We start from the raw sequence: 144,179 nt of genomic DNA, 5'->3' as shown, positions 1-144,179 counted from the left end.
ACAAGATCAATAAAGGTTGGTAGTTATGGATATCCAAGATCATGGGATCATGGGGGCTGACCAGGGGCTGCTCTTAACCCACTAACATCATGGGGGATCATGGGGGGAAAACTTCCCACTATTTAGTAGATAATGGGGCCACTATTTTCATGGGTGAACATGGGTGAGATAGTGTCCCTCTACTTCCTTAAAAGTAGGAATGGGGGGTGTGCCTTGTAAATGCTTGTTTATAAATACTTGTTGTAGCTCTTGATTAAGGGGGCGACATATAGAGCCCTAGTTAGAGATAGCTTGGTGTAGCATGCAATCTTTGTACATAGCACACATATGAATTTGTGTATAGTTCCCTTTGTTTACGAGATCAATAAAGGTTGGGAAAGAGTTCCTATAAAGCTTGTTGTGCACTTTAATTATCTTATTCTACTTGTGTATTCTGCTTGCTTAGTTACTAGGCAAACACGAGTGGGATTGGTGAGGGAAGGCTGAGTCTAGTGAGGTACTAGGCTGCCGGATGGGTTTATTCACGTAGCGAAAAATTACCCCATGACAATTTGGTTATACTTATTTAAGTGAAAGTCATTTGAACTTGAAACTTCAATGTGTTCACGTTACCTTGTGCTATATTTTTATCAAATAAAATGAGATGGTAAAATTTAAATTCATTACTATTTGGTTAACAAAAATTTGATATCATGTTAAAGAAACAATTCAGGAAAATATTTGAGGTAATTACTTGAAATTTGCCACTTTTCAACGTGTTTGGCTAAACAGGGAACTGGTAGCTAGGTACGTGGAGTTTGTGGCCTGGTTGTAATAATTGTTAAGTAAACTTTTAATTTCTATCCACCCTGGCAAGTTGCACATTTTAATAAATCATCGATTTCCATGAATAAAAAAGACTCACATGTATAGAGTGTTGGGGATTCCGGCTCCCCATGCGCGAACCGGTGGTGTACTGATAGTTGCTCAGATAGGAGGGGAAGCACACTGTGACACAATATTTTACGTAGTTCGGCAAATCGCCTATATCCACGGGAGAGAGTCTATATTATTTAGGGATAGAGAAAGGATACAATAAATACATGGAGGAGGATCACTCAACTCCCAGCTCACACACTCTGCTGCATATGGCAGCAGCTCCTCTTTCTCTCTTCTTCTCTTCTCTTCACGTTCTCACACACTCTCACAATCTTGCTCTCACAAAATATGCCTCTTTTATAGGCATTTCATGGCAACCTTCTCCAGCACTTCTTCAACAAAGGTGGCTGCCAACTCCATCTCTTCTTCAACAATGGTGGCTGCCAACTCCATCTCTTCTTCAACAATGGTGACTGCCAATAGTCAATGGTTGGTGCTGTCCATTTGCTGCATATGCAATGGCAACAACCCAACATAGAGAATATGAGGACCGATTTATTGCACATGCCAACACCCATGCATTACCATTCATCATTCAACAATGTAATGAAATCGAATGACAATTTACCAAAAAATATAGGGAGAGGGAAATTCATGGTATCACTATTGAGAGTTTACTATTAATTACAATAATAAAACAATATTTTTGCTTATCATCAAATCAAATAAAAAGACTAAATTCAAGAATAAAATGATTTTTTTCATTGGGATTCATATGATATTCTCACTTTGAGAAAGGGTACAAAAGTATTTCCAACTTTTTTTAAATAGTGAAATACCTTCATTGACCTTAGATGAAAACAATAAGATACTTTGTTATCAATGGTTTTTTTCAAATTTTATATTGTTTTGCTTAATTAAATCATTAAATTACCTTTTATATCAGAATTAATTAAGATTTTGTGGCGCTTCAGTGGCGAATACGGCATCATACGACGGTCAAAAAATTACTTCCAACGTATTATTGGATTCCTCATGGCGTCATCTTCCATATAAGACAACACGTGTTCAGTGTTAATGGATCAATTGTCATCCGAGTTATTTTAATTTTTTTTCTCTCCTCCATTAAGATTCGCACTTGGCTTTTAAAATATCAAGGCAGTCCCCTTGGTTGAGTTTATTTGGGTATCAGTCCTCATTCTTTTAATTGTTTTACTTTTATCCTTAGTTTTTTTAAAAGTTTTTTATTCTTTTCAATTACAACCTTCAATCTAGATTTTTCATTTTTTGATTTTTCAAATTTGGTTCTAATTTTTTTTCTTTTTTCTCTTACCTCTTTAGTAAATTTTCAATTTCATCCTTTAATAAAAAATTTTAATTTTTAATTTTTTTAAGATTTGGTCCTTATTCTTTTGGTGGTTTTTTATTTTGATTATTTTATGAAATTGATTTTTTTTTATTTTTAATTTAGTCCTTCAATCCAAAATTATACACCCTATCTTCTTCTTCTTTTAAAAAATTGATCCTCATTCTTTTAATTGGTATTTTTTCATTATTTTTTGTGATTTTTTTTTCAATGTCATCCTTTGATATTTGATGTTTTAAAATTTGGGATGGTTTTTTGGGGTTTGGTGTTTCCAGTCAAATGGCTTGGGTCACAGGTTTTATAAGATAACACAAGTTCCCATCTTTTTTCTAGATTTATTTCTTTTTCGATCTCATTACTAGACGTTGTTTTTTTTTTAAAAAAAAAATAGGCTTCATAGTTTTCTTCATTTTCCTTTTTAGAGTATTATCCTGATCTCATGACCTGACTTGTGGTTTGGCTGGTTAACCCAGGTGGGTTTATGCCTTTTTTTGCCTTTCAATTATTTTTTTTTCTTTAGGATCATTTTTTGTTATTGATTTTTTTAATCTTATCTTTCAATATTTAATTTATTGAGAATTAACCTTCATAGTTTTTTCATATTTGATACTTCTAATAAAATGGCCTGGGGCACAAGTCTTATAAGCTAACAAGAGCTATCTCGGTTTCATGACTTAACTCGTGGGTTTGGCGGGTTGACCCGTGCGGGCTCAAGTCCTTTTTTGGCTTATACTTGCTATTTTTTTAATCCTTTTCATCTCATGATTCAACATTCAACAATTTTTCAAAACAAATTTGGGTTTCGTGATTTTCTTTGTTTTACTTTTTTATCAGGATATCTCGATCTCATAACTTGACTTATAAGTTTGGCTAGTTGGCTAGAGCAGGCTCAAGTATTTTATTTTTTTTTACTTATAATTACTACTTTTTTTTTATTCTTTTGTATGTTTGATATTTTTTTTTTAGTTAGTCTTTCAACATTTGATTGGTTGAAATTTAGGCTTCAAGGTCTTTCCAAATTTGTTACTTCTAGTCAAATAACTCAAGTTATTGGCTTAAAGGATTAACCCAGGTTGATTTCGTTTTTTATTTTACTTTTTTTTTATTTTTATAATTCGACATTGGATTTTCCTCTTCTTTCAAGAGCATTTACATAAACTAAACTCCATGTTTTTTCCTTAATTTTTTTAATCCGACCCGCAACAAAACACAAGTTACATGGCTAGTATTGCATCAAATAGAATAGTGGGCATATTTATAAGATTTGACATGGAGGTAAACTTGGCTCAATACTTGATTTACAAATTGGATGAATTAATTCGGGTCAGTATGAATGTTTTTTAAGAAAAAGAAAACTCTAAAACAATACTGTCTGAAGAAAAAAGATCAGATTTTTTTCAATAATTTTGCCTGGGTCAGGTCTAGAATATGCTAGTAAATGGATTGGTCAGGTCTAGTAAGTACCGAATCAACCAAATATTTGTGGTCATTTACGTTTAATTTGACAAACAATAATGTTTACGCAATTATTGATCATCTTGGAACGTAGAATTAGTGGTTACGTATGCAGATCGCAAAATGTAATTAAGGATGATTAGATGCTTTTGGACACATCAATGAACCTTTTCATGAGAATCATTGGCCATGAATGCCTCCCTCTCAAGATCAGTAACCACGGCAGAAGAAAGAAAGGCTTTTAAAAAGAAGATTACATGAAATTATTGAAGCTTAAAATCAAATGATTAAGAAGCCCGCACGTACAAACCAGGACGAAGAAACATGATAAAATTAATAACCATGCCCTCAAAATATATATATATATATATATATATATATATATATATATATATATATATCTCACGCCAATGCTTATAACTATATATGTAAACTAAGTGGTGGTCCAATAGTAAGAGATTGAAATCAAGAGGTTTACTTTTTCTGTGATTTCAAGTTCAAGTCCTGTGGTTGTTCATATCTGTGGTTATTCATATGATGGCCACTGGAAACTTACATGGTCGTTAACTTTAGGGCCCGTGGGATTAGTCGAGGTACGCACAAGCTGACCCGGACATCCACGTTAAACTAAAAAAAAATACGTGGTCAATCTTAAAAAAATTAAAATTTTAGTTTAGTTTAAAATTTTATTTTATTTATTTTACAGTCCCTGAGTTTAAAAAAAATACTTATAAAAAAACAATGACATTTTTTTATCAAAAATGTCGCTTTCTTGATATTTTTTTAAAAATTATTTCTTATGCATTAAATTATGAATTCATAATTAATATTTTACTTGCAAATAATATATATATATATATATATATATATATATATTCAAGAATGCACGTGTGTGAAATAGCTACTTTTGGTTAATCATAAATGGCTTGACAAGATCTTTTTTTTGTGTTTTTTTAATTTAGAAAATGGGGCTTGGTTGTGAAACTGAATTTGTCGGCAAGATGAATTTTCAACCTTCGATAAAAACTGGTACGAGACGGATTAGAATTCCAGCCGTGCATGTTTAAAATGATAGATCAACTATCAATATCATCTTGTACCAGAAAATCTTTTTTTTTATCATAAAGGTTTTTTATAGAAGATAATTACACTCATAACCTCTCAACCATCTTGACTTGACATTACAGTACTATTATGAAATCATTCGTATTTAAATTAATTATTGTTGTTGTTGTTGTTGTTATTAGTATTATTATATTATAATATTAAATAATATAATTTATTTTGATTTGATTTTTATAAAGTTATCATGATTTTATGATCTTGATCTTGGGTTTGATTGATTAATTCAAGTTAACTCGGATCATTTTTTTGTTTATTTTCTATAAGGTTATTTTAATCTCATAACTTAAATTACTATCACAAGTTTGGCAGGTTAACTCAGATCAAGTTTTTTTGTTATTTTTTAATTAGTTTTATTTCTTAATTCAATTATTCAACATTGGGTTAAATGAAAATTGAGCTTCATAATTAATTTTGATTTTTTTTATATAAGGGTTATCATGGTCTTATGATACGAGTCGTGGATTTGACAGGTTAACCCGGATTAGCTCGAATTGATCCAGTATATTGTTGTTTCAATATTATTTTTGAAAAAAAAATATTATCTTGGATTTTTGTGAGTCAAACTATATTTTTACCAGTTGTCAGTGTTGCTTTTGAACCTATTAAGTTGATCAAGTCAATTTCTATATAGATTAATTTTTTCCTATTAGAAAAATGTTAACAATGCTAAAAAAATTCATCTAAGTTGATCAAGTCAATTTCTACATAGACATTTTGAAAAACATTGATGAGGTTGGAAATTCAGTGCTATACTTAATTTATGTGAGATTTCGCATAATATATTGGATCGATCAAGTCAATTTCTACATAAAAAATGTTTTTTATGGAGTTATCATAGTCTTATGATCTTGATCGTGGGTTTGATCGATTAATCCAAGTTACTTCGGGTCATTTGTTTTGTTTATTTTCTATAAGATTATTTCAATCTCATGACCTAAATCACGAGTTTGATAGGTTAACTCAAGTTAATTTTTTTGTTATTTTTTTAATTAGTTTTTTTTAATTCAATATTGCATTGAATGAGAATTGAGCTTCATAATTAATTTTGATTTTTTTTATATAAGGTTATCATGGTCACATGATACGAGTAGTGGATTTGACAGGTTAATCCGGGTTAGCTCGAATTGATCTAATATGTTGTCATTTCAATATTATTTTTGAAAAAAAATCATCTTGAATTTTTATGAATCAAATTATATTTTTATTAGTTGATTGGGTTGCTTTTAAATCCATTAAGTCGATCAAGATGAATTTTTATATGGTTTAATTTTTTCCTACTAAAAAAATATTAGGAATACTAAATATTTATTTTATATGTTAAAAAAAATGATCCCACTCATGAGTGACAAGATATGTAGGTCAAGTATCTATTTCATATCTAAAATTGATGAGGTTGGAAATTCGGTGCTGTACTTAATTTATGTGAGATTTCGCACTCACTCGTGCATGGAACTCAAATTATTGCATCAACCAAACAATGATTATCAAATCGACTTGTTCTTTTCTTCAAGCCGACATTATTAATATAAAGTGTGACATTGCGAGTCTTTATTTGATTCAATTAGCGAAACCATTTGCCCTTTTCCTATTTCCGTTAATTTGCACGCATTGCCGATAGATATTGCAATATTGGCCATAGTTTTGAAACCGGGCCGGCCCGGTGGGTTGACCCGGGACCTGGCCGATCCAGGACTAGAACCAGGTCGGGTTTAAGAAAAAAAATTGAGGAAGTCAAAACCCGAGGTGACCCGGTAGATTGACCCGGCAATCCAGCAAGACTCGATTAAAAACTCGGTTGCAATCCGTTGACTTTTATTTTTTTACTAAAACAACGTCGTTTTGATTTTAAAAAAAAATCAGAATTGACCCAGACAACCCGGTCAAAACTCGAAACCTAGTTCTTGAGCCGGGTCTTCCACCGGGCTAGATTTTAAAACTATGATATTGGCAAATTACTCAGCAGCAATACAAATTCAAGGTGATAGTTATTGTGAGAATGAATAATGCTGGTGATACATAGACAAAAATTCAAAATGTCTTGTAGTATAATATAAACTAAGTGAGGTGGTGATTTTATCATTTACCATCTAATCACCACCTCATAGCACTATTTATTTATTTTAAAAAATATATATATATTTTTAATTTTATATTTTAACATTTAATTTATTAGAGATTAGATTTTATAAATTATTGTGGTTTGCTTTATACGTGGTTAGCTCGGTTTCATAACTCATGTCACAGGTTCAGGGAGTTAACTATGTTGACTTGTCATTGTTTTTGTCTTTTTTAATTGAAATTTTCTTTTCAATTTTATTTTTTAACATTGGATTAATTGAGAATTAGACTTCATGATTTATTTTGGTTTGCGTTCTATGAGGTTATCTTTGTCTCATGACTCGAGTTGCGAGTTTGGCAGGTTAACTTAGTGACTAGAGTTTTTTTTTATCTTTTTTTAATTGATATTTTTTTTAATTTTATCCTTCAACATTGGGTTGATTATGAATTGGGCTTTGTGATTTATTTTGGTTTGCTTTCTATGAGGTTATCATAATCTTATGACTCAGGCTATGTATTTTTAGGGTTAACCCGTATAGACTGAGGTTATTTTATTGTGTCATATTTCTATATTGATTTTTTTTCTCATTTTCAACATTCAACAATAAGTTTATTGAAAATTAGACTTCATAATTTGTTTTGATTTACTTTATATGTGGTTATCACAGTCTCATGACTTTAGTTTCGAGTTTAGTAGATTAATCTGGGTTGACTCAAGTTATTTTTTTGTTTACTTTCTATGAGGTTATATTAATCTTATGACCCGAGACACAAATATGGCAAGTTAACTCAAATCAAATTGTTTTTGTTATTTTTAAATTTATTTTTTAAAATTTTATCTTTCAATATTTGGTTGGTTTGGAATTAGGATTCATAATTTTTTTTCTTTCTATAAATTTTTTTCAATCTCATTACCCGGGTCACATGTTTAGCAAGTTAACCTAGGTTGACTCAGGTCACTTTTTATCTTTTTTAATTTCATCCTTCAACATTGGGATTGCTTATCCCAAATTTCGGGTTAACTCAAGTTTTTTTTTGTTCATTTCTTAGTTTAATTTTTTTTTTCTTAGTTACATCATTCAACATTTAGTTGATTTAGAATTAGACTTTTTTTCTCTTCTTTTTTTTGCTTTCTATGAGATTATCCTGGTCTCATTACATGGATCAGAGATTTGGTCGGTTAACTCAAGTTGACTCGAGTTGTTTTTATATTTTTTAATTGATTTTTTTAAAAAAATCATCCTTCAACATTGTGGCGACATTTGTTTACGCGGCTGCAACTGTGTTTTGTTTAAAACGCAGCTCTTGCATGTTTGGTTAAAAAAAAAACAGGGTTTACTGTTCATGGACCCCACCTGTTACTACATTCAAAACACAGGGTTTCACAAAGCAGATTCTCGCTATTTTTGTTTCAACGATAAACAATGGCGCGCCTAGAACCACTATTTTTGCGCACAGTGTAGCATACAATGTTCACAGTGTAGCAAGGCTACACTGTTCACAGTGTAGCAAGGCTACACTGTTCACATGAACAGTATATGCTACACTGTTCACATGAACAGTATATGCTACACTGTTCCGGTCGGACCGGTTTCAGTTCAAAGCTCAAAATGCATTGAACCAGGTCCGACCTAGTAAAATAAAAAATAAAATTTATTTTTTATTTTTTAATTATGTTTTATTCAAAAAACTAGTGTTTAATATTATTCAATGACACTATATAAATTAGACAGAGATTGCTTGATGACGTAACATTTTGCAGAATTTGATCGCAATCCCAATTTTGTTCCTGATTATATTTTATTGAGCTTAGTCCTTGTCAGATGTATTTTATACGTGATGGAATTGTAGATAATTTAATGGAACAATAAAAAATATTTTATATAAAGTATTATTTATTTTTATGATGTAATAACAATAGTAAATCTACAATATTTAAATTAAAAACCATCATTATTAATATATATTTTTTAAAATTATTTTATAACCTCAATTTCAAAAACATTATTAACCAAACACATTAAACTATTTTTGGTTCAACCTCAATTTCAACCACAGTTTTAACTAAACATACATAAATACCAAATCAACCTTAATCAAAAGTACTTTCTATAAAACAATTTTTTTCAAACCACAACCACAACAGCTACCACAATACCAAACACAGAAAATAATGTGTATTGGTTAGGAATTGAGCTTTAGGATTTGTTTTGATTTACTTTATATGGAGTTTATCTCTGTCACATGACCTGGGTTGCAAATTTGACATGTTAACCCGAGTTGACTCGAGTTGTTTTTTTTTCTCTTTTTTTTTAATTGAATTTTTTTCATATTCATTCTTCAACATTGGTTTAATTGAGAATTGAGTTTTATATGTGGTTTTAATTTGCTTTATATAAGGTTATCTTGATCTCATGATCCGGATCACGGATTTTGTAGATTAACCTGGGTTGATCCACTATGTTTTTGTCTCAATATTTTTTTTTAAAAAAAACATGTTTTCTTTGATTTGTTTTTAGTCAAACTAATTTTTAAATAGTTTTTCGGGTTGTCTTTAAAGTCATCAAGTTGATCCGCTCATATTAGGCCAACCCTTATACAATTTAAATTTATTTATACTAGAAAACATGTTAGTAACACCTATATATTTTTTTACATTAAGAAAAATAATTTGTCCGTAGCGTAGCACGGACAATGATCTAATTATACAAATACTCAAAGGAAATGATGATTTCCTGTAAAAATGGCATGATTGTAAATCTTGCCAAATTTGTTACTGTAGTGATACCGTAGCGGTGATAAAATTTTAATTTTTAGGTTTTTTAATTAAGAACACAAGTTTTTCTTATATTTTTTTTCTTTATACTTGATATTTTTATAATTTTACACTTGGCCAATTTATTATCATTTTTTTTTTCTTATTTTCATTTTTCTGTTATATTTTTTTAGTTTTTCCTTTTTTTGGAATTTTTTTTTTTACACTTTGAATATTTACCACTCTACACTTAGCCTTTTTATATTTTTTTTGTATGTATTTTTATTATTTTGTATGTATTTTTTTACACTTTTAGTGTTCTACTGTAACAATTGCAAAATTATTCTATTATTCTGCTACACTAATAATTAGCTTGAGATTTTACATGTTTTCATTAGCGCAAATCTTTAGTATATTTTATTATATGTAAGCATCGGTTTTTTAATTTATAGTAATATTGTTTTACTCAATGTAAAAAAAAATATTAATAATATCTATACATTAATTCTTTTGTGATAGAAAAAAAAAATATTTAACTTGCAACGGGACAAGTTAAATAGACGTATTAACATCTTTTTATTTATTTATTGATATATATAGTTCTTGATTTGTTTAATTAAATATATGCATAAAATTTTTTATTTATAATTATAATCTAAAAAAACACATTTAAAACTTGCATATTTATTTATTTTTTTTTTGCTAAAAAAATTATGGACCCGCAACGAATCATTAAAACTAGTCATACCGTGCTGCCTTTCCTGTAAGGCAATTTATTTTGAACTCTTGAAGTTGTTGGTGGGATTAAATATTATTGCCCCAAATAGTAAAAACTCATTTTGTAATGAATTTTTGTAAGCTGATTTGATGGGTTTTTTTTTTTTAAAAAAAAAAAAATTAGTTCAAAGAAATTAAAGTAATACTCAAAATTCATCAAACCGCGTGAAATATACTAACTGTATCTTTACGCAAGCAGTGGTCTAAATATGACGCAAACCGAAGCCAAAAGGAGGGCATGCAGAAGAGAGAAGACCATCGAAATGAAGCTTTAGCCAGTGGCTAAGCAGTTTATCCAACTCTGATTGGGAGGTCATGTCAATGGCACGTGTGTTTAGATGATCTTCTACGCTAGACTCTGCTGCTACTGCACTGTAATTAACAGTGGCCATTCCGACGATGGCATGTCCATAGCAGTAACAGAGAGACGACCAAACTTTTCTTGAGTGCGAGTAAAAATCTCCTTTCAGAATAAGAAATTCTCCATAGCCAACTTGATTCTTGAAGATTTCTCGATTAAACAATAATATTCACTAGAAAATTATGAGTTCCCAGTTTCAGTTTTTCTTCTGGGAAGTTATAATGGCTGCCCATCGCCCAGTTCCTCCACTGAAACGTATGGGCATTAATTTCAAGGCTTTGCGCAGGGTAAAAATAGAGGCCATTGACTAACTGAGAAAGACTCTCTCACCTTTTTTTCACTTCTTTCCCCGTTTCTTCAATGGCTGTGCGAGGGACAGTGCCGAGTGTGGGGGGCCTAGATATGCTTGGGACAGTGTCAACGCCACCTTCACTCCTAAGCACTGTCCCCCATTACTCTCTGCTTCGCTTTCTACTCTCTACTCTCCGGGCCATAAGTAGTGCTGCTTCTAAATCTTGTACAGCTAGTTTACCACTACATTTATACGTTATTTCTTTTCACGATTAAAAGAACAATACCAATATATATTTTTATTGTAAGGATATCAAAAAAATTTCAGAGTACAAAAGAAGAATAAGAATTAGTTCTAATAGGAAAAACAAAATTGAAGTACGATCATAAAAAAATAATTAAAAATAAACTCAAACAAAATAAATAGAAATTAAATCTGACAAATAAAAAAATTTAAAAAAGATGAAATTGAAAAAAAATCTCAATTGTATAAATTATTTGAAATTAAACAAATAGTGATAAAAAAAAATAAGAATTAAATCTGAAAGAATAATAAAATGAAGAGTTGTTTTAAAAAATTAGAGGGTTAGGCGTAGAAATCGAGATGGAAAGAGAAAAGAAAAAAAAATTATTGACATCAAATCAAAAGTCACTAAGCTATATGCATCGCCTAAGAAAAAAGGGTTCACTAAGATGATTATAAAAACATCAAACAACGATATTTTTTGCCATCGTAATCCATTGTACGTACTAATTGAATATGATGGAGTGGTGGATGTGCTAGCACATATGGTGCACGCGCTAGCTAGTTTTGATTTTTTAATTATATTTTATATTTATTAAAATATCAAATTCTCTTTTAACCAACTTGATTGTAACTAAAAAAAACTAGAACAAAAATACAAAAAAGCTCTTGGATGCCAATTAAACAAAAATATGTTTTTAATGGTAATTTAATCATTTCATTGTGCTTTTAAATTGGAAAAAGACTTCCTTGTCCTTGATCAATCTAATAATGACTAATGAACCTTATAAAAAGACTATCTTACCCCTAATAACCAATTCGTTAGTTTTTTTAGAAAGGGTAAAATGATCATTATATAGTTTCAATGAACAATAAATTCTCTCGCAAACAATGTTTTTCCCTAAAAGCCAGTTCATTACTTTTTTCATAAAGGGTAAAATGATCATTATATATTTGGTTGGTTTGGAATTAGGATTCATAATTTTTTTTTCTTTTTATAAAATTTTCCCGGTCTTGTTACTCGAGTCACGAGTTTGACGAATTAACTTAGGTTGACTTGGATCATTTTTTATCTTTTTTAATTTTATCTTTTAACATTAAAATTGTTTATTCCAAGTTGGAGATTCACTCAGTTTTTTTTTTCCATTTCTTAGTTTAATTTCCCTTCAACATTAGTTTTTATTTCATATATATATATATACACACCTCCATGTATCATGCCACATTACCATCCCTATAAATGCTACCAGCTCTACTAGTTCAGAAAACCAAGCAAAAGAACATGTATTCACATCCTCGGTTGAGATTATTGAGAGAAAACTAGAAACTTGAGTAAACGAATCTTCCAAAGCAACTTTGCGTGTTGCCAAATGCATGAAAATAAATTTACAAGAAAGGCCAAACACAGCCCATCCCTGTTCAAAGCATTACTAGATTAAGCAATGCTGTGGACATATTATGTGAGCATAAAATGCTAAATTTGATGGAAATGTATCGAAGATGAGAGAAGAAGATAAAAGATCGATGATGATCTGTTATCAGCAACAGCAGCGGCACTGCTGAGTAGAGCAAGGAATAAAATAGTGGAGGATGACATTGACACCCCTTTGAAGGGCAATACAAGTCCAAGGCAGCCATCATCACCATGCCCACACAGTATACTGTAAATGGAATTCAAAACACCCTTCTCGCGTGCACGTAAAGAGAGCCAGAGAATAAAGCTTTTTATTATACTTCCACCTAGCTCCTTGCTTACGCGAAGATTATTTAGGGTTTGCCTCTGAGTTTTAATTTGGAATTAAGTATATCATTATTTTTATGTGAATAAGATTATTATTAAGTTATGTGAGCACAAATTCAAAGGGTATGCACTCATAGCAAGCTGCATGTAAGGTTCGTGGCCTTGTGGCCCTTTTCCTGCTTGAAAGACTTTCTGTTTCCTGCAAATCTTTTTGCAAGGAGACGATGATTGCTAGCACAAGATCAGATGCCAACAAATTAGCCTCGCACTAAAGTAATACGCTCTGGACAACAACTACCGTATATGACAAACTAAGATTTTCTTTATGACATAGCGAAAACCACCCTTTTTGAAGCTCATCGGAGAGGAAATCATCATTACAAAACAGAGGGAGAGAGTGATGGTAATGGATGAAGCGACGAAGGCAATAAAGCAAGGTATCGGTCAAAGTTTGATACATGAATACAAGAGGAATTAATGGAGGATTAGAGGGGACTGTTTCATGTGCAAGCGTTAACCATGTGATCCCAGTTCCATTTGCCTGAGACAGAGAAATTAAGATAACCCTTTTCCAGAAAAATTAAAAAAAAAAATATTTATGATTTTTATAGAGACACCGCATTGACTCAATATTTATTATAAGAAAAAAGGTGGGGCTAGTATTGTCTTTTCAAGATTGGCCTCTGCTGTAGCAAATGTAATGGGTGCCCAAATGGCCAAATTCTTGTGCTGTTGGGTGATGATTGTCCATAGATCATGCCTTCCCTCCCCCTCTCTCCTATTTAATCCAAACTGAGTGACACTCTCCATACTCAGCTTCGCGCACACACTAGAAAGTGCAGGCCCATTTGTTTGCTTCACTTCTGCTTCTTCTTCCACCAACAAAAGGCCATGGTCATGGCTGAAAAACAGATCTTTGTTTTCATTGTCTTTGTTTTGCTCGTAGTTGTTTTCTCTAGTGCTAGTCATCACCACGCAGTGAATGAAGAAGAAGAAGCAGACAGGATATCTTCACTTCCTGGCCAGCCTAAGGTCTCTTTTCAACAATTCTCTGGCTATGTTACTGCAAACAAAGCTGTTGGTAGAGCTCTCTTTTACTGGCTCACCGAGGCTGTCCATGACCCCTTGTCTAAACCCTTGGTTGTTTGGCTCAATGGAGGTTAGACCCCCCCCCCCCCTCCCCTCTCCTCTCCTCTTTCTCTTTCTCCACAGGTCTCTTTGCATCACTAGTTTGATTTTCTGTCATTGTTATATATCGGTCATTAGGGATATTGCCTAGTCGTGTTCTCAAGAAAACATTAGTGGGATATACTTGTGTCAACATGCATTTTCTTGTATTTGGTACAAGAATTACTCCAGCCCTTGTTTCTCCTTCTATATCTAGAAATAGACATATATCAGAAACTTTCTTTGTTGCAGGCATGGAAACGAATGATGAAGATTTTTAGAGACTTCTTCTATATCTTTTGGAACTATGAGTTTCTATACACTGCACTATCAATTTTTAAACACCTCTTTTCTTTTCGTTGTTTTGTTTGGAACTTAAAACTCATCCAAAAAGAGGCATGGAAGTTTAACTCATTTAGTTCTCTCTGGTTAATCTGCGATGAGGTGCCTTTACTTTTTATGCAGCAGGCAGAAACTAGTGAGAAGAGTAGAAAAGAAGCGCAGTGGTCAGTGCCCACATGAATGGCCTACCAATGGCTAAAAATGATGACCCAACTACTAATAAATGATAGTAGAATGACTAGGCGCATTCCCACCCTTGTTAACTACCAATGAGGAAACAGAAGATTTTGACACCTTGAAAAGGCTAAAAAAATGCACACAAGACTCCAAAAGATACAGTAAATACGTATGCGTCTAGGTACATGTACAGGATGCCGATTTAACTTGAATTTAAATGAACTTTTCTGGATAATTATATAAAATTTCATTTTAGATTAATAATGGATATTTGAAACCATCAATCGATAGAATATCTAATAAAATATGTAATGGGTGAAATAGAAAGAGAGATAATTGCTCGAGAGCAACCAGGAAGAGGCCTCATTATTAGGTTACAGCAATTACGACTTCATTTAGTCATCTCTGTCAGCTTGTGCAGGTGCACCATCAATGCATTAACTAAACCAAGAAATTATAGCATAACCCAATCTGTCCTCTCTTGCTAAACCACACTCGTCAGCTCAAGTTTCAGTACCGACTTTGAAAATTAAGTCTCTACAATGCAATCCTTGGATCACTCTGTATATTGGGTTGAGTCTAAGAGAATCTTTGCATATTAAGGCAAATACATGATGTGGAGTCAGATTTGTTGGCACGATCTCTGACCATTTCTAACAAACCCGCATGATCTGGTATGTTTTTGAGACCCATCTCTTCTACGTCATGGTTTTAATCTCTTTTCCTTTTACTTGTAAATAAGCAGGTCCTGGTTGCTCTTCTGTGGCGTATGGTGCTTCTGAGGAGATAGGCCCATTTAGAATCAACAAGACTGCCTCCGGATTATACCTCAACAAGTTTTCATGGAACTCTGTGGCCAACCTCTTGTTCCTGGAAACTCCTGCTGGTGTTGGCTTCTCTTACAGCAACCGGTCTTCTGATGTGCTTGACACTGGCGATGTTCGCACTGGTAGAAGTCATTTTATGCCAGCGTTAGATAAGTTATTGCTATGTTTGCTTGTAAAAGAAGGTGTGCATATAGGTGATTTCTTAGGCCATGATTTGAAAAACTAGCCAGCTCCACTACAATATTAAAATGATGATGCCATAGGTCCTAGTGCTTATCATTGGTAGTAAAGTAATTTCTTTGATCAACTTAGATTTAGCAAGTTAATCACTGCTTTATGATTATGATTCGTAAAAGTAATACTTTAACATGATATGCCCATAATTACATGATTCGGTCAGCTCAACTCGGTGATCATCAATCCGTCCTGAACAGGGTTAGTGAAGATGTTGAAGGAAAAAAAAAAAACTTGGGATGATCCCAGTCAACCCATTCGACCCCTAACTGGGTCTTGGGATGGGTCGACCATGGGGTCGAGTCTTATTATTATTGATATGCCTCCATGTATATTGCATATTGTTAGATACACGGGCCTTGGTCCATGTTATCATTGCCGGCCAGGGGAAGCTTGTTATAGTATTTTAATCCTTGCAGGACTACTATAGTTTGTGTATTGTCTGTGATTGAAAATTTGAAATATGATGTAAGCCGCTCGACGTATTAGTGCACTTCATGAATATCTGAAATAGGAAATTTTACAAGCCATATGATGAGCATGCTTCGGTCTTTGCTGTTGTATTTATTGCGATTTCAATCTAATTTGTAATAATGATCAGCCACGGACTCACTGGAGTTCCTGCTTGGATGGATGAATCGCTTCCCGCGATACAAGCACCGGGAAGTGTACCTTACTGGCGAGAGTTATGCAGGACATTATGTTCCTCAGCTGGCTAGAGAAATTACAAAGTACAATAAAAGGTCCAAGCATCCAATAAATCTCAAAGGATTTATGGTAACTTTTTATCCCACTACTACCTATAAGATCCATTTGCATTGCTTTGTTTTCAGTTTTGTGTTATGCACAATCACAACCAGACGAAATCATGGGCTGAAGTTCCATTCCTAGAAAACGGTTTTCGTTGCTGATTAAGATCACAGCTTCCAGGTCGCATTCATCAGGCAATTAGAAATGCTGTGCCTGTGCCTGGTTTTGTAAAACGTCAAAGTGATGATTTCAGTTATATAATCTATAAATTGTATATTCATCAGACAATTACGTCCCCGTGTATTGCATTTATATAATCTATAAATTATTATGAAATGGATTCCAGGTTGGGAATGCAGTTACAGACAACTATTATGACAACCTTGGAACAGTGACATACTGGTGGAGCCATGCAATGATCTCTGATAAAACATATCAGCAGCTCGTCAACACTTGTGATTTTCGAAGGCAGAAGGAGTCAGACGAATGTGAATCATTGTATAGTTATGCCATGGATCAAGAATTTGGCAATATTGACCAGTACAACATTTATTCACCCCCTTGTAACAACTCTGATGGCAGCACCTCCACCCGTCACACTATTCGATTGCCTCACCATCCCCATAAGGTATATATATAAATCAAGCTTTAGCAATACTGAGAAGACTGGTATTTCTGGGTAGATTTTGTCAAAAAAAAAAAAAAAAACATATGCTATATGCTTAGGTACAAAATGATTGATATATCTCCTATTTTTTCTATAACTATCAGGTTTTCCGACAAATATCTGGCTATGATCCTTGTACTGAAAAATATGCTGAGATCTATTACAATAGGCCGGATGTGCAGAAAGAACTTCATGCCAATGTGACCAAGATTCCATACAAGTGGACTGCTTGCAGGTGAATTACCAGAGCTCTAGGCAACTGCACTGACAAAAAAAATCAAGAGAATCCATGCATTTACTCCAAGAACTAAACTGATGTTTTTGCTTATACAGTGAGGTCCTAAATCGCAACTGGAACGACTCGGATGTTTCAGTTCTCCCAATTTACAGAGAAATGCTTGCTAGTGGATTGAGGATTTGGGTATTCAGGTGAGATATTTGTCTTGGTTAATCTAACGACTCTACAGAATTGTTTTTCATATATAATTTTTAACAGTTAATCACTTTTTTTTTCTCCTATCGATCCACTGCAGTGGCGACGTCGACTCAGTGGTCCCAGTTACAGCTACTAGATACTCCCTTGCAAATCTTAAATTAGCAACAAAGATCCCATGGTATCCTTGGTATGTTAAGAAGCAGGTAAGGATTCTGTCCCATGTTCTTTGTTTATGTTATACTGGAATTGATAGAATGTTGTGATAATATGCTTATAATCCGACTAGGGAAACCTGCAAGAATTAGTCCTTGTTTAATATATTTCAACAGATTGATAGGATACAAAGTCAACGAGATCGAGGCTAACAAACTTTGTAATTTACCAGAATCTAACACCATTTGATGATTATTTTACTTTTTAAAATTTATTTTTAATATCAGCAAATCAATCTCGGATACGAATCTTCAAACTAACTAGATATGGAAATGAATCTGTATGTTAAGAAAGGGAAGGGTTTTTGAATTGTTGTGTTTGGATGTTTGTGAAGGTGGGAGGCTGGACAGAGGTATACGAAGGGCTGACATTTGCAACAGTGAGAGGGGCTGGCCATGAAGTGCCACTTTTCAAGCCCAGAGCAGCTCTTCAGCTATTCAAATCATTCTTGAAAGGGGATCCCCTTCCTAGGTCTTGAAATAAAACAAAAAAGGAAAGAAAAATCTCTCCAATTTAGTAAAACATAGTTTCTTTCGTGTTGTTATTGTTGCAATGTAGACAGAGATTTTATTTAACCATTGAGGAATTTCGGTAGGAAGAAAGAGTTTGACTGTGTAAAAGCAGGGAGAGGCAGATGGAATGGAGAGGGTTTTGCTCTGTGATTGTGCTTTAGTTCGAATCCAGTCCGTGCCTTTTCTTTAATGGATAAAAAAATTGTTTTATCTATTTTTAATTGATTTTTTTTTCTGCATAAACCCTAATCTAATCCCTACCCTTTTTAATAAAAATTATTTAGTATAAATAATTTGTTCTATGTGTTTTTTATTCTCAGTACTTATCTATATTTTTAAATTAGTTCTATATCACACAAATATGAACCCTAATCCCATTCCTATTTTTTTCTAAACAAAATTATTTTCTCGTACAGAATAAAAAGTTTGTTTTATTTACTATTTATTTTTAATATTTACCAATTTATTAAAACTTTTTATTTTTTTCAAAATCTTGGGTTATCAAAATAATTTATTTACAAAATTTATTTTATTCCCCCAATCAGTTGTTTTAATTGTAAAGCTTAACTATTATATGAAATCTTAAATTAAATTAAAAAATAAAAATAAAAATCAATATATCATGTTATTTCCAGCTTATTGAGTTGTGTTATGCTAGTTGTTTATTTGGGAGTATGATTATGATTGTGTTTTAAAGTGTTTTTTATGATGAAATATATCAAAATAATATTTTATTTATTCTTTAAAAATTATTTTAAGATCAGTACATCAAAATATAAAAAAAATAATTTTTAACAAAATCAAAATATACAAAAAAATTAATTTTTAATAAAAAAATTATTTTAAAAAAAATATAAGTTTACCCACACTTCCAAACAGTAACCCATTAACTTTGAATTTTTTTTTTAAAAGTTTGGTCATATTATTTTTTAAAATTTTTTTTTTTAGAATATGCTATTTAAAAACAAATTCAAACATTGACTGGTCAGCTTTTTCTTGATTGAATTGTTTTTGCCTTGATGTCTATCTACTTTTTGTATGGATGTCGTGGAAGAATTATTTATAATAACATCATTTTCCTGTACATGTCATCCACAGGTAAGATGTTTGGAAATATAATTATAGTTATTTTTTAAAGTATTTTTTATTTATAAATATATTAAAATAATATTTTTTTTATGTTTTAAAAGTTATTTTTGATATCAGCACATTAAAATATCTAAAAATATCAAAAAAATATTAATTTAAAATTAAAAAAATTAAAAAAAAATTATAAATATTTTTAAAACATAAAAACAAATAAATTTAAGTTGGCTCTTCATGGAAAAAAATAATTCAAGAAAAGATGCATAGATATCATAAGTATTGGTAATAATAAGAAACAGTCAACTCAATCTTAGCTCTTAGATTTGCATTTATTATTCAAATGATCACACATTTAATTTTTTTATCACTTAAGATTTATGTAATTATTAATATTAAAATTTATAGAATTTGTCAAGATATGCACAAGCTGACTCGAACATTCATGTTAATCACAAAAAAAAAAAACAGTCAACCTTGAAAGATATAACTCAACTAATTAGATTTTAAGTTTGCTTCTCAGAAATCATTAGTTCGAGTACTATAAATTTTAAGATCTCTAGATGCTTATATGATCGTTAATTTTAAGACCTCAAGGGATTAGTTGAGGTGCGCATAAACTAATCTGGACACCTATATTAACAAAAACTAATAATAATAATAAGAAACAGCCAAATCACTAAACTTTTTAATGAGGTTCAAAAAACATTTAAAAGTATATTTTAATTAAAATATATTAAAATAATATATATATATATGTGTATTAATTTTTTGATATTATTATATCAAAATTATATATAAAAAATATTTAAAAATGCATCAATTTAATACTTCATTAAAAATATATTTTAAAAAACATGTTCAAGAACGAAAACAAATAGCAAATCTAGTTTCATCGAATGAAAAGTGTTAGTCAAATTTCAACCTAAATGATTGGTTCCAAGCAACAGTCTTGCCGTCACTTTCGTCATAGTTTCTCCATCAATTACGAACTACTTTACCCACCGATTGAAATTAGATTTATTTTTAGATAATTTAAAACAACTCATTGAATATAATTTTAATGTTTGACCTTGTGAATTTTTTAAAAAATAAATCTAAATATTTTGATGATATTTATCCAGATACGGATGGTTTGAGATTGTCTTTGTTGAAGTACAATCCTAGTTGAAAATAAAAATAAATCTTTACAATCAAATCTTGATTGATCAAATTTATATTTACCAATAAGTATTTCATGGGTAAAAATTAATTATAAGTGTTGAAAAATAATTAAAGTAACTGTATTCATTGATACAAGTTAGACCTACTTCAACAAGTTGATTTAAGACTTAGATGATCGGAATATTGATCGGGTTTCAAATAAAAAAAACTCGGGTTTTTAATTGACCTTGTCAAACCCATATGATTTTCCAGGTCAATCTAAAACTCGGGTGAGATTCAATTTTTTTTATTTTTTAATAAATCTAAAAAATATACAATTAATTTATGAATACTTAATCTCACATATATTTTAATAGTTTATATATATATATATATATATATATATATATATAGCTTTCATTTAAATGAATTGTTTCTTAATTGTTTTTTTATGTAAAATAACTATATATAACTTACATATACAAAAATTATTTTTTATTTTTTTAAAATAAAATATTAAAATTTTAAATATTTTTTTAATTTTTCAGAATTGACTATCAATTTATATGCTACTTCACCGAGTTAAAGTGTGGTAATTTGTTTTTTAAATGTACATCCCTTTTAAAGCATCTATCACATCTTATATAAACAAAAAAAAACTGGTCAGGTTCTAGATTTGCTTTCTAAATGTCACCAGTTCGAGTCCCATAAATCTCAGGGCCACTAGAAACTTACATATCTTTAACTTCAGAGCCAATAAAAATAATTAAAATACACGTAAATTAATTCAAATACACACACTTATATACGAGTCCCACGGAAAAAAAACTACTCACACCTCAAGTCAAACAACCTTCTAATCTCATAATCAAATTTAATAACTATAGCTTTAAGTATCTCACCAATAAAAAAATGAATTAAATCATCCCAGCACAAAATCAGCTGAAGTAGGTATAGGTAGGTGCTTGACAAGATAGAAATATTAATCAATAAATGAGAAAAAAAAGAAGGGATCAGACCAATGAGTCTGACCAAATCTCCAGTCCACTATTGGCAAGATCAAAAGTTAATTTTTAATGTTAAGAAAAGACATGCAAGTGTTTTTCTAACATCATGGAAAGTTTTATTTGTTAACTGAAAAATTAATGATTGAGTTTAATAAAAAATAATTAAAAGTTATACGCCAATGTATATTATATTATATTATATTATGTCTCAGGGAATTATTTCAGTTTTTTATATTTTAATTATATAGCAATAAAATTATTTTTATAAGAAATATAATAATTGAAATTCCATTAAAACAAGATAATTTTCTAGTATATTGTTTTTTCTTATTAATATACTTTTTCATCAAAAAATATAGTTTTTTTAAGACGTGTTCTTTATTTATAAATAATGAAAGCAATTAGAATAAATATAAAAAATCTAATTGAATTATTTGAAATAGGATAAAAAAAATATCTCTTTATTTAAAACCTATTTATCTTATTAATTCACTTCCTTTATTTTGTCATTTTCTTACAAGAATTATAAAAGAAAACTTTACTAAAATAAATTATATTTTGATAATTTTGACATAAATATATTAAAAAATATAAGAATAATATACTATACACACATGTTGATGCACAAAAATCCTTGAAATCTATTTTATATTTAATTATATATTAATAAAATAGGCTTTTGCAAAACAAATAAAGAATAAATTAAAAAAAAAAGTAAATTAAAATAAAATGATGAAGGACTGTATAAAAATAAGCACTTGCTAATATTATAAAAAGAATGTTATAATCTTAGTTGAAAAAATTATTAAAATTGAATTTTAACAACAACAATAATAATAACAACAATATCAATAACAAAGAACTGTAAAATAAAAAAAAACTAGATGCTTGAGCCTAGGTGAGCCATCACACCTAGCCTCAAAAAAAAAATAAGATAGATAATACGTCGGTTTTATGCTAGAATTTCAGCCATTTAAGATGATTGAAAAGTCAAGATTTGATTTTATTGACATTAAAAATTTATTTTTAACCTTGTTTGCACCTAAAAACATAAAAAAATACTTTAAAAACTTCAATAAATCCATTTCTAACATCAAATCAGTCTTTAGTCAATAAAAAAATTCAAAAAATTAACTTGAATAAAAAAACTTGTTGAGGGCTTGATGTAATTTTTCTAGCCAGAAAAAAAATAAAAATCATTTTAATAACACTCATTTAGTCAACTAATCCTATCAACACACAGATTAAGTTTTCCACTCTCTATTTTTTTTTTCAACGACCTTTTATATCTCCTTTTCTCTTAAATTTAATTGTTGAAATATAAATTAAATTAAATTAAATTTTAGTCCAAAGCTTAAAACTAAAAAGACCAAAACAGCAAGTCAATTGATAATATGTGGACAAAGACGCACCTTATTTATTTATTTATTTGTGAAAAGCCTCTGTTTTTTTCAATTTAATCTTTTTTTTAATTGTGATTTTATTTTATGGTACAAATTTAAATTATAACTTAATAAATGGACCTTCATTCAAATTCTGAAGTGTGATAAAAAACCTTTGACCGTCAAGAATATGATGCAGAGAGAGAATAAACTATTAACCCATCAAACATCACAAACAACACATACACAGATAAAATTAATAAATAAATAAATTCAGTGACCAAAACAAAAACAAAAACTTGTTATTAAAACTAATAGTGATCTATGACGTCTGAACAATGAAATCTCTTGGAGAATCAATATCTTTTTAATTTAATCTAATCTAATCTAATGCCCTTTTAACCAATATAAAAGCCGATCTACACATAGTTTTGTAAAAAATTGAAGAATCAACAAAAACAAACCAATAAAATATGTAAAGTTTTAGTTTATGTGCTGCTTAAAACAAAGATATCATAATTTTTTTTATTAATCTTGGGTGTATGCATCATTGCGTGCATCTCAACTAATTTCATGGATCCTAAAACTAATAATTATATAAGTTTTTAGTAGTTCTGAGATTTATAAAATTTAAACTGATGACATAAAAAAATAAATCTAAATCCTAAACAGTTAAGCATATCTCTCAAGTTAAAGATAAAATAATTTACAACATATAATCCAGTCTCAATCGAACCAAATCTACAATGAAATTAGCAAATTAATTATCTTATAGAGTAAAAAGGAACCAAATCCAATCCCAATTCTAAAATAGCATTATCAGACTTAAAATAATATTTTAAAATAACCCACAGGAGGTAATGATTACTTTACTTCTCTGAAAAAAATAAGAAACACTACCATACACTTTATTTTTATATTGAGAAAAAGAAGTATGTGTATTTAATAGTGTCTAAGATTGTTTTTTAAAGTAATTTTTATTTAGAAATATATTAAAATAATATTTTTTTATTTTTTTAAAATTAGTTTTGATATTAATATATATCTAAAAATATCAAAAAAATTAATTTAAAACAAAAAAAATAAAAAATTTTTATTTAAAAAAAACACTTTTAAAATAAAAAATAAACATGAGCTTAAAATAAAAGTGAATAAAAAATAACTTTTATGATATTATCCATAAAATGAAGTCCAGAAATCTTTTATTATTTCTTAAAAATTTAATCTAGAACAGGTTAAATATATACTTATTAATTCATGAATTCTCTAACTCGTTTTTTACTTTTTATATATCATAGATTCCTTTGGTACTGTAGTTTTGAGTTTTTTTATTTTTAAATTATTTTGATATGTTGATTTTTAAAAAAAAATTTAAAAATTAAAAAAAAATTATTTTAATATATTTTTAAATAAAAAATATCTACTCTACTGTAATTTTAAATTTTCTCTAAAACTGAGGGAAATATAAATATCTGATATTTAAGACAAATAAAAAGAAAAAGTCCTTTATTTTTCCGCGTAAAACAGTTTGGTCAGATGCCACATAGAAATCCATAACGAAGGACTTGTATTCTTCTTCTCCTTAAAATAGGGAAGAGAGAGAGAGAGAGAGGCACTTTGGAGATTGCAGCCTGCAAGCAACTTGCAAAAGCAACCTGATAAGATATCTCCAAGGCGAAAACCCTTTACTTTAAAAGCTTCAAAAGAAGAAGGTCAGTCAGTTCTACTTTGATTTCTCGACTGGTTGATGTTTCTTTTTCTATCTGCCTTTTCTTTTATTATTACTATCCTTTTAGATCTTGCTGATCTTTTTCTGAGGAGTAAATCAAGTTTTGTTCTTTATATGTAGCTTGCTTTTGTCTATGACTATGCGAAATCTTTAGAACCTCATTTGTGTTATATGCATATTTTTCTATGTTACCCTCGTGTGCTTGAGATTCCGTCTCCTTTTTGGTCATTTTTTGTATGAATGATTGATATGTAGTGCTGAATGAACTGGGTTTTTATTGCCTTTCTTTGTTCTTGCTGTTTGTAGATTTGAAGTTACTTCTTTTATTTTTTTTTTGGAAGCAGTTAATGATCTTGCAGTCCTCTAACCGACAATGCGAAGTTTCACTTTTTAAGTTGTACTTGTTATCTCCTCTTAACATTTGGCATTGGATACGCAAGTATTTGGAATTTGGTTTTGGAAAACTAATGTGTGGTTTTCCAGGTAAGATCAGAGAGTAGCATGTATTGCTCAGCCTTTAGGGTAATGAAGTCTATAGCTCAGAGTTTGGAAGACAATTATTAAGAGGCGTGGTTGCAGGATTGGGGTTCAGTTCTGGTTGTTGATCAAACAAAGGGATTGGTTGGGAGTTTGTGATCGCTATTCTTTGTGAACTTTCTAGCTATGGGGGAGTATGACGCAGCGGTTCCTGAATTAGAAGGAGAAGAAAACTTAATTGCTGCTGCAAAACAGATTGTGAGGGCACTAGGGTCGAAAAGGAACCTCACAGATGATGCGAAGAGGATCTTGGCAGAGCTTGGCACCCAATTGACTACCATAACCACCATCAGTGAAAATGAGGTTGATGAAATAAGTGATGATGAAGGCAGGCTAAATGTTATTCAGGACAAGATTATGATCTGGGAGACAGATCAGTCTATGATCTGGGACTTGGGTCCCAATGAAGCTAATGAGTATATAAATTCTGCTGATGAAGTACGAAAATTGACAGAAAAGCTGGAGGCTATGTGTTTGAAAGATGATGGAGAAAAGGAGCTGCTAAGGAGGGCGCATGATGTTCTTCAAATCGCAATGGCAAGGCTTGAGGAAGAGTTTAAGCATATGCTCATTCAAAACAGGCAACCATTTGAGCCAGAGCATATGTCTTTTCGTTCAAGTGAAGAGGATGCTGGCTCAGTAGTTTCTCTTGGGGATGAATCATTTGAGGAATCTCAGCATAGAGATAGTGTTAGCAGAAATTCAGAGGAATATATTGTTGATTTAGTCAATCCTAACACGATTCCTGAGCTTAGATGCATTGCAAATTTGATGTTCATTTCTGGTTATGATCATGAATGTTCCCAGGCATATGTTAGTGTTCGACGGGATGCCTTGGATGAGTTTCTCCTTATTCTTGAAATCGAGAAACTGAGCATTGAAGATGTGCTGAGATTGGAGTGGGGCAGCTTAAATTCCAAGATCAGGAGATGGGTTCGGACTATGAAGATCTTTGTGCGGGTCTATCTTGCTAGTGAGAAATGCCTATCTGAACAGATTTTTTGGGATCTGGGAACAGTTAATTTGGTTTCTCTTGCTGAGGTTTCAAAGGCTTCAATGCTGCGGCTTTTAAATTTTGGTGAAGCTGTATCTATTGGTCCCCATAAACCAGAAAAGCTGTTTCCTATACTTGATATGTATGAGGTCCTAGCAGATCTTCTTCCAGACATAGATTCCTTATATGCAGATGAGGGTGGTGCTCGTGTTAGAATTGACTGTCGAGAAGTTCTAAGGAGATTGGGGGACTCTGTAAGGGCAGCATTTCTCGAATTTGAAAATGCTATTTCAACAAGCACCTCAACAAACCCTATTGCAGGAGGTGGAATTCATCCCCTCACCAAGTATGTTATGAATTACCTCAATGCTCTCACTGGCTACCGGGAAACTCTCAATTTTCTCCTCAAGGACCAAGATGGAGAGGATACCATGTCATTGTCCCCTGACATTAATCCATCTACAGAAGAAGAGAACGCTAGAGAAGGTGCATGTGATGGTTCACCACTGGCGCTCCACTTCCGATCAGTTGCTTCAATTCTAGAATGCAATCTTGATGACAAGGCCAAGCTATATAGAGATGCTTCTTTGCAGCACATATTCTTGATGAACAACATTCATTACATGGCTCAAAAAGTTATGAATTCGAATCTTCAGTCTATACTTGGAGATGGGTGGATTCGAAAGCACAACTGGAAATTCCAGCAGCATGAGATAAACTATGAAAGAAATACCTGGAGTTCTATCCTCGCTATACTGAAGGAAGAGGGGAATTCCAATCCTTCAAGAACTCTTCTCAAGGAAAGGTTTCGGAATTTTTATACCGCTTTTGAGGAGGTTTACAGGACGCAGACAGCGTGGTCAATCCCAAATGCTCATCTACGAGAAGATTTGCGAATCTCAACATCCCTCAAGGTGATCCAAGCTTACCGGACATTTGTCGGAAGACATACAAATCAAATTAGTGACAAGCACATCAAGTACAGTGCAGATGATTTACAGAATTACTTGTTGGATCTCTTTGAGGGGTCTCAAAGATCATTGCACAATCCCCACAGGAGATCATAGTCATTTCTTAAACCTGGGGTTTAGGCTTTTAGTTTTATACCTCCTCTGCTATTGTAATATTTTCTTTCTCCTCCGCTCTTCTAATTTGCACTTGATCGATAAAAGGCCAAGGTGGCCTGGCTCGTACCATCACTAGCCAAAATGTCTGGAAAATCTCGGTTCTACAATATGTAATGTATGAGTGGAATAAAAAAAAAAGGTTTATCCTGTATCATTGTCCTCTTTGGCTAGCTAACATAAACTGGTTAGATTGTGATTGCACAATCCCCACAGCAGTTTTAGTTGCATCTTTGTCCATTATATTACCCTCGAGGACAGGTTTTGTTTCCAATGTCACCTGCTCACTCTGTTCGATGAACAAACACCACGGTAAAATTTCTTAATGTTCTTAGAAATTTCGAAATAAAATTTCCCAGAAGACGACTCTGGAACTTTATTACCACAGCAAGGCTTCGATTGAATATTTGGATGCAACACGTAACTGATCCAATCAGGTACGATGGAGGTGCCCAGTTCATTAACTGGGCGGCCATCTGGCCCACGTTCCTTGCAAGTTGCTGCTGCAGTTGCCGGGTAACATCTGGGGAGTTGGAAGGAGTCACTACATGGAAGAACTGGGGCCATGAGGTTTACTGCAATCCCCGAGCTCTGAACCATACCAGCCACATGACCCTCAACACAGCAGACAGGCAAATTTGTGTCTTTGATATATCAAAATTGGCTGCTTAAAACTAGGACCGAGTCGAGAGGGAAAGTTGAGTGTCCTTGATAAATGGTTTTGTCTGCAAGCACATACGATGTCCTCCTCCTACACAGGGAAGGATGGCAGCAAGAAAACAAAGACGAGGTGGGGACATTTCCAATGATATACATGTTAGCCCATCACTGTCTGGATTCTGGAAAGATGATAACAGGGTAGAGCGCGTTATACTCTTATGAATTTTCCCAAGTGAAAGAGACTTGAACATGAGCAAATTGAACATCTGTACGCCCTCCCTGTTAAATGAAAGCAGTCTTTATGATGCAAGGTCATCTGATACATCTCAAGAACATGAACTTGGAGCTCTAAGTTTGCCACTCACATAGATCATGCGTTGGTCCCAGAATAACGTGTAATCAAGACATAGAAACATCAGTTTCTGATTTTATGCCTCTAACCCATCTTAGTTAGTCTTTGGAATTATAATAATGTTATTTAAAAAAAAATGTTTTTTTCTTGAAAAAATATAAAAATAATATCTTTTTATTTTAAAAAAATTTATTTTTAATGTTATCATATTAAAACAATTTAAAAATATATATAAAAAAGATAATAAATATAATATACTCGAGTCATTATTAATTGCCTTTCTTCATACTTTAAATTTATATTGTCAAGATTTTTTCCATAATATTAGTCATCATGTTTCTTTTTTCTTTTTATTTTTTTAAATATCAAGATTTATAACAATAAACTTGAACGTCCCATCTTCTAATCACGACTTAGACAAACTATTCTATTTCATTTTTTTTTATTTTTATTTTTATTATTATTTTAAAGTACATGGTCGAGCTGTACAGGTAATGTACGTGACCCGTTTCACAACAATGCCTGAGAAAGTCAACGACGAAGAATGGACTGGAAAACTGAGATGTCTCGTGAATAGTCAAACAGTGCACCTTTACATAATATTTGTATCACATGCTCGTTAGCGATCAACGGCATAGAAAGTTTCTCTTATTTTTTGCAACTTATAAAGACACAATAATCATAAATAATTAATTAATTTTTACATATAGATGGTTCAAAATATTCCTTATTATCAAATATAATAATAATAATAATAAATATTGTTAAATTCAATTAGTGTGACTACTTGAGTTAAAAACTTAATGAATTATGGTATGTTTGTTTTTATGGTATCACTGTATTTTTAAAAATTTATGTTAATAAAAAATTTAGTTTTTAAATTTGGCTGAAAACTAGATCCAATCTAAATTTACGGGTTACGAGGAGGAGGTCAATCCTTTCAATAACATCTAATAGATTAATTACCTTAATAAATAGTATTAAAACTAAATTAAATCAATTACACGTGAGTTTTAATGAGTTGGTAAAGATTTTTTTAGTTAACATAAGCCCGTCTAAGTTGTAAATACTACTCTAAGTAATTTGTTTTTTTTTTCCTGGCCAGAATAGATCTTGATGGAGTTTTTATCGAAACAACTGGATTTATTAAATCAATAGTTAATTTATGATTTATTTGGGATTTCATATCAACTGGCTTTATTAAATTAATAATTACTTTAAATTTTGTTTGGGATTGCGATTCAAATAAAAGTTGGTTAAAATTTAATTTTTTAAAAAATAATTATTTTTTTAATATTTTCATGTTGTTTTAATGTATTGATATTCTAAATAATTTTTTAAAAATAAAAAATATATTATTTTAATATATTTATAAGGAAAAAAAATTACTTTCAAACATCCTTTTAATAAAAAAAAACAATTTAAATCTTGTTTCATGTTAACTTGTTTTTAACATGGTAGAAAGTCCAAATGATCTCACATGGATGCATTTGGGTTTGGATTAAACTTGCGATTTTTTATTATTGGGCCTTCTATCTGTTCTTCGTAAGTATTTTGATGGATGTTCCTTGGCACCTGTAGTCCTTTGGGCCTTATTAATCCAAGAAACATTCCCTCCGAATGAAAGAGCAGAGAAATTCCCAAACAAGAGACCTCAATCAATCAAAGAAGTAAAAAAGATATATATTTGTTTGACTATTTGGGGGTTAAATGCATGTTAGAGTGCCACGCACGGCGAGGAAACTTCCTGTTTCCCTGTCGGAAAGAAATGTTGTAGTATCTGCGTAAGACCATTATGGCTGAACCCTGGAGTCAACACTTTTAACTGGTTAGAAAAAGAAGAGCAGAGAGAGACGGTGGCTCCAATGTCTTCTTGAGTTGATAAAAGAGCTACGAAAGAAAGGTCAGTTTTAGCTCTTAGTATTCTCAGGAAAATAAATCGGATGCTTGCTTGTTCATCTCTTGACTTCAAAATCTAAAATATGCGTTGTCCTTCCATTCCTTTCTTTGTTTGATTGTCTTCAGCTTGTCTTGGCCCTGTTCATTTCAGATATGTTTATGTTTATTATGCCATCATATGCCATGATCTTGAGACTGTGAGCATGTATCAATGATTCTTAAAGATTGAATAATGATCTTCTCAAGAAAATTAATAATAAATAAAACAAAATAATATGTCTATACATATAAAGAGATTTATTCTCTTTATATGGATTTTTTTTTTAATTTTGACATGTAGAATTTCTTAAAAGAGAAGATAATATATTTAATAATTTCTTTTTAATATATGTGATGATTAATAAAATTTAAAGATATTTTTCTCGAAATTTATGGAAATGCGCGCGCGCGCACACAAGTGAATTGGGTTTCAATGTTTTTTGATCACTGTTGAGCTGTCTACTGAGACGGTTGATCATAGTGATTCTTTCTAGTGTACTGAAAGTTCTCATTGTTCTGGTCTTAAGTTTATGCAATTATTTTCATTTTCTTTCCTGTAATCAGTTCTTGAATCGCGGTGCTTAATTGCAGCAAGCACTCAAGATTTCCTTCACTGGTTACTTGCTTGAGAACTCCAGCAAAAGAGTTTATATATCGGTTTGGAAAATTAATGTTCTAAATTTCCAGCCAACAGACTAGCATTTAGTGCTGTGATTTTTGGGAATCGAAGTCTATAGCTTAGAGTTTAGAGGCTACTTTAGCAACGTGAAAGGTAATCTTAGAGGTGTAGTTGAAATTCAGGATTTGTGGTTCAATATTCTGATTATTGACTATCGAGGTTGTGATTGTTGGTGATCTTCGATTTGTAATCTATGGGGGACCCTGACATGGTGATTCCAGAATTAGAAGGGGAAGGAAACCTTATTGCTGCGGCGAAGCAAACTATGTTGGCATTAAGATCGGCGAAAGATCTTACAGATGACGAGATGGAGATTTTGGGAGACCTTCATACCCAATTAACCACCACAATCACAATCGGCGAAAGAAAGGCTGATGAAAAAAACAAGATTGAAAAAAGGCTAAATTTTATTCAGGAGGAGATTATGAGTTGGGAAAGATATTGGCCTATGATCTGGGACTCGCATCTTGATCAAGCTACTGCGTATCTGAATGCTGCTGGTGAAGTCCGAGAGCTGAATGAAAGACTGGAGAGTTTGTGTCGGAATGATGACAGCAAAAAGAAGATGCTACAGAGGGCTCAAAAAGTTCTTCAACTGGCAATGAAAAGGCTTGAGGTGGTGTTCAAGCACATGCTAGTTGAAAACAGACAACCCTTTGAGCCAAACCATGCTTCTTTTTTCTCAAGTGCTGCCGATATAGTCTTTTTCTCAAGTCCTGGGGATTACTTGGTTGAGAACTCAGATGATAGATGTATTTTTAACAGAAATTCAGAGGAGTTCATCATTGATTTGGTTCAATATGATGCCATTTCTGAGCTCAGACGAATTGCAAATTTGATGTTCATTTCTGGCTATGGTGATGAATGTTCTCTGGCATTTATTAGCCTTCGAAGAGATGCCTGGAATGAGTATCTCTTCAATCTTGAAAAGGAGAAACCGAGAATTGAAGATGTGCTATTCTCGAAGTGGGAAAACTTCAAATCAGAGTTGGACAGCATAAAATCGAAGAACAAGAGATGGATTCAGAATATGAAGATCTTTGTACGTGTCTATCTTGCTAGTGAGAAATGGCTCTCTGGACAGATTTTTGGGGAACTCAGAACGGTTAATTTGGTTTCTTTGCCTGGGGATTTAATCTTGCTGCTATTGAAGTATTTTGGGAAAGACACGTCTATTCACCCCTTAAATCCAGAAAAACTGTTCCATAATCTTGACATATACGAGATCCTGGCTGGTCTTCATCCAAATATAGATTCTTTGTACTCTGACAAGGATATTTCTCGAGTTAGAGTTAACAGTGATGAGGTTCTAAGGGGATTGGCTGACTCTGTGAGGCGAACACTTCATGAATTTCAGAATTACATTGTTACATACATGACGAGAGATTCTTTTGCGAACATTCCATCTGAAGGAATTCACCCTCTCACCAAATATGTAATGAAGTACGTCAGTACTCTCGCTGACTACAGCGAGACCCTTAATTTTCTCCTCAAGGACTATGATGGGGAAGATCCCATGTTAGCATCCCCTTGCAAGAGTTCAGATGTGGAAGAAGAGAGTGGAGGCACATGCGACTTTTCCCCAATCGCTCACTCCTTTCGATCAAATGCCTCAATTCTAAAATGGCTTTACAGTGGCTCCCCGATGAGTTCAGCTATGCAAGAAGAGAGCATAAGTGGAGATACATCCAACTTTTCCCCAGTTTCTCTCCAACTGGGATCGGATGCTTCACTTCTAAAATGGCTATCCAATTGCTTCCTGCTAAGTTCGGCTAAAGAGGAAGAGAGCATAAATGGAGGCACATGCGACGTTTCCCCAGTGGCTCTCTACTTTCGAGTGGTTGCTTCCATTTTAGAATACGAGCTCTACAACAGGGCCAAGTCATTTAAAGATGCTTCTTTACAGCACATATTCTTGATGAACAACATACATTACGTGGCTGAAAAGGTGAAGAATTCAGAACTTCAGTTCATACTTGGAGAGGAATGGATACGAGAGCACACCAAGAAATTCCAACAGCTTGTGTTGAACTATGAGAGAATTACTTGGAACCCAATCCACAATATACTGAATGATGAGGGGTCCGATTCAAATTTTGTCTCGAAAGCTCTTCTCCGGGAAAGGTTGCGAAGCTTTTATCTTGCTTTTGAAGAGGTTTGCAGGACCCAAACAACATGTTCTATCCCTGATACTCAACTTCGAGAAGATTTACGCAATTCAGCTCCCCTCAAAGTGATCCATGCATATAAGAAATTTGTTGAACTACATGCCAATCACATAAGTAGTAAGCTCATAAGTAGTAAGCTCGTTAAGTACAGCAATTTACAAAATCGCTTATTGCATCTCTTTGAAGGCTCAAAATTAGGATAATTTGTTAACCCCCACAGGAGATGACAGAAAGAATGGAACTCTCTTGTCTATTATTTCCATGTTACCTTGTTCCTCCTTTTCTCCCTTCAAATTTGTATTTTGATATCCTAATTATAAAAACATAACAAGCTTGTATTTTGATTTATGAACAGGCTGGCTTTGCCACAGAACTACAACCAGCCAATTGCATCTCTGTTAGTTCCCAATATGTAATCGAAAAATCTCTTCGGCATTACTCATTGATAGTATGAACTATTCAGGGTAGGATTAATGAATCCATGTCAGTGGCTTGGGTTTGACTCTGTTAGCCATTATTTTCTCTAGAGGACAAGTTTTATTCATTTCTCTCTTAATAATTCTTAATTCCTCCCATTTCCACTCTCGGATCCCCATACCTATTACAACATCTCGTGAAGAAAACTCAATAACTCTATTATAATAACTCACTACAACATTATCCAGTGTTACCGACGGACTCATTCCGTCGGTGACAGCAATGAAATCCGTCGGTGAAAATAATACCGACGGACTCACCGACAGAACACGTCCGTCGGTAAAACAGTCGTCGGTAAATCCCATTTCCGTCGCTAATTCTGTCGCAAATAAAAAAAACCATCCACCGACGGAAACGCCGACGGTTTACAGACGGATACGCGCGCGCCCAAAAAAAAGTTTCCCGCGGGAACATTACCAACGGAGTCAATCCGTCGGTAATTTCAAGGGTAATTACCGACGGCATTACCGACGGACAATCCGTCGGTAAATATGGCGTGGCTGGAAATTTTTGTGCAAGTAATACCGATGGATATTATCCGTCGGAATATCCGTCGGTAATACCGTCGGAATTTAATCACCGACGGATTTAATCCCGTCGGTGATGCCGTCGGTAATGATGGCATGGATGGTAATTGTTCGCCAACTCTCTGTTAAATACCGACGGATACTATCCGTCGGTAGGTATTTAAAATATATATAAAAAATTTATTAATTGTAAAAAACCTTAATAAACAAATAGAAATGCATTAAACATTAATAATGTAAAAGTAATGTTAAATAATATTCATTACAAATTTAATGTGTTTAAAAAGCAAAATTAAACTAGAATAGCGGCGGAGCTGGAGGAGGAGGTGGAGGAGGAGGAGGAGGCTGGTTGTTCCCTGGACCATACGGCCAAAAAGAAGCTGCACAAGTATCGTCACCCATCTTTGATCTCATCTCCATGACTATTTGACGGAGCTCATCATAATTCGTCGAGAGTTGTTGATATTGTTGTTTCAACGCAATGAACTCCTCAGACTGGGTGTTCGATACTGATGGAGAGCTTCCAACAGTTGAGACACTACGAGTCGAACACAAGTTGTCAGCCGTAGTGTTCGAGAGCCCGTAGACCCGATTTTTATCGGGTCCACCAGACGATCCCGCCTCCATCCACAAATCTGGATCGAAATCTGGATGGGTCGACGGATTGTCCCCATATCTCTCCCTCAACCGGCTATTATAGGTCTCCTGAAAATTCCATCGGTAAAAAAATCATCAAATGCAATTCAAGATGCAATTCAAGAAAATAATAATTTACAAAATAAAATGAATGAACGAACATACCACGAAGTGCTGAGCACGGTTGTCCACGAACTGCTGCACCCCCTTTTGGCGGTCTTGACTCCGCACATGCGTCTCTAGAAACAGCTCCATTGGACTCGGTTCAGGTCCAAGAGACGCAACCTGTAAGGAAAAAATAGGTTAAAAGTTAAATATATTATAAGGAACGACAAATTAATTAACGATATATTTCATTAAAATTAATCTTACCATCCGCTTTGCATGTGCGCTGAATGGGACAGATCCGCCAGTGTGCGTGGTCACCGAACCATAAATTTGCCGGTTCCGGTTGTCGATGCCAGACTGTGAGCGCCGTGAGAACCGCTCTAAGGTCACGTGCTCAATATATGCCGTCCATATTTCCCCCGAGATGAACGGCGGTCTGAATTCCTGCCAAACCGCCACCTCATTCCATCCTTCAAGGCCGTTATCCCTCGCATGTCTTTTTGATTTTTTTTGGGTGTCATACCAAAAATCACGCAACCTACTTCCATAGTAACAAATTAGAATTTAAAACATAAACTTATAAAACAAAAATAAATATTATTTTCGATGTTACCTAGTTGCCGCGTGATTCTCCCATACCCTCCTCACAACATTGTTGTCCGCCCTATTCCACTCAAATTTGTTCTGTGTATATAAATAATTCATATAAAATAAAAATAGTACAAGATATAAAATTATAAAAATCATTTATTAAAAATAAGCTGGAAATTAAAAATTTACACCGACCTGAAATCGCTTAAACCATGCATCGATATTAGGTTTCCACTCAGGATGTCTGGAAACCTGGCTCCATTGAAACAATGGAATCTCCATCGACGATTTAAACGCTAATGTTATAGTCCTTGCAGCCTCAATGTTTGTGAACCTGGAATTAAATAAAAGTAGTAATTAATATTAATTAGTTGTTCATAAATTATGTTATAAGTATATAAAAAAAAAACTAAAACCTAAACAAACTTACATTGAGAGGTCATCCTTCCATTGTGCCTGGTACTTACGGGTGAATTGACCCCGCTGTGAAGGCACACCGCTTCTGCGCTGTGAAACCGCGCTAGAAGAGGCAGCATCACAAGTTGGCGTAGATTCCTCGCCGTGATCAGCACCTAAGAATACGTCCTCCTCGCTGCTAGAAGAACTAGCTGCAACCGTCTTCTGACGACGTGCTGTAGATTTCATTCTACGCATCTACACAAATGTACACGAATAATTACATAATTAACTTCGATTATTTAAAAAAAAATTCGACAGAGTCTCCCCTGTACTGGGGGGTCCCAAGTTGTCGACAAAATTATATTACACTTCCAATTTTATTTCACATCCCGATTCAATCATCCTGGATCTCAACCCAACTTATCATCATCAACACAACATTTTATTCAATAACATCATATAGAATTACAACTATGAACATTCATTGTTAAATTGATATTTAGAGTTACAAACATTAGATTTAAGTCATACATTCAAATTTACGGATTAATATTACATTTTTAACATAAATTCAACAATAACAAGTATAGCAATAGAAACAATAATATCCTAAATTAAGATAAACTAATTAAATGCAATTCTATATATATAAATTAACATTTTTAAAATAAATCAACAATAACAATTATATTTATAAATTAACATTTTTAACATAAATTCAACAATAACAATTATAGCAATAGAAACAATAATATCCTAAATTAAGATAAACTAATTAAATGCAATTCTATATATATATAAATTACCATTTTTAAAATAAATCAACAATAACAATTATATTTATAAATTAACATGTTTAACATAAATTCAACAATAACAATTATAGCAATACAAACAATAATATCAAAACTAAAAAACTAAAATTAATAAATAAAATTAAAAAACTAAAAAATGCTTACCTTAATAATGTGTTGAATTTAAGATTTTATCTACAAACAATATACAAAACAAAGAACACCAAAAAAATTAATCATAATTAAAATAAAAAAAATACAAAGATAAAGAAAAAAAATACATACCTTTTAAAACTACCACCAAAACAAAAAAAATCCTTCTAAAAGCTAAATATAAATGAGAGAAGAGAAAGGGAGAAGAGGAGAAGAGGAGCAGAGAAAGGGAGGAGCAGAGAAAGGGAGGAGAGGAGAAGAGGAGAAAACGAACAAAGTGATGGGGGATGGGCGGTATATAAAGCAATATTTCCGATGGAAATTAATTGTTGTCGGTGCAATTAATTTCCGTCGGCAATTCCGTCGGAAATTAATTGAAATTCACACCAAAAAAGTTTGGAAATCCCGCCAAACTTTTCTATCCGTCGAAATTTCCGTCGGTACTGGTTCAGATGGACACGTGTCAGACATGCGTTCTCCGTCGGTAATTTCGTCGGTATGTGACGTCGGACATTCCGTCGGTAATAGTGACACGGACACATGTCAGACATGCGTGCGACAAACCGTCGGTGATTCCGTCGGTATTGGACATCGGAACGGCTGTCGGAAATCCGTCGGTATATCCGTCGGTGAATGTGGCAAAATCCCGTAATTTTTTTGCAACTCTCTGTGAAATACCGACGGTTTATATTCCGTCGGTATATCCGTCGGTGAATGTGGCAAAATCCCGTAATTTTTTTGCAACTCTCTGTGAAATACCGACGGTTTATATTCCGTCGGTATATCCTTCGGTAAAAAGGTAAATTTTTCTTATTTTTTTAATGTAACCCTCTCAAAAAATCTTGAATTGTAATCTTACAACACACACAACACAATAACAAAGGCTGACCCTTAAAGAAGAATAAATATTTCATGTTTCAAATTATTACATTATAAAAATAAGGCTTTATAACATGTTTAGTTAGTCGGAATTTTCATCTTCGTCCTCTATCGAATTGTTATCATCAGCTTCATCGCACTCTTCAATTTCGTTATCATCTTCTTCAACAACATTCTTTTTTCCACTAGTAGAGCTCAGAACAACATTCAACTCCTCTGCGTCAACATCAACAAGACTATCGTTGAAAACACGAAAATTCAAATTTTCTTCTAAGTCAATCGACGGAGCAACTCGGTATGGTTCAACCAACTCACTAGCTTGAAAGACTTCATCTATCACACTTGTGTCTTCGTTCTCATCCTGAACAACCTCGACACGACCCTTGGGTTTTGTTTTTAAAACGGATAACCAATCAACTCTTGATCGGTCCTTTCTAAAGGAAGGGGTGTATGTGTAATAAACTTGTTGGCATTGCTTTGCGAAAACAAAGACGTCGTTTACTTTGCGGTGTCTAGCTTTTGAATTGATTTCAACGAGACCATAGTGAGGATCTACTCTGATTTCTCTGTCAGTTGTGTCATACCAATAGCATTTGAATAAAAACACTCTATTTTGCTCGCTATGATATTGCAGTTCGATGACCTCTTCCAATCTACCGTAGTAGTCAACTTCAAACTCACTAGAAGTCAATCCCTTAATACAAACATCACTGTTGTATGTTTTTCTTCCATGCTCGTATTCGTCAGTATGAAAGACATATCCATTGACAAAATATCCATTATAGCACTTGACTTTTCTTTCAGGGCCCAGACATAGTAAAGACAGTGAAACAGCAGCACTACCTCCCATTTGATAAACCTAGCTTGTAAATTAAATACAACAATAATCAATAAACGGATATTATGTAACATTGACTACAATTAATTACATTGCAAGAGATAATGAGTTTGTGATAGGACTTACATGTGTTCTAAACCATGTGGCAAATTGTTCATCTTGTAATTTAAAGATCTGAGATTCGGTCAGCTGTGAGTTATTGGACAGTAAGTATCGTCGATGTTGCCTGCAAGGTTGTTCCAAAGTATATGAGTGTATGGTATCACAAAACATAAATAGTACACTCTTGACAAAGTTTAAGTCGAACATCCACTTACTTAATAAAAGGTCTAAGCTCATCACAGTTAAATAGGACATAATTGTGTGCTTGTCTGAACTCTATTTCAGACAAATATCTTCCCCTCACAGCATTTTTAGGTGTGGGTCATCCAGGATTGGAGAATATTGACAAGTTCCCACTTGAATGCACTTCACCACCATCATCATGCCGTGGAACACGGTTTATCCTCGTTCTCAAATGAGGTTCGAAATAGTATGAGATAAATGTTGAGATCTCCTCAACAATATACGCCTCACATATTGACGCCTCAACATGCGCCTTGTTCTTAACCTTTTTTTTTTTAAGATTGAACAAGTACCTGTATATATATATATTAATAAAAAATTATCAATTAAAAACATTAAAATAAAAATAAAAACATTTAATTATAAATGTCATAGCAACTGTAATATCTAACCTCTCGAATGGATACATCCATCTGTACTGGACCGGTCCTCCAACTTTTACCTCAAACGGTAAATGTACGGGTAGATGCTCCATTGAGTCAAAAAATGGAGAAAATATCATCTCAAGTTTGCATATTGTCTCGACGATATTCTTTTCAAGCCTTTTAATGTGATCAACATTCAACTTGCTGGAGCATATGTCTCTGAAGAAATGACTAATCTCCGTTAGTGCATCCCATATCCCCTTTGGCAACAAATCACAAAAAGCTAATGGGATGAGTGTTTGCATAAACACATGGCAATCATGACTCTTCATTCCATATAATCTGCATTCCTCCGTATTAACCAGCCTTGATATGTTCGAGGCATGTCCATCGGGGAAACGCAGACTCTTAAGCCATTTGTAGACTAGTAGTTGTGCGTTTTTCTCTAGCACGAAGCTTGCTCTTGGTTTTGCGACCCGTGACCCATCACAAACCAACTCCATATTTTTACGGTTACAGAATAGCGCTACATCCAATCTAGCCTTGATGTTGTCCTTTGTCTTCCCCTTCACATCCATGACGGCGTTGAAAATATTCTCAAACACGTTCTTTTCAATGTGCATGACGTCAAGGTTATGGCGGAGAAGATTGGTCTTCCAATAAGAAAGCTCCTAAAATATACTTCGCTTCACCCAATTATGGGTCAAACCAAAACCAGGAAACTTCTGCTTACTTGATTGGAGACCAAACACAATTTCACCGTACTCTGACACAACATCAAACAATTCTTCACCGGAAAGACGCGGGGGTGCAACATCATTTTCAACTCTGCCAACAAAGAAATCCTTTCTGTTCTTTCTGTACCTGTGGTTATGTGGCAAGAAACGACGGTGACAGTCAAAAAAAGAAGCTTTACCCCCGTTTGTTAGCGTGAATGCCTTGTTGTTCTCCATACAATATGGACATGCTAGCTTTCCATGCGTGCTCCAACCAGAAACCATTCCATAAGCTGGGAAATCATTGATAGTCCACATCAAAGCCGCTCTCATAACAAAATTTTGTTTCCTCGAGATGTCATAAGTCAAAGCTCCAAAGGACCACAACTGCGTCAACTCATCAATCAACGGACGAAGACAAACATCTATATTCCTCCCCGGACTACTCGGACCTGGTATGACCATAGATAAAAACATGAACTCCGGCCTTATACATATCCCCGGTGGCAAGTTATAAACCGTCAGTATGACCGTCCAACAAGAATAAGGAGCAGCAAATGACCCGAATGGGTTGAATCCGTCTGTACACAACCCAAAACGCACGTTCCTTGATTCAGCTGAAAAGTGAGGATGTATACTGTTAAAGTGTTTCCAGGCTTCACCGTCAGAAGGATGAACCATCACTCCATCAACCGCGTGATGTGATTGGTGCCATGTCATGTGCTCAACAGTCCTTGGTGACATGAATAACCTCTACAGTCTAGGTGTGATTGGGAAGTATCTAAGTTTTTTATATGCCACGAGAGTCTTCCCTCTACCAGTTCTGGGTTTGTAACGGGAATGCCCGCATGTCATGCACTCGGTCATCTCAGCATTTTCAAGGTAGTATAACATGCAGAAGTTAGGGCATATATCAATTTTCTGGTATCCTAAACCGAGGGGTTTCATCATGGACTTGGCAGCATAGAAGTTCTCTTTCAGCCTGTTCCCTTCAGGTAAAATGCTTTTCGCCCATTCAATAATCTTGTCATAACCGGCCTCACTCAACCCGTGATCTGACTTGATGGTGAACACCTGTGCTACGGCTGATAATTTACTGTGGTTCGTGCAGCCATCCCATAATGGTTCGTCAGAATCTCTCAACAGATCAAAAAACCTTGTTGCATCTGCATTAGGTTCTTCTTCTACGGTTGGACATTCCCTGACATTACCTTCACTCATTCTCATTACATCCATAACCATATTCCTGTAAGGATTACTGTTCTCATTTCCAACTTCATGCATGTTGCTAGCACTAGAAGTTGACCCAACCACCTGTTCTTCCATGCTCTCATCAGGAACAAATAGTTCTCCGTGAGCATACCAACATAGGTAATCTTCCATGAACCCTTTGGTTAGAAAATGCATCGTTACAACATCTTGATGCAGAAACTTTAAATTTTTACACTTCCTGCATGGACACCTAATACCACCATCAGTAAAATTCCTCGGAATAGATGTTGCGAAATTAATAAAACTCTGGACACCGTTACAATAATCCATCCTCCGCAATCCTTGAGGTGAGTCCCGATACATCCATGAATGATCATCCATGACTTCTATTGAACCTCTATAAAACATAACAAAAATATTGGTTTTCCCCGACATTATCCAACAAACTAAAACAACACTTATGTTAAATATTCATTATCAATTATCAATGTTCATACATACAAATTTATACATATATAAATTTACAAAAATCACAACTTCAAAATATAATTGATAACAATTAAACAAGACACTTAAACAAGCTATTAATTATTTATTTCATCACAACGACACATTTAATTCGGTGTAATTCAAACAAAATTTCAACAATTTACAAACAAATATAATTTGACAAAATCTAAAACAAACTATAACAACTACAAAATTATACATTCATACTACAAGTTTCTTTGACAAATAACAATTAAACAAGTACAAATGTTAACAAAATACATATACTAAAACAATAAAATTCACAATTAAATATTAAAACTAAAAAGGATAGATTTACTTACAAAAAAATGATAAAATCTACAAGAAACGGATATTGTGACCACGTACAAGATATAAGAAACTTGAGTGCTCGTGTTGAGAATAGTGGAGAGTTTGGGATGGGTGTTTGGCTGCAGTTTGGGAGGGGAGCTGCAGTTTGGGAGGGGAGAGGTGGGATGGGAAAGAAGGAGAAGGAGAAACAGAGGAAGAGAGTGTCGGCAGATGGGTGCATATAATGGTTTTTTCCGACGGAATCACCAACGGAAGAATTCCGTCGGTGATGCCGTCGGTGACAGCGCCACGTCACTGTACGACTATCTCAGTTTGAATCCCTCGGTAATTTCCGTCGGTAAAATCTCCTGACGTCACCACGCCGTTGCATATTTCCAGACGAACTGTATACCCCGTCGGCGAAACCGTCGGTATATACCGACGGAATATTTCCGTCGGTATATACCGACAGATTTGGAGACGGAATTATTTCCGTCGGTATAAATTACCAACGGAAAAAGTCCTTCGGTAATTCCGTTGCTTTTCTCCGGTTTTCTGGTAGTGACTATTATAAAGAGTTATTATTATTATTATTCACGTGATGTGTTTAGATTAGTTTGTGCGCACCTCGATTAATCTCCACGGTTTCTGAATTTAACAACCACGTAAACTTCCAGTGACCATCAATATTAGCAACCATAAGACTTGAACCTGAGACTATAAAAGAAACAAATCTCTTGGTTCTAAGTTTGTATCACTAACCTTCTATTGCAAAGAGTTTAATACGAGATGTTGTGTAATATAATGTAGTTTTTAGAAAAATCATGTAGATAAAAACATTATATGCGCTTATATTTTATGCGTGTGTGAGTTACAAAATCTCAAGGCAAAAAGGAGTATCCCTCCGAATACAGAAGGGTTAAAAGGCCAAGACAAATGGACACCAAAATAGATGGGTTTGTGGGGATAGAGATTTTTTGTGGGAGTCCAAACCATTTCATAATTCATACGTAACATTACATTTCATATTAAATTATCCTATAAGGATGTAGATGGGCTTGAATTACACGTGATTTTGTGTTGTTATGCCCTTTTCCTGTCCTTTCTTAGTGTTCGGATGGATAGGATCTCTGGCCTTGGTGCCCTGTCGTTAATGTCAAAACTTCCCTGCAATTCAAAAGAAACGGGAAAAAAAAAACAAAGAAAAATCACTGGAATATTCTTAAGATTTTGTTTTTAAGTATTTTTTAAATAAATTAAATTTATTTTTTTTAATTTAAATTAATATTTTTTAATATTTTTAAATCATTTTATATGTTAATATATATATATATATATATATATATATATATATATATATATATATATATATATATATATATATATATAAAAGATGAACACTCGTGTTTCCATGTAAAGAGTGCCACGTTGTTTGTGGAAATTTCCTTCTTCCTTCCAATAAATTTTTGTCTCTTCGTTGACCGGCAAAAAAGACGAACACTCGTGTTTTCTCCACTTGATAATTCCAAGGCTTGTATAGTTATACTAATTTAGATGTTCACTCTTAGGCTTGATGAAGAAAAAATCTGAAATCCTCCCTCTTCTTGATGTTATCCAGCCGGCCATAGGAGGGAGAAGGAATGAGGTATTTATAGTCCCATTTCTTCTTAATTTCATTTTAGCCCTATCTTTCTCTCTTTTTCTTAATTAAGCCATTTTATTTCCAAAATTATAAATTCTATCATCATCATCATTATTTTTTGAGTTACATTATTATTTATTATAACAAAATTTAAATAATTATAAACCCCCCTCTTTTTTTGTATAATTTGTTCTAGGGTTTCACACATAGGTGCTGCAACCCTTACTAGCAAAATTTCACGAAATCATATTGTCAGAATTACCAGATGGGCTACCCCTTATGTGCGATATTCAACACCAGATTGATTTAATTCCAGGAGCTAGTTTGCCGAATCGGCCACACTATCGGATGAGTCCGAAAGAGAGTCAGATCCTACAAGAACAAGTGGAAGAATTGATAAAAAAAGGTGGTTTAGGAGAGTATGAGCCCTTGTGCGGTGTCGACCTTGTTAGTACCAAAGAAAGATGGCAGTTGGCGTACGTGCATAGACAATCGGGCTATTAACAAGATCACAGTTAAGTATTGATTTCCTATTCCTCACCTGGAGGATATGCTAGACATGTTGTCAGGGTCCAAAATATTTTTGAAAATTGATTTAAGGAGTAGATACCATCATATTCAAATCAAACCCAGAGATGAATGGAAAATGAATGGAAAACTGCTTTCAAAACAAAGAAGGGTTTATACGAATGGTTGGTAATGCCATTTGTACTAACCAACGCCCTGAGTACCTTCATGCGACTAATGAAATTTGGACTAACCAATGCCCCAAGTACCTTCCTTCATGTGACTAATGAATTAGATACATAAACCTTTCATTAGCAACTTTGTTGCAGTGTACTTTGATGATATATTGATTTATAGCCAAAGTGAGTTTGAGCACTTTAAGCACTTGAGGAAAGGACTGACGGTGTTACAACATAATAAGTTGTAATTAATGAAATGCAAATTCATGACCATTAGTTTATTATTTTTGGGGTTTGTTGTGAGTACTAATGGAATTAAGGTCGATAAAGAAAAAATCTGAGCCATCTGGGAATGACTTACCCCAAAGAATGTCGGCGAGGTGTGTAGTTTCCATGGCCTCACACCATTCTACTAGTGGTTTGTCAGAAATTTTAGCTAAATCGTCGCACCAATCACTAAATGCATGAAAAAGGGGAAATTCCATTAGGGAGCTGAAGCAGAGCAAAGCTCTGCACTGATTAAAGAAAAATTATCTTCTGCCCTAGTTTTAGCACTGCCAGATTTTGACAAATTATTTCAAGTGGAGTGTTATGTGTCTATTATATGCATTGGCGTTGTCCTATCTCAAAAAGGCAGACCCATTGCATTTTATAGCGAGAACCTTAGTGATGCTCGCCAGAAATGGTCCACCTATAAGCTTGAACTATATGTTGTGTTTCGAGCTTTAAAGGTTTGGGAGCACTACTTAGTGTAGAGGGAGTTCATCCTTTTTAACAATCATCACGCACTGCAATTCATTAATAGCTAGAGTAGTGTGAACCTGATGCATGCACGTTGGGTGTCCTTCATACAACGATTCACTTTCACTCTGAAACATAAGGCAAGTTAGCTAAATAAGGTAGTTGATGCTCTAAGCCGAAGGGTATTACTACTTGTCACAATGCGTGCTGAAGTTATAGGTTTTGACTGTCTTAAGGAATTATATGCTGATGATGAGGATTTTAGCCATGTCTGGGTAAAATGTTAGCAGGGACTCTCTCATGAAGGAATGCATATTCAAGAGAGGTATTTATTTTGAGGCAATCAGTTGTGTATTTCCTGGAGCTCATTACGGGAGTAGATGATCCATTAACTACATGTTGGTGGCTTGGGTGGGCACCTAGGTTATGGTAAAATAATAGCCCTTGCAGAAAAGAGGTATTATTGGCCCCTGCTGAAATGAGATATCGATAGCCATATCAAACGCTACCTACGTGCCAAGCAACCAAAGGACAAACTCATAATACGGGTCTATACATGCCCTTACCCATTCCAGCTGCTTCTTAGAAGGATCTTTTTATGGACTTCTTTCTGGGACTTCCACAAACTAAGCATGGATTTGATTCTATCTTTGCGATGGTGGACAGATGCTCTAAAATGGCTCACTTTATCACATGCAAAAAGACTTCTGATATCGTGCATGTCGCTAACTTGTTCTTCAAAGAAGTTGTTCATTTACACGGGGTCCCTAAGTCTATCACTTCAGATTGGGACACCAAATTTTTAAGTCACTTTTAAAAGACTTTATGGCAGCGGTTTGACATATCCTTGAACTTCAGCAGCACCAATCACCCTCAAACCGATGGCCAAACAGAAGTGGTAAACCGAACTCTTGGAAATTTAATCCATTACCTATCTGGGGAGAAACCTAAACGATGGGATCTTACTTTGGCCCAAGTTGAATTTGTTTATAAGATGCTAAATAGGTCCACTAGGAAGACTCCATTCCAAATTGTGTACTGCCAACCCCTAAGTCATGCCTTAGACTTGGTGCCTCTGCCTAAACTTCCTGGTATGAGTATTGTAGCAATTCAGGAAGAAGTACGGAAGAATCTGAAGGAATCTAATGCCAGGTACAAGGCAGTAGTAGACTGCAAACGGCGAGCTAAAGCTTTTTAGGTAGGAGATCTTGTGATGGTGTATCTACGTAAAGGGCGAATGCTAATAGGAACATATACCAAGTTAAGCGACAAGAAGCATGGTCCTTTCTAGATTCTGCGGAAGATTAATGATAATGCATATGTAGTGGACCTCCCTACAGATATTGCCATATCTCCCACCTTTAATGTTGCTGACCTATTCGAATATCATCCTCCACATGAATGTTCTTCTCACCTGACTAACTCGAGGGTGCATTCTTTTTAAGTAGGGGAGGCTGATGTAGGATAGCTTGATGAAGGAATCCTAGACCGACTGGAATAATAGTTTTACAAGGAAGAAAACACTGGGAGCCAAGCAGTGTATTCTGCCTACAACCACTCTTTTCCTTATTTAACATAGACTCCTATATTGGGGTCCTTAATTTGCTAATATTGTTACTTAAGTTTAGGACTTCGATTTACATCTCTAGTAGGAATTTTCCTATTTTCTCTTATTTTGTTATTTATTTTCGTAAGTGATTCTCTTATTAGAATTAGGGTTGGCAGCTTATAAATACAAGCAGCCCTCCCTCATTATAGTCATGCTTGATTTTGAATAAGAATTTATTTCAGAAACGTTACTTTGTTATTCATAGATTCAGGTATTGTATTCTTTCTCGTGGATTCGAGCAAATAAAAAAAAGGGACGGTAACCATTTTTCATTGTTAGTTTTCCGCTATGTGAAGTCTTATACCCCCTCTGCTATTGTAATGTTTTCTTTCTCCTCTGCTCTTTTAATTTGCACTTGATCGATAAACAAGTGGCTTGACTTGTATCATCACTAGCCAAAATGTCTGAAAAATCTCGGTTCTATAATATGTAGGCTATGTTTGTTTCTCGGAATTCACTTTCTGGGAAACCACTTTCCAAACTTTTCTGTATTTGTTTGACATTAGAAAAGTTGGTCAACAGAAAACACTTTCCAGTCAAAGGAAAATTTGGCTTGGTTTCCAAGAAAGTGTTTTCCTGGAAAATTTGGGCGGAAAACACTTTCTGGAAGATGTGAAAAATTTAGAAATGTCATATTATTTACTAATTATATCAAATTTGGTCCTCAAACTTTCGATTGCTATATATATTTCGTTTTGAATATTTATTTTTCAATTTCATCAGAAAAGTGTTTTCCAACTATTGAAAACATCAGCCAAAGAGGACAATGGTCCAAATATTGAAAAGTGTTTTCCAACTTATTTTCCATTACACTACCAAACATCAGAAAATAATTCACTTTCCAAAAGAAAACTACTTTCCAGCAAACAAACAACATCGTAATATATGAGTGGAATAAAAAAAAAGTTTATTCTGGATCATTGTCCTCTTTGGCTAACATAAATTGGTTAGATTGTGATTGCACAATCCCCACCGCAATTTTCGTTGCATCTTTGTCCATTATATTACCCTCGAGGACAGCTTTTGCTTCCAATGTCGCTTGCTCTCTCTGTTCGATGAATAAACACCCCCGTAAAATTTCTTAATGTTCTTAGAAATATCAAAATAAAATTTTTCAGAAGACAACTCTGGAACTATATTACCACAACAAGGCTTTGATTGAGTGTTTGGATGTAACACATAACTTATCCAATCAGGCACTGGCAGAGCCACGTAGGGTAATGAGGGGGCAATTGCCCCCTTAATCTTTTTGTTTTTCTTCAATTCATTTTATATTAATATTAATAATATCTAGCAGATTTATTTTTATTTTTTTGTTGGTTATCAATTAATTCAAATTAGCAATTGTTAACTTTAGAGTTGAGAAAAAAACCGAAAAACTAATTAAATCAAGAAAATAAAAAAATAACTGAAAAAACCAAACAGTGAAAAAAATAAATTAACCCAAGTTAGTTTTTTCATTTTGAAAGTATTCTTATATTAATTTAATTTGATAGCATTTAGTACATATATTTCAAATTAATTTCTCTATATAATAAATATCTACATAATACATAATATATATAATATCAAGTAAATTTAATAATTTACCTTTTCTTTAACTGGGCGGCCATCTGGCCCACGTTCCTTGCAAGTTGCTGCTGCAGTTGCCGGGTAACATCTGGGGAGTTGGAAGGAGTCACTACATGGAAGAACTGGGGCCATGAGGTTTACTGCAATCCCCGAGCTCTGAACCATACCAGCCACATGACCCTCAACACAGCAGACAGGCAAATTTGTGTCTTTGATATATCAAAATCGGCTGCTTAAAACTAGGACCGAGTCGAGAGGGAAAGTTGAGTGTCCTTGATAAATGGTTTTGTCTGCAAGCACATACGATGTCCTCCTCCTACACAGGGAAGGATGGCAGCAAGAAAACAAAGACGAGGTGGGGACATTTCCAATGATATACATGTTAGCCCATCACTGTCTGGATTCTGGAAAGATGATAACAGGGTAGAGCGCGTTATACTCTTATGAATTTTCCCAAGTGAAAGAGACTTGAACATGAGCAAATTGAACATCTGTACGCCCTCCCTGTTAAATGAAAGCAGTCTTTATGATGCAAGGTCATCTGATACATCTCAAGAACATGAACTTGGAGCTCTAAGTTTGCCACTCACATAGATCATGCGTTGGTCCCAGAATAACGTGTAATCAAGACATAGAAACATCAGTTTCTGATTTTATGCCTCTAACCCATCTTAGTTAGTCTTTGGAATTATAATAATGTTATTTAAAAAAAAATGTTTTTTTCTTGAAAAAATATAAAAATAATATCTTTTTATTTTTTAAAAATTTATTTTTAATGTTATCATATTAAAACAATTTAAAAATATATATAAAAAAGATAATAAATATAATATACTCGAGTCATTATTAATTGCCTTTCTTCATACTTTAAATTTATATTGTCAAGATTTTTTCCATAATATTAGTCATCATGTTTCTTTTTTCTTTTTATTTTTTTAAATATCAAGATTTATAACAATAAACTTGAACGTCCCATCTTCTAATCACGACTTAGACAAACTATTCTATTTCACTTTTTTTTTAATTATTATTATTATTTTAAAGTACATGGTTGAGCTGTACAGGTAATGTACGTGACCCGTTTCACAACAATGCCTGAGAAAGTCAACGACGAAGAATGGACTGGAAAACTGAGATGTCTCGTGAATAGTCAAACAGTGCACCTTTACATAATATTTGTATCACATGCTCGTTAGCGATCAACGGCATAGAAAGTTTCTCTTATTTTTTGCAACTTATAAAGACACAATAATCATAAATAATTAATTAATTTTTACATATAGATGGTTCAGAATATTCCTTATTATCAAATATATAATAATAATAATAATAATAAATATTGTTAAATTCAATTAGTGTGACTACTTGAGTTAAAAACTCGATGAATTATAGTATGTTTGTGTTTGTGGTATCACTGTATTTTTAAAAATTTATGTTAATAAAAAATTTAGTTTTTAAATTTGGCTGAAAACTAGATCCAATTTAGATTTACGGGTTACGAGGAGGAAGTCAATCCTTTCAATAACATCTAATAGATTAATTACCTTAATAAATAGCATTAAAACTAAATTAAATCAATTACACGTGAGTTTTAATGAGTTGGTAAAGATTTTTTTAGTTAACATAAGCCCGTCTAAGTTGTAAATACTACTCTAAGTAATTTGTTTTCTTTTTTTACCTGACCAGAATAGATCTTGATGGAGTTTTTATCAAAACAACTGGATTTATTAAATCAATAGTTAATTTAGGATTTATTTGAGATTTCATATCAACTGGCTTTATTAAATTAATAGTTAATTTAGATTTTGTTTGGGATTGTGATTCAAATAAAAGTTGGTTAAAATTTAATTTTTAAAAAAATAATTATTTTTTTATATTTTTATGTCGTTTTAATGTATTAATATTCTAAATAATTTTTTAAAAATAAAAAATATATTGTTTTAATATGTTTACAAGGAAAAAAATTACTTTCAAACACCCTTTTAATAAAAAAAAACAATTTAAATCATGTTTCATGTTAACTTGTTTTTAGATTTGACCAACATGGTAGAAAGTCCAAATGATCTCACATGGATGCATTTGGGTTTGGATTAAACTTGCGATTTTTTTTATTATTGGGCCTTCTATCTGTTCTCGTAAGTATTTTGATGGATGTTCCTTCGCACCTGTAGTCCTTTGAGCCTTATTAATCCAAGAAACTTTCCCTCCGAATCAAAGAGCAGAGAAATTCCCAAACAAGAGACCTCAATCAATCAAAGAAGTAAAAAAGAAATATATTTGTTTGACTTTTTTGGGGGTTAAATGCATGGAAGAGTTCCACGCACTGCGAGGAAACTTCCTGTTTCCCTGTCGGAAAGAAATGTCGTAGTATCTGCGTAAGACCATTATAGCTGAACTCCGGTGTCAACACTTTTTACTGGATAGAAAAAGAAGAGCCGAGAGAGACGGTGGCTCCAATGTCTGCTTAAGTTGATAAAAAGCTACGAAAGAAGGTCAGTTTTAGCTCTTAGTATTCTCAGGAAAATAAATCGGATGCTTGCTTGTTCATCTCTTAACTGCAAAATCTAAAATATGCGTTGTCCTTCCATTCCTTTCTTTGTTTGATTGTCTTTAGCTTGTCTTGGCCCTGTTCATTTCAGATATGTTTATGTTTATTATGCCATCATATGCCATGATCTTGAGACTGTGAGCATGTATCAATGATTCTTAAAGATTGAATAATGATCTTCTCAAGAAAATTAATAATAAGTAAAACAAAATAATATGTCTATACATATAAAGATATAAATATTCTCTTTATATGGATTTTTTTTTTAATTTTGACATGTAGAATTTCTTAAAAGAGAAGATAATATATTTAATAATTTCTTTTTAATATATGTGATGATTAATAAAATTTAAAGATATTTTTGTCGAAATTTATGGAAATGCGCGCGCGCGCGCGCAAGTGAATTGGGTTTCAATGTTTTTTTTATCACTGTTGAGCTGTCTACTGATACGGTTGATCATAGTGATTCTTTCTAGTGTACTGAAAGTTCTCATTGTTCTGGTCTTAAGCTTATGCAATTATTTTCATTTTCTTTCCTGTAATCAGTTCTTGAATCGCGGTGCTTAATTGCAGCAAGCACTCAAGATTTCCTTCACTGGTTACTTGCTTGAGAACTCCAGCAAAAGAGTTTATATTTCGGTTTGGAAAATTGATGTTCTAAATTTCCAGCCAACAGACTAGCATTTAGTGCTGTGATTTTTGGGAATCGAAGTCTATAGCTTAGAGTTTAGAGGCTACTTTAGCAACGTGAAAGGTAATCTTAGAGGTGTAGTTGAAATTCAGGATTTGTGGTTCAATATTCTGATTATTGACTATCGAGGTTGTGATTGTTGGTGATCTTCGATTTGTAATCTATGGGGGACCCTGACATGGTGATTCCAGAATTAGAAGGGGAAGGAAACCTTCTTGCTGCGGTGAAGCGAACTATGATGGCATTAAGATCAAGAAAGAATCTTACAGATGACGAGATGGAGATTTTGGGCGACCTTCATACCCAATTAACTACCACAATCACAATCGGCGAAAGAAAGGCTGATGAAAATAACAAGATTGAAAAAAGGCTAAATGTTATTCAGGAGAAGATTATGAGTTGGGATAGACATTGGCCTATGATCTGGGACTCGCATCTTGATCAAGCTACTGCGTATCTAAATGCTGCTGGTGAAGTCCGAGAGCTGAATGAAAGACTGGAGACTTTGTTGTGTCGGAATGATGACAGCAAAAAGAAGATGCTACAGAGGGCTCAAAAAGTTCTTCAACTGGCAATGAAAAGGCTTGAGGAGGTGTTCAAGCACACGCTTGTTGAAAACAGACAACCCTTTGAGCCAAACCATGCTTCTGTTTTCTTAAGTGCTGCCAATAGAGTCTCAAAAATCTCTCCTGGGGATTACTTGGTTGAGAACTCAGATGATAGATGTATTTTTAACAGAAATTCAGAGGAGTTCATCATTGATTTGGTTCAATATGATGTCATTTCTGAGCTCAGACGAATTGCAAATTTGATGTTCATTTCTGGCTATGGTGATGAATGTTCTCTGGCATATATTAACCTTCGAAGAGATGCCTGGAATGAGTGTCTTTTCAATCTTGAAAAGGAGAAACCGAGAATTGAAGATGTGCTATGCTCGAAGAGGGACAACTTCGAATCAGAGTTGGACAGCATAAAATCGAAGAACAAGAGATGGATTCAGAATATGAAGATCTTTGTACGTGTCTATCTTGCTAGTGAGAAATGGCTCTCGGGACAGATTTTTGGGGAACTCAGTACGGTTAATTTGGTTTCTTTGTCTGGGGATTTAATCTTGCTGCTATTGAAGTATTTTGGGAAAGACATATCTATTTATCCCCTAAATCCAGAAAAGCTGTTCCATAATCTTGACATATACGAGGTCCTGGCTGGTCTTCATCCAAATGTAGATTCTTTGTACTCCGACAAGGATTTTTCTCGAGTTAGAGTTTACAGCGATGAGGTTCTAAGGGGATTGGCTGACTCTGTGAGGCGAACACTTCATGAATTTCCGAATTACATTGTTACATACATTACGAGAGATTCTTTTGCGAACATTCCATCTGAAGGAATTCACCCTCTCACCAAATATGTAATGAAGTACATCAGTACTCTCGCTGACTACAGCGAGACCCTTAATTTTCTCCTCAGGGACTATGATGGGGAAGATCCCATGTTAGCATCCCCTTGCAAGAGTTCAGATGTGGAAGAAGAGAACATAAGTGGAGGCACATGCGACTTTTCCCCGATTGCTCACTCCTTTCGATCAAATGCCTCAATTCTAAAATGGCTTTACAGTGGCTCCCCGATGAGTTCAGCTATGCAAGAAGAGCGCATAAGTAGAGATACATCCAACTTTTCCCCAATTTCTCTCCAACTGGGATTGGATGCTTCACTTCTAAAATGGCCATCCAATTGCTTCCTGCTAAGTACGGCTACAGAGGAAGAGAGCATAAATGGAGGCACATGCGACATTTCCCCAGTGGCTCTCTACTTTCGATTGGTTGCTTCCATTTTAGAATACGAGCTCTTCAACAGGGCCAAGTCATTTAAAGATGCTTCTTTACAGCACGTATTCTTGATGAACAACATGCATTACATGGCACAAGAAGTTGTGAATTCGAATCTTCAGTCTGTACTCGGAGATGGGTGGATTCGACGGGATGCCTTAGATGAGTTTCTCCTTATTCTTGAAATGGAGAAACTGAGCATTGAAGATGTGCAGAGATTGGGGTGGGACAGAATAAATTCCAAGATCAGGAGATGGGTTCGGACTATGAAGATCTTTGTGCGGATCTATCTTGCTAGTGAGAAATGTCTATCTGAACAGATTTTTGGGGATCTGGGAACAGTTGATTTGGTTTCTTTTGCTGAGGCTCCAAAGGCTTCAGTGCTGCGGCTTTTAAATTTTGGTGAAGCTGTATCTAATGGTCCCCATAAACCAGAAAAGCTGTTTCCTATACTTGATATGTATGAGGTCCTAGCAGATCTTCTTCCAGACATAGATTCCTTATTTGCAGATGAGGCTGGTGGTCGTGTTAGAATTTACTGTCGAGAAGTTCTAAGGAGATTGGGGGACTCTGTAAGGGCAGCATTTCTCGAATTTGAAAATGCTATTTCAACGAGCACCTCAACTGACCCTATTGCAGGAGGTGGAGTTCATCCCCTCACCAAGTATGTTATGAGTTACCTCAATGCTCTCACTGGTTACCGGGAAACTCTCAATTTTCTCCTCAAGGACCAAGATGGAGAGGATACCATGTCATTGTCCCCTGACATTAATCCATCTACAGAAGAAGAGAACGCTAGAGAAGGTGCATGCGATGGTTCACCACTGGCCCTCCACTTCCGATCAGTTGCTTCAATTCTAGAATGCAATCTTGATGACAAGGCCAAGCTATATAGAGATGCTTCTTTGCAGCACATATTCTTGATGAACAACATTCATTATATGGCTCAAAAAGTTATGAATTCGAATCTTCAGTCTATACTTGGAGATGGGTGGATTCGAAAGCACAACTGGAAATTCCAGCAGCATGAGATAAACTATGAAAGAAATACCTGGAGTTCTATCCTCGCTACACTAGAGGAAGAGGGGAATTCCAATTCTTCAAGAACTCTTCTCAAGGAAAGGTTTCGGAATTTTTATACCGCTTTTGAGGAGGTTTACAGGACGCAGACAGCGTGGTCAATCCCAAATGCTCATCTACGAGAAGATTTGCGAATCTCAACATCCCTCAAGGTGATCCCAGCTTACCGGACATTTGTCGGAAGACATACAAATCAAATTAGTGACAAGCATATCAAGTACAGTGCAGATGATTTACAGAATTACTTGTTGGATCTCTTTGAGGGGTCTCAAAGATCATTGCACAATCCCCACAGGAGATCATAGAGTAATCGATACATTGTAATTTCTTAAACCTGGGGTTTAGGCTTTTAGTTTTGATGTAGGATAGCGTGACGAAGGAATCCTAGACCGACTGGAATAATAGTTCTGCAGGGAAGAAAACACCGGGAGCCGAGCAGTGTATTTTGCCTACAACTACTCTTTTCCTTATTTAACATAGACTCCTATATTGGAGTCCTTATTTTGCTAATATTATTGCTTTAAGTTTAGGACTTTGATTTACGTCTCTAGTAGGAATTTTCTTATTTTCCTATTTGTTTCCATAAGTGATTTTCTTATTAGAATTAGGGTTTACAGCTTATAAATACAAGCAACCCAATACAAGCAACCCCCCTCATTGTAGTCACGTTTGTTTTTGAATAAGAATTTCTTTCATAAACATTACTTTGTTACTTATGGATTCGGGTATAGTATTCTCGCTCGTGGATTCGAGCAAATCAGAGAAAAGGGATGGTGACCTTTTTTCGTTGTTAGTTTTTCACTACGTCAGTTGGTATCAAAGCAGGATTAACTTGTTTAGATGGCGAACACATAGAATGAACACGAAGTCCTTGATGGCGAAAATCATGAAGAAGGCATGATTACACAAGCTGAATTTAGAATTTTCCAACGTGAGACCCAGCAAGCGTTGCAAACAAGTCAAACGACTCTTGCTAGGCTGACGATAGGAAATAACCAGCGACGTGAAGGTGAGGTGGTTCGCAAGAATTACAGAGAAAGAATTGACCCTGTTCGTGAACGCCATCTGATTCCTCGTAGGCAGCTAGCCTACGAGGAAGAACTTAGTGATGATGAGGAATATGTTGAACACATGTTTCAGCATAATCGACAGAGGCAACACAATATAGGAGAGCGAGAACCTCAAACTTTCCGTATGAAAATGGATTTGCCCAGTTTTAATGGTCAGCTTCAAATTGAGGGGTTTTTCGATTGGTTGGCAGTAGTGGAGAGGTTTTTCGATTACATTGAAATCCCTGAGGATAAAAAGATGAAGTTAGTTGTTTATAGATTAATGGGAGGAGCCTCTACTTGGTGGGAATAACTGCAACTCACATGGATACGACAGAGAAAAGGGATGGTACAAACATGGTCAAAGATGAGACGACTTCTACAATCCAGGTATTTACCACCAGATTATGAGTAGATATTGTTTCAACAATACCAGGATTGTAGACAAGGAAACAAAACAATGCAAGTATATGTTGAGGAATTCCACATGCTATCTCACGTAATAACCTGTCGGAAACGGATGTGCAGCAAGTGACTAGGTTTGTTGGGGTACTGCGTTTGACTATACAAGATCGAGTTTCAATGCAAACCATCTATTCTTTAACTTAAGCCATTAACCTAGCTACAAAGGCAGACGGTCAAATGCGATAGTTGTGACAGGAAACTCTTTTGATCTTACTCGTGCTGCAGTGGACAAAGGGAAGTTCCCAATAATAGTGAGACGCCAGTAAAGACTGCAGGGGTCGTGCCACCAGAAGCACCTAGGAATCCATGTGCTTGACTTCAGATAAATGCTACAGATGCGAGTGACCATGGCATCAGTCCAATCAGTATCCAAGGCATGGTACAGTAAACCTGATTGGACCAGGGGAGGTAACAGACTCGGCAATAGAAAGGGTAAAGGATGAAACAACGTACACCTATGAAGAGGATGAAATTACAGGGGAAGATGATGGAGAGTTACTGTCATGTGCCCTTATAGTTCGAAGACTTCTACTAGCGCCAAAACAAATGGAACAGTCATAACAACACAACATATTCCGAACCAGGTGTACTGTGAACATTAAGGTATGTGATGTTATTATTGATAGCAGCAGTAGTGAGAACATAGTGTCAATAAACATGGTGACGAAGCTAGGCTTAAAAACTAAGAAACATCCATCACCATATAAAATTGGCTGGATCAAGTAGCGTGTAGAAGCAAAGGATACTGAAATTTGATGCATTCAATTCTCCATTGGGAAAAATTACCTAAACGAGGTTACTTGTGATGTTGTCGAAATGGATGCCTGCCATATGATTCTAGATAGACCGTGGTAGTTTGATGTGGATGTTATATATAAGGGGCGTGATAATGTGGATGTTATATATAAGGGGCGTGATAATGTGTATATCTTCATGAAGGGAGGGCAGAAGGTCGTTTTAGGTCCCATAAAAGAGGAATTCTCTGCAGTAGAACCGGAGACTAAAGGGAAGCTAATGTTTTTGGTTGATGGGTGAAGATTTATGGAGGAGACCAAAGAGTCAAGTGAGATTTTTGCAGTAGTAGTTGGAGGAGGAATTGGAATCGAACCTCCCAACATCCCATAGTGTAACAGCCTCAAAGGTTAAATCAATTTATTCATTTAACTTCCACATAAAGGGTAAATAGAGCATAAATTTTTCTTTTTATTGAGTTCACTGAAATTTCTAATAAAATTTCGGTAGTCTCCCCTATATCGGGAGGTCCCAAGTTATCGACAATTTACCCTGCACACATTTATAATCACATCCCACCCATAATCACATCCATAATTGGTACAAATCAACCATTTAATTCATTCGAGAATATACTTAGGAGAAATCTTCATCCTCAATCTCCATCTCATATCGCATGCATAAGTTAGTAATTAAGAGAACCATCCAAGCACTGAAATTTCATACATAAGCACAACACAGTTTAGCATTCTGAACATAAGCATAGATTGATACATTTAATATTCTAAAAATAAAATAATACAAGGAGTATACTGTTCTATTCAGGTTACATGTTTATTGCATAACAAAATTACATGAATAATCCTGAAGTTCCTAACTTATACAAAAAGGGATCAAGGAACTTAAATTCTACTCCTAACGTGAATGGGAAGGACCTGCAAAATATAAATTTTCCATATAATTAAAAATAACTAAAATACAAACAATTCACGGAAGAAATATTATACAACACATCTACCTACTTAAGTCATATGCAATTCAATACACCACCACCAACCCCTTTTAAGGATTATCAAATTTGCTTCCTTTAATTACTTCTCCCCACATTGGGAAGACTACTGCCGACACTAATGACCTCCATAAGTGTCTTTAGTTACTCATCCTGGGGTCAACTAATCAAATTCATGAAAATGCTGACACTAACGCGATCGTTGGTGTCATTAACTATTTTTGGACCGAAATAGTTAATCAACGTTCTATGTTACCTTGGGAGGTCCTCGGATATGCTGATATCAAGGATTCTTGACATCATTAGATTTCACATCGGAAAGCTAATTAAGTCTATAAATTTTATCGATATCGACGGCACCCGCCGATATCATTAACTATTCTAAACTCGAATAGTTAATCAAGTTTTATATTTCTCCTCCCACATACCGGTAATGCCGATGTTAACCAACTTGGCTAACATCATTAGCCTCCCGTATCTAGGATAAGCTAATCAAATTCGAGGAACTGTCATTCCTAAAATTCATTGTTATTGTTCATTTCCTCCAAAAGAACCCATAAATTAAATCCAACTCTTCTTTTCCATTTTCCTGTCATTTAACCTTTACTTTTCCCTTTTTCTTTTCTTCATCAATAAGCACTAAATTTATATAGTTCAATAGTTAGGTAAAATAGTTATTAACTAGAGGAGATATAGGTATCGAGTACCTACCTGCTATGGATGTTCAACTTGCGTTCCCCTGTTGTTGTTGCACTCCTCTGGCGGTTTCTCCTGAAACCACAAATACTCATCATTATTCCATGTTAATCCACATATCACAACATAACAGCAGAAATGGTGATAATATTCATTTCTCTTGATCATTATTCTTTCTCACTTAAATCCCCCATTATTATCCTTTAAAATTTCAGCTCATTAGTAATCCTAATGAACATCATGAATTTAATTTCAATCATGTTTTATTCTTTTCTGAAGATCATGACACAATGTTACACGCTTTACAAAGGGCGAGAAAATGAATTCCACCCTTAATATGGTTAAATCTCGTTGTTTTGTCGACTTGATCGAATCTGCTTGCAGGGGTGACAACTTGACCTCCCCTCAGATTTTTATTTGTATATGGAGTTCTGGAACTCCAAATTAGGTGGGGTCAAACTTGTTGGAAAGCTAACACTCCCGGCTACAACTTCTATGAAGGTACCCTTCCTGGATTCTATCACCTTCATTTCCAAATTCCCTCAGGAACCTGGGCGACGAACCTATCATGTTTCGTCAATGGACAAGGTATCTCCAATTTATCTCCAATCCCTACTTCCTCATCAGATACAGCCATGTCTTCCCTTTATTCATGGTAACCCAGCTCATTTATGACCTTCCAAGGTCATTTGTACCAAGTTAATTAATTAAGCAATCATAAGTTATCCTCCCCTCTTTTCTTCCCCTCTAGTGGTTGGTCACCCTGCATCAGTTCTCTCTCTATTTTTTTTTTAATTCCTCGCATCCCTTCACATTCAAGATCATTTCTATCACTAAATTATGCATCAAGAATCACTTAATCCACCAAAATTTCTCTTCCCTCCCTGGTTTGGCTCTTGGTCAAAACATACCTAACGGAATCAAGGGTTCCCTTCCTCTCTTTTATGTACTCATTTCATCTTTTAAGGCACTTAGACTATTCTAGTCTACTTAATTTCAATCATTTCTGCATTTTCCCAAAATTTTATGTTTTAAAACCCTAATTTTCAATTCAAGAAAATTATGAAACTTCTAATCAAATTGAAGTTAATTTTATAGAAATTGAAATGAAAACTCCTTATTTGGATGAAATCTAAACTTCACAACCTTTAAAAAAATCTTAGCCTTTTTCTCCTTGTATATAGCCGGCCACTTTTCCCCCTCTTTTCTTCACCAATTCTTTACTTTTCTTTTTGGTAATTCTCCACCCAAATGTGTTTTCTCTGCTTGATAATTCCAAGGCTTGTATAGGTATACTAATTTAGATGTTCACTCTTAGGTTTGATGAAGAAAAAATCTAAAATCCCCCCTCTTCTTGATGTTATCCAGCCGACCATAGGAGAGAGAAGGAATGAGGTATTTATAGTCCCATTTCTTTTTAATTCCATTTTAGCCCCATCTTTCTCCCTTTTTCTTAATTAAGCCATTTTTTTTCCAAAATTAATAAATTCTATCATCATCATCATTATTTTTTGAGTTACATTATTTTTTTATTATAACAAAATTTAAATTATTATAAACCCCCTTCTTTTTTTGTATAATTTGTTCTGGGGTTTCACACATAGGTGCTGCAACCCTTACTAGCAAAATTTCACGAAATCATATTGTCAGAATTACCAGATGGGCTACCCCTCATACGCGATATTCATCACCAGATTGATTTAATTCCAGGAGCTAGTTTGCCAAATCGGCCACACTATCGGATGAGTCCGAAAGAGAGTCAGATCCTACAAGAACAAGTGGAAGAATTGATATAAAAAAAAGGTGGTTTAGGAGAGTATGAGCCCTTGTGCGGTGTCAACCTTGTTAGTACCAAAGAAAGATGGCAGTTGGCGCACATGCATAGACAGTCGGGCTATTAACAAGATCACAGTTAAGTATTGATTTCCTATTCCTCACCTGGAGGATATGCTAGACATGCTGTCAGGGTCTAAAATATTTTTAAAAATTGATTTAAGGAGTGGGTACCATTAGATTCGAATCAAACCCAGAGATGAATGGAAAATGAATGGAAAATTGCTTTCAAAACAAAGAAGGGTTTATACGAATGGTTGGTAATGCCATTTGTACTAACCAACGCCCCGAGTACCTTCATGCGACTAATGAAATTTGGACTAACCAATGCCCCAAGTACCTTCCTTCATGTGACTAATGAATTAGGTACATAAACCCTTCATTAGCAACTTTGTTGTAGTGTACTTTGATGATATATTGATTTATAGCCAAAGTGAGTCTGAGCACTTTAAGCACTTGAGGAAAGGACTGACGGTGTTACAACAGAATAAGTTGTAATTAATGAAGTGCAAATTCATGACCATCAGTTTATTATTTTTGGGGTTTATTGTGAGTACTAATGGAATTAAGGTCGACGAAGAAAAATCTGATCCATCTGGGAATGACTTACCTGAAAGAATGTCGGCGAGGTGTGTAGCTTCCATGGCCTCACACCATTCTACTAGTGGTTTGTCAGAAATTTTAGCTGAATCATCGCACCAATCACTAAATGCATGAAAAAGGGGAAATTCCATTGGGGAGCTGAAGCAGAGCAAAGCTCTGCGCTGATTAAAGAAAAATTATCTTCTGCTCTAGTTTTAGCACTGCCAGATTTTGACAAAATATTTCAAGTGGAGTGTGATGCGTCTATTATATGCATTGGTGTTGTCCTATCTCAAAAAGGCAGACCTATTACATTTTATAGCGAGAACCTCAGTGATGCTCGCCAGAAATGGTCCACCTATAAGCTTGAACTATATGTTGTGTTTCGAGCTTTAAAGGTTTGGGAGCACTACTTAGTGTAGAGGGAGTTCATCCTTTTTAACGATCATCACGCACTGCAATTCATTAATAGCCAGAGTAGTGTGAACCTGATGCATGCACGTTGGGTGTCCTTCATACAACGATTCACTTTCACTCTGAAACAAAAGGCAAGTTAGCTAAATAAGGTAGTTGATGCTCTAAGCGAAAGGGTATTACTACTTGTCACAATGCGTGCTGAAGTTATATGCTGATGATGAGGATTTTAGCCATGTCTGGGTAAAATGTTAGCAGGGACTCTCTCATGAAGGAATGCATATTCAAGAGAGGTATTCATTTTGAGGCAATCAGTTATGTATTTCCTGGAGCTCATTACGGGAGTAGATGATCCATGAACTACACAACGGTGGCTTGGGTGGGCACTTGGGTTATGGTAAAATAGTAGCCCTTGCAGAAAAGAGGTATTATTAGCCCCAGCTGAAATGAGATATCGATAGCCATGTCAAACACTGCCTACGTGCCAAGCAACCAAAGGACAAACTCATAATATAGGTATATACATGCCCTTACCCATTCCAGCTGCTTCTTAGAAAAATCTTTTTATAGACTTCTTTCTGGGACTTCCACAAACTAAGCATGGATTTGATTCTGTCTTTGCGATGATGGACAGATGCTCTAAAATGGCTGACTTTATAACATGCAAAAAGACTTTTAATATCGTGCATGTCGCTAACTTGTTCTTCAAAGAAGTTGTTCATTTACACGGGGTCCCTAAGTCTATCACTTGAGATTGGGACACCAAATTTTTAAGTCACTTTTGAAAGACTTTATGACAACGGTTTGACATATCCTTGAACTTCAGCAGCACCAATCACCCTCAAATCGATGACCAAACAGAAGTGGTAAACCAAACTCTTGGAAATTTAATCCACTTCCTATCTGGGGAGAAACCTAAACGATGGGATCTTACTTTGGCCCAAGTTGAATTTTCTTATAACAACATGCTAAATAGGTCCACTAGGAAGACTCCATTCCAAATTGTGTACTGCCAACCCCTAAGTCATGCCTTAGACTTGGTGCCTCTACCTAAACTTCCTGGTATTAGTATTGTAGCAATTCAGGAAGAAGTGCGGAAGAATCTGAAGGAATCTAATGCCAGGTACAAGGCAGCAGTAGACTGCAACGACGAGCTAAAGCTTTTTAGGTAGGAGATCTTGTGATGGTGTATCTATGTAAAGGGCGAATGCTAATAGGAACATATACCAAGTTAAGCGACAAGAAGCATGGTCCTTTCTAGATTCTACGGAAGATTAATGATAATGCATATGCAGTGGACCTCCCTACAGATATGGCCATATCTCCCACCTTTAATGTTACTGACCTATTCGAATATCATCCTCCAGATGAATGTTCTTCTCACCTGACTAACTCGAGGGCGCGTTCTTTTTAAGCAGGGGAGGCTAATATAGGACAGCTTGATGAAGGAATCCTAGACCAATTGGAATAATAGTTTTGCAAGGAAGAAAACACTGGGAGCCAAGCAGTGTATTCTGCCTACAACCACTCTTTTCCTTATTTAACATAGACTCCTATATTGGGGTCCTTAATTTGCTCATATTGTTACTTAAGTTTAGGACTTCGATTTACATCTCTAGTAGGAATTTTCCTATTTTCTCTTATTTTGTTATTTATTTTCGTAAGTGATTCTCTTATTAGAGTTAGGGTTGGCAGCTTATAAATACAAGCAGCCCTCCCTCATTATAGTCATGCTTGATTTTGAATAAGAATTTCTTTCAGAAACGTTACTTTGTTATTCATAAAAACAGGTATTATATTCTTTCTCGTGGATTCGAGCAAATAAAAAAAAGGGACGATAACCATTTTTCATTGTTAGTTTTCCGCTATGTGAAGTTTTATACCCCCTCTGCTATTGTAATGTTTTCTTTCTCCTTTGCTTTTTTAATTTGCACTTGATCGATGAACAGGTGGTCTGACTTGTACCATCACTAGCCAAAATGTCTGAAAAATCTCGGTTCTACAATATGTAGGCTATGTTTGTTTCTCATAATTCACTTTCTGGGAAACCACTTTCCAAACTTTCATGTGTTTGTTTGGCATTAGAAAAGTTGGTCAACAGAAAACACTTTCCAGTCAAAGAAAAATTTAGTTTGGTTTCCAAGAAAGTGTTTTCCTGGAAAATTTAGGCGGAAAACACTTTCTGAAAGTTGTGAAAAATTTAGAAATATCATATTATTTGCTAATTATATCAAATTTGATCCTCAAACTTTTGATTGCTATATATATTTTGTTTTGAATATTTATTTTTCAATTTCATCTCTTAAAATTTAATTTTTATATTAATTTTGATCCTCATTTTTATAATTGTTATTTGCTTTTCCCTTATCATTTTTTATTGAAAATTTTTATCTATCAAATTTGGTCCTCATTCTTTTGATTGTTACTTATTTTTTAAAAAATAATTTATGAAATGTTAATTATTATTATTTTAATTTCTTCATCTTTCATTTTTTTTATTTTTTAGATTTGATCTCTATTATTTTGATTATTATTTATTTTATTTGAGATAATTTATGAAATTTTTTTTTTCAATTTCATTCTTATTCAATTTTTTAATTTGTAAGATTTGTTTCTCATTATTTTAATAAACTTGAGAAAAATAAAACATTAATAAGTTATTTTCCAGCTCATTTTTCATGACATAACCAAACATTGGAAAGTGTTTTCCAACTTATTTTCCATTACACTACCAAACATCAGAAAATAATTCACTTTAAAAAAAAAATTACTTCCCAGCAAACAAACAGCGTCGTAATATATGAGTGGAATATAAAAAAAAGTTTATTATGGATCATTGTCCTCTTTGGCTAACATAAACTGGTTAGATTGTGATTGCACAATCCCCACAGCAGTTTTCGTTGCGTCTTTGTCCATTATATTACCCTCAAGGACAGCTTTTGCTTCCAATGTCGCCTGCTCTCTCTGTTCGATGAATAAACACCCACGTAAAATTTCTTAATGTTCTTAGAAATATTGAAATAAAATTTTCTAGAAGACAACTCTGAACTATATTACGATAGCAAGGCTTTGATTGAGTGTTTGGATGTAACACATAACTTATCCAATCAGGCAGTGGCGGAGCCACGTAGGGTAATGAGGGGGCAATTGCCCCCTTAATCTTTTTGTTTTTCTTCAATTCATTTTATATTAATATTAATAATATCTAGCAGATTTATTTATTTATTTTTGTTGGTTATCAATTAATTCAAATTAGCTATTGTTAATTTTAGAGTTGAGAAAAAAACCGAAGAACTAATTAAATATTTCTAAAAAAATAAAAAAAATAACCGAAAAAACCAAACTGTGAAAAAAAAATTTAACCCAAGTTAGTTTTTTCATTTTGAAAGTATTCTTATATTAATTTAATTTGATAGGATTTAGTACATATATTTCAAATTAATTTCTCTATATAATGAATATCTACATAATACATAATATATAATATCAAGTATTTATTAATAATTTATCTTTTTATTTAAAAATTTTAGCTTTGACACTGCAAGATGGAGGTGCCCAGTTCATTAACTGGGCGGCCATCTGGCCCACGTTCCTTGCAAGTTGCTGCTGCAGTTGCCGGGTAACATCTGGGGAGTTGGAAGGAGTCACTACATGGAAGAACTGGGGCCATGAGGTTTACTGCAATCCCCGAGCTCTGAACCATACCAGCCACATGACCCTCAACACAGCAGACAGGCAAATTTGTGTCTTTGATATATCAAAATTGGCTGCTTAAAACTAGGACCGAGTCGAGAGGGAAAGTTGAGTGTCCTTGATAAATGGTTTTGTCTGCAAGCACATACGATGTCCTCCTCCTACACAGGGAAGGATGGCAGCAAGAAAACAAAGACGAGGTGGGGACATTTCCAATGATATACATGTTAGCCCATCACTGTCTGGATTCTGGAAAGATGATAACAGGGTAGAGCGCGTTATACTCTTATGAATTTTCCCAAGTGAAAGAGACTTGAACATGAGCAAATTGAACATCTGTACGCCCTCCCTGTTAAATGAAACCAGTCTTTATGATGCAACGTCATCTGATACATCTCAAGAACATGAACTTGGAGCTCCAAGTTTGCCACTCACATAGATCATGTGCTGGTCCCAGAATAACGTGTAATCAAGACATAGAAACATCAGTTTCTGATATTTATGCCTTTTACCAACCTGTTACTTCACTTACTTGTAGGTGCTTGATATTATGGTAAATATTTTAAAAAAATATTTTTTTTATTTAAAAAGATATGAAAATAATATTTATTTTTATTTTTAAAAAATTTATTTTTAACATTAGCATATCAAAACCATTCAAAAATATAAAAAATAATTAATTTAAAATAAAATTTTTTTTAAAAAATAGAAAACACCTTAGGCTGCACAAACAAATAGTAACTTAATTTACCACATTCCATTTTTGGATGGTAAGTATGCTAGCTTTTTTTTTTCATATGCTAGATTTATTTTTTCAAGTTTTCTGATAATATTAATGATGTCATTTAAATTTTAATTTTTTACATCAAGATTCTAAATAATAATAAACTTGAATGTGTATAAACTATTCTATTTCATTAATTTTTTTAAAACTATGTAATTTCATTAATATTTAAAAAAAATATATCATATCCAATTAAGTATTCCGGACTTGACGAGTTAACATGATTTGACGGTTTAACCCAGTTAACCCGTCAATTTTTTTTTATTTAGTTATCATATTTTCATGACATGAATCTCAGGTTTGACGGATTAACCCAGTTAATTCAGATTTTTTTCTTTTTTTTCATTAGTTTTTTTTCTTCTTGTTGGTTTTTTTTCTTTGTTTTTTTCTTTTTCATTAATCTATTTAATTATCACACTTTTATGACACGACCTTGCAACCAAACTCACATCCAAGGCTATTGGATCTAGTGTTGCAGTCAAACTCACTTAAACTTAAGTCATGCAAGTTTAATGTTATTATTAATATTATAAATATTATTTTTAGGTCAGGCGTTATAGTCAAATTCAAGAATTTTAGATATAATTTTACTGAAAAACTAAATATTTTTATATCTTAATTTTTTTATTTTATTTATATAAAAAAATTAATTTATAATATCACGCGGTTCACGTAACAAATATAATAAACGAATATAATACTAGAACGCCTTAAGATAGTCAACCGAGGAAAAATGGACCAGAAAATCGAGATGGCTCGTGCACTTTACCGAATATTTGTACGATAGTGATTGTGTTCTTTTGGAACATATCAACAAACGTAGAAAGTTTCTCTTATTAGTGCTTGACTTACAAACTTTATAAATTCATGTGTATTTGTGTTTCGGGGTGATATCATATTTAAAAAAAAATTAAAATAATTTTTTATATTTTTAAATTGTTTTGGTATTAAAAATATTTTTAAAAAAATTAACATTTTAATATATATTTTAAAATAAAACTCTGAAAAATAATCACCATGAAAAAATCTCTTCGGCATTACTCACAGATAGTATGAACTATTTAGGGGAGGATTAATGAATCCATGTAGTGGCTTGGGTTTGACTCTGTTAGCCATTATTTTCTTCAGGGGATAAGTTTTATTTATATTTGTCGAACATGTTTGGGAAGGTGGTGCAAATCATGTTTTTAAAAAATTTAAATTTTGTTTGGTTAAAATTTAATATGTACGATTTGGATCGTTTTGATGTGCTGATATTAAAAATAATTTTTTAAAAATAAAAAAACATCACTGGCATGTATTTCGACACAAAAAGTTATTTGAAAAGCAACCACTACCACACTGCCAAGCACCCTCATAATTCTTAATTCCTCTAATTTCCACTCTTGGATCCCATGACTATTATAATATCTCATATAAAAATTTAAATTGTATGAAGAAAAGTCAATAACTCTATTATAATAACTATTACAAAGACTTTAATATGACATGTTGTGTAATATAATGTAGTTTTTAGAAAAATCATGTAGATAAAAACATCACATGCGTTTATGTTTATATGTTATGTGTGCGTGAGAGAGAGAGAGAGTTTATTATTATTAATAAAATAAATTATAAAATCTTAAGATAAAAAGGAGTGTCCATCCGAATATAGAAAGGTTAAAAGGCTAAGACAAATGGACATCATAGTATAAACAAGTAATATTTTATGTTTTTGAAAAAAATTGAAATTTTTTTATTTTAAATTATTTTTTATATTTTTAGATTATTTTAATGTGCTAATATTAAAAATAATTTTTTAAAAAATAAAAAATATTTTAAAAAAATAATTACTATTATACTTTCAAACACATATAAAAATAAATGAATTTATTGGGTTAGAGATTTCAGTCCAAACCATTTCATAATTCATACGTAACATCCATTTCATATTAAATTATCCTATAAGGATGTAGATGGGCTTGAATTACTCTTGTGATTTTGTGTTGTTATGCTCTTTTCCTGTACTTTTTTAGGGAGTGTTTGGAGTAGAGGTAGTTTGTATTGTTTTTTAATAAAAAACATATTTTTATAGCTTTTGAAGATGTGATTTGTACTTAAATATATTATACCTTTAAAAAAAAGTTATCACACCTCCAAACCAAACACTATCTTAATCTTCCGATCCAAACCAAACACTATCTTAATCTTCCGATCCATAAAATCTCTCACCTTGGGCCTTGTCGTTAATGTCAGAACTTCCCTGCAATTCAAAAGAAACGAGGAAAAAAAAACAAAGAAAAATCAACTCTAATATACTTTAGATTTTGTTTTTAAGTATTTTTTAAAAAAATTAAATTTATCTTTTTATTTTAAATTAATATTTTGAGATATTTTTGATATACCATGTTAAAAATAATTTAAAAAAATATTTTAATAAATTTTTAAATAAAAATTATTTTAAAAAATAACCATATATGATTCGTTAAAAAGAAGAGATCTCAGTCATTCAATTAAAAAATAAAAGAAAAAGATAAAAAGAAAAGACGGAACACTTGTGTTTCCATGTAAAGACTAAAGAGTGCCACGTTGTTTGTGGAAATTTCCTTCTTCCTTCCACTAAATTTTTGTCTCTTCGTAGACCAATATGGCCAGAGTCAACAAGAGCAGGAGAGACATGGTAGCTCTAAAATCTGCATAGCTTGAGAAGACTAATTGCAGCAAAGGCCTTAAAAGAACCGAAACAAAGGTCAGTTTATGTTTGATCTTTGTATCTTATGATACTACTCGGATATATATATATATATATATATATATATATATATGTTTGTTTGTTAATTTCTTGGCCTGCAAAATCTAAAATCTGTTCACTATTTATTCTGGGCCTTCCATTTTTCTGCTTAATTTGACTGTCTGTAGCTTGTTTTAAACTTTGTTCTTACAAAATCTTTGGAACCCCATTTTTTATATGCTACACATGTTTATCGAGCTACTAGTATTTATGAACTTGTTCTTTCGTGTTTAATGGCTGCTAATTAAAGACTGGATATATAGAATCCTCTCAGAAAGAGTAAAAAATGAAGAAGATATATATGTATATACAAGTGAACTGGCTTTTAATGTTGTCTGATGAATTTGGAGCTGGTTGATATTACTATTAATTGTAGTGATTCTAACTAGTATATTGGAAGTTTAAGCTTATAATACAGTCACATTGGTTTTCTTTCCTTCAATCAGTTCTCGACTCGCCGGCCTTTTTCGAATGCATTCCTTCATCGTGTATTTTCATGATATCTCAAGCAAAGCATTTATATTTTGGTTTGGATTATTAGTGTTCTCAGTTTTCGGAATGAAAGTCTGTGAGTCTGAGTTTAGAAGCTAATTCAGCTGGGCGGGAAGGTGTTCTCAGTGGTGTAATTGAAGCTTCTGGGTCCAGTATTCTTATTATTGAACATTGAGATAGTGATTGCTGGTGATCTTGAAGTTCCAGTATACGAGAGGCAGTGACATGGTGATCATTGATGCGGCGAAACAGATTATGATGGCATTAAGGTCAAGAAAGAATCTTACAGATGATGAGAAGGAGATTCTGGGAGACCTTCATATCCAATTAACCACTGCAATAGCAATCAGCGAAAAAGAGGTTGATGAAATAAACAAGATTGAAGAAAGGCTAAATGTTATTCAGGGGAAGGTTATGTGTTGGGAAAGATACTGGCCTATGATCTGGGACTCGGGTCTTGATGAAGCTACTGAGTACCTAAATGCCGCTGACGAAGCCCGGCAGGTGACTGAAAAACTGGAAATCTTGTGTATGACTGAAGATAGAAAAAAAGAGATGCTTCAGAGGGCTCGAAATCTTCTTCAAATCTCAATGGGAAGGCTTCAGGAGGAGTTCAAGCACATGCTTACTAAAAATAGACAACCCTTTGAGCCAAAACATGTGCCTGTTGTTTCAATTGCCGTCAATGCAGTCTCAAAAATCTCTCTTGACAATAAACTGGTTAGGGATTCGAAGCTAAGAAAAATCATTAACAGAAATTCAAAGGAATTCACCATTAATTTGGTTCAATACGATGTTATCCCTGAGCTCAGACGTATTGCGAATGTGATGTCCATTTCTGGTTATGCTAATGAATGTTCTCTGGCATATATTAGCATTCAAAGGAGCGCTTTGGATGAATGTCTCCGCATTCTTGAAAGGGAGAAACTGAGAACTGAAGATGTGCTGAAACTGGATCAGGTAAGCTTAAAATCGAAGATCAAGAGAAGGATCCAGACTATGAAGATGTTTATGCGTGTCTATCTTGCTAGTGATAAACGGCTCTCTGAACAGATTTTCGGGGAACTTGGAACTGTTAATTTGGTTTCATTTACTGAGCCTTTAGTGCTTCAGCTATTGACCTATTTTGGCGAAGCCATATCTACTGGTCCCGGAAATCCAGGAAAGTTGTTCCATTTACTTGACATGTATGAGGTCCTGGCAGGTCTTCTCCCATATTTAGATTCTTTGTACTCTGACAAAGCTATTTCTCAAGTAATAGTGGACGGTGATATTGTTCTAAGGGGATTGGCTGATTCTGTAAGGAAATCACTTGATGAGTTTGAGGATTCCATTATGACATACACAATGAGAGAGCCTTTTGCAGCTGAAGGAATTCACCCACTCACAAAAAATGTCATGAATTACATCAGTGCTCTCACGGGCTACCACGAGACACTTGATTTTCTCCTCAATGATCATTGTGGAGAACATCCCATGCCAGCACCCTCTTGCATGAGTTCAGGTGTGGAAGAAGAGAACATAAGTGGAGGCACATGCGATTTTTCCCCAATTGCTCAGCACTTTTTGTCGAATGATTCAATTCTAAAATGGCTCAGCAATGGCTCCTCGATGAGTCCATCTACTAAAGGAGATAGCATAAGTGGAGGTACATGCAAGCTATCCCCACTGGCTCTCCACTTTCGAGCATTATCTTGTATTCTAGAATACAAGCTCTACAACAAGGCCAAGTTATTTAAAGATGCTTCTTTGAAGCACATATTCTTGATGAACAATATACATTACATGGCTCAAAAGATTAAGTATTCAGAACTTCAGTTTATACTAGGAGCACAGTGGATTCAAGAGCACGACTGGGAATTCCAACAGCATGTGAGGAACTATATGACAGTTACTTGGAGTCCAGTCCTCTCTTTATTGAAGGATGAGGGGAGTACCAATTCGTATGCTGTCTCGAAAGTCCATGTGGAGGAAAAGCTTCGGAGCTTTTATCTTGCTTTTGAAGAGGTCTGTGGGGCTCAGACAGCATGTTTTATCCCTGATGACCAGCTTCGTGAAGATTTACGAAATTCGACTTCCCTCAAAGTGATCCGTGCATATCAGAAATTTGTTGAACGACATACTGATCATGTAAGCGACAAGCACATTAAGTACAGTGCTGATTATTTACAGAATCGCTTGTTGCAACTCTTCGAGGGATCTCAACTTGAGATCATGGCATAACCCCCACAGGAGATGATATTGTTAAAAATTGCTTCAGTACTGCTATAGGTCGTCTTTTTATTATATTAGTTTCAGATATCTGTTTCAGCAAATAAATTTGCTAGTCTTTAGGAGTTGTTAGTATGTTAACAACATATTGCAGATCATAGCGTGAATTTCATCTATTAATTTGCATTTAAGTTTGTTTTTTCAGGTATTTAATTCTAAAGATGTTAATCAAATAAAGAGAATCAATTTTCCCTTGTCTGCTGCATTTTTGTATTCTCTCTTCTCTGCAGTTTTAATTTCTTCCGTCTCTTCTTCTTTAAACCTTCATATGGTATCGAAGTTATCTTCTTATGGGATCCATGAAATGAAAGTTGAAGCCAGTTTTTCTCAAATTGCTCTTCCTGTCTTCAATGTAGAAAACTACCGGCTTTGGATAGTGAAAATGGAGACATACCAGGAAGCTATAGATCTATGGAAAGCTATGGAAGAGGATTATGAAGTTCCTTCCCTGCCAATCAATCCAACCATGGCTCAGAGCAGAAGTCACAAGGAAACAAAAAAACAGGAAGTCAAAGGCGATAGCAAGTCTGTTTGATGTCGTTATGTTTCACGAGAATCATGTCTCTCTAAACAACAAAAGAAGTTTGGATTATTTGAAGGAAGAATCTGCAGAAGATGAAATGATAGGAGACTTGTCCATGAAAAATATGGCAATTGTTTTTATATGTATATCACAAAGGCAGCCTTAGTCTCACCATTTCTTGATTTCATAACCACAATTGGTGAAAATGAAGATGAAGCAATCAGGGAGATTGAAGGATGGATAAATGTTATTCAGGAGAAGGTTATGAGTTGGGAGGCAGATCAGTCTATGATCCAGGACTCGCGTCTTGATGAAGCTAAATGCTGCTGATGAAGCCTGAAAGTTGACTGAAAGGCTGGAGAATTTGTGCTTGAATATAGGCGGTGGAGAAGAAGCTGTTAAGGAGAGCTCACAATGCTCTTCAAATGGTAATGGGAAGGCTTGAGGAATTGTTCAAGCGCATGTTAGTTGAGAATAGGCAATGCTTTGACCCGGAACATATGCTTGTTTCTTCAATTGCCATCAATGCAGGCTCATAAGTCCCTCTCGGCGATGAGTCATTCGAGGATTCACTGTGTAGATATGGCGTTGCCAGAAATTCAAGAGGAATTCATCATTGATTTGGTTCAACCATTTACAGTTTCTCAGCTCAAACAGATTGCAAATATGATATTCATTTCTGGTTATGGTTCTGAATGTTCGCGGACATATATTAGCGTTCGAAGGGATGCCTTGGATGAGTGTCTGTCTATTCTTGAAATGGAGAAACTGAGCATTGAAGATGTGCTGAAATCGGAATTCCAGAGCTCAAAATCCAAGGTCAAGAGATGGATTCAGACACAGAAAACATTTGTTCGTGTGTCTTGCTAGTGAGAAAAGGCTCACAGAACAAATTTCTAGGGAGCTTGGAACAGTTAGTTTTGTCTGTTTTGCTGAGGCATCAATGTTGCAGCTATTGAATTTTGGCAAAGCCGAATCTGTTGGTCTCCATGAACCAGAAAAGTTGTCCCCTATTCTTGACATGTACATGGCCCTAGTAGATCTTCTTCCAGATATAGATTCTTTATACTCAACTGAGGATAGTTCTTGAACTAGAATGGACCGCCGTGAGTTTCTCGGGATGTTGGCTGACTCTGCAAGGGCAATAACATTTCTTGCATTTGTGAATGCCATCATCCCGAGAAACTGGAATTTTTCCTAATGTTGCGTTGGCGCTCAATTTGCAAAAATTAGTTTTGGTTTTTTTGTTTAACAAATGATTGGAAATAGGGGAGCTGAAATTGGGCTTGAAAAAAAAATATAACATTCTTTGTAACAAAGAGGAAACCAGGCAAAGAAATCGAGAAAGCAGAGAGGAAGAAGAGAGGCAAAGAAGGAAAAGAAAAATTGTTTGGCGTAGACACCTCCATCTACATGCACTGCCTCCCATTCCTCAGCAATTCTGACGGCATGAAAAAAAGTAGCCTTTTGAGGTCAGAGAGAGCTGCACACACATCTCACCTCCTAAATGCGGCGGTGCGCACACCTCCTAAGTGCGGCGGCTCCTCTGTTGTGGGTACATATCGATGAATTTAATTATCGTGGACGAGTACAAATAAGAATAGGCAATTGAGATTTGGCATAATAGGCCAAAAAAGTAGAAGCATTCTTCTTGCTTTCTTTTTTCATTCTTTTTTGTTCTTAATCTTTTTTGTTAAATTTTGGCAGTCCGATGAATTCCAAACTTACCCATGCTTTTGTAGGGCACTGCTAATTTCCACCTTCTGTTTCAGCAAGGGATGAGCCGACCTGAAATAACAATATAGACTGCAAACAAGAAGCTATTACTGTACATCTACACCGAAAATATGACGACGTAAATCCCTCCTTGCCCTAAAACACCAGCCGCAAAGAAACAAGCCAAAGAGATTCAGAACTTCCCAATACTGTGCCAAAAATCAATTCCCGCACCCCAAAACATTTTATATCCCTACCGTTACTTATGTTAACTAACTAAATCAATACAACGTTTTGAGCTTCAGAATCTCCAAACACATAGTTGGCACATGTTGGAAATGATCACTGCTCATTGGCAATAATCCACAGCACAAGTACTGGTCATAAAGCCCAAAATGGTTTTCGAACTGCCGCGATACTGGACTTCCCATTTGGGGATTCTTCACTGGTATCCTCAGGATCGTCATCTTCTTCGCCATATTCCATCAGTTTGACTAAAGTATCTGAAACAACTAAACAGGTTAAGATAAAGAAGTGAGTAGATCTGTGAATGAAACCAGGTAAGAAATTATCTGAACTCCAAAGTGGGCAACATACAGTTCAACTCTCTAGTTTTTTCCCACTAATGTTTTGATGCAGGTTGATGAAGAAAGCATGAATGGTTATTTATAGGCTGGATCTAAAGTTAGTTTTTGTTCCTTCATCGGGTAGCATTGCACATGCTGGCTGAAAAAAAAAAACAGGTGACAAATACTAAACATACCAGGAACAGCATCAGACATGGTTTTATTCCAAAAATTGCTCTTGTCTTGCAGTCTTGCAGCTGGAGTTGATGAAGTGAACTTTGGTGGAGGTGGGGGTGGAGGCATGGCTCGTGGAGGAGGGGGTGGCATTCCATTGGATGATGGGTGGACCAACTTTTTTGGAGCTGGCATAGTTGAGATATTTCTAATACCCAAATCTGCCTGCAGCGATTTACCAGACTTGGACAATTCTGATCCCTGTAATGAGTTAGAAAAGAAATAAGCAAGCCAAATTTCTCAATATCAATTACATAGAGATAAAACATGTAGAATCTCAAAACACAATTATATACAATGCAAACGTCAACCTTATGCACCATAAAGGTAAGTGTAGAATGAGATTGGGGCAAATATCTAAAGGTACGGTGTTACATAGGCTATGATTTCCTATTGCATTGAACACACATTTGGGTGTTCAGTGAGGCTGATAAAACTTGTTTAAGTAATTCCAGCCAACACCAAAGCCAATGTTTCTCCTGGTAAAGAAATTTGACACCTGGTCAATTTTGAGAATGACAACAGAATATGGCATTGGCTGCAATTTTCCCCTACTTTCTCATTTTTTTACTTATTCATTTCTGCATTTAATGCAATTTCTATTTGATGATAAGGCAAGCCTTAGAACTTAAATTAGTAAATTATCTTCGAAAGAACAGTTTTCTGCCACCACAGAATCCTGGTGACAGTTTTATAAAGCTGGATTTCAGAATGTCTTCTCCAAGAAAAATCAGCAGACATGCATGAGGCACATCCTGTGAAGATACCAGGCATCAGATATAACAAGTGTTCTAAAAGAGACATACTATAGAGGACTAAGTATAGCATGTAACCAATCACAAAATTTATCAGTCTGATAATGGCTCTGAATTGGTCCATTTCTGAGTGCCTCCAAAACTGGAAACCCCTGTGAAACATACAAACCAATGGCCCTAACAGAGAGGTCTGGTATCAGCCTGTTAGCTTCTTAGAAGGTCAGAGAAAATACCTGGAATATCAAGCAGTAAAGTCAGCTTAAAATACAAAAATATTGTACAAAATTGAAACATAAAAAAAAATTAAAAACAATAAAGTGTTAAGCCATACTGAAGTTCATGCTTTATTAGAAAAAAAAAGTTACCCGACAAGGACACATACATCAGTCCACTGACAACCAATCAATCATCAATTGTTTCATGCTTTACATTAAATAATGATAATGATAAAAAAAAATTCATCAGATTGCAAACCAAGAAAACTGAGCATTGATTATGAACATAATAACTCAAACAACACCCAAACAAATAACCCCCGCGATAGAGGGAATTCTTTAAACTTGCCCCAACATCCAGCAAGCCAAACTTAGTAACAAATGAGGGGCTGCTCAGTTACGACAGAACCAAGCAACCACAAATGTTAAAAAGTCCAACATTTTGGACTGACTTGGCAGCATGTGCACATGAAACTAGAAACTGCAACTTCCTATTTCTATCTACACAAGCAAAATTGTACTTAGCTTTATGAAACAGACAGTATCTTATCAGCACTAAAATTACAAATTCTAATTTTTCTCCATGTTAATTTAATTCTTGCTGCTTCGAGGCAAGGGCACTTCAATGGTACAATGAGCAGTGCAAGTTCTCACAAATAAGGATTATCCAGCAAATTACGCTTTCTAATAAAGCAATATAGAAAACATGAAACTGGCAAACAAAAAGTTGATACATTTTCACATTCAGGTTTCAAAATACTAAATCAATAAAAACAGAGAAATTCTACCGTCTTCGAAGTTTCTGACCTCATATAAGGACAATCTGCTCTACCATGTGACCACTGACTGGCCAGTAAAAATAAGATATGCAGATATGACAATTCATGAATTTAAATTAACCATGAAGTCCACTGAACTCCAGCCAAAAGATTTTCCTCTTACATGATCATAAAGAACTACCATCCAACACTCCAGAATAAAAAAATTAATGATACTCTTATAGTCAAGATACCAAGAACCTGTTGGGCTAAGATTAATAAATTATAAACTATTTTTTGAAACAATCGAATATTCAAATCTTGTTACCAAATTGCCACTTGTTTTCTACGAGACAAAATGCTTAAAGACTTTCCAAAAATAAAACCCCTAGCACCATGCAATACAACTGACACCAGAATTGGCAGGCAGCAATTCCCCCCTGCTGCCTCCTTAAGGGAATAATAACTATTTCAGCTTAAATTTTCAAAGAAAGTACATGGTAATCCCACTCTAAAGGATTTTAACACCAGGAAGACATAAGACAAATAGTGCAGGTAAACTCCCTTCACTATCATATGCTCACACAAAAGCTTATATAACACAGAGCAAACAATATTCGTTCCAAGATTTAATTCCAAAGCAGTCGTCTAAAAAGCTCAGCCATATTCCAGAAAAAAACTTATAATTACCTTCTGGCATATTATGATCCTTTTTAAATTTATTACATTATTAATATATATTATTATTATTAAGACAAGCATGATTAAAGAAAAAAGTGCACAGATACCTGATGAAGTTTTGCAGGACCCTTCGAACCAACTGGTACTTCCTGAAACTTCCGCTTCTGTGTAGGTCGTTTCTCCTTTTCAGCAATAGAGTTCATTCCTGAATTTGGTGCTGCATTTGCTATAGACGTTGTAGGAGAAACTGTGGAAGGGATGGGGGAAGGTGGCTGCCTAAGGACTTGGGCAACTTGTTGCAAAGGTGTGGCTTGAGGATATATACCACCATATCCACTATAGCTCGTTCCTCCCATTACAAAAGGCTGGGAATAACCAGCCACACTTGGCTGGGGTTGCCCACAGCTCAACATTGCCCCACACTGTGATACAGTCCCTTGGGAACAGACAGTAGCAACCCCGGAAACTGAAACCAAAGAAGCAGGAATAGGTGGAGTAGAGCTCATTGTTGGTAGCATCAATCCAGTGACTGCACTTGTATTTAGTTTGTGCTCAATCCCAGCAGCATGAGCTCCAGTTAATGTCTGCGGTGGTGGGACAGCATTATAAACTTTACATGACGAAGCCCTGCAACAGTTGGAAAGATGAAAAAGTTAGCCCTCACATGAAATAAGAAGACCGGGATAAAAGGTCGACTGAAGAATTTATGAGCACATTTGTTAATAAAAACTGAATATCATTACAAGAGCAAAGACTGATGAGATCTATGGCAGAAAATGAATAAAATACATAGAGGTGAGAGACGGCAATTTTTCATTCTACAATCTACAGACTACATGTAATTCCAATCCAATGAAAGCTAAACAAATTTTGCTAAACAGAGCAACGTATCAAAAACAATAACAAAGCCTTAATCCCAAACTAGTTGAAGAGTATAACTTTACAAAACAGAACAGTGTATAATTCTTCCAAAATGAAGCAGCAGAATTAAATTTCACACATCTCCTTTTGAAGAAGCAGAATACATAGAAGCCCATGGGATGCAGTGTAGACACTCAATAGATATACAAGCTTGATTACCTGGAAGCACCACACTCTAAACTGATTGTATCCAGAAGGTTTTCAGATAAACGTTTTGCATCTTCAAGACCTTTTGGATTACTAGCAGACAAAAATAAATGAAGTGGTTGCTGCGATTCTGTAACAAAATGAAAGAGAAGGCCACAACATGCAAATTAATAATACAATTACTTGCACAAAGGTTATATTACATCATACTTGCACTTAAAAAGTACCTCCAGTACTTTGGCTTTCACAGTTTCCAGAACCACGCCCTCTTAGTACGACTGTAACCCCTGTTTCATTCATAATATGACTTATGTACTGGTCCTGCATGTACAAAACCAAAACAACACCAACACAAAACAAGCTCTCCCAATGGTATGGAGATGTGAGAGAAGCTTCAAACATTAGAATCCCTCATGTTCATTTTTTACAATAAAAATGAAAATAATGAGTTAAACAATAAGGCATAGCTTAAACCAGAAGAGAGAAAGGCAAGACAGATTTTAGTACCATGTATACCCAGTTTACCTTGATTTATTACTAAACTATAATCTAGATGAAATATGTACAAAGAATTAACCCATAAAATGATACAATGCAGTTGATACTACAGACATCCAAGTCTGAATATGAAAAGAGCATACAAGTAACCCTGCAAAATCCAAGTCATCATATGACAAGGCATGCAAATAATAGAAAAACTCACATTTGGTCCGCGAATTCGAGCAGCAATATTCAATTTTGGGTCTGTGTCAAAGCCCAAAAACACACACGTACTTAGCGCCTGATCAGACAACTTATTTGGTTAAGACATTTCTATGCCATGACAATTATGTGAAGCTCATAGCTTAATAAACTAGCAGTACTAGTAATCTATACCTTTACTCCATTAACTGCAGGCATTTGTATAATGGAAGAAGCAGGCTGTGAGCTCTGGCCCTGTTTCAGCATTTCATCAACCATGGCTGCTGCCCGATCAACTGCCAAAATCCGTTCTGCAGTATCTTTTAACTGCACAGATAATCCATTTTTTATTCCATGAAATCAAAATCCAGTTTAAGTAATATTTTCATAGACTAAGAAATTATATATTATGGGAATTGTGATACAAAGAGCATTCAAAGGTGTCCTGTCCTTCAGAGATCCTAATACAATCATTTCAAAACTTTAACCTATAAAATTTAAGTTATCCAGTTGCCACAGGGTAAGATATGTAAAACCAGCCTTGGATTTCTGAAAATAAATAGTGATCCACTTTTACATTCATCTTATAAAGAAAAATATAGTCAGAACCATTAAATGTTTAAGCTCATAGGACTAGCAGAAGAGGAGGTCAAGTATAAAACTGAACCAGAATAGTTGCAACGTATATTCCATAAACATGATGAAATCTAATCTCAATTGTTATCTGTAGTAAATTTGGCACGGACCTATATGACAATTCATGAAGTCTAGGGTCAAGAAAAAAGTATCCACCCGGCATAACTAAAGCTCCAGCTGATGACTAACAAATTACTGACTGTGTATGCCTATGAATACTATATTATACTTACATGAGCAGCCGCGGATATGTGAAGATATAATGGCTTTTCACCATCTGGCGGTGCATTTGGTGGACGATACTTGCCCCTATAAAGGAAGTTAAGCATGCTCATAAAATAGACAGAAAGAAAGGCCTTATACAAATCCCTCATACAGCTTCAAGGACCTACTAACCTAGTTATCACCACAGCACCAGTGAATTTCTGAATCTGAAAGGTAAGGGAAAACTCTTATCAATTCTTGATGGCACAGAGAACTTACGTTCTTGACCATTAATGAAAAAAAAATCAACATCTTTCACCCAGGCAAACCAATTTTGAAAGACTTACTTCTTCCTGTGTCTGCCGCTTTGTAAGCTTGTAGCGAACAGAGGACTCTGCATCATTTATAACAATCTCCCGTGCTATTATTAACTCATCCTGAACCTTAGGCTGAACACAAGAAAAATATTTTAACACACACACAAGCACATACATAAATTGAGAATGTGTGACCATATACTTAAACAAAAAGAAGCACAACAAAATTAATTTAAATTTTTAATGAGATAATATAAAAATGTTAACTAAACAACATTTACTAACAAATTCAATAACGGCATTACTTATTGGTTATAAACCTCATAAACAGTGTCGTAAGCAAGATAACAATAAAGTATCTCACTTGATTTAGTTTTGGGACCACGGCAGCAGTATTTTGTGGCATCGAAGGCACCAGAAACATAGGCGGAACAATAGCAATTTGTGGATTTGTTAAAAGCGCACCAGAAACTGAAGCAGCCCCTGGTAACGAGATCCCAACAAGAGACCCCACATTGCCTAATTGTACAGTATCAGATACTGGAACTCCAGCTGAAACCAGTGACTCCGCAGGCTGATCCCACTTTCTCTTTCTCCTGCAACATATGCTACAAGATGAGTTCATCACAGCCACCAACCATGAGTTTTTTCATATATCAATAAACAAAAATCAGCGTCATCTTATCAACTAAGGAAATAACAGTCACAATAACAGCTTTCTCAACACAACTTTCTAAAGACCCCATTAATGGCTCTGTTAAGTGAATACTTGTAAATCCAAACAACTTCACCACGATCTAATCTACAATACTCCATCATTTCCCTACATTCCTATAAAGAGAGAACGAAAAGGAAAAGAGCTTTCTTTTTTCAACCATAATGCAGCTTATTCTTTTTCTTCAATTAACCCCATTTGGTTTTTTTCCCAAAAAAATCATAACTGGAACAGCCCCTAAAAATCCATAAATTTTCCAATCTTGACTCCAATTGCAACCCAGCAGATATATATAAACACTAAACAGAACAAAAAAAAGAAAAAAACACCCTTTAGAGCAACTATGATAATGAAATAAACCCTAAACACATCATAATCAATAACCAAGCAAAAACAATTGTTGAGAATTTAGGTTTTTTCTGTTAATTACTTTTTTTAAAATTTAAGGTTTTTGAAGCAACAGTTATGGGTTACCTTTGCCTGGATTGTGATGATGAGGTATCCGAGTTTGCCGTCGAATCATCTGTAGGAATCCTACTACTGCTTTCCTCTACCATTGTTTTCTAAGATTAAAAATTCGTTTCTCTTTCGTTTCTATATTTCAATAATTTGACAGTGGTGTTGGTGGCGATGGTGATTGGGAGACTAAGGGAGGAGGACGTAAGGAAAACCAATTGATATGTGCCACGTCAAGTAAAAGGCACGTGAGGATTCTTTTGGGGACATCGACAAATCTATATTATCCTCTTTACGGAGTGAGCCGTTAATGTTTGCAGAATATTTTTTTTAAATGATTTTTTTATTTTAAATTATATTAAAATAATTTTTTAAAATCTTTTATATTGTATATCAAAATTTTAAAAATATTAAAAATATATAAATTTAATATTTTTTAATTCAAAAATATTTTTAAAAACACTTAAAATAGAAACAAAAATTGTGTAAAATACCCCTAGAACTACATTTTTAAGTGGGAGTAATAATAAGATAAGAGTTTGTTTATTTTTATGTTTTAAAATATTTTTGAAAAAATTAATTTTTTTATTTTTTATTTTAAATTATGTTTTTTATATCTTTAAATTGTTTTGATTTGTTAATATTAAAAATAAAATTAAAAAAAAATATTAACGAACTCAAAGACATGCTTGAATAAAAATAAGAAAGTGTTTTTATATATAAGAAAATTACTATAAACATTAAATAATTTGAGTGAGCAACACTTTACATATTAATTTTTCAGAGATTATATTTTATAGGAAAAATTACAATCAGATCGTTTTTCAAATTATATATTTGAAAGGAAAAAAAAAACTTATGCCTCCAGTAAATGGCATCCATTTACTAATAGCGCATGCAATGAAATCAAACTTTCATGAAATATAATAGAACAATAATCATGGTAATAATTATTTATGATTTCTCAAAATCAAGCCCATTTTTAAAAAAATTATATACCATACATACACATAATAAAAAGTCTCGGGATGTTTATTTTTGTATTTTAAAAAATATTTAAAAAAAATTTAAAATTTTTTATTTTTTTATTTACTTTAAATTAATATATTTTTTATTTTTTCATATCATTTTAATATGTTGATGTCAAAAATAATTTTTATAAAATAAAAAATTTATTATTTTAATATATTTCCAAATAAAAAATACTTTGAAAAATAACAATTTTATTATTTAAATAATTTTACATTAAAAAAACAACAAAAGAACAACCATTACAAATTTGGAAGATCATTAAAGAAATTGACCACACTCAATAGGTAAAGAATGAGGTCGCAACTCTTATGCATGTTTGGGATTGTGGTAGCAATTGCAATTGAAAGTGTTTTTTACTTAAAAATATATTAAAATGATATTTTTTTATTTTTTAAAAATTAATTTTGAAATCTGCATATTAAAATGATCTGAAAATATAAAAATTAAAAAAAACAATTAAAATTAAAAAAAAACACGTTTCCAAATGGTTTCGTAGAAGAGAAAAGCGTCGCCTCTATCTAGAACAAGGTAGTCGATAACTGTGAGTGTCTTTACATCTCGCCCTAGAGACAATCTATCTAGCAAAAGTATGATGAAAATTATGCAGCCTCTTCAATTTGGGGGATTTAGGGCTTCTCTATAAGCTTTAATTGAATTAATTGAATTCATTTAGAGTTGATATAAATAAATAAAATATATAGAGGAAGAAAAGGAAAGAGACAACTCATGACTCTGAAGAGAGTGTGCTATGTGTTATTTGTGAGTTTTGTCACACCTGGACATCGCGGCGATCAATTAAAAATCTTTAAAATCTTTGAAAAGAACGGATTTCTGGCATCCTGTTCTTTGATGGGGAATGATCTTGTTTAAGGAGTCGCCACCTAGTATTATGGTCACTAGGAACCCTAACTGGTCAACAGAGATTCTATGGTTCGGGACTGATTACGTAAAAGGAAAGATATGATCACCCCTTAAACGTCCTGTCTGAGGCAGGCTGCATTGCTAGTTTCGTCTTAAATTGCTAAATGTTTATTAGTTTATGATATGATAATTTGCCTATAATATTCCCGACTCTGGTGCTAGTGAATATTAAACTACGGATACTTCCAACTCTGGCGTTGGTACATATCACGTAGCTATAAAATAAATTAGATTAATATTTTTTTATTCCCGACTCTAGTGCTAGTGAATACATAAATAAAAATAAATTTATTTTTTACGCATGCACATATATTTTTTTATTTTTCTAGCTAAATAAAATAAAATACAACGAATAAAAATAATATAAATTTAAACCGATATTTTTATTCCTGACTCTGGCGTCAGTGAATAAACCAATAAATTTACATTATTTTTATTCATCTAAATAAAATAAAATACAACGAATAAAACTAATATAAATTTAAACCGATATTTTATTCCTGACTCTGGCGTCAGTGAATAAACCAATAAATTTACATTATTTTTATCCATACATACATATTTTTTATTTTTTATTTTTCTGCTTTTTATTTTTTTTGAACTGGGCTGGGCCCGGCCCTGCCCAGCATAATTTTTTTGGGGCTGGGCCCCGCGTAGCCCACATGGGCTGGGCTAGGCCCAGCCAGCCCGGCCAGGTCACTGGCCCAAGCCAGTGACCGGCTGGGCAAAGACAGATGAAGCACGTGTGGAGTGGCTCCCCGCGCGCTTCATGCACAGTGCGAAGGTAATTAATTTACCTTCACAGTGCAACGATACAATCAAATTGAATGTACAAAAAAACGAAAGAAAAATGACTTACCTGTTCTCTGGAGACGGTGTGGATGGTGGCAGCGCGGTGGCCCTCCTCCGCTTATAGCTTTCACTCCTGCTTTCCTTTGCTTCTATGCCCACTGTCCTCTCTTTTTTCTTTGTTTTTCCCTGCTTTCTCAGTCCTTGTGATGATGAACTGAGGACGGTGCTGGCTTCTCCTTCCAATTCGGGATCTGGGTTTTGTGTTGGGTTTTTTTATGCAGGGACGTCTGCAGAGATGAAGGCAATAGCGGGAACAATTCTCTGTGTATACTGGATTCCTTTCCTCTCCTTCTCTCTGTGTATTATTTCTTTGCTCCGGGGTTTTTGCTTTTGTTTTGACTCCAGTTTTCCGTTCTTGACTCTGTATTTGTTTTGGGTTGTGTTTTGTGTGCTCTGTTTTTCTGGGTTGATTGCTCTGTTTTTCTGGGTTTCTCCTCCAAAATCCTCCTCTTTTTCAGGCCTTTCTTTGGCTTTTAAAAAGCCAGAGAAGGTCTGGTGTCCCTGCCTCCACAAATGGCGGGCATCGTGGAGGCGAGAGATCATGACCACATCGTGGGTATAGTGGCCATGATCTGCTGGATTTTCCCCTGTTGAACCGGTCTTTGGCAAACAGATGATGAACAGTAGGATCCAAAACGACGTCGTTAGGCATGGAAAATGACAAATTGTAGTTTGGTCTCTGATGTTTTGAAATGTATCAATTGGGTCCCTTAATCAATAAATTTAATTTTGTCCCTTGGATTAATTTCAATTAAATTCCTGAATTTATTTAATTAATTAAATCAAAATTTAATTAAGTTCGCAAACTTATTAATTCTCCTGATTTTAGTAATTAAACTAATCTAAATTTTTAATTAAAGTTTCCAACTTATTAATTCTTCAATTATTGATCAATTGACTCTCAAATTTAATAATTCCATCATCAAACTTCAAATTTTGTGTTGTCTGAACCCCATTGTCAACTATATTCAATTTTTATTATTTGTTCAAAAATTGGGTTATGACAGTTGCCCTCTCTTTATAATGTTTACGATACAAAGTCATTGGAAAATTTTATTTTCCTTTGGCTTTGGGTAGTAAATTTATAAAGAAAAAAGTAGACACAAAAGAACTTCTGCTTTTCTGATAGTCCTGAAAACTTCGAAAACAGTAGATTGACAAACGACCTTAGAATGAGAGCTTGAAGATGCACTTGCAAGGTGGTGAGCGCTCAAAAGCGCACTCAAATGGAAGTAGGGTTAGGAAACACACTACCTTTAACGGTCGAGGGCTCGAAGGCGCACTCGAAAAGAAATGAGGTGAGGGCTCGAAGGCGCACTCGAAAAGAAATGAGGTGAGGGCTCGAAGGCGCACTCGAAAAGGAGGTAGGATAGAAGATGCACTACCTTTGATGGTCGAGGGCTCGAAGGCGCACTCGAAAAGAAATGAGGCGAGGGCTCGAAAGCGCACTCAAAAGGAGGTAGGATAGAAGATGCACTACCTTTGATGGTCGAGGGCTCGAAGGCGCACTCGAAAAGAAATGAGGCGAGGGCTCGAAGGCGCACTCAAAAGGAGGTAGGATAGAAGATGCACTACCTTTGATGGTCGAGGGCTCGAAGGCGCACTCGAAAAGAAATGAGGCGAGGGCTCGAAGGCGCACTCAAAAGGAGGTAGGATAGAAGATGCACTACCTTTGATGGTCGAGGGCTCGAAGGCGCACTCGAAAAGAAATGAGGCGAGGGCTCAAAGGCGCACTCAAAAGGAGGTAGGATAGAAGATACACTACCTTTGATGGTCGAGTGCTCGAAGACGCACTCGAAAAGGAGGTAGGATAGAAGATGCACTACCTTTGATGGTCGAGGGCTCGAAGGCGCACTCGAAAAGAAATGAGGTGAGGGCTCGAAGGCGCACTCACAAGGAGGTAGGATAGAAGATGCACTACCTTTGATGGTCGAGGGCTCAAAGGCGCACTCAAAAGGAGGTAGGATAGAAGATGCACTACCTTTGATGGTCGAGGGCTCGAAGGCGCACTCAAAAAGAAATAAGGCGAGGGCTCGAAGGTGCACTCAAAAGAAGGTAGGATAGAAGATGCACTACCTTTGATGGTCGAGGGCTCAAAGGCGTACTCAAAAGGAGGTAGGATAGAAGATGCACTACCTTTGATGGTCGAGGGCTCGAAGGCGCACTCGAAAAGAAATGAGGCGAGGGCTCGAAGGCGCACTCAAAAGGAGGTAGGATAAAAGATGCACTACCTTTGATGGTCGAGGGCTCGAAGGCGCACTCGAAAAGAAATAAGGCGAGGGCTCAAAGGCGCACTCAAAAGGAGGTAGGATAGAAGATGCACTACCTTTGATGGTCGAGGGCTCGAAGGCGCACTCGAAAAGAAATGAGGTGAGGGCTCGAAGGCGCACTCAAAAGGAGGTAGGATAGAAAATGCACTACCTTTGATGGTCGAGGGCTTGAAGGCGCACCCGAAAGGAGGTAGGATAGAAGATGCACTACCTATGATGGTCGAGGGCTCGAAGGCGCACTCCAAAGGAGGTAGGATAGAAGATGCACTACCTTTGATGGTCGAGGGCTCGAAGGCGCACTCAAAAGGAGGTTTTCAATTCTTGGCATAGTGTTCAATGTTTCAGAATTATATAATATGCATGCATCTTTACCTGATTATAGTCCCCCATTTCTTCTTAATCTTCTCGTTGCTTGGTTGGTGAGATCTTGCTTATCTGATTTGAGTCATCTTTGTTGTTTAACTTTCTAGCCCACTCGAGTTAGCCCATATAAGTCTTTTTCCATATCTGTTTGCACAACTCAACCTTTGTGGTGCCCTTCATGACCCACTTACTTGCTAAAGATTTTTTGACTCGTCAAATAATTTAAGAGGATCATTTATTACCCCTCGTCTCACTGCTAAAAACATTCGGTGTCACTTGCTGAAAGGATCAAGCTGTCTTCTGTAAACTAAAATGTCCCCTTGTCTTGTTGAAGGAAATTAACATCTCATTTTCTAGAATGTTTCCTTCTAAACACAATGTTGCCCCCTTGTATTGGTCATTGCCCCTAAGTGTGCTCTGTCAACGACTTAGACAAATAATGGTTTTAAGAGGGCATTCTCTCATTTCTCTCCTTTTCAGTTTGGTGAAGGAATATGGGTCTAGAATGAATCTTGAAATCTTGATCTTGCATTTTGAAAACAAAAATTATTTCGATGCGAGTCTAAAACAATTTGCTTTTGAAATCTTGCAACTCCTTGGTTATTTTCTTTCTTGAAAAAAGAGATTATTTGCTCTTGTGTTTGGCAATGAGGTCTTCGGTGAAAATATGTCAAAAGATGACCTTTTGTTTCGAAGTGAAGGGCTCGAGAAAAAGCTCGAGGTTTTGTATGAGAAAAACTTCTCTTTTTTTGAACATTTATTTTTATCAGCATGAATAATAATGAGTAGTTTATTCTTGATATCATGAATCTTATGAAAAAATATTCTTTGCATTTTGAGAGCATTGTTTATTGTTCTAGATTGCTTGCTTGCTTGATTAGAAAGGACTTCTACAGGCACGTAACATAGGCTGTGGTTTTTGGCTATGAAAGAAAAGGATTCATAAGGCTCAAAGAGTGTTTCAGGGTTTCAAAGACTGAAGATCACTATCAACAGTTTGACTCTTGACGTCATTCATATTTTCTTTTGCCGCTCTTCTTTGATTTGCCCTTTTTTTCTTTTTTCTTTTTCATTGCTTTGCTAGAGCATACTCATTTTATCATGGTTATCACTTTTTCTTGTGATTTGGGCATGCCCCCTAGCATTTGAGTTTTTTAGGCTCTTTTGCCTTTTGGCTTTCTCACGGCTTTATTATCTTTTTTAATCATTGAAATTTTATTGCCCCCAGTGTGGGGTGTGATCCTAGTCGGGATTTTTTTATGAAAGAAAAATTATTCAGGCTTAAAGAGGGATCGCAAGGGATGTACTTATTTCAGAATGTGAAAGGACTAACAAAGATGGCCTTTCCTCATTTCAAGCGCAAGCAGTTAAGATCAATAAACTTTGACCTCATCTAGTATGATGGTTTAGTCTTTGCAAAGATGCATTTCATGAGTTATGAGCAACAAGTTCACTACATACTATTATTCATACATTTAAAAACACATGATTCAAGAATCATGGGGTAAGGGTATTTATTCATTTCTTTTTTCTTTTTTTTTTAGAGTTTGGTCACCTCTATGAAGGAGTTGCTTGATTCACTTATCATTCTACAAGTAGAATGTCAAAAATATTGTTTTTGAATAAACATCAAATTATTTTTGAAATCAAAATGCCAGATCAATTTTTCAAAACTCCAATAGGGAAGCTAATTTTGGAAAAAGTAATGAATTGAATCTATGAGATCATGCAAGGCTTCAAGGGTGTATGTGAGTCTTTATAAGAAAACTCTCTTAGAAAAATGAATAATGCCTGGTCGTAAACACGATTGAATGATAAACTCATTATTTTCATTGAAACTTTGGAAAAGAAGTTCAACAACAAAGAACTTATGACAACATCGTAGGCTATGAATACTAGCATGATAGCATATAAAGGGGCTAAACATTTAACAATCATTTATTGGAATTTCTGGAATCATTTATTCTCCTTGACAAGGGTATCTCTTCAACAGTCAATAATATCACCATAGCTTTATCTTCAAGATTAGTTGATTTCTAGGACTTGGTGTGAAGCAATTAGCAATAGGAACGATAAGTGTCTTGGCAACCACCTTCAGTGAAACCATTCTTCTCAGTCAGGTTAGCAATCTTTCCTAACCCAATGGCTTGTTCAATTCTCTCAGCTATAACAACCAGGTCAGTGAAATGTTGTGCAGAGCTTCTAACCAAGTATTCAAAGTACGGAGCTTTAAAGCTGTTGGAAAATAAACCGATCATCTCTTTTTCCAACATAGAAGGGTTAACTTGTGCAGCTACCTCCCTCCATCTTCGGTCGTATTCCCTTATGGTCTCCTTGTTGTCCTTCTCCATAGCTTGCAAGTTTAACCGATCAGGGCCCATATCTATATTGAACTTATATTGCCTCATGAAGGCATCAACTAAATCCTTCCATTTTTTAACCTTGGTATTGTCCAACCGCATATACCAAGTGAGGGAAACATCACTCAAGCTGTCTTGAAAGAAATGAATTAGCAGTTTCTCATCATCAACCACCTCAGCCATTTTGTTGCAGTATGCTTTGAGATGAGTTATAGGGCATTGAGTTCCCGTATATTTAACAAATTCTAGCACTCTAAATTTTTTTGGGAATGACAACGTTGGGCACCAAACACATCTCAACGGCCTTTATAGGATTATATAGGTGAATTCCCTCAAGTGCCCTCATCCTTTGCTCTAGGGCAATGAATTTGTTCAGATCATCTTCTTTTACCATCTTACCTTTTTTAGATTCCTTCTCGTTTTCCCCCAGATTCTGTGGAGTGAAGGGATTTACGAGCATAGGTTCAGGATGAGCTATATGTGTTGCTTTTCCGGATTCGTCTCTCAAGACCTGCTCGAGTAGACTAGTAAGCCTTGTGACTTCTTCCTTAAGATTGTCCACCTCTTTTTGATGTTGGGCTTCCAATTGGGTTCTTTCTTCGTTTTCCATTTGTCTTTTTCCGAACGAGTGTTATAAATGGGTTTTAATGAGAAACCTATATTTCAACCTGTAAATGTAAATCATGCAATTTATGCAAAAATGTTGATTCAATTAAAAATGCGTATGAAATGCGGGCACGCCCTTCACGAGATGACAACCTAATAAGAAGATCCTAATTGTTGAGTGCATCAAGGGGTTGGTCATTATCTAGTTTCAAATGGGTCTCTCGCATGCTCAGTGATCGTCCTTGAAAAGGTTGATATGAGGCTTACAAGTAGTGTGAAGATAGAGGCCCTGAGTAATATCAGTTTGGCATATCAACCACTTCCAAGTAAACAATCAAGCGAGAGTTGGATGGTTTCACGAGTCTTACCCAGGCTAAAGCCATTGGGGTACCGTTACTCCCCCACTTATCCTAGGTTGTAAGGTGTGTGCTTTTAACGTGATGCATGACAATATAAACATGGATGCATGCTAAAACAGTAAATTCAAGAAAAATAAACACAACATAACAAACATTATAGCAATTGATAAACAAAAAGCAAAGCTTAGTCCATTAGTCCCCAGTGGAGTCGTCATTCTGTCACACCCGGACATCGCGGCGACCAATTAAAAATCTTTAAAATCTTTGAAAAGAACGGATTTCTGGCATCCTGTTCTTTGATGGGGAATGATCTTGTTTAAGGAGTCGCCACCTAGTATTATGGTCACTAGGAACCCTAACTGGTCAACAGAGATTCTATGGTTCAGGACTGATTACGTAAAAGGAAAGATATGATCACCCCTTAAACGTCCTATCTGAGGCAGGCTGCATTGCTAGTTTCGTCTTAAATTGCTAAATGTTTATTAGTTTACGATATGATAATTTGCCTATAATATTCCCGACTCTGGCGCTAGTGAATATTAAACTACGGATACTTCCAACTCTGGCGTTGGTACATATCACGTAGCTATAAAATAAATTAGATTAATATTTTTTATTCCCGACTCTAGTGCCAGTGAATAAATAAATAAAAATAAATTTATTTTTTACGCATGCACATATATTTTTTTATTTTTTCTAGCTAAATAAAATAAAATACAACGAATATAAATAATATAAATTTAAACCGATATTTTTATTCCTGACTCTGGCGTCAGTGAATAAACCAATAAATTTACATTATTTTTATTCATCTAAATAAAATAAAATACAACGAATAAAACTAATATAAATTTAAACCGATATTTTATTCCTGACTCTGGCGTCAGTGAATAAACCAATAAATTTACATTATTTTTATCCATACATACATATTTTTTATTTTTTATTTTTCTGCTTTTTATTTTTTTTGAACTGGGCTGGGCCCGGCCCTGCCCAGCATAATTTTTTTGGGGCTGGGCTAGGCCCAGCCAGCCCGACCAGGTCACTGGCCCAAGCTAGTGACCGGCTGGGCAAAGACAGATGAAGCACGCGTGGAGTGGCTCCCCGCGCGCTTCATGCACAGTGCGAAGGTAATTAATTTACCTTCGCAGTGCAACGATACAATCAAATTGAATGTACAAAAAAACGAAAGAAAAATGACTTACCTGTTCTCTGGAGACGGTGTGGATGGTGGCAGCGCGGTGGCCCTCCTCCGCTTATAGCTTTCACTCCTGCTTTCCTTTGCTTCTATGCCCACTGTCCTCTCTTTTTTCTTTGTTTTTCCCTGCTTTCTCAGTCCTTGTGATGATGAACTGAGGACGGTGCTGGCTTCTCCTTCCAATTCGGGATCTGGGTTTTGTGTTGGGTTTTTTTATGCAGGGACGTCTGCAGAGATGAAGGCAATAGCGGGAACAATTCTCTGTGTATACTGGATTCCTTTCCTCTCCTTCTCTCTGTGTATTATTTCTTTGCTCCGGGGTTTTTGCTTTTGTTTTGACTCCAGTTTTCCGTTCTTGACTCTGTATTTGTTTTGGGTTGTGTTTTGTGTGCTCTGTTTTTCTGGGTTGATTGCTCTGTTTTTCTGGGTTTCTCCTCCAAAATCCTCCTCTTTTCCAGGCTTTTCTTTGGCTTTTAAAAAGCCAGAGAAGGTCTGGTGTCCCTGCCTCCACAAATGGCGGGCATCGTGGAGGCGAGAGATCATGACCACATCGTGGGTATAGTGGCCATGATCTGCTGGATTTTCCCCTGTTGAACCGGTCTTTGGCAAACAGATGATGAACAGTAGGATCCAAAACGACGTCGTTAGGCATGGAAAATGACAAATTGTAGTTTGGTCTCTGATGTTTTGAAATGTATCAATTGGGTCCCTTAATCAATAAATTTAATTTTGTCCCTTGGATTAATTTCATTTAAATTCCTGAATTTATTTAATTAATTAAATCAAAATTTAATTAAGTTCGCAAACTTATTAATTCTCCTGATTTTATTAATTAAACTAATCTAAATTTTTAATTAAAGTTTCCAACTTATTAATTCTTCAATTATTGATCAATTGACTCTTAAATTTAATAATTCCATCATCAAACTTCAAATTTTGTGTTGTCTGAACCCCATTGTCAACTATATTCAATTTTTATTATTTATTCAAAAATTGGGTTATGACAAGTTTTTTTATATATTACAAAGGAGGATAATTTATTCATTTCATTAAATTTAAAAATATTTATTGAATAAGAATGTAAAGTGTAATTTTCTAAGAATGAAGACAAAAAAAAAACAATCATACAAACAGGAGGTTACATATAATTTTTCATATTTTATATCTTGATGTAATTTATATTCTATATTTCAATTTCATTTACTAGCATTAATTCACATAAAAAAAAACTATTAAGATATTATAGGTTTGCCTTTTAAAACATATCACAACTTTTTCTTATCAATTTGCCCTTATAGTTAGAAGGGAGAATTACTAAAAATTATATAGTGTGTTATTTAGTTCTATCTTTATATCTTATTTTTTTTAAGTTCATTTTTGTGTTCTCGTCTCTTAGATAGTACGTTTTCTAACCCTATCTTTATACCTTATCTCTTCTTAAACGTGTCTTTGTGCCATCATCTCTTAAATAGTACGTTTTCTAACCTTATTTTGTTTTTTTTTAGTGTGCCTTCAAGTCCTCTTTCAAACCTAATCTTTTTTTTCTTTGAGCACGCTTTTAATCCCTTACTTCAAATATTTTTAAAATGATTAATCATTTCTTGATCTGGTGAATCTGTTATCTCATTCCTTTTTATTATTTTTTACAAAGCTTATTGTCTAAAGTCTCACGAAAATTGTCATAGCTTTTTTTAGGTTATTTCCTAAATTTTTTTTTATTTTTAAAATAAAAATAAATAATAACAACAAAAAAACTGGTATTTTGGCAAAAATAGGCTGGAGATAATTTTAAATATACAAAAAAATAAAGCTGAAATTTTTTGATAAATTAGGAGCCTAATCTCACCCCTTTTGTACTAAAACTAGAGAAACAATATAGATTCCAAATAAAATTAAATAATTTTTGGATGAATTAACTAAAAATTAAGCCTATAAAAAAAGATATTATAGGTTTGCATCATTCTCTCCAAATCAAATCCACCACCGCAACCATAGTCTAAACTACCATCAAATACTAAAATAATAATATGAAAAAACATACTCATTTGTTATCGTTCTAGACATTATTATTATTATCATAAAAAAAAGAAGAACAAGGACAACCATTTTAGCAACAAGTATTGTTAAAATAATTTTAAGCAAATCAAGACAATAAAATGAATAAATTTTGGCCACCATATTGCAAAGGATAAATGATGATGGTTGAGGGTACAGGTTGAATGTCAGTAGATATGTCTAATGGCTGGTAATTCATAAGTAGTAGATAGGTAAAGGAGTCTGAATTTAGGACTACGCATACTTCTTTTTTTTTTTTATTCACACGTTTAAAATAAATCTTTTAAAAAACAATATCTAAGTACTATGCATACTTTTTTTTATATATTCACACATTTAAAATAAATACTTTAAAAAACAAAATATCATAATATTAAGTTATTAACTATAACTAAAATTCATCAGTATTTCACTGTAGCACGGAATATTATTTACTGTAAGTAAATTCACTGTGGATTGCACTGTTCTGCATTGTAGCGCAGATACTATAAAGTATGAGTGTTTTTACTGTGGATTGCACTGTTGGTGGGGGCATGTGGGGAGGCTGCAGTCTGCAAGATCCAAATGCCAGGCTAGAGGCACACCTAGGGGGTTGCGGACACCTAGGTGCGGGGCAGGCCACACCCGCTAGCCGCACCTCGAGCTGTAGCCACCTACCACTCGATCTACCTACCCTTGGGTGCTTAGGCTATCTGCCTATGTGTTGGGCAGAACAAGCATACACATGCCGCTTAGGCTCCTGTCTTAGTGCTGAGCACACCCTTGAGCACGCATAACGCTTGGGCTATGTTGGGTGTGACCTAGACCATCGCCCCACTTGAGGACACCTGGCACTTGAGTCATGCCGCTAGACTCAAGGCAAATGGATTTGGTGTCAGGACCTAATTATTATTGGGTCCTCCATAATAACCCAAGGTTCCTGAATTTTAGGATTCTAAATATTATTATTTGTTTTAAAAATATTATTGTTGTTGTTGTTATTATTATTAAATTTCAAAGAAAATATTAGTATTAATATTGAAAATATATTATTATTTATATTATAAATTTTTATGGTATTTTTTTAAAAAAAGTGAGCCCCAACGTAGTATTATTAAAAATATTCAACAATTTGAGGTATTAATATAAAAAATATTATAATTTGCATTGTAAATATTATTATTTTTCTTATAATACAAAGTATTCATATAAAACATATTATTATTTTTCTTATTATTCAAAGTATTTATATCAAAATATTATTATTTTTCTTAGAATTCAACATATTCATATGAAAAATATTATTATTTCTATTATAATATTATTATTTTTATAAGAATTCAAATTTTTAATAGAAAGAAATATTATTATTTATGTTCTAAATATTCTTGGAATTAAAAATAGTATTAGCTGTGTTATGAATATCATTGTTTTTACTATAATCAAAAGTATTAATATTAAAAATATTATCTTTTGTTTTATAAATATTACTATTTTTATAATAATTAATATTGTTAATAAAATAATTACTAAGTTAGAAAAAAATTATTCTTAATATTGAAAAACACCTATAGATTTGGTTTGAAAGGTAAAACTAAAAATTACTATTACTATTATTATCATCATCATTAATAAATTTTAAAAAACTGTTATTACTATCAAAGAAAAATCACGTGGGGACACGTGGTATTTGGGTTGTTGCCTAGGGCTCGGCTCCTGCCTAAAGCACACACGTGGTTGTTGCCTCTATGCTGGGCACACCCCCGCGCACACATGATACTTGGGCATGCCAAGACCCAATTATCCTAGAGCCCCACATTCTGCAAAACTCAAAATAACCTTGAGTCATTGGTTATGCAGGGTCCAAAATAGACTTAGCCTTGGATCATGTTAGCATGAGGACTCAACTTTTTAAGAAAATAAAAGGTGAGCCCACGACATAGCGCGGATCACCTAACTAGTTAAACATCATATCGATACTAACAAGCTAATACGTATATTCGAACAATACAAGGCCTATTGTTTTTGGAAAACTACAGATCAGTCCTTTCATTTTCATTTATTTTCAACTTTTCTTTGATTTAAAAATCTCATCACAGTTAGATTTCGTCATCATAAGATAACAAAAACCGCTTCGGAATATTGGGATTAATATAAATTTATTAAACTTAGTTCTCTCAAAGAGTAAATTAATATATACTCCTTGGTTAGTGCTCTGATTTGAAAATCACTAGTCTTTCCTGCCAAAGCTGACATTAGTGCTCTGATTTGAAAATCACTAGTCTTTCCTGCCAAAGCTGACCATCAACTTTTTTCGAATTGTCCAAACCAACCACTGAAATTTGAAATTTCCCATTTAAAGTCTGTTTATGTTAAGCCTGCCATTAAATGGGAGGCACCGAAAGCTGACCACCATCTGACTGTCGGTGCATCACATGCTTTACCGGAAAGCGATGCGGCGCTGTTTTTTCAAACCCCTTTTCATGAGATTTTAATATATTTTTTAAATAATTTTAATATATTAATACTAAAAATAAATAAATAAAACAATCATTACCATGTTAAGGAGATAAATCTCATAAAATTATAGATCAAGCTAATTAAAAACACTTGTGAGGAATCAAGCTAATTAAAACTATAAAATTAAATTAAAGTCCGTGACTTAAAAGGAGTATAAAATAGAAAGTTTGTTTTGTTATTTTATGAACTATTTACAGTGTATGGTTTTCGTTTCTCCATTTTAATTTTTTCACTACTAAGCACGTATATTTCTTGCACTACCCTACAATAAAATTTTATTAAAATACGTGTGCTTGCGTGTTAGAAATTTTAGTTTGTGAGGGTCAAATTAGATAAATAATTCTAGAGGGGGCAGAATTTAAAATTTTCTTTTTTTTAAGGCTAAAAATTTAATTTATTGAAGGAGGGGGGGCTGAAAAGAAATCCTTGCATACATCCCAATCTACCTTAAAAAGATTACTCAAGATCTATATATGAAATACAGAAACCGAAGTTCTAGAATGACAAGGAAAAAATGGAGCAAAGAATATAGGAGAAGAAGGCGGGAGAAGTATTGCTTGTTGTGCATGACATTCCCCTCCACCCCTTTTTTATATTGATTTTAATTACCAAAATTATTGAAGAATTAATTCTCATTATTTTAATCTTTAATTACTTGTCACAAAAATATAAAACCTGGCAATTTTTTACTTTTAAATCTAAGTGAGCTAATGGAAACACAGTTGTATTTATTTTTTAAAAAAAATTAATTTTTTATTAAAAATTAATTTTTTTATTTTGGATCGTTTTGATGCGATGATCTTTAAAATATTTTTTTTTAAAAAAAACATCATTTTAATATATTTTAATATGAAAAGTATTTTAAAAAACAATTACAATTATATTTATAAACAAACCCACGTATGAAAGTTATTGATTGGACAAATAACTTTTCCACCCAAAAAATTATTTTATAACAAATCTAAAAAGATCAAAGCCGTGTCATAACACTAAATTTTAACTTTTCAAGTTACAAGAAAAACTTGTGATTTTTTTAACTCAAGATTGAGGATTTTGGGTTTGTAAAAACAAAACAGCTAGGAGTTCTTTAATATCCATTTTTTATTTATTAATAATTAGTTTTAAATGTGTTAATATTTTATATTATTTATGATGAATAATTTTCAATAAAATTATGAGTGGACCTCGCTATCCAATTATGTTAAAGGTGTACTATAATCATGCTTTAAACCACATTTTCTACCAAATAGCAAAATTTCAAAAGTCGGATTGGATGGTGAGTGGTGACCATGGAAGAATCTCGCTTGGCCATTTGTTTTTGTAGTGAAGCTTTCCATTAGCCCACAAAGGCAACAGTTTTCTCTTACAAAATGATTATAGGCATGACAAACGTTTATGATCAGCAAGGGAAAACACGGGCGGCTTAAAAGATATCATTGCTAACTCTTTATTTACTTTTTTATTGTTACTTTATTAATTAAATTTACCAACTAGACATGCATTTATTAATTAAATTTCTTATTACCAAGTAGATTATGAGTGCTTGGATTGCACTATTTGGCAATTTGGTAATGTAGCGTTAATTATTATAACCTATGAGTAATTTCATTGTAAATTGAACTATTTGATGGGATACAGTGAGACTACATACTTGTTTTTTAAAATCTGCAGAATTCACAATAAAAAATAACAAATTTGTTTGGTAGGCATGGTAAAACTGCAGACTTTAAGCACCAGACAGTCTGCAGACTCACTCGTTAGGGTCTCTTCTGACCTACACTTGGGTTTTGGAAACCAGTGCGGCTGGGTTTGCAAACCCTGCAAGGAAGAAAAATGAAAAACAATTATAATAACAATTATTATTATTATTGTTATTATCATTAATAGTTAATAATTTTTTTAAAAAATAATTATTACTATAAAAACTTTGGTTAGACAAGTTTCATATGATTATTAATATGATAAATATTATTATTTGAATTCTAAATATTATTATCTATATTATAATTAAAAGTATTAATATTAAGAATATTATTATTGTGACATAAATATTATGATTTTTATTATAATTAATATTTTTATTATTAAAAATACCATTATTTTTATTATAAGTATTAAAATTTTTATTAAAATTAATATTATTCATATAATAATTAATAAATTTCTAGAAAATATTATAAATATTGAAAAGCAAAAATAAATTTAATTTGTAGGGTAAAATTAAGAATTGATATTACTATTATTATTGTTGTTACCATCAGTAGTAATTTTTTTTTAAAAAAATTATTATTGCCATAGAAGAAAAACCATAATTGAAAAAAAGATTGAAAAATATAAAAACTTGAATACAAACACTTGGTGCTAGAGTTGTCAAGCCTTGGGCGCTAGGCCAGACTCGCGTGCTTGATAGCGACCCCGAGCTGCAGACAGTTGGCGCTAAGTGTCTAAGTGTACTGTGCTCTCTAAGTGTGCTTGTTCCCCCCTTCATACTTACCATGACAAGTCTTTTTGAAATAACTCTGATGAGAAGAAAAAAGAAGACATTAAGAGACTCTCCGGACCCATACAAAACTAATCTAAAAAAAATATAATAACACAACTTAAATTGCAATTCAAACTAGGGCTCCAAAGTCAATTTAGCCGGTAGCATATAACTACAAGATGTCTTTTATTCCCACTTTGATCCTTTGAAAATAATGTATCACCTACTAATAAATATAACTTAATGAATGATTAAATCAATAAACATAAGAAACTTCGCAAGTTTTTGACACTTAGTCTCAATATTTTATTGACATGACATTTACACAAGTGTAGCATCATGTTGTCTTGTCTTATTCATTTTTATATATTGAATATCTTTGTACTGCTATTCATCAATTATCTATTAAAAATATTTATACATGATATATTTATAGAATTAATAACCTACAACGGTCCAACCAATTAGGAGAGAATCAATAGATTTCTTTTCAGGAGCAATTCATCCTTCTCGAATATAGAATACAACTCTTCGGTGTACTGTGCTCTCCAAGTGTGCTTGTTCCCCCTTTATACTTACCATGACAAGTCTTTTTGAAATAACTCTGATGAGAAGAAAAAAGAAGACATTAAGAGACTCTCCAGACCCATACAAAACTAATCTAAAAAAAATATAATAACACAACTTAAATTGCAATTCAAACTAGGGCTCCAAAGTCAATTTAGCCGGTAGCATATAACTACAAGATCTCTTTTATTCCCACTTTGATCCTTTGAAAATAATGTATCACCTACTAATAAATATAACTTAATGAATGATTAAATGAATAAACATAAGAAATTTCACAAGTTTTTGACACCTAGTCCAATATCTTATTGACATGACATTTGTACAAGTGTAGCTAACATGCATGCCAATTTAATGACAATTTAGTTCCCTAAAAATCACATGCATTCTTGTTGAGTAAACGTCGAATCTGAAAGAAAACGAAACATTTTTAGTTCCATAAAAATCACATGCACACCCATATGTGCTCGTGTAGTGAAAGACAATTTGTGAGCTGTGATTGAAACATCAGGTAAAGAAGCTGCTCAGCTGTGCTCTCTCTATTTTTACTTTTCTTGTTTTTTTTAACAGCTACACCACAATAAGATTCCAAGTGCATTTTAATAAAATGAACAAAAATCGCAGATTTTTTGCTCTGGCAAATACAATAAATCCCTATAAATTTAAATAATACAGCCAAAATTACTAAGATTGGACTTAGATGCATGTAATGATCATAATACAGCCAAAATTACTAAGATTCCTATTCGTGTAATGGAAAAATGTGCAATTATCTCATGGCATGTTATGGCTGAGTTATCTTGTTTATCAAACCCAATTTAGTTCATTTTATTGCTAACAAAGTTTAATAGCCTTCAAAAGGGGAATTTCCAAATATATCTTGATGAGGAATTAAAAAACCAGGCAAGGCTATTCCAAAAACGGAAAGACTAAATGATCAATATAAAGAAAATTAGATTCTTAATATGAAACAAAATTATCAAAAAAGAGCTCACGACCACTCTCATGCAACAAAACCACGGCGAGTCAAAATAACAAGAACCCATCAAAAATATGTATAAACCTCCATATGGATGCCTATAAAACCATATGATTTGGTTGCATAGTTATAGTTTTTTTTCTTCATATATTTACATCTTACTTAATTTGTTTGTTTTTAGTAAGTAATATGGAAGCTAGTTAAATTTGCTTGATTCATTTTTAAATTATAAGTTTTTTAGCTAAAGTGTTGCTTGTTTTTGTGTTTCAAAAGCGATTTTTTAAAAAATTAAAAATTTTTACTTTTTTTATTTGCTTTAAATTAATATTTTTTTGATGTTTTTAGATCATTTTGATGCGATGATATCAGAAATAATTTTTTAAAAATAAAAAAAAATATTATTTTGATATATATTTAAGAAAAAAGTATTTTAAAAAGCAACTGCAACCACACTTTTAAATAATCAATGTCCTCATGCTCTTAATAGCTAAATAGTTGCTTGATAAAATCTCATCTTCCATAAAAAAAATTAAAAAAAAATCCCACTTCACTTACTTGATCATACAAATCTATCATACTTCATCTACTTAAGTTAGTAATTGCATTTTAAACCTTCTTTCTTTAGTTCTTTGGCTTTTATCCTCTAGTTTTTCGTAATCTTACATTATTCTAAAGCAATCATCAATTATAGCAAAATGCACATTTTGAGATATTAAATTAGATCTATAAGATAATTTCTCTCCATCTAGATGGGAAGTACCATAATAATCCCATGCTTCTTCTCTTCTTGTGTTTTTTTCCCTGAAAGTTCCTCCCTCCATTTGCATTCCAATTTACCAAGAGGATATTGTAAAAAAATTAGGAAAAATATTCTAAAAGAGCAAAGATAATTAATTGTTGAAATATTTTGACACTTGATAGACAAAAACAAGCCAATACTGAGTTAAAAGTTAAAATCTCAAACGGTAATTATGAAATTTACCATCTAGAGAGAAATTAATAGACGCGGAGGTACTTATTAGTTTACCCATATAAAATTAGTTTGAGAAATAATTGTCAAATCCGGTATAAAACTTGGTGAGGATGTAAATCAAAGAATCAACTTTAAAACAATGTTATTTTTTTAAATTAAAATTAAATTGTTTTTAAAAGATTAAAAAACCAGAAGTTCGCTAGTTCTTTTACCTAAGTTGAAGAAGGTTAATCGAATTAACCAAATTTAATTAAGTTAAACAAATTTAATCAGGCTAATTTCTAAATCAATTTAAAATAAATTAAACTCAAACTAGATTCTAAATCATGAGGTTATTAGGTTGATTTATTAATAATATGTTTAGTAATTCGATGCAATGTGTTTTTTTAATATTTTTTAATTAAAAATATATTAAAATAATTTTTTTAACATTAAAATCATTAAAAAATACCTAAAAAATATCAATTTAATATTTTTAAAATAAAAAAACATTTCCTTAAACTCCATTTAACGTCGTTAAAGAAACATGCCACGTTAGCTTTCTTTTTTGGATATTCGTTCAAGACACGTCCCAAGTAATGAGTGCAACTATGTCATAATATAAGCGTGGGTCTCTCGGTTTGTCGTCTCCCTCCCCTTTTCTGTTTCTGCCTACCTCCTTCCATTTCGAAGTTTGAAGAAATAACTTCTGGGTTTTAATTTTCGAGCATTTGTTTTAGCTTTCAAGAGTTTCCATTATGAACACCGCTCTTAAGCTGGGGTCTCTACCAGTAATGGGAATCAATATGACCAAGAACTATGGAAGTTTGAAGGCTAGTACTAAAGTTAAAGTTTTTGCTGTTGATGGAGCTGGTGATGCTGAGTTTCCTTCATTTCTTCCAAAAGAGGTAGAGAAAATCAAAGACCCATTTGCTAGATCTTTGTCTACAAGAATGAAGAGGTTACCTGTGCAGGTTAGTCATCTTCATCAAAATTTATTTATTCCACTCTACAGTCTACTCTACTCCCTTTTGTTTTCTTGTTCAATTTGCAGCAATATTTATCTGTGTGGCTAGCTATGCACACTGTTTATTTAAGATTTTTATTATGTTATTTTCATTTCTTCGTAATAGTTATTGGCATTGTTATAAATAAGCATATTCGACCATGGTTACATTATAATTTTTTTAAAAAATCTTAACGGTGTGGCAAAAATATTGTAGCAAAGATGTGATTCAACGTGTATTAGAACAATAAATTCATGTCTTTTCCCCTGCCAAGAAAAAAAAAAAGGATGAACTGATAGTTGTTAAAGAGCAACTCTTTTTTTTTTTTCACAGTAAAATTATTTAAAAACAAAAAAAAAACACTTATTTATGATTTAGAGGTATTTTTGATTTTTTATTCTCCCAAGCGTAATGTAATAACTCGATTGCTTTTATAATTAAAATTCTCAAGGTATGGCTTCAAGGGCTTTTGTATAATCTTATAAAGGTTTTTTTTATAACTGACTCTAACTATGAAAAGTTTCTTTCCACCATGTTCTTTTTCTCTAGACGTGGCACATATTGATTGGTTTGCGACGGATATCACAAGTTGTTTTTTTTTTTTTTTTAACTTTTCTCTCTTATCTCTTGAAATTCACGTTGGTAATTTAGAATTATAAGTTTTTTTTTTCAATTTTATCCTTCAATTTAAATTTATTATTTATTATTTTTTTAATTTTGATCTTGATATATTCTTTTCATTTCTTAATTTTTTATTGCCCTTTTTGTAAACCTTTAATTATTTTCAATCTCATACTTTGATAAAAAAAAAAACTTAATTTGTTCTTATTTTAATTTAGTCCTCATTCTTTTGGTGATTTTTTTAATTCTTTTATGAAATTGATTTTTATTTTCAATTTAACCCTTCAATCCAAATTACTCATCCTCTTATTTATTTATGATTTTTATTTTTAATTTAACCATTCAATCCAAAATTATCCAAAATTATCCATCCTCTCATTTATTTATATTTTTCGAATTTGATCCTCATTCTTTTAATTTCTATTTTTTCTTTTGAATTATTTTGTATAATTGATTTTTTTTTAAATTAGACTTAGTGGTTTTTTCGGGTTTTGTGTTTTTGATCAAATAGCTCGGGTCAAGGGTTTTAGAAGCCAATTAGTGGTTTTTTTTTAAAAAAAATTAAGTTTCATGATTTTCTTCCTTTTCCTTTCTATTAGGTTATCTTGATCTCATAACCTGACCCGTGGGTTAGACGAGTTGACTTGAGTAGGCTTGACCCTTTATTTTTTGCTTATAATTGCTTTTTTTTAACAATTTTGTATAATTGATTTTTTTTTCAATTTCATCATTCAACATTTAATTAATTGAAAATTGGGCTTTGAGGTTTTTCCAGATTTGGTGGTTCTGACCAAATGACTCAAGTCAAAGGCTTAATAGATTAACATAGGTTGTCATAATTTATTTTTCTTTTCGGTTTCATCATTTGACTTTGAATTTTTCATTTGACATTGGTTTTTTTTCTTTTTTAAAATGCATTTGTGTTGATTGAACATTATTTTTTTTCTCGCTTAAGATTTTTTTTATTTGACCTATGATAAAGCACAAGCCACTTAACTAGTTATAACTAAGAGGTATCTTAAAAACATTATACATCGCGAGAAGTAATATCGTGAATTCCAATTAGTGTTTCCTCTTTTTTATTAGTCCATAGATATTTTTCTAATTTGATTATTGTTTTTTCAATTTCATCATTAAATAATGTGTTTACTAGGATTTGAAGCTGATGATTTTTTGGTTAGCTTCTTATGGGGTCTCGTGGTCATGAAAAAACACTCTGACGTTAGGTTGATGCTCGATTTGATATAATATAATTCAATTTTATTGTTAAGCAATAATTGAAATTTTGATGATCAAAATGAACAATGAAACAAAACAACAACCTCATATTATTTTTTTACCACACATGAAACATTGATTTAAAAAAATTAATCCTTGTAGGTTTTTGTTTAATCAAATTGATCCATTTAGTTTTAGAATTTTTTTTATCTCAAACTTAATTTTGTTAATGTTTTAGTACATGAGTTTGAGAGAGGAGGGAGAATATCGCTATGAAATAGCGGAGGCGAGAGAAAGTGGTCAGTTGGCTCGATCCGAGAACAAAAAAATAAATTTTATTGTTGATGGATCTTATTTGATGAGAGGAGTTTCATAGAGATGTTTTTTTATCCTTTATCTTGTCATAAAAAGTAGATCGGAACTCGAAATTTATTTTTGAATCTATGTGATTTTTTAGTTTTTAACCGATTAAAAGTTGGTTTGAGTTTATATATATTGGTTTATTGAGGTTTTTGGAGATGTTTCTTTTGTGTTTATAGGTGAGAAAAAAGGTTGAAAATAGATTTTTGGGATAAAGGAATCAGAGCTCGACTTTTTAGTCATCTCAAGCTGCCAAAAATTATACTAGTAGACATTGTATCAATTATCACTTCAAATGACTTATCATCTAAATTGTGTTTTTTTTTCCTTCCAATGAGGCAAAAACAATTTCATTCACCCTCTTTGAAAAAAGAAAAAGGATGGGCCAGCTATGCCAACCTATTTAGGCCCGGGAATTTGGCCTATTTTTGTTGAGGCCTTTATGTCCTTTTTTCCCTTTATATTTTAAATATATTTCATCAAAATTAAATGATAAAAAATTATATTAAGAATATTGATTTATTAAATACCATTTGATTTTTACTTAGTTTTTGAATAATATTATGAAATTGTTTTTATAAGATTAGCAAATGATTTTTTGTACAACCTTTCCTGATTTTTTTTCATCTTAATTTTATTCGATTGCTTTTCTAAACATGTCTATTTTTATTATTATATTATTCAATAAAAAATAAATTTTAGAAAACAAAGTTATTGGACTTAATCGTGTCTAGGACCCAAATCATGGTTTGGTGAGTGATCTTAAATTGACTCAGGTCAATCCATAACATGTCATCTTTATATTTTTTAAAAAATATCATCTTAAAATTTTATTTAAGTCAAAACTAAGTTATTACTCGGTCGTATTTGAGCTTGTGAGGTTGAACAAGTCATGTTAGGGTCTCCCACTCGATTTGATTTTAAACTTAAGCTTGACAAGGAGCCAAGTTAAAGGGTCTCTAGGTTGATCCATCAGATCTAGTTTAATAACATTGTTAAGAAAGTTTCTTATGGTAATGCACGAGTGATGTATTTTTCGTTATGATAAAATTATCAAAATATTATTTTTAACTAAAACTTGGTTTTATAATTATGATAAAATATTGTCTAAAAAAAATATTCTATAATTTTTTTTTTGAAAAATAGAGCGTGTTAATAAGATAAAAAAAATTAATTAGAGAGATACATTTTTATCCTTATTTCAATATATATATATATATATATATATATATATATATATATATATATATATAAAAGATTAATTTCATCTTTTCATAAATATAAAATATTATTAAAATGAAAAAGTGGTTGGCAAGGAGGATATGCTCGTGGTCTTCTGATAGCACTTGCAACGTCTCTTGATGATAAAAAATTACCTTATGCTATGTTGTTGAAATCATCATGAGATTTTTTTTCTAGGTAAGGTGGCACATGGCAGCAGTGGGTCAATTTGTCGTTAACAAGACTTTTTCTCCTCTTGTTTTTTCTCTCCTGACCTCAAAATTTATGCTAACCATTCAAAATATCAGAGTTGTCCTCTGGTGATTGATATTTCAATTTCAATCCTTATTCTTTTCATTTTTAATTGTTGTTCTTGTCTCTTTTGTAAAAAAAATATTTGTTTTTAATTTCATCCTTCAATTTCAATTTGTGATATATTATTTTTTTCAATTTGTTCCTTATTCATTTGGGTTTTTTTGTTGTTGTTTTGTTAAATTGATTTTTCTTTTCAATTTTACCCTTTAATAAAAAAATTGTAGTTGTCATCTAATTTATTTTTTGTTTCAATTTTAACCCTCATTATTTGAATTGCTATTTTTATTTTGGATCCTAATTTTATTTTTTTAATTTCATTCTTTAACATTTGATTGGTTAGATATGAGGTTTCGTGGTTTTTTCAAATATGATGCTTCTGGTCTAATGACTCAAGTCACTAGTTTGAAAAGTTAACACAGGTTAATACCTTTTTTTACTTAGTTTCTTTTTCTATTTCATCATTTAACGCTGGTTTTCTAATGGGTTTTGTGGTTTTCTTTTTCTATTAGGTTATCTTGATCTTATGACCTTCGTTGCAGGTTTAACGGGTTAACACGAGTTGACTTGTCTCTTTTTATCGAAGATATATATTTGTCATGCTAACTCAGTTTGACTTGGTTCAACTCGATTCAGGTTTTTTTTGTTCTTTTTATCCAATTTTATCCTTTCATATTTAATTGGCTAAGAATTGAGCAAATTTATTTTTTCTCTTTTGAAAAAAGATTTTTTTTTCAAGTTATTGTTATCTATTTTTTTTATTTGGTCCATTTACTATTATTGGCTTAAATGTTGATTTTTTTTTAAGAAAGATAAAATAAAAATTGAATCAAAACAAAATAACTTGTTAGCATAATTTTTTTGCTTTTTGTTGATTTCGCTTTGCCTTATGTCGCGGTCCCTTGCATGACCTAAGTTTTAAATCCAACTATGTTTGAGTTGGCTTGACACGGCTTGTTGACCAAGCGAGCCTAAACACAACTTGGTTACTCAGTTCAAAACCCAATCTTGCTTTTGATAAATTTTCAAGTCTCTATTATTTTGACCTCTATCTATCTCAATCAGGCTCAAAAGCAAAATGAAAAACTTTGAATGATAAAATAAAAAAACATTATAACATATTAGATCAATTCTAATCAACATAGATCAATTCGTTAAATTCATAACTCAGGTTAGAGATATAATCATAATGAGCTAACTTAGTTTGATCATTTGTCTCTTCTTTTCTTTTCTTTTTTATTTTCTCCTCAGTTAGGCGTTCATTTAATCGGGTAGGATGAAATTTAAGATTAAGTTAAAAAGTTATCAATGAATCAATAACCAAATTAAAAAATTAAAAAAATATAAAACAATCAGAGACAAAAAAATATGGTTGATGTGTGAGGAAATCCGCCACACTAGAGAGGCACATGCGATTTCCTCTTAGCCCCGATGACGACTTTTTTTTGGTGCCATTAGATTTGTTATATCAAGGATTGTCTTCCAAGGCAGCATGTGGCGGTGACACAGCTGGGACATGGCTCCAGTGACCTATTTTTATTTCTTTCCTTTTTTTTTTCAAGCATCTTTAATTATAGTTTTCTAATAAAAAAGAAAAAAAAATTAAAGTGGCCTCTCATTCTGACTTGTGAGGCTTGTTGTGTGTCATAATTGCAGATTGGAATGTCAGAAAGTTGTATCATGAGCAGTTGTGTTAAACCACTGAGACAAAGTAACAAAACCAGTCCGGTGGTTCTTCTTCATTGCTTTGACAGGTTCGATATTCATGCAAAGTTACCCTACATTAATGCTCACAATAATTACTGTATTTTTTTCCCCTGCTGTTATCTGTGTGTGCTCGTTCGTGCATGTGTGGGAAGCTGTAGTTATATTGAAGTTGGTTTGCTGTTTTGCGTTACATAGTTCTTGTTTAGAATGGAGATGCACGTATCCCTTACTTGAGGAGGCTGGTTTGGAAGCTTGGGCTGTTGATGTTCTTGGGTGGGGCTTTTCTGATTTAGGTTAGGTCTAAACAACCCAGCCCTCATGTAAAAAGTATTAAGTTCGGCACTTCTTGTTTCTTAATTTCTCTCAGCATGTTCTAAATGTGATCACTGTTGCTATATGTAATAGAAACTCGGCCACCATGTGACGTAGCATCCAAGCGTCATCACCTTTATCAGGTTTGTTCTTGAATTCTCTGGCTCTCAAAACGTTGAAGAGTTGTTTCAATCACTTGGTTACATCGTGTTCTGTGCTTTAAATGCATTTCATTTCCAATAATTCTACTTTTCTTGTAAGTATGAGCTTAACATTGCAGTCTTTCCATGGCTTGAACAATTTGAGCCAATTTGTGCGATGATTGGAAATTCATCTAATCTATATAATGGTTATATTGCCTTATTGGCCTTTATATAGTTGAATTTAAGACCTTGAGTCAGAAACTAAGCAGCGTTTTTCTTCTTTACATTCTAGCTTTGAAAGTCTTACATCAAAAGGCCAATGATATTAGTTGGACCAAGTCTTGGCGCATCTGTTGCAATTGATTTTTCAGTGCATTATCCAGAAGCTGTAAGTAATCTTCCCAATTACATATTGCCCTTCAACTCCAATACATTGCAATATGCATTCTTATCATTTTTGGCAATGTATCTAAAGTTATAATCTTTATTCATGTTAATTGATCATGCTCGCAAGTCAAATCAAAAGCTGATATCAGTTGAAGAGTCTGGAAAAATACGATTTGTGGATCCAAGAAAATTTTGATGTGGAAGAATTCATTAGACATGTTTATGTTGATACAAGAGGACTTGATAAGTGTTCCTATCATTTGAGGTTTAGGCCAATATGATTGATTCTGAACATTAAATCTAAAAGAAATCATTTCTCCTTCTTTTTTATCATTTCCCTAAGTTGTAGAGAGAAGATTATAGCGTCTTTAACTTGCGACGTGGATGATGGTGGTGTGGGTTAGCAGAAAAAGAAAAACATTAGCAATCAGCAGGTTACGAGATGCAAACTAACCTTTCCGAATCCAAGTAAAAAGATGCTCTGAAAATTTCAAGATAACTGATAGAAGGTCAAAATTCTCAGCCTTGTATCTTCTTGTTTATCCACATAAAAAAGAAAAGGTGTTGCCCTCATGCACAGCTGCCATCGGGGCATTCTTTAGCTAGATACTGCTTGGAAGCAAAAATCCCTACCCTTACACTCTAGTGTAAGGGTAGATACTGCTTGGAAGCAAAAGCATCTTGCTTTTGCTCATATTCTTTTGGTTTATAATTGAGTGATCTCTATATATTTTACAGGTTGAAAAGTTGGTTTTGATCAACCCAAATGTGTATGCTGAAGGCACGGGAAATCTTGCGAAGTTACCAGAATTGGTAGCCTATGCTGGGGTATGACTAACGATCTACCCTTGTGTGTAATACACTGCTGACACTCATCTAACATGATCAGGATTATTAATAGGAGAAGATTACATCTGGTATTTGTGGTTTATACGAGTCTAACCTTCTTGCCTTTTTTTTCTCGGATCAGGTTTCTTTCTTAAAGAGTCTCCCATTACGCTTTTATGCAAATATGGTGGCCTTCAATGGCATTCCATTCTTTACAATCTTGGACTGGACTTGTGTAACTTCTTTTGTTTTTTTCTCGGACAAAAACTTTATCTCTTTCTTAATTTCTTCGTTTTTTGACATTTTATTTTAGCCGAAGTTGTAGATCTTGCTCAAAGTTGTTTAAGATAAAATCTTGCTCTCCTGTAATGATGTAGGTTGGCCGGTTACATTGTTTGCTACCATGGTGGAAAGATGTAACTGTCAGTTTTATGTTGAGTGGGGGCTACAATGTTATTTCCCAGATAAAACAGGTACATATTGATTTAATGCTGAAATGATAACCATGAGAAGGGATAGCCTCTATACTTATCAATTTTTTGTAGATATTTTAGTGAAGCTCCTTTGAGTTGATCATGATTAAGTCAATCAATCCATCAGTAGGTGACGGATTAACTTTCATGAAAAACCATGTTAGTATGTTAGTGCAACTTTAGGCAGCTAAACGATATGGAGGATTAGATTCAGTAGTGATTAAAGTCTTAAGACATGAAATTATTGGATTATGCATAATGTTAACACACCAGTTGCTGCATGTATTGTTGTTGTTGAACAGGTAAAGCACAAAACCCTTATCATATGTGGCCAGCACGATCAGATTGTGAGCTACCAGCATGTAGTGGTAAGTTCTTAGTCATATCTATTTTTCTACAAGAAATGGTCATCACTGTGTCTATCTACCTCGAAACGTCGTTGTTCTTATTAGTTTCATCATAGTACTTACCTCGGCTCTTAATCTGTTGAACTTACCAATCCTTGAAGCTGTTTAACTACTGTAATTGACCTGCAATGCTATCACCTTGTTAAACTATTAGTATTTTTCTTCCTAACGTCTTTATGAACGTAATGCAGAAATTGTACTCTGAACTATCCAATGCAATTATTCGAGAAGTATCTGATTCTGGCCATCTTCCTCACGTGGATAATCCCAAATGTGTTGCCAAATTGATTGCTGATTTTGCTCAATGTGACGCTGATGTTAATGCCAAGAGCCAATTCTGTTTGGCTCAGTTAACGGCTTTACCTAGACAGTAAGGCTCATGGCAGGGGCATGTAATGAAATGATTACCCTCAGGTCAGCAGGGGGGTATTTGGTTAATAGAATTATATCCTTCCATGCTAATTTTCTGTACATATTATGAAATAAAAATGTCGTCGAATTTGATTTTTATATATTTTATCCTAACGCAATATCTTTGCTGAACTTTGCGCTTCCAGATCTTGTTTTATGCATAAAAATTACCTAGGCTGGGGTCTTTTACACGATGCCAACAGCCTCTGAGTGCAAGTTTTTAATAGTGAATCTGTTTCTACAGGCATATCCATTTTTTCTATGACTGCTAAGTTGTCTTCATCGCCTTTTGGAAAGCTACATGGCAGGGTTTAGCATGCCCTTGAAGGAATTCAGTGGATTCTGGGAAAAGGGAGTCGTCAAATTTTGGTATGATCAATATAGGTGGATGGACTTGCAGGATTCCTCCTCTTTTAGAAGTTGATCAAAAGGATTGGAGCATGTTAGATTGTTTTCTCCCTGAGGAAATATGTCTAGGATTGCTACGATGCTATTTCAACTCTGGCGATGCTGGTATGGATCATGTTAAATGGGACTTCACGTCGAACGACTAATTTGCTACGGAATCTGCCCGTGAACTTGGCCTGGTAAAAGGAAGATATGGTCTTCGGTGTGGAGTTGGGAAGGTCCTCAAAGAGTGAAGACCAGTCGGTTTTCATTGAAACTTGACCGCCTCCCTCTGATACATGAACTGTCCTCATATGGGGGAAAGTATTTTGCATGTTTTGCAAGATTGCTGGTAGGCTAATGGATACCATGACCATCTGACAGTCAAAGCTGAGAATCACTTTAAAATGCCAGGAAGCTGTTTAGTCATCGAACAATCGCGGAGTATCACGAGTCATGGAAGGGAATTCCTAACAAGGAGAGATGGAAAGAGAGGTTCCCTTGGCAACATAGTATGGGTTTTAGTGAAATTGTATCAACAATTTCCACCATTTTCTCTGCAATGAAGGCTGACTAATCGGCTGTAGGCATCGAAAACTGGTAAAACAGGGGCTCTAGTGTTGGATCGGACAAGACAATGAGCTCTCAATTTATCCATTTGGACAACTAATTATTAAAATCAGCCAAATGAAAAACATAAAATGGACAATCTTCTATGAATGCCTATCCCCATTGTCCTAAATAAAATAATTTTACAAAATCACAACCCAACAAGAAATCCAAATAAACTACTTCATAAGTACCATCCCAATTGCTAAAAGATACACAGGCACACAAATGTGTAACACAGTCCAACATGGACTCACATGTCGAAGAAAAATGTGGTGGCAACTGGCAACGGTTTTAAGTGCGAGCGTGTAATACCCATATTCTTATCCCATGGAATTCAAAGTTGAGTCCAAACTTAGATATTTAAAGAAAAGGTTGCCAGAAATTTTTTTCCTTATTTTTTTTTATCTCTATTGTAACTTTCTCCAGTATATACCACAAATTTCGGTTTTAGCTTAAGTTTTGATTCAAGAAAAATTGAAGAAACAAGTAAGTGATTCTTTTTTTTGTTATTTTTTTATTGAGAAATTGATTATAAAAGGATTTAAGAAGTGTTTATAGTTTTTATATTGTTTTGGTGATTAAAGGATTTAAAGGTTTTATTTAATGTATTAGAATGTTAGTTGGCTTAAAATAAACTGAATTGATATATAGAATTATGGGTTGTGAAAAATAAATTGTTATGTTGTGGAATCTGCATATTTGAAGACTGACAGATCAGGATTCTGAAAATTCCAATAAATTGATTGGTTTGTGCTGTCGGACAACCGGTTGGCTTGTAATGACAGTCGATCAGTTGACTTAGTAGCAGGGGTTAATTGGGTTTATTAGGTTCAGTTTGAGTTATCTTAGGGATCGATTGGGTGAATCAGTTTGGCTTTATATTTATATTTTGGTCTCTAAGCTTAGAATTTTAAATCTTTTATGCTACTTTGCTTTGAATTGTTTTTTAGTGTTTTCCATATCCGTTATAAGTTTTGCTAACATTCCTTCTAACGATCTTTAGCAGTCTTCGGTTTTGCATCCGTTTATCTTTTGCTTTTATTTTTCAAGTGAGTGAGATAATATTTAATATGCATATAATATAAATAAATATATATGTTGATTATATGATGAGTACAACTAGTTAATTTTTTTGAAAATTTATATATATTGCTTTATTTTTCGAGTATTTATCCATTCTTGAATATACACTTACATTCTGTTGAACTAAATTATATTCGATATAATATACATTGCTTTGATAATTATGTGAGCATCTATTATGTCTTGATATCGATATAATTGTCAATAACTCCATATTAACGGAGAGTAGTTAGTTTATGTGCATATATTGTTCTGTATACCTAGCTGATGAGAGAGACACCAGCTTGTGGTGATTGATCCTCTCACAATGGTCATCTTTGGGATCTGATCTTTGACATGTACTTCACTATCTTATGTTAACATCCTTAGTATGTATATTTATATAAAAATATATCAACTTGCAAACTATTAATATCTAAGATGTATTTTAAATGTTATTCCCTCACTGAGTTGATTGAACTCAACTTTCCATTTTAATATTATTTCAGGTTCTTGGTTCTTTATTAACATGCTTAGTATGTACATACATATTTTATGATATGTATGTTAAGAGGCTTAGTGAAGGAGCGGTGTCGATGGGGACACCGCTCATACATTGTCGGTTGGACCCAAGATATGGGTCATGATAGCGAAGAAGGATGAAACGAAAATATGAGAATACTATTTGCTTTAGAACCCTACTAAATGAGTGTTTAAAAATGTGGTAGTGATTGTTTTCAAAGTACTTTTCGCTTGAAAATGCATTAAAATAATGTTTTTTAAAAAAATTATTTTTGACATCAGTACATAAAAATGATATGAAAATATATATAAAAATTAATTTTTTTTAAAAAAATCAAGATTTGACGAAACAGTGGTTGTTGAACGTAAATAAGTGACCTGTGTCTCATTGCAGGCAACACTAAAAGAATTTTTTAACATAAAAAAATCTCTAGATCATGAGGAATCTTTTTTTAGTCAATAGTTCAATCTTGAAATCTCTCGATCCATCTCTTTACCTACTATATATTTCAAATCAAATTGTTTGGTAGATGCCCAAACATAACACGATTGACTTGGATTCAAGAATAAGTTAGACAACTAGTAGAAATGTGGTCTGTTTTTAAATATAAATTTCAAGATGATATAATTTTAATAAAAAATATTGAGACAACGAACTATTGAATTGATCTAGGTTTCACAATCTAACCCGTCAAAGCTGCTACCTAGGTTATGGACTCCATCGGGTTTATAGTTTTTTTTTAGACTATTTTTTATTTAATCATATGATAATAAAAATAATCACTTGTAAAATTGAGCATCAACTCAATGTTGGGATGTTTGTTTGTGATTTCAATAACTCTATAGAAAATAAATCAAAATAAATTATGAAGTCTGATTGTTAATCAGTTGTAGTTCACTAGCCAAATCCATGACTCGGGTTATGGACTCAATTGAGTTCAATATTTTTTTTATGATTTTTTATTTAATTATATGATATCAAAAATAAATGCTCATAAAATCATGAATCAACCAAATATAGGGGTGTTTTTTATATCAAATATCAAATTGAAACAAATTATGTTGCCCAATTAAAAATTAATAAAATATTAAAAGATGAAATTGAAAAAAAATTAACTAGAAAAATCAATAAAAATCCAATTTGTAATGATAAAATTAGAAAAAATTCAAAAAATAATAAAAAAAGATGGAAAAAGGCTTGCGCGCATGTGTCTAGTTGGCCTAGTTTTCCAAATTCTAACCACCATCGGTAGTTGGAAAGGCGTGTAGCCAACTTTCATGGGTAAAAATCCCATTTTATCCCTTTTTTTTAGCATAAAAAACCTAAAAACAAAAACTACAGGATCTCAAAATACTCATTTTTAGTATTAAAATAGCTTTTAATTTGTCTAAAAATTCAAAATCAACCTGGATTTAAAAACATTTCTTTAAGCTTAAATCTACCCTCTCAGATAATAGGAAAGCTAAATAAACTCTAGTTGAATTTTTCTTATTGAATAGAACCTATTGACAACAAAATCAATCCTTTTTCATGGTCAAAATCGATGTCAACAGGAAATTTTTTTTTTCTACCGTTGAGATCTGACAACTCTTTTATCCCTCAAACTAGGGATTGAAATATATAAAAAAATGAAGTTTTGAGCTAAAATTAAAATTTTAAAACTTAAAGGATTGGAAAGTTATCATTTGAAAAGTATGAGGATCAAAATAATTATTATGTACCAATTTTGAAATTGTCATCCATTTTCCTTGCTTTTATCACTTTGACCTATATATTTAAATAGGGCACTTCTCTTAACAAATCAAGAGCAATTGGTTACCAATTTGCTCATAAAAGAATCAATTCAAGGAGAAAAAAAAAATTCAATGACCAAAATAAAAGAAAAAAAACCATTACTAAACAGAGTGGCAACATACTGGTTAAAAATAATAATTGAAGAGTGGAAGAACAAGGTTTTTTTTCCTCTAATGATTCTTAAAGCAATGAAGTTGTAACACCCTATCATTTAAAATGATTTCACGATTCCTGATATGCAGTTAGGAGTAAAAACTAAGATATTTTTTCTTATTATAACTTATATCATTCAAACTACATTAAATGTCATTTATAAATTTTAGATAATAACTGGAAAAATATGGTTCTTATTTTTTCACTTAAAAATCTATTTTTAATTTATTTTTGACCAAAAACACTTAGGAAATGCCTTTGGAATATTGTTAAACCAATATACAACCTCCAAGAATGCAAAAAACCGCCTCAAAACTCATAATCAATTAGAAACAAAAAATCTTCCCGAGCTCATAATGTTTTTTTAAGCACTTTCAAAGTAAAAAAAAACACTTATTCTTAACTCCTCTCATGATATGAAATCATTTGATATAAAAATTGAATGTTTTGATGGCCAAAATCTTTTTCAATATAAATCTTTTCTTTTTATGTTAGAATTTGACAACCCTCTCTCTCTCTTCCATCAAAACAAACTATAAAAATAGAAAAATAAAGTTTGGTATTAAAATTAAATTGTTGAAAATTAGTGGGACCTGTTAACTAAGAGATAAAAAACAGGGAACTAAAATAAAATTTTCAAACAAATTTCAAAGCTAACACCAATCATTCAATTCAACCTTTCCTCCCAAAAAATATGCAATCAAATGCTAATTTAAGGTTAAAAGACTCAATTGTGCAAAATAGAAGTTTGAAGATTATGTTATTTTTTTTTTAAAATCTATTATTAAAATTCATAGGGATACGTGAAAGGATTAACAGTAAAATAGCTTCATCAAAATCTCTATCTCTTTTAGTTTATACTATAATTTTGTTTCTTCCCTTTGATATGATTTTTTTTAAAAAAATTTTCTTATTTCCAATAGTTATTCTTCAAATTTCAAGACTGTTATTTTATTATATAAACTTCTACCATTATAAATATTAAAATTCCTTAATTATCTAAACAGAAAATTTATATAATTCAAACTACGGCATCAACAAATTTTTTAAAGGATTAAATTTAAAATTAAGACATTATCTAGATTTGTTTTTCCAAAACTCCAGAGATTTTACCAATTTATCAATATACATCCAATAAATATCAAACATTAGGTTATTTACCCTAACATAAGGACATTTCACTAAACTATCCAATATATTTAACATTTAATATTGAAAAATTCTAAAGTGTTCAAGGAATAATTAATAATATTTTATTAGTTATTTTCTGAGTTTCACTTAAAAAAACAAACACAAAAAAAATATAAAATTTATAACCACAAAAAATAATAAAAATATTTTCATTTAAGATTTCTATCCTATAGTTATATCTTTATATTTTTTTAAAAATAAATCATAAAAAATAACTAATAAAATATCAGTAATTAATTACTCACTAAATACAATAAAATCACTAATACTCATCTTATTTAGTTAAAAAAAATTAAATTTAAATAAAGGAAAACTCCGGTTAAAGAGGGACAAAAGTTAGGTTAAATGAAAACGACAACGTCTTTATGCCACCGCTAAAACCCATCATCGCTAAAACCCTAGCATTCACTTCACTTTGTTTCTCTCGTCTCTCTGCGTGTAATTGAAGAAGACATGGGCACGGGCATGGACATGGACAGTGATGTAGAAGAGAGGCGAGTTCAAGTACGATTTATAACAAAATTGAAGCCACCCTTTAAAGTCCCAAATACTTCAATTGCTATCCCTGCTAATCTCACCCGTCTTGGTCTCTCCACTATCGTCAATTCCCTCCTCAAAGCCGGTAATTTTAACCTAATGTTTAATTAAAACGATTTTTTTTTTGCTTTTGTTAATTTTGCTTTAATTATGGGCAGGGGATGATGAATGGGAATCGCAACCGTTTGATTTTCTGATTGATGGGGAATTGGTTCGCTTGCCACTTGAACAGTTTCTGCTTGCCAAGGGCATTTCTGCGGTAATTTATGCAACTTTCTGCTTATTTGCTACTGAGGAATTTTATATATATTTTTTGTTCTGATAGCTTACAATAAGTTATTGTGTTTAAATAAATTACAGGAGAAGGTATTGGAAATTGAATACACAAGGGCGGTAGTCCTGCAGAAAGAGGATGAGCCTTCTTTACATGATGACTGGGTCAGTGCTGTTGATGGTTCTTGTCCACGGTAAGATTTGTATTCTATTCCATGATAAGTAGGTCGTTTTTTTATTTTTTATTTTCAATATGAAAGGAATATGGTGCTGACTACATTCCGAACTTTGCAAGTAACTTAGATGGTCTTTAGAGTCGAGTTGATCTGCATTCAGCTTGGTTTTGGGCAATTTGCAGGCCAAAAGGCTGAATCTAGACTGATTAATGCAATCATGCAACACATTTGATGTAATTAGAGCTGGCAATGTATCATAATGGTCAACTTCGTATCACATCATGATAGCTTTTTTCCTCATAAATGTTAATGTAACTCTTGATGCATTGGTATAAGCTGCTCTAATTTGTGGCTTTTTGCAGGTTCATTTTGACTGGCTGCTACGATAATCTTGGGAGGTGAGCATGAATGTAGTGCATTAATTTATTCTTTATGCACCTACTAACATCTTTATGTCTTTTTGTTACATCGTTTGATTATCTATTCTTCAAAATAATTGATAAGCAGTCTGATAATTGCAAATCTTTACCTGTATTTTTTAGGGTGTGGAAAGCTGCTGGAGAATGTACTCATATATTAGAGGGACATGGTGGTGCAATTACTTCTGTCAGTGTTGTTAACTCAGAAGGTAGAAATGAGGCATTATCTGCTCTTTCGGGTTGAATCCGCTGTTTGAAATTCAGAAGTTGGAACACTACTTTGTCAATGCATCATAGTTGTTTTTCTTTCTAAAATTAATGTTTTGAGTGAATGTCTATCTCACATTATTCAATTTTAACTGATCATTCGTGATCTTGCTACTTGCAGCATTTATTTCCAAGTTTGAAAAAATACATTCAGATAATCGATCTTTCTAATAATTAACTCTGTCCATAGGCAGTTATCTTTTATATACAAAAATAAAAAAATAAAAAATAAAAATAATGTATGATCTTTTTTAAATGCAGTATACTCTCTAAGGCTGCTTCAGCCTAGAAGTATAATTTCAAGAAGTTTTACTGTATTTATGACCAATCTCACAGGAATCATCCAGATATTCTTTATGTTTGAAGGATGCATACATCTGTTCATAAAATAAATGTTGTCTTCATGTTTTCTAGAACGTTATTTGTTTTATATTCTACTCTTTCCTTTTGTGTCTGCTAAGATATGTTCCTTTATTTCTTCATGTTTTTGTTGCTAATTCTGCAATCTGCCATTGATTAGCTATTCTGTGATAATATCCAGGGACTGATAGTGTTACTGTAGCCACTGCCTCAAAAGATGAAACTCTGAGGCTGTGGAAGGTAATTTGAACACATTTATGATTAATAAAATAAAATTTTAATTTTCCTGCCTAATTATGTTGCATTTTCCTAAAAGTTTGATACAGAGGAGCATTTAGATCAGCCTTCAAAGATCAGGGCCTTCAAAATTTTGCGTGGGCATAATGCATCTGTTCAAAGTGTTGCAGCAGAGGCTTCTGGAAGCATGGTCTTTTCTATGTCCTTTTTCCTTGTTTTCTAGTAAGGTTATGGAGTTCACTTCAAAAGCATAACCTAATGTTTTCCTCTGTTTTGTGATATTCTGTAATTTAGATTTGTTCTGGTTCCTGGGACTGTACAATCAATTTATGGCGGACAAACGAGTCTGATACTGAAGGTGATTTAGTATCAATTAAAAAGAGAAAAGTGAAGAACAAAGCTGGAGAGTCTCAGTTGGAGGTATTCCATGTTTTCTACTCATATTGATTTTGATGTCCACATAACTATGGTTGTCTCACTTTGTTTTAAAAGCTTTTGAGAGCTTGGAAGTTTGCAGAGATCATTAAGAATTTTACATGAGTAGCTGGAGTCTGAAAGAAGGCGACAGTAGTTTTATTTATTTTTATTGTCTTTTTGTCTTGTCTTTTTTCTTCCCTGGATATGCATGTGTTAAAAGTCACAAGGCAGGTTGTTCTGCTTCTTTGATATCCATGGAGATGGGAAGGCTCTTGTTTCCTGCTAGCCCAGTTCTATTTTCCCCTTACTGCTGGCTTGGAGGATGTCTTATTCTTGGTGTTGCTCTTCCACACCTTTTTTTACTATCTCTTGTGTAGACTTTCATATTCATTGATTGAATTTGTTTCTTAAAAAAAAAAAACAATGGAAGAAAGAAAATGAAAGCATCAGGCTGAGTGTTACATTCACAACATGAGAGCACCACAAAACTCCCTTGCTTCATTTGCTGCTCGTTAAATAAATGGTTTGACAAAATTAGAAGATCCTATTCACTGGGAAAAGAGTGATCCTTTGTGATTATGTCTTTTTTCTTGTTATGCTGTTTGCCATTTATGCTGCCTAAGAATTGATGTTTTTTCTGACTACCTTTTCTTATGATCCATTATGTGTTAATCTCTATTGCATTCAGGGGGGGGCTTTGTCTACACTTGTGGGCCATACTCAATGTGTATCCTCGGTCTATTGGCCAGAACCCAATACAATTTATTCTGCATCCTGGGATCATTCTGTTAGAAGATGGGATGTTGAGATGGGCAAAGATTTGTCGAACATAGTATGTGATGGTCTTACATTACCTCTGTCTCTCCTCTTCTCTCTCACCTGCTTGGTGAATGCATGTTAATGAGATATATTGAAGTTTAGTTGATCAATTGTTCTACTTTTGCAGTTCTGTGGGAAAGCCCTCCACTGCTTGCATGTTGGAGGTGAAGGTTCTGCCCTTATTGCTGCTGGTGGCTCTGACCCTATCCTTAGGGTATGGGATCCACGAAAACCAGGTATGTTAACTGAGATAAGTACTCTTCCACACATCCTAACCCCTGTGTCTGCGATATTTACATTTTACTATTCTTGTAGGAACTTCTGCCCCTATTTATCAGTTCTCTTCACATAATTCTTGGATTTCGGCATGCAAGTGGCATTCTGAATCGTTGTTTCATCTGCTCTCTGCATCTTATGATGGGAAACTCATGTTGTGGGATCTAAGAACTGCGGTATTGTATTCTGTTCACTTCTAAAATTTATGATCAACCTTTTCTGAACCTGAAAACTATATAAAAGAATGATTCATGTATACTGATCAGCATCATCTTTTAATTATCATGACTTGGATAACATAAATCTGTCAACTATATGAAGTGTTGAATAGTGTATTTTTCTGATGCAGTGGCCTCTGGCTATTATTGATTCACATGAGGACAAGGTATGCACCATCGATTCCATCCATTTATGTCTTACCCATTGAAACACATTCAGAAAATTTTATTTATATGTGGTGATGTGCTGCGTTTCAGGTGTTATGTGCTGACTGGTGGAAAGGTGATAGTGTGATAAGTGGTGGGGTGGACTCAAAGCTCCGCATATCCTCTGGAGTTTCTGTGCTATGAGGTAGGAGTTATAATTATTGTTTATTCATTTATCATTTTATTATGAACTCCAGTCTAAATTTCTACTCCCACCCAACCCACCTTTAGAATCTGATGCTGTCTCCCCTCTCTCTGCATTCTCTGCTATCGGTGTGTGACAGTTAGTTCATTTCTTTGTGTTGTCCTCAATTTCTCTGTGACCGTTTGTTTATTGGAGTGACTAGATGTTATTGTGCCACTACAAGCTTGAGAATATTTCTTTTCTTAGAGGATAGAGCTACTGTATTTTCAATTCTTTCTTTTTTTCTTTTTTGGTATGCTTGCAAGAAATCAATCTGAATCTTTCACACAAAGGTTACCGAGTCTTTGGCTTAATGGCATGATGCATGTCCCCTTTCCTCACAAGAGGTTTTGAGTTTGAACCTCTCCTTTTTAACCCATCTAATTGCAGGTTTGATCCTGACCAATCAAGTTCTATGTTTTACTTATCCTTCTACCATTCAGTCCATGTTAGTGTATCTGTTATCTGTTGCACATAAATAACCAGTAGTTAGCTTCACTTGTTGAATTCTGGGAGTATGTGTATCTATGTCTTTTGAAACTTCTGTATGCAGCATTGGATGACCAAAAAATCATCATCATTTATAGGAATGGATCATACTCTGTCTGTTTAATCACTAGTCATGTGTCTTTTTTCAGCAGAAGAGAGTTCGAATTGGTGTCATCACGAGGATGGAAGTCATAAGAGGATGGATTATTCAATGAGAAACATTCTCATCTCAGTGCTCGGTTACCAATGTGGCAGTGTGATAGGGCATATCGGATTTGTTCTCAAGTGAGGGAGCAGATTGAAGGCTATCTTTCTGCTTAATGTCAATTTCATTCAATCCCCAGTAAGAGCGTGCATAAGAGAGTCATATGTCCTCTACAATGGGATTATGTTGTAATGGGATTTTATAAGATTTTGTCCATTGGATACTTCTGCAGGATTAAATTTTGATTCTTCGAAGAAATTTTGATCCCAGTAAGAGTGTGTTATATGAATGAGCTCCATTTAGGGTTTTTTCTTTTTGGCCATGAATGAAGAGCCGAAGAGGAAGTATTTTCATCATCAGATGAAGGGTGCAAAGAGATGACACCATCCTACAACGTTTTCCTTCAACTTTACAAGAGCTGCCTGCTTTCCTTTTTGCAGCGAAGAGTGTGATTTGATTTCTAAAGTTGTTTCGCTTTAACCTGTAGACCAACGTGAGATCCCGTGTCTCAGACCTATAAATTTTTTAACCGTAGTTACATATTTACCCTCGATTATTTTCCTCCAAGACAAGCTCAACCTGGGTTCCAAAGAAGTGGGAGAAAAAAAACAAAAGGAAAAAGGAAAGGGTTTGAGTATATCATTTTAATTAGCTTAACAAAAATCTCATAATTACTCTGATTATCTATGACTATTTACAAATTTGAAATATATCTTTTTATTCTTCTCAAGAATTAAAAAAAAAGATGGATCTTCTTACAACGAGAATGGAAACATGACATAACCTCCACCATTGCATTTTCAAAATATTATTGCAACTTATAATTATAAAATGATTAAGTTATTTGCTTTTTAAAAGTTTTATTTATTGCAATGATTTTTTTAATTTTTTAAAACTAGTATAATATATCAAAATTATATAAAAAAAAACTATGAAAAAAATAATTTTTAATATTTTTCTAAACAAAACAAACCCTTGAATATATACAAAAACCGATCATAATTATGCATTAAAACCGGTCCATAGTACTCTTGCTACTAAATAAAATAAGAATAAGGGTAGATTGTTGTGTCGGGGAAAACAGGAAAAATAGCAGGGACACGTATATCTTGAAAATAATAGAAAAAGGCAGGGTCAGTTTCTAAAAAACCTTTTTCCATTAGTGTGATGACAGCAAATCCCAAAGCTTTCTTTCTCTCCCTCTCATTGGGAAGCTTAAAAAAAAGAAAAGGCCTCACCTTACTTCTCCTAAAAGGCTAAAACTTTTCTGTACTTTGCGTCTCTCAGACTCACTGTACCATTGTTATTATGAAGAAAGTCTCAATCTTTTCCACTTAGCTTATGTATGCTTCATTAAGGTCAGCAAGCAACATTTTCTATTTCCCAACTTAGCTGCAAATCATCTACTATTTATTATTTCCTGTCTCATCCAACGAATCAAATTTATTTTATTAGTCCCAGTTTTTATTGATTTTGAATCCATTCTTGTTTCTGTGAATGAACGACAACCAACCATAACCATTATAGTACTCCATCTTGTTTACGTTTTTACAGGAAGGAAGGAGGGAAGAAGGAAAGAGAGAAGAGGGTATTTATATTATTTATAAATGGGAACCATTTTGATGCCTGGGGCCACATTGGGGATCCTCCAACAGAAAAACATTAATTTTGTTTCAAGTTTGTGTCTTGTTCACCACCATTCTCTCATCTTTCCTCCTGCGCGAACAAGGAAAAGGTTTTTTTTTTAATTCTTGTTTGATGTTCCTTTTGTCTTCTAATTGTTTAAGTTTGAGGTTGTCCATCTCAATTCTTGATGGTTTTTAATTTGGGTTTCTTGCAGGAGACTGTTGAGTAATGGCAACTGGAATCGGAAGTCGAGAACCGTTGTTTTTTCAACTGTGGTAAGCATGCATGCATCCATCGATTTGTTTTATATGTTTTTGCTGTTTTGATGTGTGTACAAGATAGTATTTCTTTTATGTGGAGAGTGGTTGTAGATACATGATGGGTCTGTGTATTTGGTTGAGAGAATTTAAGTGGGACATTGGAATTGTTATGAAACGCGTTTGGAGTTGATGGGCTCATTTGCTGAAGAAAATTGACAAAATTGGCTTGTGCAAGTATTCAATTGTTTTTTTAGTATGAAGTCTTTGCTATTATTATATTATTGAATGATTTGATGTGAAAGTGGAGAGGGTGTGTTCTGAGGGATAGAAAAGAGACTCATAGTGGTTGGTTGCTATATGTCTGTGGCAGGATGATTCCAATGACAGCTCCGCTGATATGGTTGTTGATGATGATGGTTTTATGTTACGAGGAACTGAGGACTTGGTGGTAGAAGAAAACGAATTAGTTGCAACTAAGAAAGCTCTTTCTGAGGCTCGGGCCAGACAGGAAGCCATTGAAAAAGAAAGGGATCAGTTGCTTGAAGAGTTGGCTCAGTCCCAGGCTAAACAACAAGAGCATGTTGCTACCATATTGCGTGACAAGGAAGTTGCTATTACAGAACTTGAGGCTGCCAAATCTCTGTTCCACAATAAGCTTCAGGAGTCGGTGGAAGAGAAGTTCACCTTAGAATCTAAACTGGTTTTAGCAAAACAAGATGCTGTTGAACTTGCTGTACAGGTTGAAAGGTTGGCGGAGATTGCTTTCCAGCAGGCAACATCTCATATACTTGAAGATGCCCAACGGAGAGTGTCAGCTGCTGAAACTTCTGCTGCTGAAGCTGCCTTTCATATTGAAGAACAAGTTAGAATTGCAACTGAAGGCACCATATTGTCAATTGTCGAACAGTCAAAAGATGCTATAGAGAAGGCCCTGGATGTGGCAGAAAAAGCTGGTGACTATGCTACAAGAGCTGTGGCAGTCTTTACTGATGGTATTAATCCTGTTGATGAGATTGCATCTGTTCAATCAGAAAATATTAAGTTACAAGGAATTGTAAATGATCTGGAATCTCAACTATTGATCACAAGAAATGAGATAGCTAAGTTGAAGGTGGAGTTAGAACAGGTCAATGCACAAGCAAAAGCATCTGAACTCCGTGCCGAAGATGCTGAAAAAGCTCTGCTTGAATTTCAGGAGTCAAACAGGGAAATGACTATCCAGCGGGAAGAGGAAATCAACTCTTTGCTGGAGAAAATGAAGAAAGATGCTGCTGAAAAAAAGAAGGCTGCATCCAAGGCATTTAAGGCTGAGTTGGAAAGCATCAAGGCTGCTATCAAAGCTGCCAAAGAAACAGCACATTCAAGAAATGAGGCTTACATGAGAAGATGTGAAGCATTGCAGAGATCATTGAGGGCCTCTGAAGCTGCTTCAAAGATGTGGAAACACAGAGCAGAAATTGCAGAGTCACTATTATTAAAGGAGGAAGAGGATGAAGATGCCATCTATATAGTCAATGGTGGGCGTATAGACCTTTTGACAGATGATGATTCACAGAAATGGAAACTGTTGAGTGATGGTCCTCGTAGAGAGACACCTCAGTGGATGGCAAGGAGGATAAGAAGCATCCGTCCCAAGTTTCCGCCAAGAAAGATTGATGTATCTGAAGCATTGACATCAAATTTTAGACCACTGGACTTGCCCAAACCTGATGAAGTGTGGTCAATTGCTCAAGAAAAGCTTAAGGAAAGGGATACACTTATTGAACATGTAATTGAGAAAGAAACAATAGAGAAGAAGCGAAAGGCTCTAGAACGTGCTCTTCAACGGAAGACCATACAATGGCAGAAGACCCCCGAGGAAACAAAATTAGGTAAGTTCAATTTTCCTATCAGTGCCTCATTTGATATTATTTAAATAGCAAAATTCAACAACAAGGTCTGCATCTAACTTATTGAAAGCAATGCCTTAATGCAGAGCCAGGAACTGGAACAGGACGTGAGATTGTGGTTAGTACTGTCTACATATTAAATTTGAAAACTGATGAATGCATTAATTCTCTCGTCCTCCGCTCAGCTCGTAGTGTTTTATATATGTGGTGTTTTTCTCAGGGGAAATGGACTCCAAACTCGAACCATTTTAGTGTGTGTTTGGTATTGTGGTAGCTGTTGTGGTTGTGGTTTGAAAAAAGTTGTTTTATAAAAAGTACTTTTAGTTGAGGTTGGTTTGGAAAAATATATGTTTGGTTAAAACTGTGGTTGAAATTGAGGTTGAACAAAAAGTAGTTTAATGTGTCTGGTTAAAGAATATTTTTCAAATTAAGGTTATAAAATAATTAAAAAAGATATATATTAATATTGATGGTTTTTAATTGAAATATTATCGATTTAACTACTGCTATTACATCATGAAATAAACAATACTTTATATAAAGTATTTTTTATTGTTGCATTAAACTATGTGCGATTTCATCACGTATGAAATCTATCCAACAAGGACAACAATTTTCATGGTTTTCTAAGTGTGCAACAACATCAGTTAAAATATCATCAAGAATAAAATTGGGATTGTGATCAAATTCTGCAAATTCTACGTCATCATACGATCTCCTTCAAATGTAATTATGTAGTGCCATTGAATCATGTTAAACATTAGTTTTTCAAATAAAACACAATATCTGAGAAATTTTGTTGGATTTTTTTTTATCCGGCCCGACCCATTAACATTGGAGCTGCTCTCCACTGTTCACGTATCAGAACAATGTAGACATGGAGAAGTGCAGAAAAAGAAGGAGGAGAAGGGGGAAGGGGAAGAGGCGGTGGCCCTGAGCGGTGGTGAGGGAGCTGCTCTCCACTGTTCTTCAATGTGAATAGTGGAGTCTCCACTGTTCACGTAGCAAAACAGTGGAAGCATGGAAGTGCAGAAGAGGAAGGGGAAAGGGAAGAGCTGGTTAACTTCGTTTTTCTCTGTTTTTGCTATTCTGCACGGCGCGCCTCTGGTTGCTGTGTTATAACACAGTTTGCAACAAAAGTAGCCCCAAGCTGCTTCAAAGCACCCTGCGTTGCAAACGCAATAAACAATGGGACCCATGAACAGTAAATCCTGTTTTTTTCTTTATCAAACATGCAGAGGCTGTGTTTTGCTTGAAACACAAACGCATGTCTCGTAAACAAATGGACCCTTAGTTAAGCCAGGCTTGCCATGAGACCACTCACATGAATGGGATGGGACCGACCAAATTGAGATTGTGGGGAATACATCACTTGGTGAATGTGGACTATTGGTGAGCCAGGCTCACCTAATAATTTCTTGGTCAGGCATTAGGTGGAGGTGCCTTGTCCACCTCTGTCTACATGCCCACTTCTTGAAAGATTAGAGCTCTACAACCTTCTTGACATTTTGCAGTTCGTACTAATAGTTCAGGCTTCACTGTTCTAAATACATAAGTTGTTTGCATCTTAAAAAACAGTTATGAACTTAAAGCATCCAGTGCCCACTTAATGGCTGAAACTTATGGTTCTTAAATCATTTGAGGCCGTTGTCATCCCCACTTAAATCTTGTTGCTGATATTGTCATAAGCCTTGTTTTTCCATTTTCAATTGCTTTGGCTTCTGGATTGTCAGGATTTCTTCCATCCTTGTATTCTGCATCTATATAGCTTTTCCTTTTAAATACAATCAATTATACTACATTATGCTCACCACAGAGCATTCACTTTAGCTTGATATGTATTAATTGATAATTTGTGAAGAATAGATGAATTTATTGACAAGTGGATGAAAAGAATTGTGTGCTGGAATTTAGAAGTAAAAGTGATGAGGGGAACAATATTTAATTGATCATTTGTTTTCTTCTCTCTTTGTTTCTAGCAAGAGGCTGGTAATGTTTCCCTTTTCAGCATATTTTAGTGTTCATTGGTTATGCCTACGCTAGCCATAAAAATGGTGGCAAGCTGACGTGATCTGCTCCAAGAAGCGTCATTTTCCAGGAAAATGATCTTGCTTGTCTTTGAGAGGGTCACTCGCCGAAGGGATCAAGTTAGGGATTTTGAGGGCATGTTTGTCTTGGCTTTTAAATGAAACCTAGTTCTAGGTTTTTGTCTGGAGTTCATTTGAGATTTTTGAATTCAAGGATTGTTTAGTTTATTTTCCTGCTGCTTCCTATATGCCTGTTGCATCCAGGTATTGTAAACACATTTGTCTTGATGATTCTTAATTTACCACTTTTGAAGTTTCAAGGTTTCAATTGGGAAAGTTGGAGAAAGCAGTGGTACCTGGATTTAGCTCCTAAAGCTGCTGATTTATCTCGATGCGGAGTAACAGCAGTTTGGCTCCCTCCTCCAACAGAATCTGTTGCTCCTCAAGGTTTAGCTCTTTGTTTTTCTTTCCTTTGTTTGTGTCATTGCCTTCTTATCAATGCACACACACTTTTCCTGAGAGGTGGTCACGAACATGCCTTTTCATATAAAATTACCATACGTCATTTTCATCCTGTATATGTAATAATAAATGCTGTGTGCATTTGAGAAATGGGCATTTTTGTGCCTAGGAATAAGGATATAGTCTTGGAGTCCCAAGCAATGCCAACTCTATGTTAAGATTTTTGTTCATTATGCTCTGTTTTATGGACTTGCGTTCTGTAATTGCTCACTAATATGCAGGTTATATGCCTTCTGATCTCTACAACTTGAACTCAGCATATGGTTCTGTGGAAGAACTGAAACACTGCATAGAGGAAATGCATTCCCAAGATCTTCTGGTATGTTTTGGTTGTCTTACAGGATAATAACTAGACCTTTCTGAGGAAAATTAGACCTTGACCTCGCATCTCAATTTTTGTTGTATTTTTCATGGTAATGATTTGTGAATTACATGGAATGCCTTTATATTACATTTTCCTGAATCAGAAACTTAATTTATTCTTAGAAAAAAAGTTGTCAGTTAGAAAAGGAACGAGTGCATGGTAATTCATTTGGTGGGACCAGCAGCGTGAAATGTATATGTTTTAAGAATTTATGATGAGACATCTGTTTCCTTTGACTTTGGAAAACATAATGCTTTTTGTCAAGGGGGAAAACCACTTAAATGGTTTCTATAAAAGTTTAAAAAAAAATATCACTTTTTGTTTGGTTAGTTGGCTACAAAGATTAAACTTATTCCCTCTTTGTGCTAACAATGGTTTAAATTTCTTGCGTGTCTTCTGCAATTAGTGTGCATTTATAAGTATCATTACTTGTTGCTAGATTTGTTCCTAAAAATGCTTATTAATTACTGTAGAAATCTTTATGTTGGTTTTTTTGCCAAAGATTAAGTGTTATCTGCATACTGTAAACAAGGCCATGTTTATTTGATGGGAAGTAGTTTCCATGAAAAGTGAATTATTTTCTGATGTTTGATAGTGTCATGGAAAATGAGTTGGAAAATATTTTCTAATGTTTGGCTATGTCATGGAAAATGAGTTAAAAAATAACTTGTTAATATTTTTTTTCAAGTTTATTGAAAGAATGGAAACCTAATCTAACAAATAAAAAAGTTGAAGGAGGATGAAATTAAAAAAAAAAATCTAATTTCATAAATTATTTTAAATAAAATAATTAACAATCAAAATAATAAAAACTAAATCTGATAGCTAAAAAAGTTGAAAGATGATGAAATTAAAAAAAAATACAATTACATAAATTATTTCAAATAAAATAAATACAATAAAAAAAAGGGAAAACAAATCTGATAGATAAAAAAATTTAATTAAGGAAAGGAATAGAGAAAATTGATATAAAAATCAAATTCTAAGGGACAAAATTTAAAAAAAAAAGATTCAAAACAAAATATATAGCAATTAAAAGATTAAGAACCGAATTTGATATAATCAACAAATAACAAGATATTTTGAATTTTTTACAACTTCTAGAACATGTTTTCTGCTCAAAATAAAAGGAAAATATATTTTTGAAAACCAAATCAAATTTTTCTTTGACTGAAAAGTGTTTTTTGTTGACCAACTTTTTTAATGTTAAACAAACACAAGAAAGTTTGGAAAGTATTTTCCAGGAAATCACTTTCCATGAAACAAATCATCTATATTGTCATGACAAGTCTTACGATATTTGTTATTCATACTTTGCATATGGTATTGATTGGATTGATATTATAGGCCTTGGGAGATGTTGTACTCAATCATCGATGTGCGCAGAAACAGGTAAACCTTTTTGTTATAGTATTATTGCTATTTTTTTAATGTCCTTACTGTTCTTTTGATTTTCAAGCTTCATCTATATTGTCATGACAGTTCAACAATATTTTAAACATTTGTTCCCTCTTTTGGCACAACAAACCTCATCAGATCATGTGTTTTGCCAAATGCTTAATATAGTCATCCAAACTTAAGCGGTGTTGTGTCTCTTTTGCTTTCACTGAGCTAATTAAAAGGCCTGGGGTAGGCAACTATAGTTCTTCTGTTTTCCTTAATTTTTGATAAAAGAAGAAAATCAAAGTAATTGAAGTACAAAAGGAATAAGCATCCTCTAAATGATTGCAAAAAAAATCTATGTAAAAGGCTGTTCATTCTCCTTGAATATTGGCTGAAGCAACTGTAATGAAACCTCTTAGAGCTGAACACCTTCAAGAAGCCATACAAGTCACCCTATCCCCAAGTACTTGATTATATAAACTATGGTTATTGAGCATTAGGGTATTACTTTCCATCCATCCAAATATACCAAGAAATTGCAAGCATGAACATCTAAAAAGCGTTTTACCATCTTTCTTCATCTTGGAACCTGAAAACCATAAAACCTGCAAAGTATTTGGCAAACCACAGCTCATCCTTTGTCCTTTATATTATTGATTTTCTGCGACTTAAATTTTTGCAGGCCTTGTCAGAAAATGGGTTAGGTTTTCCATGTCTGGTTTCCACCCATTATGTGAAAACTTAACTGCCTGGAAAAAATAATATCAGTATAATAATGTTTCAAGCATCTCATAATGCTGATACTCTTCCTTATCTATAAGACCCATCTACTCTTTGCCAGCCTTGTTAAATACATGGAGTCTAGGGTTGAGAAACTTCTTTGAAGTTGCACTTCCTAATGAGTACATTGTGCCATCTCTTAATAAATTAATCTTCTCTGCGATTTCAGAGTCCAAATGGTGTTTGGAACATTTATGGTGGAAAGCTTGCATGGGGTCCTGAAGCAATTGTGTGTGATGATCCAAATTTCCAGGGTAAAGGAAATCCGTCAAGTGGTACGCAGACTTCAACATTCTTCTTTGATGAATGAAAAGTACATAGTAGAATGATATCCAGCTGACCAATTTAACACCTTAAAATCTACATTCTATGCCCTTTAAAGATCACCAAATTCTACCTGTTTTCGAGCTATACCTGTGCCGCAGTCCTTGATCAGGAGCAATATAGTCCCAATGCTGTCAATAGAAGCTAATCTTGAATTTTGGTAAATGATAAATATAATGGAGACCACAATCACAAAAAGGACACAAAAGAAGTAGCCATCAAATTGTATATAGTTATGCACCTATGTCATCGTGTGTGTTCATGAAAATTTCATTTTAAAAATTATGGTTGCATTGCTCATGAACTCTTACAGGCACCTGTGTGCATCTTGTTATCATCATCTGCTATTCCATGTAATTTTTGCTCATGAAATATTTTATCCCAAAGGTTATATTTATGGGTGGTTTGGACCAAAGGCTTTTTTTCTTTTTTATGGAACAAAGTACTAGTGCTAGTGCTACCACCAGATGACATGACAATTGTACTATTTGTTGAACTCGGTATAGGTGATGTCTTCCATGCTGCTCCAAACATTGACCATTCCCAGGACTTTGTGAGAAGAGATATAAAGGATTGGCTAAATTGGCTTCGAAATGATATTGGTTTTGATGGTTGGCGCCTTGACTTTGTAAGGTGAGTGCCTTTTTGACACCTTTTAATCCACCTGTAATTTCAAAATTTTTCTCTAGTAAATTATTGGGACACTGAAATTTGTTTTTGAGTTTGCAGGGGCTTCTCTGGCACATATGTTAAAGAATATATTGAAGCTTCAAATCCTGCGTTTGCTATTGGAGAATACTGGGATAGTTTAGCTTATGAACAAGGTAGCTTGTGTTACAATCAAGGTAATCTTTGATAACTATAGATCTAATATGTACTTTAGGGGAAACATATGGACGAGTTCATGTACTTCCAGAAAGACAGAACTAAGAATTTCCATTTAATTATTTCAGTAGACTTCTAAGCTAACTTCTATACCTAAAAGTTTTTACTGCTGCTAATTTCCTTTGTTGATAAAGAAATTTATTTCAACACGGAACTGACTTCATCAATCTTTATACCATCAATAGCTCTTAAGGAACATAATAGGTTCAAAAATATTAACACATAAGTGGTTTTCTATCGATTCTGTTTTTGTTCTCTCATAAAATATTCTGTAAATTAATTTCCATTCATATTAAATTTGGGAATCAATATTTTTCTGTAGTCCTTAACTAGAGTTAAAAACCATAGTTTTGTGCTAACTAAATTTTGTTTAGAAAAGGTATGGAAAGATATAGGAGTTTGATTTACTTTGTGACCCAATTCATGGTTGGATTGGGTATTCATGGTTGGATTGGATACTAGAAATCTTATGAAATACTCGACCATGTTCAGTGATAAACTAGTTAGGTGGCTAATGGATACGTTTCCTCCATTCAGCTATTCCGTGGGTCAAAAGCTTTGAGTTGTCTTGCTATATCATATTTTCCATATCAACCCAGATCACCTTTCCCCTACTTCTTGCATCTTTTTCTAGCAATAATACACTCAATTATTATTCTGCATTGGTTCATCCATAGATCTACATTAGCAATGCTAAATTGTCTCAACCAACTCTCCTGCAATTATCCTCTATGCCACCTCTTATTTTGTAGGAATGCATTAACCTCTTTATGCTGCAAGCACCATTGGATGTATGTAGTTTCATCTTAGCTTAGAAGTATCTTGTGTAATAATCCCAGCCTGTCTGTGTGCCTAGATGTTCATCGGCAGAGGATAGTCAATTGGATCAATGCCACAGGAGGTACTTCTTCAGCGTTTGATGTCACCACAAAGGTACTTTCTTAACTATGTTTGGAATATCTAGTCTTATGTATTCTATGACCTTCTGCATTGTATTATGTTAACCCAAAATCATCAGCTTTTCCCATATACATTGAGGTACTATAGTGAAATGGCTTTAATAGAATGTGAAAGCAGAATGAATGTGACTCGAAGGCCTATTAGATAATCTGGCTACATTGGACAAGTTCAGTTGCTGCTTAGGATATGGGTAAATCAAGATGCCCTTTAAGCATTGTATACAATTTAATAATCTTATGATGCAACCATACGAGATAATATTGCTCTCCTTATTCAACAATAAACTCATGTATTTAATTTTTTTTTTGATGTTTTGTAGGGAATACTGCACTCTGCTCTGCACAATCAATATTGGAGACTAATCGATCCCCAAGGAAAACCAACTGGAGTGATGGGATGGTGGCCCTCACGTGCTGTCACTTTTTTGGAGAACCATGACACAGGATCAACTCAGGTGCAACCTCTTTCTGATTCAAATTTTGCAATTGGCACATTGTTCTTGTAGGATAATTTAATAGCACTCATAAAGTCATTGCTAGTTTGAGCCTTGCAAATATAATTTCCCTTTACTTCCCAGAAAAGAAAAGGGAGAATCTTGGCTTAATGGTATTGTATGTTGTACATTTGCTTCATTTCTATTTTACTTGGTGTTGGTAAATGATAAAATAATTTGGCGAACAAATATTTGATAACTAATGAAATTGTGTTCAAGGGACATGGTTGTCTTGATGTTCAGGGTTTTGAAGTTAATCCTAAAATCATTGGTATTTGTGTGTCATGACAACTATTTAAATTGCATGCTTGTGAAAGTGAACAAAGAATCAATTGGTTGGTAGCCCAAGTGCAAGGAGTCTTTAAGAATCTTGGGAGGTCTTGATTTGAATCCTCTCCCCCCTCCCTTGGATCTAAAAAAAACAATAGAAGTGAAATAAAAATAAAGAGAAAGAGAAAGAAAGATACAGGTGGGCTCTGTAAGTTATGGAAGAGGTCCATCTGCAATTTAATGTAAATGATTGATGATACACGCATATTCGTTGTATTTAAGTTTCATCCCTTTGGTTGATAGAGAGTTTCATGTTATTCCAAGTTGGAATATGGTGCCATCTGGTTTATGATTAATCCAAGTGATTTGGATTCGTTAACCAATGTTCTTTTCAACTGAATGAAATGATGTAGCGGTAGTGATCAAACATATGGCAGCCTGCAGCCTGTAGGTCTCATGTCTTTCAGATAACTCTTTTTGCTAATGTCTGATTGAAAATTCTTATCTTATTTGAAGTTTGGTAATTTATTAATTTTTGTACTTTATTTTAATGCTTTCTGGTTTGATGTTCAAACTGTGGCATTATTAGCATTTGTCTGCATCGTCAACTTGGTCTACTTCAAGTCCGTTTTGAACTACTAATGAAGTTTAGAGACCAGATAAATGAACTCCGTGCTTTTCTGTTTTGCCAGGGTCATTGGCCATTTCCTCGAGATAAGTTGACACAAGGATATGCATACATTTTAACCCATCCAGGAACGGTGAGTTCTATATCAATTGCCAAGTTGTTATGAAACATGTGTCCATGAAGTTTTTGGCCGTTCTCTTTTTAATGTTAGAATAAAATTTCTCCGCTTAATATTAGCACTGCAAAAATTTTGTTTTCTATATCATAAGTGAAGCAACAAGAAGTTCTGTTATATTGTTGTTTCAACTATGGGTCGTATTTTTATTTTACTTGCTGAACTCTGCTCCCACCTCCTCCAAACCAACCTCCTCAAAGCCAATAAAGGTGAAAAATGGTTAACAGCATGTCTTTTCAGTTTTCTAATATGGACTTCTCCCCTTCATGTTTTCAGCCCACGATATTTTATGATCACTTCTATGATTTTGGCTTCCGCGATGTCATCACTGAGCTTATTGAGGCTCGAAGACGGGCTGGGATCCATTGTCGGAGCTCTGTCAAGATATACCATGCTAACAATGAAGGTTATGTTGCACAAATAGGTGATACACTAGTGATGAAGCTTGGACATTTTGATTGGAACCCCTCAAAGGAAAATAATCTGGATGGAAGTTGGCAAAAATTTGTGGACAAAGGATCAGATTATCAATTGTGGTTGAGACAATAGTTTGACTCGACAGATGAAAGTAAGAATTTCCATGTTATACCTTCTAAACATTGCTGAAACATCAATCAATAATTGTTAGCTTCTTGCTAGAGGGATAATTGTATATGGCTCTAATAGACCGATTGACAATCTAAACTAAAATCTCATTTATACTTGCAATCCAAAAAAATAAGAGGTTCTCCTGAATGCAGAAAAACACAATTCTTGATATTCCTATAAGGTGTTATGAATCCAAGGTGCTGCTGATTTGAACCTGATGTGTTTGCATTGTTCATCTTCCTTGGCTCTGAGATTTCTATCCTTTCATTGTTCTGTATTATTCAACCATGATTTTTCCTGTGGATTGAGATTGGTTATATTCTTGTGTATGTGAATATTCTATCATGGTAGATATTTGTACCATTGTATCGAATTGGCAATGTCCAGGTCATGATTCAGGAGACTTGAAACATTTTGCCAGCAAAGTCTTTCATGAAAGACTCGAGTCAAACTTTCTACTTTGAATCATTTGCATTAATCTTGTCCATCTCTTTCAGTCCTTTTTCACTGCAGCTACAGTCAAATGTCCCGACCTAAAAGCCCAAGTATGGTGTGTCTTTCTCTTGCCCAATGGATACTTGACCCGATCCATTTTGTTTTTAAATCAATTTTATAAAAAGAAATAAATTCAAAATTTTAAAAACAAAACTCCCCCTCTGTCCATAAATCATAACATTATAAAATAAATAACAAATATACTAAGAGGCATGGAGGATTCATTGCACGTAGTTTCCTTATATTTTTATGTTAATCACTATAGTATGATGGTTTTTTTATTCTTTACATGAAAAATTGCTTATCTTTACATAAGGGATATTTTTATTTTTTTTATATGTTGCATTAGGTATTATGGGTCGATTGAATATATTTATGAACATATCAAAATACCTTAAAGTGTAAAAAAATAAAGGGTTCCAAGTAGGGTTGTCATCCTTCATTATTAAATTATCTAATAATTAATTTTATGATTTTATTCAATTGTTTTTTTATTGCGGTCATCTGATATCACGACTAGGTCATAAATTGTGTCTCAACCTGGGTAAATTTGAATCAAGTTTTTTCAATTTTTTTTAATTTTTTTTTTAATTTTCATCCTTCAATATTTTATTTAATTTTTATTTAATAGAGTTTGAGCTTTAGATTTTCTTTTTAAGTTGAGTTATCATGTTCTCATTTGATTTATTAATTATCAGTCTTCAAACTTTTTCTTATACGATTTCTTTCCATGAGATTATTTTAATTTTATGTTCATAGTCACAAAATTTACGAGTTAACTCAATATAACTGATTCTTTTTTTTTTTTATTTTACTTTTTAATATTGAGTTGTTTGATAATCTGGATAGATTTATATTGACTTCTTTTTACTCTTTTTTTTTGTTAGTTTATTTATTATTGTTATATTTTGTAATGATATTATTTAAATTACCAATTAAACCAATTACTCAGGTCCAGATTCCTTTTCTTTGTATTATTTTTTTAAGTTGAATTTTTTTTTCCTGCACGTGCAAATCTAGTGATCTGGTGTTTGGTTTGGAGGTGGCTTTGGTTTTTTTTTTTTGTGGTCCACATAAAAAACATGAATTTTTAGTTTTTGAAGAGGTGGTTTATGATTTAAAAGGATTGTACTTTTGAAAAAAAAACTACCTTCACAAAAAAACTATCACATCTCCAAATCAAATACTCTCTAAAAGCTAGCAAGAAAATCAACTCGTTAGTTATGTTCATGTAACAATATATAAGCATATTATCTTTAACCATTAGATTTGATTATTAAAAAAAATATTGTATTATAATTTTTTATGGTAATAACTACTATACATTATTTTAAAACATGCATCTCCTTTTTTCATTTTATTCTTATTACATTCACTTTTTCCTTATATTTTGTCACATAAAGATAAAACAAAATTATATCAATTATATATATATATATATATATATATCCTTATTCCATATATTCTAATCAATATTTGTGAAATAGCATTTTATTTTAATTTAATTACATATATTAAATCCAGTTCCTTGACGGCCAAGCCAGTTCCTTTGTAAATAAAGACCCGCCCACCACTTTCCTTGACGGCCAAGCCGGTTCCTCTATAAATATAGACCCGCCCACCACTTTTCTTGACGTCCAAGCCAGTTCCTCTATAAATATAGACCCACCCCCCACTCCTCTCTTCCATATCTATACTTTCGACCGAATCGCAGAGGCAGAAAATCCCTGAAATCTCAAGAATATATAGAGGAGCAAATTCATGGCCAGAAATAGAGAGATCGATGACTATAGGGATTACTGTAAGGATTGCAAGGCAAACACTTATATTGTTCTTGATCACTGCACTGGGGACACAATCTGCAGCGACTGTGGATTAGTTCTTGAATCTTGCTACATCGATGAGATTGCAGAATGGCGAACCTTCAACGATGATAACAACGATAAAGATCCGAATCGTGTCGGTTATAACGTAAACCCTCTTTTAAGCCAAGACAACCTAAAAACCTTAATCTCCAACAACAAGGGTGATCATGCAATTCCCAGGTGGCAGGACGGTGTATCAAACTCTGATAGGGTTCTCCTCCAAGGTTTTGACATTATTGAAATTATTGCTAATAGGTTAGGACTTGTGCGGCCCATCAAGGATAGGGCTAAAGAGATATTCAAGAAGATAGAAGAACAGAAAACTTGCGTTATGAGGAAGAGGGATTCAATCTGTGCGGCCTGTTTGTTCATATCTAGCAGAGAGAATAAGTTGCCGAGGACATTGAATGAAATAAGCAGTGTTGTTTATGGGGTGAACAAGAAGGAAATTAACAAAGCTGTACAGTCTATAAAGAGGCATGTAGAGTTGGAGGATATGGGGACCTTGAATCCTAGTGAACTTGTAAGGAGGTTTTGTTCAAATCTTGGAATGAAAAATCATGCTGTCAAGGCTGTGCACGAAGCTGTTGAGAAAATTCAAGATGTTGATATAAGGAGGAACCCTAAGTCCGTGTTGGCTGCCATTATTTACACAATCACTCAGCTTTCTGATGAGAAGAAACCTCTTCGAGGTCTGACTTCTCCTTAAATATTTTTTGTTCATTATTATACCTATAATTTAATCCTTGCCCACTTCTTGTTCAGAAAACATAATCACATGATACAAGTAGTTTTCTTTGTATGCATAACCCTGTTTTAATTTGATTATGAACCTAATTTATAGCCCTGTTCTTGTTTTTTTTTAGATATATATATAAATTTGGTACATTAGACCAATTTCTGTTCTTAATATAATATATGAAATTTATTTTTTATTTTCTTTTTATGGGATCATCACCATAGTTTAATCAATGATCGATGCCGCCCCAATTTTGTAAGGGATATAGTGATTAAATGTTCCCCCGATTAGACCAATAGGTTCATTTACTATGCAAGTTAATCATGTAGGAAAGTCCTGCTTGATCCTTGTTTAATTAATTACTTGTTAATCACACACGCAAGGATTTGAAAGTGGTGGTATGGATTGCAGATATCTCATTGGCAGCTGATGTTGCAGAAGGGACCATCAAGAAGTCCTTCAAAGACATATCTCCTCATGTTTCCAGGCTAGTACCAAAATGGTATGCCAGAGAGGAGGATATCAGGAAAATCCGAATCCCTCGAAATTGTGGTGCCAAGCAACTCAATTAATATTGTCCTGCAACTAACCTTGTACGTAACAAATATCTTAACTTGTTCTTTGCTAGCTTAAGCTTTCCAAGTTGAGGCAAAAAGCTCCGTTGGAGCTGTTAACAAGGTGCTGGCACAGACATAGTTTCTAGCCTTTCTTTGTAACTTGGAAAAAATTGACCCCAGAAATCACAACAGTGTAAGGACGCAATGGGGATAGAGTTGTTAATTACAACATCACTGAGAACTTCTTAGAAGAATATAATTCAGTGGTGGTTTAACAACTGGAGGATATATTGTCTTCTTCAAATTATAATCCTTGTTTTAATTATCTTTTTCATTACAAAAAAGAGGCTCGAACAAAAAAACATTTAAAAGAAGAGGGACTTTATTGCTAGTTGAGCTCCATTCTCGTTGACAAAAAAAAAAAAAAAGTTTAATTAAATACTTGATTGCTTCAAACAATTGTTCTGGAGGGAGTTAGCATCGATCCCATGAAATATCTCTACTTTAGAAGAAGCACAACTGAAGGAGTTAGAGATGAAAGAGCAAAAGGAGGCTATTTCTCTTTATTTGATTCAAAAGTTACTAGCTAATACAATTTTTCCAAGGATTACTGGAGCTTCAACAACAAAGCAAGTGGTAGATTGGAGCTGTAATGATAATCGGGACGATTTCTACGTTAGGCTAGGAATCATTCACACTTTCTGGTGTGGCCACATGCACATTAATTGGTAGCTGCAGGTTTAGATTATTGCACGTTGCCATGGACATAGATTTAGATTGGAGCTCACTTGGCACCATCAACTGGCACCAGACGAGGGCAAACTACTTTGCCAGCGGATTAAAGCCACAGCTCCTAACGAGTTCAACTGCAGCCCTGTTTTGAATATATAGGGTAACTTGTACAAAATTATTGTCTGTGCCTTGAGTCTGATACTGTAAAAACTGGTCCAAATTTTCTGTAGTTTAACCGAATTCTGTCCATGATGGACCGTGCAAAATGTATTTTGAACACTACAAAGTAAGTATATGTCAATAAAAACTACTATTAGACTCCAAACACTACAACGGGGAGTTAGAAAATATTAAAATGATATATTCTGAGACAGTTAAAAATTATCATAAAAGAATTAAAATAGTAATAAATCAAATGAGATCTTTAAGAGAAAATATTACTAGACAAAGGGTTGTCGGAAAAATCTTAGTTATTACAAGAAAATACAAACTTTATAGTTATTGCTGTAGAGTAATCAAAAGATTTAGCAACCTTGTTAGTAGCTAAACTAATGGGATCTGATCTAGAAGCACATGGAAAAAAAAACTAAATAGAGTGACAAAGGCCTAAGAAAAAGAAATTGATAAGATATAATATAATAACAAAAAAATGGAAAACAAATACTAGACTAACAAAGCCATATTATTTATTATATATAAAAAAACTAATGTTTGTTTTTATTTTTTCTATAAAACTAAATTATCTAAAAAAACACATTTAATCATAAAAAAAAGTATTCCAAAGAAAACAAAATGACAAAAAAAAAATATCAGGTTAGGCACGCGAGCCTAGGTTGCCCGGTGTCCATGGCCCTTAAAACAATTCCTGGGACACGCCTTTGTGTTTGGGTCATCATATCTTTTCTTTTTCTTTTATAAAGGGATGATCGCATAAACTTAATTATCAATGTGGTGACTGAAAAATGAGGTATTTTGGTATAAAATTTTTATTTATTTTCATCTATTTTGATACAAAAACAACTAATAAACAACTTTAACATTTTAAAAAATTAATTTATTAAGCTAAAATTCAAGGCTCTAAAACACAAAATCAAACCGAGAAAAAGTTTTCTCTCAATCCCGATCTATTTTTCTAAGTAATATGAAAATTTAAAAAAACCATAATTAAACTTTTTTCGTCAAATAAATCTTATTGATATCAAAAACAACGAGTTTTATCACCTGAAATTAGCCCAACTAATGATATTTTTTTCATCTCTCAAAGCTGAGTTTTAAAAAATAAACAAAATGAATTTTTGAATTAAAATAAAAAAATATCAAGAATATGGGATTAAACATATTTTTCTCCATGTTTTACATCTTATTATTTAATTTGATTTTTATTTTTCTATAATTTCAAGCCTAATTCTATTAAATTAGGTTATAGAAGAATTCAAATGCAATAAAAAGAAAGTTTGAAAAAAAAATCCCAGTTCTCTTATAATTTATCAAATATTTTTTAAATGAATCATCTACCACCAAATGTAATCATAGCAAATTGAGCCCATGAAACCAGGCAGAACTTCTAATTAATGGACGCAGAAGTGGAAGGTCTAGAATTAGATAACCTCAAGCCGAAGGTTTATCTGTAATAAAGATGGGCCTGAACGCTTTAGTATATGGTCTCAATCTGACCATAAAATTTGAGTTCTTTTTGTGATACTGACAGTAAAATTGACCGAAGGCAGGGGCCAAATTGCGAAATCATGGGAAGGCAATCACGGCTGGCCATGGTATACAGTTCATCAGGTGTAGTAATTGAAGTAGAACGCTAAATATTGCAGAAGAGATTTCGTTGTCAATCTTTAACACACACACACACAGAGAGCAAATGCAAAATGATAAATCATAGACAGTATTAAAAACAACCAGTCCATGAAGCTAACAGCCTGGCTGCTATGTAACTCAGCTTATGAACTGGAGCCGGGAGCTTTTAACTTGGCTCCTTAAATCATTCCAATAGGACCACTCGGAGAAAGCAACAGACTTGGATATTCAGTGGGAAGCTTCTGGATCAGCTTACTTTTCGAAGATGAATCCATACCAAGTCACCTTCATCAAAAGCTGCTGGTTCCCGAAGCTTGTCAGCTTACTTTTTATACCTCTCATTCTGCTTAGTAATTCTTCACGTAGCTTCTTGATTTCCTTTACTCTCTCTCTTATGCTTGCCCACTGAAGAAATGAGGAGTTGGAAGGGAAGCCAAGTCTAGAGGACTGATAGGATTATAGCCATAAACAACTTTAAAAGGACTATGCCTAGCTAGTTGTGTGACTAACAGATCGATTATAAGCAAATCATGCATGCGCCAAATGAAGATCCCATTGACGAATATTTCCGTTTACCAAACTTCTCGACAGATTCTCTGTTGACAATCTCCGTTTGTCCGTCTGTTTATGGGTGGGTGGTGAGAGGAACTGAATTGAAGTGTAGTTTTAAGTTTTTTCCAATGAGTATGCCAAAAATGGCTCATGAATCTGGCATCCCTGTCTGAAGTAATAGTCTTTGGCAGGCCATAAAGCTTCACAACTTCAAGAAAAGAAAGATCGGCTATATGTCAAGCATCTAACATCTTAGAACATGACACGAAATGTGCCATACCGATCAATAACCATCATGATCGAATCTTTTCCCCTATGAGTTCTTGGTAACCCCACCATAAAGTCCATGCTCATTCCATGGTGAATTAGGAACATGCAGGGGAGTCTATAACCCAATATTTTGAGCATGACTTTTGGCATTGTGACAGACTCGGCACCGTTTCACAAGCCTATCTACATCGCTTATCATCTTAGGCCAATAAAACTTCTCTTGAACGAGTGCAAGGGCTTTATCCCTACCAAAGTAGTGTCCTCCAAGACCTCCACCGTGTGCTTATTGAATGATGGCTTCTCTAGGAGAAGAATTTGGAATGCATAGACAATTATTTTTAAAAAGGTACCCATCTAACGACATGATTTGCTGGTTAGGACAACAAGATCGATCCTCTAGAGCTTTCTTCACATACTTTTCCAAACTAAGATCATCTATGTACAGTTTTTTTCACAACTTTAAACCTCAATACCTTCACTTGCATGGAAACGAGCGAAGACCGCCTTCTACTTAAAGCATCAGCTACTTGATTTAGGATGCCAGCGGCCTTACGCCTGATAACAGGTGTAGGCTTGAAGAAACTCAACCCCATCTAGCATGCCTAACACTCAACTCATGCTTCCCATTAATGTACTTTAAGCCTTATGATATGAAAATAAGATGAACTCCTTGAATATGAGATAATGCCTCCAATGAGACAGCTCAAACAATGGCATAAAATTCTGTCGTAAGTAGAGTAGAGGAGTTTTTCCTTGAACCATTTAGCTTCTCACAAAAATATGCGAGTGGCTTTCCTTCTTGGAATATGACAGCTCCTGCTCCAACATAGAAGCACTAAAAACTTACTTCAGATACTTCATCAAAGTCCGGCAAGGCAAGAACAAACACCTTTATCATCATCTTCTTCTTAAGATCAGAACTTTGGTATGCAACTTTTGTCTACTTAAAAGCTTCTCCTTTTAGTTACTCAGTAATTAGAGAGATTATATATAGTGCTAAATCACTTGATGAATTTTCAATAGAATGAGGCAAGACCATGAACAAATCGTATTTCTTGAATGGACTTCGGCACTGACCAGCTGGTAATAGCCTCCACCTTGCTTGGATCAACTTTAATGCCCTCTTTGGAGATAACAGAAAATATAATTGAATCTTTCGCACATTTAAGATTAATTTTTGAAAAAATAGTATCCCTGTGAAGTTGACCAACCATAAATCATGAAGTCAAGGGATGGGAGAAATTATATAATTGATAGTGATTTTATTTACTGCAGGACTATCCATGCATATGTGCCAAGAACCATCTTTCTTTAGTACAAGTAATGCATGAACAAACAAAGGGCTTAAACTTTCTCTTATCAGGCCTTTAGATAGAAGTTCATCTGCTTGCCTATGCAGTTCTTCACATATAGGAAGCTTTGTGTGGAATGGAAGCCCCAGGAACAAAATCGATGAAATGTTCTGGAGAAAGGCCTGGTGGAATTTCAACAGGTATAACATCTTGAAACTCTTGAAGTAAAGGCTGCAAAGTGGCTAAAATCTTTCGCACCATAATGATCGATTTCTTTGGAAAATTATGTTAATGCCTCTCATGATGTATAATAAACATTGAATTATATATAGAAACAAAATAAATGTACTTGTTGAAGAATTATGTTCATTACACTTAAAAGACTTGATTATTAAATTTGAATGTAGTTGAAAGTATTTTTTATTTAAAAATATATTAAAATAATATTTTTTTATTTTTATAAAATTACTTTTGATATCAGCACATTAAAACAATCTAAAAACATTAAAAAAATTAAAATTTTTAAAATATACAGTTCCAATCTTATTCTCAAATATTATCTTAATTAATTGAGCATTGTGGATGGAAATCTACCATTAAAAAGGTGTTCAAAGGGGTACTTATCTTCTATGTTGTTACCTCCTCCTCCTCCTTTCTCTTTTTTTTCTTATTATTTTAAAGTGTACATTGGCAAATCACCGTGCAATAAAAAAATCTATTCAAGTTGAATTTAAAAGTTTTCAAAAAATTATCAATTGGGATTCTCAGTCAAAATTCTTCACAAAAACAGCAGAACAATGTTGTTTTTTTGTGCATAAGCATACAATTCGAATGGAATCCATTAATGGAAATGAACAACGGGCTTGAAGACTTCAAGAAGAAGAATAAATTACAGCCTCCGACCAACAAAATCACATGCATTCAATATATATATATATACACACACACATAAATTTTTTTATTTTTAAATGTTTTTTAAAAATAATTTTAATTTAAAAAAATATTAAATTAATTAATTTTTTTAAAATCCACAATTCATGGACTCAAAATGAGGTCTTTAACCTTCTGTTTATATTTTTTAAAAGTATTTTTAGCTAGAAAAAATATTAAATTAATTTTTGAATTTTAGTATTTTATAAATTTTTTTATAAACTTTGTAAAAAAATAAAAAATTTACATTAATGTACTTTTAAATAAAAATAATAATTTAAAAAGCACCCTACAATATTTTCAGTCATCCCCGAAAATAACTAGCATGGCCACGTCGTCTGTCTGCGGCAGTTAAGTTAGAAGATGAGTGAAGTCTATAATAACCGCAATCAAATTCTATAATTATGATCTTTGAAAAACATCTTCTTCGATTGCAGCGAGCGAGTAATGATTGTTTTTATCATTTTCCAACTTACCCCCACCGCCCGATTAGTTGACTTTCTCATCTATTTACTGTAATCTTCTTTCTTTCTTTCCTTTTTTTTTTTTTTTTGTCAACGGAATATAATTAATATTCTCACTGTAAATAAAAACGCAACATTAATAACGTTTATAAAATATTGCTGTGATTGTTTTTTAAAGTGTTTTTTTATTTAAAATTATTTTAAAATAATATTTTTTTATTTTATAAAAATTATTTTTAATAGCCATACATTAAAATAATTTAAAAATATCAAAAAAAAAATTAATTTTAAAAAAATAAAAATTTTTATTTTTTTTCAAATTCATGGCATAGTTGATATTCACGTTATTTCAACATATATTAATGTCTTCTCTCACAAATATTCCATTGTTGTGTGGTTGTTTGATGTTTTGTATTTTAAAGTTTTTCATTCTTTTACAATATCATATTTTCTTAAAATATAATAACCATCAATTTTTTTTATTTGTTGAATTTAAATTTGTTATTTTATGTTTTTAGTGCTTTTTCTTTATAATATTATCATCTTTTTTTTTTTGTAAGGTTTTATTACGATGATCATATACATTATATTCTTACTTCTTTAGTAATCAACATGCATTCTAAAAATACAATTATTTAAAAAACTATTATAATATATTTTTTGGTTTATTGAATTTAAATTTATTGTTTTACACTTTTACGCGCTCTTCATTTATCATTTTTTTATTTTTTAGAATGATTTTATTATTTAAATAATTTATATAAAAAACAATAGTTCATATACTACATATTCACATAAGCTTATCATATGTATTGAGTAAAACAAGACCCACTATAGTTAACAATCCACACGTCACTCCAATATTTTAATTAATTGATATATATATATATAT

General features: G+C 33.6%; 9 protein-coding genes and 1 pseudogene across 16 annotated transcripts; 9 read left to right on the top strand and 1 right to left on the bottom strand.

Moving 5' to 3' along the window:
* The first annotated feature begins 13,750 nt into the window (after nucleotides 1-13,750).
* On the top strand, nucleotides 13,751-18,570 carry LOC133670943 (serine carboxypeptidase-like 25). Its single transcript, XM_062091541.1, has 8 exons — nucleotides 13,751-14,190; nucleotides 15,463-15,666; nucleotides 16,380-16,555; nucleotides 16,875-17,156; nucleotides 17,300-17,430; nucleotides 17,529-17,624; nucleotides 17,729-17,834; nucleotides 18,179-18,570. The coding sequence occupies exons 1-8, from the start codon at nucleotides 13,923-13,925 to the stop codon at nucleotides 18,320-18,322; spliced, it is 1,407 nt and encodes a 468-aa protein (XP_061947525.1). The 5' UTR covers nucleotides 13,751-13,922; the 3' UTR covers nucleotides 18,323-18,570.
* Nucleotides 18,571-24,516: 5,946 nt separating this feature from the next.
* Nucleotides 24,517-27,509, top strand: LOC133671247 (exocyst complex component EXO70E2-like). 2 transcript variants are annotated; one of them, XM_062091952.1, is made up of 2 exons: nucleotides 24,517-24,683; nucleotides 25,194-27,509. In XM_062091952.1, exon 2 carries the CDS (start codon nucleotides 25,364-25,366, stop codon nucleotides 27,296-27,298), a length of 1,935 nt encoding a protein of 644 aa, XP_061947936.1. In that variant the 5' UTR covers nucleotides 24,517-24,683; nucleotides 25,194-25,363; the 3' UTR covers nucleotides 27,299-27,509. The 2 variants fall into 2 exon arrangements, with proteins under 2 accessions (XP_061947936.1, XP_061947935.1); XM_062091951.1 differs by having other exon boundaries at nucleotides 25,184-27,509.
* A 2,572-nt stretch (nucleotides 27,510-30,081) lies between these two features.
* On the top strand, nucleotides 30,082-33,590 carry LOC133671025 (exocyst complex component EXO70E2-like). 2 transcript variants are annotated; one of them, XM_062091641.1, is made up of 2 exons: nucleotides 30,082-30,270; nucleotides 30,897-33,590. In XM_062091641.1, the coding sequence occupies exon 2, from the start codon at nucleotides 31,178-31,180 to the stop codon at nucleotides 33,353-33,355; it is 2,178 nt and encodes a 725-aa protein (XP_061947625.1). In that variant the 5' UTR covers nucleotides 30,082-30,270; nucleotides 30,897-31,177; the 3' UTR covers nucleotides 33,356-33,590. The 2 variants fall into 2 exon arrangements, with proteins under 2 accessions (XP_061947625.1, XP_061947626.1); XM_062091642.1 differs by having other exon boundaries at nucleotides 30,870-33,590.
* Nucleotides 33,591-50,369: 16,779 nt separating this feature from the next.
* LOC133671002 (exocyst complex component EXO70E2-like) lies at nucleotides 50,370-54,926 on the top strand. Of its 2 annotated transcripts, none has more exons than XM_062091619.1 (2): nucleotides 50,370-50,735; nucleotides 51,365-54,926. In XM_062091619.1, exon 2 carries the CDS (start codon nucleotides 51,646-51,648, stop codon nucleotides 54,691-54,693), a length of 3,048 nt encoding a protein of 1,015 aa, XP_061947603.1. In that variant the 5' UTR covers nucleotides 50,370-50,735; nucleotides 51,365-51,645; the 3' UTR covers nucleotides 54,694-54,926. The 2 variants fall into 2 exon arrangements, with proteins under 2 accessions (XP_061947603.1, XP_061947602.1); XM_062091618.1 differs by having other exon boundaries at nucleotides 51,338-54,926.
* Nucleotides 54,927-68,215: 13,289 nt separating this feature from the next.
* On the top strand, nucleotides 68,216-71,372 carry LOC133671201 (exocyst complex component EXO70E2-like). Of its 2 annotated transcripts, none has more exons than XM_062091870.1 (2): nucleotides 68,216-68,373; nucleotides 68,862-71,372. In XM_062091870.1, exon 2 carries the CDS (start codon nucleotides 69,133-69,135, stop codon nucleotides 71,128-71,130), a length of 1,998 nt encoding a protein of 665 aa, XP_061947854.1. In that variant the 5' UTR covers nucleotides 68,216-68,373; nucleotides 68,862-69,132; the 3' UTR covers nucleotides 71,131-71,372. The 2 variants fall into 2 exon arrangements, with proteins under 2 accessions (XP_061947854.1, XP_061947856.1); XM_062091872.1 differs by having other exon boundaries at nucleotides 68,224-68,373; nucleotides 68,957-71,372.
* A 2,118-nt stretch (nucleotides 71,373-73,490) lies between these two features.
* On the bottom strand, nucleotides 73,491-80,930 carry LOC133671202 (protein RIK). 3 transcript variants are annotated; one of them, XM_062091874.1, is made up of 12 exons: nucleotides 80,722-80,929; nucleotides 79,897-80,128; nucleotides 79,563-79,664; nucleotides 79,408-79,442; nucleotides 79,245-79,320; nucleotides 78,571-78,702; nucleotides 78,398-78,475; nucleotides 77,922-78,015; nucleotides 77,707-77,824; nucleotides 76,734-77,253; nucleotides 74,181-74,418; nucleotides 73,491-73,920 (listed from the first exon to the last, which is right to left on the bottom strand). In XM_062091874.1, the coding sequence occupies exons 1-12, from the start codon at nucleotides 80,802-80,804 to the stop codon at nucleotides 73,799-73,801; spliced, it is 1,830 nt and encodes a 609-aa protein (XP_061947858.1). In that variant the 5' UTR covers nucleotides 80,805-80,929; the 3' UTR covers nucleotides 73,491-73,798. The 3 variants fall into 3 exon arrangements, 2 of the variants coding, with proteins under 2 accessions (XP_061947858.1, XP_061947857.1); XM_062091873.1 differs by having other exon boundaries at nucleotides 73,491-73,929; nucleotides 80,722-80,923; XR_009834225.1 differs by lacking the exon at nucleotides 73,491-73,920 and adding an exon at nucleotides 75,024-75,205 and having other exon boundaries at nucleotides 74,261-74,418; nucleotides 80,722-80,930.
* A 19,886-nt stretch (nucleotides 80,931-100,816) lies between these two features.
* On the top strand, nucleotides 100,817-110,694 carry LOC133671052 (alpha/beta hydrolase domain-containing protein VTE7-like; annotated as a pseudogene).
* A 5,000-nt stretch (nucleotides 110,695-115,694) lies between these two features.
* On the top strand, nucleotides 115,695-120,680 carry LOC133670598 (ribosome biogenesis protein WDR12 homolog). 2 transcript variants are annotated; one of them, XM_062091128.1, is made up of 14 exons: nucleotides 115,695-115,949; nucleotides 116,023-116,123; nucleotides 116,225-116,331; nucleotides 116,676-116,711; nucleotides 116,856-116,941; nucleotides 117,541-117,599; nucleotides 117,676-117,786; nucleotides 117,891-118,016; nucleotides 118,702-118,845; nucleotides 118,960-119,068; nucleotides 119,148-119,284; nucleotides 119,458-119,493; nucleotides 119,585-119,678; nucleotides 120,359-120,680. In XM_062091128.1, the coding sequence occupies exons 1-13, from the start codon at nucleotides 115,781-115,783 to the stop codon at nucleotides 119,675-119,677; spliced, it is 1,314 nt and encodes a 437-aa protein (XP_061947112.1). In that variant the 5' UTR covers nucleotides 115,695-115,780; the 3' UTR covers nucleotide 119,678; nucleotides 120,359-120,680. The 2 variants fall into 2 exon arrangements, with proteins under 2 accessions (XP_061947112.1, XP_061947113.1); XM_062091129.1 differs by having other exon boundaries at nucleotides 120,356-120,680.
* An 887-nt stretch (nucleotides 120,681-121,567) lies between these two features.
* Nucleotides 121,568-133,756, top strand: LOC133671227 (uncharacterized). Its single transcript, XM_062091914.1, has 15 exons — nucleotides 121,568-121,769; nucleotides 121,966-122,146; nucleotides 122,252-122,312; nucleotides 122,668-124,168; nucleotides 124,273-124,304; nucleotides 126,528-126,660; nucleotides 126,957-127,054; nucleotides 128,447-128,491; nucleotides 129,432-129,537; nucleotides 130,093-130,219; nucleotides 130,316-130,431; nucleotides 131,328-131,404; nucleotides 131,751-131,885; nucleotides 132,887-132,955; nucleotides 133,274-133,756. Exons 2-15 carry the CDS (start codon nucleotides 122,019-122,021, stop codon nucleotides 133,544-133,546), a joined length of 2,901 nt encoding a protein of 966 aa, XP_061947898.1. The 5' UTR covers nucleotides 121,568-121,769; nucleotides 121,966-122,018; the 3' UTR covers nucleotides 133,547-133,756.
* Nucleotides 133,757-135,642: 1,886 nt separating this feature from the next.
* LOC133670405 (transcription initiation factor IIB-2-like) lies at nucleotides 135,643-137,519 on the top strand. Its single transcript, XM_062090889.1, has 2 exons — nucleotides 135,643-136,637; nucleotides 137,096-137,519. Exons 1-2 carry the CDS (start codon nucleotides 135,842-135,844, stop codon nucleotides 137,254-137,256), a joined length of 957 nt encoding a protein of 318 aa, XP_061946873.1. The 5' UTR covers nucleotides 135,643-135,841; the 3' UTR covers nucleotides 137,257-137,519.
* Nucleotides 137,520-144,179: the final 6,660 nt, after the last annotated feature.

The sequence above is a fragment of the Populus nigra genome, chromosome 13, assembly GCF_951802175.1.
Source record: "Populus nigra chromosome 13, ddPopNigr1.1, whole genome shotgun sequence".
Classification (NCBI taxonomy): domain Eukaryota; kingdom Viridiplantae; phylum Streptophyta; class Magnoliopsida; order Malpighiales; family Salicaceae; genus Populus; species Populus nigra.
Note: the sequence above shows the minus strand (reverse complement) of the source record. Positions and strands in the feature narration are given on the sequence as shown.

Excerpts from the sequence above, each read along its gene's own strand:
- LOC133670943 (XM_062091541.1), top strand. The coding sequence starts at position 13,923 with ATGGTCATGGCTGAAAAACAGATCTTTGTTTTCATTGTCTTTGTTTTG. Across the intron at positions 17,157-17,299 it reads TGCCTCACCATCCCCATAAG|GTTTTCCGACAAATATCTGG; the intron begins GTATATATATAA and ends TATAACTATCAG. Across the intron at positions 17,431-17,528 it reads TACAAGTGGACTGCTTGCAG|TGAGGTCCTAAATCGCAACT; the intron begins GTGAATTACCAG and ends TTGCTTATACAG.
- LOC133671247 (XM_062091952.1), top strand. The coding sequence starts at position 25,364 with ATGGGGGAGTATGACGCAGCGGTTCCTGAATTAGAAGGAGAAGAAAAC.
- LOC133671025 (XM_062091641.1), top strand. The coding sequence starts at position 31,178 with ATGGGGGACCCTGACATGGTGATTCCAGAATTAGAAGGGGAAGGAAAC.
- LOC133671002 (XM_062091619.1), top strand. The coding sequence starts at position 51,646 with ATGGGGGACCCTGACATGGTGATTCCAGAATTAGAAGGGGAAGGAAAC.
- LOC133671201 (XM_062091870.1), top strand. The coding sequence starts at position 69,133 with ATGGTGATCATTGATGCGGCGAAACAGATTATGATGGCATTAAGGTCA.
- LOC133671202 (XM_062091873.1), bottom strand. The coding sequence starts at position 80,804 with ATGGTAGAGGAAAGCAGTAGTAGGATTCCTACAGATGATTCGACGGCA. Across the intron at positions 77,825-77,921 it reads TGAAAGCCAAAGTACTGGAG|AATCGCAGCAACCACTTCAT; the intron begins GTACTTTTTAAG and ends ATTTTGTTACAG. Across the intron at positions 77,254-77,706 it reads TTAGAGTGTGGTGCTTCCAG|GGCTTCGTCATGTAAAGTTT; the intron begins GTAATCAAGCTT and ends CAACTGTTGCAG.
- LOC133670598 (XM_062091128.1), top strand. The coding sequence starts at position 115,781 with ATGGGCACGGGCATGGACATGGACAGTGATGTAGAAGAGAGGCGAGTT. Across the intron at positions 116,942-117,540 it reads CAGTGTTGTTAACTCAGAAG|GGACTGATAGTGTTACTGTA; the intron begins GTAGAAATGAGG and ends GATAATATCCAG. Across the intron at positions 119,285-119,457 it reads TGTGGGATCTAAGAACTGCG|TGGCCTCTGGCTATTATTGA; the intron begins GTATTGTATTCT and ends TTTCTGATGCAG.
- LOC133671227 (XM_062091914.1), top strand. The coding sequence starts at position 122,019 with ATGGGAACCATTTTGATGCCTGGGGCCACATTGGGGATCCTCCAACAG. Across the intron at positions 130,432-131,327 it reads TAGCTTGTGTTACAATCAAG|ATGTTCATCGGCAGAGGATA; the intron begins GTAATCTTTGAT and ends CTGTGTGCCTAG. Across the intron at positions 132,956-133,273 it reads TTTTAACCCATCCAGGAACG|CCCACGATATTTTATGATCA; the intron begins GTGAGTTCTATA and ends TCATGTTTTCAG.
- LOC133670405 (XM_062090889.1), top strand. The coding sequence starts at position 135,842 with ATGGCCAGAAATAGAGAGATCGATGACTATAGGGATTACTGTAAGGAT. Across the intron at positions 136,638-137,095 it reads TGAGAAGAAACCTCTTCGAG|ATATCTCATTGGCAGCTGAT; the intron begins GTCTGACTTCTC and ends TATGGATTGCAG.